This window comes from Semicossyphus pulcher, unplaced genomic scaffold, assembly GCF_022749685.1.
Source record: "Semicossyphus pulcher isolate SPU_LCO1_2020_fin unplaced genomic scaffold, fSemPul1.0.p SCAF_6, whole genome shotgun sequence".
NCBI classification, from domain to species: domain Eukaryota; kingdom Metazoa; phylum Chordata; class Actinopteri; order Labriformes; family Labridae; genus Semicossyphus; species Semicossyphus pulcher.
This window is the reverse complement of record NW_027211737.1, coordinates 8,601,229-8,745,407: the sequence shown is the minus strand read 5'-3', so window position 1 is coordinate 8,745,407 and position 144,179 is coordinate 8,601,229. Positions and strand designations below refer to the sequence as shown.

At 41.4% G+C, this 144,179-nt stretch overlaps 5 protein-coding genes across 5 annotated transcripts; 2 read left to right on the top strand and 3 right to left on the bottom strand.

The window, feature by feature from the left end:
* The first annotated feature begins 25,944 nt into the window (after positions 1–25,944).
* col27a1b (collagen, type XXVII, alpha 1b) lies at positions 25,945–113,234 on the top strand. Its single transcript, XM_069683171.1, has 61 exons — positions 25,945–26,096; positions 28,087–28,151; positions 32,974–34,292; positions 40,305–40,358; positions 47,293–47,346; positions 51,601–51,654; positions 51,744–51,797; positions 61,090–61,134; positions 65,056–65,109; positions 66,362–66,406; positions 68,466–68,519; positions 70,458–70,502; positions 72,391–72,444; positions 74,483–74,527; positions 75,206–75,259; positions 76,053–76,097; positions 76,305–76,358; positions 76,618–76,671; positions 78,735–78,788; positions 79,783–79,836; positions 79,920–79,973; positions 80,058–80,102; positions 81,094–81,147; positions 81,376–81,420; positions 81,591–81,644; positions 82,015–82,068; positions 82,268–82,321; positions 83,241–83,294; positions 85,868–85,921; positions 86,344–86,388; positions 87,845–87,889; positions 88,112–88,165; positions 88,839–88,892; positions 88,980–89,033; positions 91,015–91,068; positions 91,289–91,342; positions 93,644–93,751; positions 93,849–93,902; positions 94,169–94,276; positions 94,353–94,406; positions 97,328–97,381; positions 98,422–98,478; positions 98,566–98,619; positions 98,731–98,784; positions 98,898–98,951; positions 99,079–99,132; positions 99,662–99,769; positions 99,858–99,965; positions 100,807–100,914; positions 101,005–101,058; positions 104,311–104,373; positions 104,541–104,594; positions 104,696–104,731; positions 105,254–105,271; positions 105,428–105,463; positions 107,009–107,032; positions 107,159–107,224; positions 108,750–108,921; positions 109,005–109,114; positions 109,761–109,979; positions 111,668–113,234. The coding sequence occupies exons 1-61, from the start codon at positions 26,044–26,046 to the stop codon at positions 111,812–111,814; spliced, it is 5,112 nt and encodes a 1,703-aa protein (XP_069539272.1). The 5' UTR covers positions 25,945–26,043; the 3' UTR covers positions 111,815–113,234.
* On the bottom strand, positions 112,771–117,280 carry LOC138610416 (3-oxoacyl-[acyl-carrier-protein] reductase FabG). Its single transcript, XM_069683170.1, has 8 exons — positions 117,191–117,280; positions 116,900–117,070; positions 116,208–116,386; positions 114,970–115,063; positions 114,806–114,875; positions 114,684–114,720; positions 114,045–114,108; positions 112,771–113,738 (listed from the first exon to the last, which is right to left on the bottom strand). Exons 1-8 carry the CDS (start codon positions 117,212–117,214, stop codon positions 113,580–113,582), a joined length of 798 nt encoding a protein of 265 aa, XP_069539271.1. The 5' UTR covers positions 117,215–117,280; the 3' UTR covers positions 112,771–113,579.
* A 525-nt stretch (positions 117,281–117,805) lies between these two features.
* On the bottom strand, positions 117,806–119,841 carry ppil3 (peptidylprolyl isomerase (cyclophilin)-like 3). Its single transcript, XM_069683484.1, has 6 exons — positions 119,816–119,841; positions 119,474–119,548; positions 119,079–119,172; positions 118,908–118,975; positions 118,674–118,792; positions 117,806–118,488 (listed from the first exon to the last, which is right to left on the bottom strand). Exons 1-6 carry the CDS (start codon positions 119,816–119,818, stop codon positions 118,362–118,364), a joined length of 486 nt encoding a protein of 161 aa, XP_069539585.1. The 5' UTR covers positions 119,819–119,841; the 3' UTR covers positions 117,806–118,361.
* A 1,082-nt stretch (positions 119,842–120,923) lies between these two features.
* lrrc8ab (leucine rich repeat containing 8 VRAC subunit Ab) lies at positions 120,924–130,438 on the bottom strand. The gene is made up of 4 exons (XM_069682475.1): positions 130,367–130,438; positions 129,600–129,725; positions 125,087–127,205; positions 120,924–124,921 (listed from the first exon to the last, which is right to left on the bottom strand). The coding sequence occupies exons 3-4, from the start codon at positions 127,196–127,198 to the stop codon at positions 124,646–124,648; spliced, it is 2,388 nt and encodes a 795-aa protein (XP_069538576.1). The 5' UTR covers positions 127,199–127,205; positions 129,600–129,725; positions 130,367–130,438; the 3' UTR covers positions 120,924–124,645.
* An 837-nt stretch (positions 130,439–131,275) lies between these two features.
* hscb (HscB mitochondrial iron-sulfur cluster cochaperone) lies at positions 131,276–137,408 on the top strand. The gene is made up of 6 exons (XM_069682477.1): positions 131,276–131,730; positions 131,823–131,919; positions 135,141–135,230; positions 135,408–135,552; positions 137,048–137,095; positions 137,248–137,408. Exons 1-6 carry the CDS (start codon positions 131,360–131,362, stop codon positions 137,340–137,342), a joined length of 846 nt encoding a protein of 281 aa, XP_069538578.1. The 5' UTR covers positions 131,276–131,359; the 3' UTR covers positions 137,343–137,408.
* The last annotated feature ends 6,771 nt before the right edge of the window (positions 137,409–144,179 follow it).

The window sequence follows — 144,179 nt, the reverse complement described above, 5'->3', positions numbered from 1 at the left end:
TACATTACAGCTCAATAATAAGGATATAATAGGGTACTATAACCCTGGTTTCAGAACTCTGAAAAGCAGTCCACACCGCTGATTTTTTCCCAATTAGGCCGGGGTATGTTGGCCAACAAGGCGCTGGCGCTGCAACAGCCCAAACGGTTTCCATTAGGAGAAACAGGCTGCAAATTCAGAAACACATGCAAAAGTCCAAAACAAATGCAAAGACGGAAATGGAAACCGTTCGGGCTGTTGCTGCATGATTGCCCTGAGCCTGATTTTCAATTTGTCTGGCTGTTGCTGCAAAATTATTATCATGCTATTACAGTTTTTCTTCTCCATATATCAAGACTTGATTTTCAGCGTAATTATCGTCACATTGGCTTCATTATTGCCTTATTGAAATAATGCAGCAAAGAGCCAATTTAACCCCTTTACATTGTTATTATTTGGATGCAGGTTAAAGAAACAGATGCTCCGACATGCAAGTCAGTTCAAGAAAATATGTGACAAACATGCTGTTTTCTTGTCAAGAGTTAAGTGAAAAGATTTACACCATGTCTGTGCATTAAGAGTACAACTAGAGGCAAGAGATAATTAGCCTAGCTTAGCATAAAGACTGCAGCAGCTCTCCGGGCTTGATAGGTTACAGCACCTTTATAACGCGGTTGGCTTTACACTTCAGTACGTTATAAACATACGGGATATAACGTGATGCTGACAGAGCTTTAGAAATATTGGTAGGTGTGTTTATGAACTTGGGTCTTTATGCTAAGCTAGGCCAACCCTGGCTCAAGCTCAATATCTTTCTTTCCATTCACAGCAGCGACCTTCCTTACATATATGATGCACAGTGATCATACAGTATGTTGAAGCTGACTATGCCTGGCTGTCACCTTTCACATAACTTAGTGAAAGGACTTTATGTTAAAATCTAAATGTTGCTGTTTCTGCTCGTGCTGAAGGACAGAATGAATCCCGTCTCAATGAGAAGAATCAGGAGGAACAGCCAGAGCCTCCTTCAGGATCTCCTTTACAGAGGAGTCCATGGAGGAGACAGAGATACACCTGTAAGTGACCAAGCAGCATGTCTCCCTTTTACTGTGTATTATTGTTTTTGCGACTGAATATAATTGTTCATGGATTGATGACAGATCCCAGCTCAGCCGGGTAGAGATGCTAAAATGATCCACTCCATCGCCAGTCTGATCAGAGCGAAGAGCAAACTCCTCCTGCTGGAGAACCCGGACACCGTGGAGATCTACAAGGTCAGCATTTACCTGTTTAAACAATGTATTATTATCATTACAGCGAGGGATGATTTAACTTTGTCACAGGTTGAGAGCTCTGACTGAATTTTAGAAAGTTAAGGTTGATTTTTGCGTTGTAATAGCCCTTTAATTGTCCCATTGTTTCTATTACAGCTGGATGACTCGACAGTGCGTTCTAGCAGGATGGGTAAAGACGACGTTTACCTCCCAGCGATCACAACAAAGGCTTCAAGTCTGAACTCCATCAGAGGAGCTCTGAGTCAGTCCTGCCCGTATCTGTACGACAAAAGGAGAGGATCCTTCTCCTCGGTCGCCTCTCAGAGAACAGGAGGTCAAACTAAGAAACAGGTATGTGTCATATCTTCAACTTCTTTGAAAATGTCATGAAACTTCTCTTCAAAGTCATCTTCTCTTTTCATATCAGAGTAATATAAAGACGCAAAAAGAGGCAAAGAAATCCAACGTTGCTGTGACAATGACCTACCTTGGACAAGGTCATCAGGGGTCACGCTCGGGGCCGACTCGGGATGAGCTGAAGGTTCTCCAGCAGGTCAACGGAGGGGAGAATATCTGTGTCTTCAAAGGGCTGGTGACTGCAGGAGGTAGGAGCTTTGAAATTAAAACATGTTTAACTAAAATGACCTCCAAGGTGTATAAAAACATTTATCTTTTAAAAAGCAATATTACACGATTAAACTTTCAGACAAATAGAGGTGCTCTCCGTCATTTTAAGTGCCCAGAATAATTTAATCGCTCATCTGCCCTGCAAAAACACTCTGTAAGAAAGGACGATGAGGACGTCGGCCTCAGGCGCTGTTTGAGCAGGAAGCTGTGTGACCTGACTGACTACCACCACATGAAAAAGTCAGTAGACAAGACAAAGCGTTTCATCTTCTCAGCCGATACATGTTGATACAAACTGTCCAGCTGTCACTGCAGGGAGAGAATCACAGTCAGGTGGATGTAAGAACAAGGTTATGGATTTCTGCTTGAACTGTTTGTGTGATCTGTAAACAACATCTGCTGTAGCTGACACAAAGAGGCACATTTGAAACAGTTTATACACCTTTTATATCGGCATGTAACTGTATGTAACAGACAGGAACGCTGCTTTTAGAGAGAGTCTTTTTGTTTATGCTGTTCGCACCACAAATTTCTTTTTTGACATGAAAACAGAGAACTTAATCAAAAAACAAAGCTTCCATTATGCAGTGATAGATACAGTACCATGAATGGTGCAGGGTGGAGGAGCTCTTTACACCCAAGATACATTTAAGGTGCTTTTCGACAGCAGGAACTTTCCCCAGGAACTAGGAACCTTTTGAGGAACTGTGCATTTCGATAGCAGGAACCAGGGTCTAAATTTAGTTCCAGAGTAATTGATTTACCCCCTGAAAAGTCCCTGCTCGGGGGGTAGTACTTTCCAAAGGTCAAGGAACCTTCAGGGTGGGGCCTGCGGTGCTGATCGTTTCTGATTGGTCGAGTACTTGCAGCGTTTTATTTCACCTTACATGTTGTAGTGCAGTTACTTTCATTGCTTCTCCATATGTCATTGACCTGATTTGAATAATCTTCCCAGGACTTCAGGCCGCTGTGGAAACGCAGACAACAATGGGCCACAGGAACCATTTAGTTCCTTGAAGAGATGTTCCTGGAATTAAAAGTTCCCGGTACTTTTGGTGGAAAAGCACCTTTAGTCTGTTTTCTCATTTGACACAGCTTCCCTGGACAACGAGACAGTACAAAAGTCATGTTTAAACATCTGTAAACCATTTCAGTCGAACTTGATTGATCTTAAAGTATATTGGACTTAAGAAGGCCTGATTCTGGCCCTGGTTTGGTTTGTATTTTGTTTAATAATGTAACATTTTCATTTGTTCCCAACGGGGCAGCTGAAGACAGAAAAAGTCCAAGAACAAAAAACCACACCCACTAAATTATAGAAAATTACGTCACACTAAATTGTGTTTTTTTTCCCCCTGGCGTCTCAAACTATTGAAAGTGAGCAAAGATTGGACCATCCCTCTTTGGTTTTACTGCATGTTGCTCATAGGCATAAATATTTGTTCATTCTTGTATTGAACAACTGTATTATATTAACACCAAGGGCCAGTTTCACAAAGATGCTTTCGACTGGTCTGTAGTGTTAGTGTTAGTGTTAGGGCCAGTCTTAATTTTGCTCAAAGATTAGTCGAATGCAATTTAGACCGTTTCACAAAATTAGACAACTTACCCCCCAGCTAACTCAGCTCATGTTACCATGGCAACAATCAGTGACACCTGCTGACCAGTAGCACCAAACTGAACGTCTTTGATGGTCCTTTCAATGGTCGTATCAACACTGTTTGTTGCTGCAATTTTTTTCCATTTCGGGTTGTTTTTTTTGTTGTTGTTAGATGTTGGCTGAATTTTCAGGATAAAATGCCTTTATAACCTCCAACAGACAAACATGTTCTGCTGGGGTAAACAGACTTGAGCTGTTAGATGTGGTTACTCGGTCGGACTTTTTTTTTGTTTTGAAAAAAAGTCTTAATTTACCCAGAATTCAATGCATCAAAGTCCTGCTTAAGATAGTCAAGAACTAAACTGCTTTGTGAAACGGCTGAATTTAGACGTCTATCTGAAGACTGTTTGTAATATCTAAGTCAAAGTCTATCTTTGTGAAACCGGCCCCAAATCTTCAAGCTGAACTCAAGATTCTGAGTCATCAGTCTGCTGGCTGAAATGAAATGTTTAAGCCTTGTTAAACACTTCCACACAACCAATCTGCAAGTTGAAACTGGGCGGTTGCCGAGCTATTTACTCTGTAACCAGTGCTTTTGTAGACCTGTGCATACTTCCAGAGTCGTGTGCAAATGCATTACGGCTGGTTATGAAGTGAATTAAACATTTAAAGTCAGCAAAGTGATTTCAGGAGTAAACACTGCTCGGCTAAAAAGGGTCACAAGCCAAAAACATTAGCATCCACTTCTGTCTGCTATTACCAGGATGCTGCCGTGCCAAGTTCCTCAAAGCACCAAGAGAGGAAACAAAAAGAAAATTAATCCATGAACCTGTTGACCCTCGCAGCATCGCACGCCAAACTTTCTATTTTCTACCCTGATACATTATATAATCATTTTTCTCCTTGTACCTCTCAGAGCAGTTCCAGTTTGTTTCTCAGCGGCACCGAGGTTTCCCCTTCAGCGCGACCCTGTACGTAAACGGCATCATGGTGGCCAGAATCAGCTCCTGCTGCGAGTACCGCTACGCTCCGGGCTTCCAGCAGGGCAGGAGGAGCTGCTTCAGACTGACCTGGCTCGCTGGGGGGATTCCCTGCTACAGGTCAGATTTCATCCTCCGGGACACCTACAACACAGCGAGAGCAGAAAATTACAATTAGTAGCAGTCACAACACATCGAGTAAAGCCATTTTACAGCAGATTTAATGTATTGTGGACTGACAGGAGGAGGAAAAAGCATGCATATTGCATGACATGGGGGAATGATGTTGGTGGTGGTGGTACAGGGGAGGAAATAGGAGTCAGGATGAAAGCGTATTTTTCATCTTTTTCAGATGTACAAGCCTTCGAAACAAATACAGCTCCTGCCAGCAGCTGAACAACGGCACAAAGCAGAACTTAATTCTCCCTCCAGAGCAGAGCCCTGGCAACGGTACAAAGCTGGCAATGACTGGCTCACTTTTCCATTACTTCCGAAAGCTTATTCATCAACATTTCTTTGACATTAGGCCCAGTCCTTGATTCCAACGCACTATTTTAAAGAGAAAATGTCCCACAAAGCACTTCTTTTCCCTTTGATTTGTCTCCAATGTAGGCACCGCTGAGTCATGTCCGTCATCCCCTTTGTTCATCCCGGCCAAACCAGAGAAGAAATCAGCAAGGAGGACAAGAAAACACGACAAGGAAGGCGGCGGAGGATCGACAGACAGCGAAGGCCCCGCCGTAGCAGGGATTAAAGAGACGTCCAAGAGGAAACGACGCAAGGGTCAAAGTAATCAGAAAGAGGGCAAAGGCAAGACAGGCGGAACTAAGAGCGAAGAGGGACGAGACAGCAAGGACTCAGAGGTTTCACAGAGGCCAACAGTGACTGAAAAATGTGAAGACCAAGCATCATCTGAACGTCCGCCGAAAACAAGCAGCAATGTTGCAGCGTTGAAAGAGCAGCCGCGATCAAGCAAGACGAGCAAAACTCTCGGTAAGCACCGTTTGACTCATCTGAGCTGCTTTCATTCCTGTAAGAGACGGCGGAAAAATAGATGAGCAGAAACTCATTTTAGTGGAGATACAGGCGACCTTCAGTCCATGTACATGTGGTTTTTCCGTTAAATATTCTTTGTGGTGGAAAATAAATGAGTTAGAACAAGAGTGTTTCTTTGTAAAGATGCATTGCAGGATGAGGAAGCGATGACTAAGCAGAACGCAGAGAAACACAAGGAGCTGGGATCAAATGGGAAAAACAGAGACGGGGAAAGACTGAAGGACTTCTATGAAGAATGTGTGGAAATGAGCGCCGCCTTGGAGCACGGCCCGAACAAACACAACTGGTTCAAGGCAAACAGTGAGTGAAGAAACCGCAGCACAGAAGGAACGAGCTGGAATCCCCCCAGAGAGCTGTAACTGATTTACATAACACACTTAATAAGAAATGTTGAATTTGCAGGAAAGTGATGCATGGAGCGATGTCTGCTTAAAAGAGGATGGATGACATGGGGGAGAGGTTATCCAGACAATACTCACACAGACACACGCCCGCCTGCGTGCATAACTCTCCCTGCTGCAAATCTGCTTTCTCTTTTGAACAACTGATGTTTAGATTTCATTACTCGCATTCTCACATCAACACTGGTTATCAATATCACTGTGTGCTCTTGGCTTTAGCAGCGACAGTTTTATTGTTGCCTGACTTGTTTTCTGTCTCTTTGCATGCCAAGTCCTGGAGAGGTGCCGGCTGCAGAAGAGGCTGTCATCGGGCCCCAAAGCTCCGGGCTCAGATGTGGAACTCAGCGCCGAAAGTGACGCCGTCCTGCAGCCTGATGGAGAGCCAGAGGAAGAGGAGGACACGACCAGCCAGAGCGCTGGCAAAGAGGAGCCTGTCAGAGAACAAGACCTGCAGGCGCAGGTGTGTGTACGACACAAACTACTGAGGTGAAGCCGTGTTTTTGCCAGAAGCACTCCTGGCATTAAACCACAGGCAGAAGCCCCAGAAATAATGACATACCTGTGTATTGCTGCAGTGTGCATGAAGTGAGTTGGAACAGGTAAATAACACAAGAAATGGGCTACATTATTCATGTTAAAGGGGGGGGTATTATGCTAATGTCAAGCTTCATATTTCACTCTGTGATACCTGTGGAGTAGCTTAGCATAATTTACTGTTTATTCATGTTTCTCACACTGGTTCTCTGTGCAGGCCATCATACAGCGTCTGCCTGAAACGGCTCAGTCAGCTCTGTTCCTTTAAGAAACCCCGCCCCTACAAGCCGACTTTCTTCTGATTGGCCAGCTCTCAGAAGCCTGCTGAGGTTTTGTGAGGTCACAAAGGGCAGCGTGTAGAAAAACTGTGTGAAACCTGGCGTTCACAGCAGCCTGCAGCAGTGTTGCCAAATAGCTACTTTCTCCCTTGATTTAGCGATTTCTCAGACGCTCTCTGCGACTTCCTTTCTAAAAAGCAAACTTCTCAGACCAGTGAAATATATTATATTGGAAATCATTCCCATGTTTGCTGCTCAGAGTGATCGCAGTTCACGGCTCCTCTGCCAACAGCTCCGAGTAGCTCTCTCTCCTCTCGCCCTGTGTGCAGCAGCACTGCGCAGGCAGTCAGGGATGGGCGGGGCTGGCCTCACAATCACTAAGCGTTATGCAAGTTAATACATGATGACGTCACCAATATGCAAATTATCGTATGACGTCATTTGGAGACTTCTAGCGACTTTTAGAGCTAGTGCACTAGCTACTAGTAGCACTAGCTAGCGCTACTAGCTACTTTTATTAGAAAACAGTTGGCAACACTGGCCTGCAGAGTGCAGCCTGAACACTCCAACATACTTTTACCTACAGATTTGAAACTTCACCCACGTTTAGTGTGGACATCTAACATTGTAAAATTATATATATATATATGTCTCAAAATGTGAAACGGCATAATACCCCCTCTTTATATAGTTATTTAGTGTTCAGGCTTATAACAATATAATATATAGATTATAATAGGAATATTCCACAAGAAAAACGTCTAAAAAGGTGAAAATTCAACATGCAATTGTTATCACAGTCATACATTTGGATTTAAATAAGATGACGCCGTTTAAAAGGACATTTATAAGGTGATAAAAAGCTGATTCATCCTAAAAAAAATCCTAATTTAAATGATCTATTTCATTATGTAGAGGTTAATACCCAAACGGTCGTAACAAATGGTCACTGAGCTTTATCTAGGACAGGCAGGCGTTTGGCCCGGTCGTCCCCGTCATGATGAAAGAGCTTCACACACTGCCTGAAAAATTCCTCAAGGTCTCGCAAAGTGACACAGCGGTTGTGGCCGACAGCCAGACCATATGTCTTTCTGGACTCTCACCTCGTCTCTGAGTTTAGAAAACCTCCTGCACCTGAGCTGCTCACGTCTCTTTTCCCCGGCAGTAACACAGTTTGGAGCTACGCTGCTCTCGCACACAAACGGTGAATAGAAAACGTTTGCATTATTCTGGTCCCAGGGCAGTGATGCAATCTGTATGTTAGGAGAAAGCTGCTGTCTGTTGATTGAGGTTAACCTGAGGTCAGATGAGATATTTATATTTGTATTGTTTCTTTATACGGTCATGCAGACAATTTCCTGCACGGATTTTATGATTAGAAATGAAGGAAATAAATATTTTTTGGTGCTTGTACAACATTTTTAAAGTTCCCCAACCCCTGGCCTAATGGCATCTAGAGTCTTTTTCCTGTTTTATAACAAGCCTTTGGAAAAACTTACACTATATTTGCACGAAGCCAAACCAAATCCATCCTTTCTGCTGTTTTGTATCTGTAGCTCGACGCCATGATGACCGTGTTGAACACATCCGATGAGGTGGAGCAGCTGGTTCTGAGGAACACAGACCTGACTGACGACCATCTGCTGAGCCTGGCGGGCGCCCTGAAGAGCAGCCCGTCCGAGGTCACGCTGCTCAACCTCAACCTCAACCTCATCGGCCCGTATGGTGCTCACATTCTGCTGGACGTTCTGCGAGTGAAGCCTCAGGTCAGAGGCTTACAGTAAGTCTTTGGCTCCGTCGAAATCTGAGAGAGAAAACACACAGAATAAGAAGCAGAACATCGAGCTTTTAAATGTGTTCAAATATGACTTTAGAAAAGAACATAATAAAACTGAGCGGACATTAAAAAGGTGCAGTTAATCCAAGGACAGCCTCGTCATTGTGGTATAAAATTTTAGCCTTGCACTGTTGAATTACACAATCCATCTCTTTTATGTGACCAAGAAATGCCTCCAGTGCCTAACCCGTCTGATTTACGTTCCTTTATTCCCTCTAAAATTACAGTAAATGTGCAAGAGCTTGTCTTTTTTAGAGACACACTGACAGATGCTGACTTTTGAGAAAGTGCAACACACAGCTGCTTTTCACATACACAACAAATTAATAGTGTGAGCTTTAAAGGAGCAGTTCACTCCTGTAAAAAGCCACTGTCAGTCAAAGCTGGTGGTCTCTGTAATCGATAGAAGCAATAATATTTGAAATTGGCGCCATAGCTGTGGAGAAAGTTGTACAAACAGCTTGTGGTTTCACCCATTCTACATTCCTACAACACCCAGCGTGGCGTTGCGCCCCTCCCTCTGAATGGAACGGTCCAGCGAGAGACGCTGGAGTGAAACACTACCGTTTTCCAGTCAAGCACATTGATCGCTGCGGGCAATGGCTCAGAGTCTGCAGTCTACATTTCAAACCTGACGATTTTGAACGAGACGTGACATCGGAGATGGGCGTCTTAGATTGAGGAAGTGTAGTTTAGACTGCGTAAAACGCATCATCTGGCGGAGGTTTTGGAGAAGCGGATAGCGTCCGTTCAAAGGCACAGAGCAAAATGGCATTTTTTCCCCATCATAACGGCATTAGCTCCCCATAATAGCATGATAGGACTGAGGCTGAAAATCGGAGAACTGGCCCTTTAATGAAATAATCCGAAATATTGAAAGAAACACTTCCTTCCTTTCTGAGGGAGCATACATCAGGAAATTAATTGCACATTAAATACAAAGTTACAGCCAAAATCTCCTTTGGTTGCCGGACAACTGTTTAACGGAGACTCCAAGAAGATCCTGGCCTCAGCCAAGAAATAGTAAAGCCGTACAAAACGTTTTTTGTGTGGATTAAACAAAAGATTCCTTTAATGTGTGCTACAGAAACTCAAACGTTTCCCTGTAAGAGCTGAAAGTGTTTACTAAATGATGATGGAAATGCATATAACTTTTAGCAATACCCCTGGACGCATTATTTCAAACACTTGTCCAATTATTCAAATCCTTAATCCTTCATTTAAATAAATGTACCAGATATGCCTGATTCAAAAAAGGGGAAATATGTATTTAAATGCTCCATACGGCATCCATAATCTTCAGATTACATGCTGTGGATGCAAACCATTTATGTCTCATATAGTGTAATGTCAAATTTAATGTCAGTGTGCAAATGTGTGCCCATTGAAGAGAGAATTTTCATGCAGGATTTAATAAATCTTCACTCTTTTTTTCTGTCTCTGCAGCCTGTTTGGAAACAAGCTGCGTGACCATGGAGTGCTGACCCTGCTGAGTGGAATAGCTGAGCTGCAGGAGCAAACAGCCGGAGCTGCTGCTGCCATCCAACAGGCCATGCTTTTCCCATCGGAGCAGAATATGCTGCAGCTCCCCACCGGGTGGCGCTCTTTCAGGGTTTTTGCACTCCTAGAGCTGGATATTGGGGGAAACGGCTTGAGCAGCGATGGGGTAAAGGTGTTGGCATCATATTTGAGGCATCACTCGTATCTTCAGTACTTAGGGTTGGCCCAGACCAGCGGCGCCGATTTGGCGGCGTGGAAGGAGCTTTTCGACAGCCTCAAAGGAAACGCCTCACTGACTCAGATCATCCTCGACGAGAACAACTTGGGGGACCCGGGGGTGAGGCTGCTGGCCGACATGCTGAAAGAGAACACGAGCCTGCGGCAGGTGGATCTGGACAGGAATGGGATCAGCGACGTGGGAGGAAATGACATCATGGGGGCGCTGCTTTGCAGGACGCAGTTCCCGCTGAGACATCTGAGCCTTCAGCAGAACAGCATCAGTGCAGGACTGATGAGTCGGATTCAGGAAGAGGTAAAATGAATCCTGTAGGAGTGGAGGAATATGCTCCCAAACCATGAGAACATATGTAACATAATAAACAAAGCACCGACTCGAGACCTCAAAAATTCTCTGTTTACATTTTGAGGTCAGAGCAGAAAAAAAACCTGACTCATTTGACTTGTGTGACCTTCAAACGCACACACAAAGATCTTCCTTCCTGCAACTGGGTGGCCCTGCTCACAAACGCTGCATCTTAGTTTAGCCCAGGTAGGCAGTGTAGGAGGCGTGTTTGCTTTAGGGCCGCTCTGTGGTCTGGATGCGTTTTCAAAGAGCTCTCAGTAAACTGAACCTTTCTTCTCTGTGGTGAGGTTACATCTTCACCTTGAGTTTTTTTTTCCTTCCTCTTCCCACCAGCGTTACCCCTCGTGAACCCACACCTCCTACTTTGCTAAAACTGACTCTTGCACAAGGCTCAGTGAACCCGCTGTCGTTTTATTGAATAATTTGCTGCCTCCTGACAAAAAGAAGCCGCAGTGATTCATTCCACCCACAGTATTCACAGGTCACGGATGACTTACCCATGACTTTTATCCATCTAGAACATTTCAGTAGCCATCATCAGATCCCTTCTCTCCTCCTCTACAGATCCAAAAGAGCTATGGAGAACCACGACGCGCCGACTACCCTCATTTTGTCATTTTTGTCTGTACACACAGCTTCTATTCACAATCCAAGCACGATGGGCGGGGGAGAAAAACTAGGGCAAACTCGTCTGAATTCTGAGGCCGTCATCTCATTGTTCTATCAACACAGACATTCTGAGAATAACTGTACCTGTGATCAAAGCTTGTCAAAGTGGTAATTATCTCCTCCTCTCAGGGCTGCCAGCAGTGATTCTGCTGAAACCAATCCCTCCATATTTCATCTGCAGTCTTTGCGAATTCCTTTCTGTGGAACCCCGATAAAGACGCTCTGCGAAAGCCCCGGGAGGATGACAGATAAATGAGTCTGGCGCACCTGAAGATTACATCTGCAGAAGACATCCCGCTCTGCCGTATCAGACTGAATAAGCGTCTATTTGTGGTGTTGTGGTGGCGTGGATCTGAAGTAAAAAGATGTCTCGTCTAGGTTGTCTTATTTTGTAAGGTCACTGCTTTGTATCGAAAGTGTTGCAGATGAGACAGGTTAGATTTTGCACTAAAAAGAAGTTTCTTTTATTTCTGACTGCTGATCTTCTAAGATCTCAACAACCACACTTGCACTAGATCGAACATCAAACCAAGTGGTACACCATCATGCCCGGCTGAGCATAAGCTGGCGAACAATCGCCGCACTGTAACTCACCGACACGTTCGATAAGGCCTTCGTGCTTCTCCGTTACAAGTGAAACTCAGATCAGTGACCCCATTGTCCGTCTGCTAATGTTATCAGTGTTTGACCTGAAACAAATCCTGCAGTGTTACAAGCTTCTTTCAACCGCTCGTCTAAAAAACGAGGCCTTCAATCTTATAAGCTCAATCTGTGAGGAATTTACAGGTTTGCTCGGGGAACAGTTTCCCCTTTCAGGCCTTTGTAGGTCACTGGATCGGATCTCTCGCTGCTTTAGCTGTACAGTCACAGGTGGACTAGCGAGCGCTGCAGTATCTGCAAGTGTAAGAGCCAGAAATAATCAGGTTAAAGACATCATTCATCAGCGTTTTACTGACAGGAACAGATCTGCTCTACTGCCTTTTTTACAGCAAACAAACTGGTAGCACAGACACATCTGATACACAGGAACACAGGGGTTAGGTTTCAGACAACTGATGCTGAGCTGCAGGGAAAACACAGAGAGGAAAGTCTTGGGAATTGAGTTTTTGATTGTGACTGAGGGCAACAACAGAACAAATGAAGTGAACAGTGGTTACTTACCCTCATGGGAAGTTCGCTGAGTCAGACTCCCTTTAAGGTTCCTCGGCAGGGCGATGCGATTTATTTCCACTTACAGCGAATGATGGGTCAGTGTCTCTTTGGAGGGCCGTTAACTTCTGATATCAAGCACCTCTGGATACTCACAGGTTAGTAGGACCTTTACAACTTTTTATAGTTACGATGCTGTGGGGATAGTGATGTTACTTTCTGTCTCTTTCAACATTTTGCTCCAGAATACATCTCAGCAACTATTTCATGGATTGCCATGAATATGTGCACACACATTTTTGATCCCCAGAGGTTTAAGACACTTTGATGATCCCCTGACTTTTCTTAAAAACATAGACTGTATAAAAAGATGGAAAAGGGAAGCCAAAGCATTTTGAGCGCCCCCTGCTGACTGGCTGCAGTATAGGTCATAAAGCCCGCCTTCTCCATGTTAACAGATGGGACATGAGTCAAACTATAAAATCAAAATACACGCCAAATAAATGTTTCTCAAACATGGTTTCTGTCATTATAGTTCTTACCATGCTGATTTACGTCCATTTTTCTGACAAGTTTCTTTTTAATTAGTTATTTGATGCTGTAAAAAGGATGATTGACAGCTCTGTTGACAAATCCGGCTCCTGCAGCCGATCTGTTCTGGGTTAGCAGAGTGGAGGAGAGTAGTTTCCATATCTGTGAACGTCTGCTTCAGACCAACACAAGAAGCTGTTCTGCTGTTGAATTCGCCAACCTGAGGGATCTCTGCCGTTTTCTTTGGTAAGTTAAATGTGGGTTTTGATTAGCGAAGAGGCGGTACGTCAATGTTGTGGCTTCACCAGCCGATCTCTACTGCGCAGACTCTGGCTCCAAATGTGCTTGATGGCAGCGCCTGCTTCGGGGGGTTATTTGGCTTCACTTTTGTACAACAAGAGTAGATGGAGACACGTCCTCCATCTTTTTATACAGTCATTGCTTGAAAACTGCTGGTTTCTCATGAGATTTTGTACAATCACTCATGTTCCCCTCAGGATACATTAAAATTTTACCCAGCACCATCATCAGTTTTTCATTCATCCAACACTTTTTTATGACCAAATAACTGCAAAATCAATTACATATAATTTTAAACAAAAAACAGTGTTTAATGCTTAAAAGTAAATGTTAGCATGCTATTATGCTAAAGATAGTGATGAAAGTGAAGATCGTACCTGCTAAATAGTTCGTTAGCATTGTTGTTGCGAGCATGCTAGCATGTTTGCATTTGGCTCAAAGCACTGCTACGTCTAAGTCGCTAAGGGTTAATAGAAGGGGTAAGCTATATTTGAAAACAAGTAAATGAAATTATACTTTGTACAACCACTTTGTAAAAATAAAACATATTAAGTTGTTGAAAACTGTTGACTCTCATGGGGTACATTTAATATTGTCTGAATATGGAGATAACAGTGTACATTTTCAGGCAGCCTGTTCTGAAAGGCATTGATTAGGCTGCACTCATTCATCAGATCATCAGACAATAAAATGTTGGATTGGAGAAAGTTACACAATTGGTCTGACACAAGCTCCTCTAAAAGACTATACAGGCTGCTTCTTTGATACACTTAAATATGTGCATTAAAACATGTAATAATAATTAACTCTTAACTGTACACCAGATCAAACAGGTCCTATTGAGACAGTGTAAACAAGGTTGTATTTTAGTGCTTTAGTACGCTGAGGCTTCCAAACTGCGTCATTTCCACCAGTACCAGAATTAACTCCAAAGCATGCTGGGCCTCAGCGCCATGAGAGTAGTATGAGTCAGTGTATGGAATGAGGGAATGGATGGGCAGAGGTGTATATTTGTGTACAGCGTTCCTGTTTTCTGCCTACATATGAAAGCCCAGGTGGTGTGTTTGTGTTTACGGAAGCCTGGAGGCGGTGGACCGCTGTCGGAACAGCAAACCCTCTGTTGGGCCCATTTAAGTCCGCTTTGTGCTGACCGCAGGCACACACGCTAATTTGTTTTGTCTAGTCCGTCCAAATCAGACGTTGTTTGTTCAACTTGACCAATGTGTTGTTGAGTCAACAATGTTTTTCACATGGAGATTTGCCACAAGCCCTGAAACATAGCCTGGCCTTGTGGCTCGCTAAAAAGAATCACAATGATGTTGATGGAAAGCTAATCAGGTAAGTTACTGCTCCCACAGACGCCTTTGATGTGCTCTTTATTAACATAAGTACAAAGATCTCAGTTTTATCCTCTCTTCTGTGGCAGTAAACAGTGAGTGCAGCAGGAAGTTGATGTTGGCTCCTGCTTTGTGCACACAGTGTAGCAGAGGATGAATGTGAGAGGCCTGGCTGAGGATGAGAGCGAAGGCTTTTATATTTGTAAAATGTGGCGCTGCAGTGAGATCTCTTAGTGGGGCCTCTCGAAAAACGATCCCTTTTATCGTCCAGAACAGGAGAGAAATTTATAGACTGGATACTGCTGGGAGGAGTATAGAAACTAGTATTTTATTCTCATGTTGGTGGGAATGCCATTGGGTCCAAACCTCAGGGTCAGGACCCACAAAGAAAGCTGCAAAACACATCAGAAGGCTCATGAGATAATAAATGGGATATAAAGTAATGAAAAACCTTCTGTTCTGTTCCACATCATGTCACTTTGCTACCCTTTCAATAAAGTTATTGTTCCACAAAAACTAAATAGTTTTATTCCAAAATTAAACAAAAGGGAAAAGAAGTCGTAATGCTACGTTTCAACCAATGAGAGGGTCACAAGTTGCCAGAGGTCGGGGACTCTTGTGACCTTTTGTTCAATTAAATATTTGCATTTTTTACGTTACATTCTGAAACATGACTGGGTGATTTTTAGTGCAGTGCGTGCAAACCTGGAGGGCACTACGCCAAAATTCATTAAATTTGGATTTAAGGAGTTTGTAATGGATAACTGTAAAAAATAAAGAACAGCGGTTTGTGAGGTATGTGCTTCGAAAATAAGTGACACAACGACCACCACATCAAACTTCATCCGTCACTTCAAAACCCACAAAGAAAGGAACGTTATTGTGTCTGTTTAGCTTATTTATCAGCTGGTCTAGCGTAAACTAGAAAGCTAACATTAAGTTTAAGTTGTGTTAGACTAGCATCGAATCAATTGTGTATTTTGTGGAGAAGACGTTTTTGAAAAAGACAGTCGGGGGACTGATAAGGGGTCATATAACCAGGTAAACTAACATTATACGGGCATGTTGCTATGGCTACAGAGCTGCATGCTCATGACTAAATGGTTATAGGTGTAATGTTAACTTGAGTCCTGTTGTGACATGCCACTGACCCCTTTCTCTGTCGTTTTAAGCGGCTCTTTAGTACACAATTAACGTTAATTTTGTCCCCGCTCTGTTACAACCACCTTGCTGTGAGTGTTGTTAATGTTAATGTTACTCAAGAGCTAAGTTCATATGACTTGACTTGTGGCTTACTTGAGCTGAGTAATGACTTGACTTTCTTGACTTATAGCAATGACTCGACTTGCTTGATTCACACGGCAGTGACTTAGGACTTGCTTATGACTTGAAGTGTAAGACTTGAGACTTGCACATGTGTGACTTACTCCCACCTCTGCAAGTTGCTTCATTTAAAGTGCAAACAGAAAAAAGAGTTGTGTAAGTAGATCATGGTGTACTTCAGTGGTACACAAACGTTTTTGACCTTATAGCTGGCTCAAGACTTTGTACCAAAACCATATAGAAACAACACGCCCATTCAAACATTCTCTTCTATTTACCGAGCAGCACAGCTGTTTCGTTAGCTAGCAGCTAACTACCGCTTGTACGCAGCACAGTAAATAAACACCAACAGCCGAGATGGCTCACAGCTGTCCTTTTAAAAACAACAAGTTGAGCGAGAACTGAAGGCAAACAAACATCCTCATAAATACTTGATAAAAAATCTTAATGAACTCCATCCTGTAGATGTCCACACATCCTCTCCATTAAACTCAGCTCATTCACATGGGTCACATTTCTAGGTCTGAATGTCTGGAATTGTAGATTCATCCATAAAAGTCACTTCCCTGATAATAGGACGCTTCAAACATGTTCACTGAGGGAGGATAAAGGGCATACTAGGTGACAAAAGTACGTTTTACTGACATTTGACTAAGGGACCAGCAGTGTGTGACTCGCATGAAACAGTCCTTTAACTCTTCAGTTAAAACAACTGTGCTCCCTGGATTACCACAGTCACTACAGTGTGCGACACACTGTGATGATGGAGAATGAAAACATTTGGAGTCCGCTCCTTGAACAATGGCTCCTGCCGCTGTTTGACATTTGGCAGAAAGAGCAGCTTTTCAATATGGATTATTCATCAGCGGCTTGATCCTCTGCTCAAATGTCACCACAACAATGCCTGTGACTTGGCAGCAGCGTCTGTCTTTCTGCAGCTCTGCGGGTGAAGGAATTGGCAATAATTACCACATCTAATGTGGCCTTCACAAAGAGTCAGACTTTGGGTTCAGCTCTTTTAGTTTTCCTGTTATGATTATTGCCATTTTATTGAGAGGCAACGGAAGAAAAACTAATCTTAACTCACCACATCACTGAAACATTGTGCTCCATGCTCTGACTGACCATGTCTTCATCTAAATAAGTTGTAAAGATGCCAAATGCAGTAAACGTTTGAACTGCTGCAGCCTAACATGGCGCCTCAGATAACTGCCGACTGTATCAGACCTGTGGCCACAAAGTAAATATTAAATTAATTTACTTAACGTCCATCTTGACCCACAAATATGCTGGTAATCAGCTACCTGCCACTCATAAAAAACCTAAATGCTCCTCAAATTTTTTCATCACACGTTGAATTATGATGTTTCAGGGTGCTTAGTCCAATGTGGTAACTTCCTTTTTTTTGTCTATAATTTGTATTGACATAGAGGTAGGACAGAGGATAGAGTCGGAAACATGGGAAGAGAGAGTGGGGATGACACGCAGCAAAGGGCCGAGGGTGGGAGTTGATGACTGTAGCCTCCGTACATGTGACGCACGTTTTAAACGCTGAGCTAAACCGTCGTCCCCAACCAGTTTCTGAAGCACCGTGGAGTTGGTATCTTCCAGTATTTGAGTTGTTTCAAAATGTATATACAAAATGTAAATATTAAATATTAGCAGCAATTAAATCCAGGGTAATGAGGTGTGTCTCATTTTTCTATTGAAGAAAAACCCATTCATTTCTATCTACAAATATTAATCTAAAATAGAAAAAGCAACTTAATCCAATGTAATATGTTTTATTTGTCCGAGTGAGTATTAACATCTGACATCGATTTGAGGACACTAGTGAAAGAAAACTATAAATGTGTCTATTATCTAAATGATGAAAAAAATGTATTAAAAGTGCGTCTTATACACTGAATTTTACGGTATTTGTTTTGTGTTAATGCAACTTAAGAGGTTGAAGGTAATCGGTTTCCTCAATTGAAATGAGTCGACACAGGAGAGTTTTATGTTGAGATAAACTACTGAACTAAGTTCATCTTACTTAAATGATTAGTTCGAAATACTCACTCATTTCAAGTTCAATACACTGAATGGAACGCGTACTGTTTACTTAATTTATCTAAGTTACCTGAACAGTAAATAAAAGAGTTTCCTTAAATGGTTTGAATTGAACTAACTCATCAGGTTTTACAGTGTACTTACATTGAAGATACAATCTCGAATATTTCAGTTTGGTGCTCTTGAGCGACACCCACTGGCGATAATTGGTAATTTAACCAGACATCCACGGCTTTCCTTTTTAGACTGTTTGCTTCATCTGAGCGTCCAATTTGTTTCTTTTTCTTTGGATTTTCACTTATTTTTGAAGTTGTATCTGTAGTCATCGATCTTTTCTTTGTTTGTTCAGCCATAGTAGATTACTGTTTAGTCGCAACACTTGCAGAGACCAGAAAAGCAGCCGCTTAGCTCCGCCTACCCTCTCTGGCAGCCTAACCACTGCTGGCTGATGGAAAACGCGTCACTAACTGGGCGCCGCTTGTGATTTTTTAGGCGAAAGTCGCACCAGTCCATAATACTGCAAATGCAAAGGCTTTCATCAGTGGGCCACAGGCTCAAACACCATTGTGTTAAGTCATTCAGCGATAGATAGTGACTTAACAGAAATTTATTTAAATGAAAAAGTTTGAGATTATACCTTTAAGTGCTCACATCTTTAAAAAAGTACAGCTTACTCATGTTTATTCTAAACACATAATCATTTCACGACTCGACACAGTTAAGTTCTTTTACTTACTTTCCCCAAGCTAACCGGTTTCCTCATTTTTATTTAGTAAACTTAACTTATTATAATTTACAGTCTGTGTCATTTCAAGCAAACACTTCCTGCAATACACTTTTTATCCATCTTGTTATCTGTTAGATTGTCAGTCACTGTTATGCAACCGTTAAACCAATTCTAAACATCCCCCTAATAAGATCCCCAGGCAGCAACATATTAGAAACAGAGAGATACTATTATGTCACTCTGAATTTGGTCTTATGTAAGAAGAATGAATAGAACTTTTCTCTAAATTTCCTGTAGTGATGTATGGAATGGGTAAACACGGCACCGGGGCATGCTCTTATTGGATCCAGCTGTGCCTGGACAGAGGTTCCTGCACTCAGCTGGTCCCAATTCCCAGAGACACCGGAGTGAAACAAAAGACACTGTGTTTGTCAGACAAAAGTTTCATCACTCAATCATGACATGAAAGGATACATGTGCTATTTTCAGTGTTTATATTTTTATGCCTGTTATAAAAATAGAAAAGACAGAGGGATAACCTAAAAAGATTAAAATCTCCTCGAGTCTTGAAAGGTTTAAGCTAATCTCAGAAGAAGCCGCACTCAGGGGGATAAATCACAGCAAAACTTGGCTTGTGCTCAACCCAATGTTGCTCATAAATGATGCGGCTGCTCTGTTATCTAAAGATGATTCATATGGATATGGTGTTAGGACGTTAGTTACATTCACACTGTCTGTCTGGAGGAAAACCCTCTAATTTCCTGCAGACGCCGAACTCCTAATATGCATCGTATGCGCGCCAGCTGACTTCTATTACCCACCACTGGTCTGGAGTAAAAACAGTCGCAGCGTCTATCCACACCTGTCAATGGTTATAGACGGGGTCCACAATGACTGTCACATGTGACGAGTGGAGGAAAATCAGCTCATAAAACACTAATAGAAAAATTTGCTTCGCGATCCCTTAAAAAAACGGCCTAATTTTTGTTTCCACCAGAGCTCATTCATGGTTTCCATTAAGCTGACCTCAGTGAGAGTGGACTGAAGTTTTCTCTTGTGGAGCTGCTGTCAGGTAGAAAATTAGTGATAAAATATGGTGCTGCTGGAGTCAGGCGTCCCATATGTCAAAAGGACTCTCAAGCTTGTTTTGAGTGAAGGACCACCAGCACATCAGACCACAAACCAACGAGTGTCCCAAGGAACTGTCTGTTGGAAGACTTTACATCACAATTACATAAGTTTCTAACGCTTAGGAAACAGGATGGAATGGACGCTGACAGCTTTAACTTCTTTCTTCAATCGTTGCAAGAAAGCAAGAGTGATATTCTAGATTTTTCTTACTCTTAACAAATCCTATAAAAAACGTCTGTGTAGCTAAACCTGATAAAGCCTGGTATTATCCCACTCAGCCGCAGATCACCACTGCTGTCCAGAAGGTATCAAATCAATCAATAAGTAATGCTCTCACACTGACTTATTCCTGGCCCACACTAAAATGTTTTTCAAATCTTAACAGATGTTGAAAATGTGAGAGAGCCCACACATGACGATATATAATCACAGATTTAACAGTTTTGCTCCTACAGTGTGTGAAGAGCAACGATTACGCCAAGACAGCACAGCACACACCAACAGATTCATTCATGAACAACCAGAGTCCGACTCTCAACAATGGAAAGCTCACTACATCTCTCCCCATCAAATGAGACTTTAGGGTAAACATGGCGGACAGCTTTTTATTGAAAATTCAGGAAGAAAAAAGAACAAACTGTGGATGAAGCGGTGGAGACGGCGTGAACATGGGCTGTACATGTTACTTTATGCTCCCCGTTTGCTTTTGTCGCCATGGCTGCGGTTGTTGTGCTTCCTTCTTCAGTCAGCTTGCTTCCCCATTGGCTATCGTTTCGTTCCACACGACAATCCACAGACTGCGTGCTCGGCTGTCATCGGGGTTCCCTCCACACAACAGGATAATGGATCTTAAATATTGAACATGTTTAATATTTATGATATGAAATCGGTGCGGCCACGACGGTCCTCCGAGCAGATCGGGGAAAGTAAAATCACTCTTAACATCCCTCACACCACAGGAACATCTGGCAAGATGATCTTTTGAACCATCAAAAAATCAGGACTTTGCTTATGATTGTCGGAATCAGGACTCAATGTTGCCCCCTATCTCCTCCTACCACTGTACCAGAGTCCATCATTCGGCCCATACTGCTGTACTGTTCCACCGTTTTTTTCACACTCTGTCACTAACCGGGCCAAACTCATACGCATAACAAACACCACTGCCAAGATAATCGCTCTCCCCACACCCAATCTCACAGAACTCAACAGCAGGTCCATCGCACGCATCACGACCTCAACAGAACAGGACATCACACACCCACTCAATCACCACCTCAGCCCATTAACCTCAGGACGCAGGGACAGGACATAGCTGCCCTAAATAAAAGAAGGCCCCTCTGAGCGGGCACTGTTTGTTGGGTACTGTATACCACGGTTATGTGATGCTAGGTTGTATGTGCTACTTTTGATGTTGCTGTCTGATGCTGATGATGTTACAGGTGGTGTTTGTCTAAGAGTTTTGGCCGTGAAAAAGAATTTCCCCACTGGACACAATAAAGTCTATTTGTTCTGTGTTTGTATTGTTTTGTTTGTCACACATTTAAAATGGGAGATTTCAGACAAACACAAATAGTTTATGTTTATGAATACTTGAACTAATGATGTGGAAATGTGTTTCATGCTGAATGTCAATAAAATATATAAGAATAAAAAAAAGTCATTGAGGTTTCCTCATTTGCAGACATCACAGAAAATGAAAATACTCAGTAACAACAATTACAAGCTGAGATGACGTGGTTTGAGACCATTGCCTTCATGTGTCCCAGACAAATTAGAGTGTCGATCCTGAGAGTGTGTTGTGAGTAATTCCACGAACAGTATTTGGAGCACAAAAATTAAAGGCTGATTTTCCAAGTTCAGAGTGAACGCGGGGGACTTGAAGCACAAGACAGTCAGAGCGAGTTTTGTACTTTCCAGTGGTGCAGTTCAGCATGGATGTTATTGTAGTATTTAGGCTACAACAGGAAAATAAAATAATATTTATAATTTAACTTTTCCTCCTGAGAGTTAAATAAAATACCGCTCTCATGTATGGCAATATACAGCTACAACCAGCAGCTGGTTAGCTTAGCTTCGGATAAAGACTGGAAAAAGAGGGAACCACGAGCTTGGCTCTGGCGTAGGTTACGAAAATCAGCCTACCAGCACCTCTTTAGCTCATAAAAATATATCCCCTTTGTTTGATCAGTGCTAATATTGAAGTGTTAAAAGGAGAAGTTGTGGTTTAACACAGACTGTTTTTTCTTGGTCAGATGCGGTCCTGTGCTAACCCTCCCTTAAAGCTAAGTCATTTTAACAGCTTAGCCTTGTCATGGATTTAACAAATGTGCCCCTCCAGTAAAGATTAACTATTTAACCTAGTTAACATGTCCACGGGGCTGTTTCTTGTGTGTGCGACAAGATATATCAGGAGAATTGCTAAGTCAACAGCCCCGGCTAAGCATTACTGCTTTGAAACTGCAGTGAACCAATGACCGTCTCAGAAACATAGAGAGGTTTAGCTACATGTCTTTGTTTTTCCTACTTAAATTTTAATTTGACTTTAACGTGCTAGAGCTGGCAATCTGGACCAAGGATAGCATTAACAACACAATATTGTTTGATAACGTAGTCCTGCTGATAGCTCGTGTTATCTTTAATGTTTTGAATCTAACCCAGTAAAGCACGATACATAATAAACATTTAACACAATTCTGATGTTGATTTTAGTCGTGTTGCAGGCGAGCAGCAGGGATTTAGCGGCAGGGAATAGTCGAAAATGTATAAAGAATGCTACATTAATGCAAGTTTTGGGGTTGCTAAGAGTCATTTAAATGCACAAATGTGCTTTTTTCAGAATACTTCTGAATATGCAATTTCATGAAGAGACATATGTTTTTAGAATTTAATCAATTCAAGGAGAGGAGCTTAAGAGGTGCTGGTAGGCAGATTTTGTTTCCTTTGGACGGAGGCAGACCAGCTGTTTCCTCCTGTTTTCAGCGTTTAGCTAAGTTGAGCTAACCAGCTGCTGGCTGTAGCTTCACATCTACATAAAAGTGTAACCAATCTTCTTATATAACTCCAGCCAAGAGAGCGAAAAGGCATGCCGATGGAACACTTGGAAGTCCTTGGGCCACAGCCTGAGAACCGCTTCCATAGGCTGCTGCAATTATCATTACAGACCCCATGAAACTTTACACCCCAGATTGGAGATCTGCCTCTGCGCTCCCCCACAGGCCGTGAGGACATTGCCCTTCTTGTCTGTGAACTAGAACTGGCGGTAACAAAAGCTCACATCCGACGTAGCTCAGGCAGGTACATGGGAAGTGCTCTTTCAAGGTGCAGAGCTCCCTTCCTTCCTGGCCGTGAGAGGACGAGCTGTGAGGGGGCTCTGTGTGAGGAGGAGGGATCCAGTTGCACGCAGCTGAATCGGTGCTCTGTTGGGTCTCCCCTGGACACTGTCATAGCGTGTTTGCAGAGGGCGGGTCAATGAGGACTTTCTTTGGCAGAGGAATTTCACAGCACACGACAGCACACACACAATCACTGGATCAGCCCTGCAACCCAGATCTCTGCTGCTCTGGTGAGAACGGAAGTGGATGCTGGTGAAGCAGGAGGTGAAGGAAGGCTGTCCAAAAGGCTGCTGTATTAGTTTCACTTGATGAAATGAATTGGTTATTTGTTACAGCCTAAGTGTGTCCATCATATTATACAGTAGTTCAGTGGAACTTGACACAAGCCTCTTTTACACTGCCAGTTCAGGGCAGGATTATTGCTTGTTATACCTCGTCTTTAATGTAAAACGCACAGAGGCTGAATGGTGGGGCGAGGTCGTCCTGCCTCTGAGCCGACATTGAAGGTAGTAACAGAGGCCAAATTGGCGTCAGGGTAGACGGTGGAGCCAGAAGGGCGAAACAGCGCTGCGTTTACATGGTGCGCGCCTTTTGCTTCTGCAACGCATTGTAACTGCAGAGGTTGGTTGCGGCGCTGTGGCGGAACCACAATGTAAAAAGTAGTATTCTTGTGAGGTGATAACATAAAGACTGTTCCTTCTTTAGGCTTTTGTGTCATGAAATGCTTCTTTTTTATTTGAACTAATAAATCAGGCGGCTGGCGCACAGGCAGATAAGTAACAAGAACTTACTGTCTAAAAATGTCAAAGTCACGTCGGTAACTTAGAAACAGTGACGTCATTACATCATATGTCCACAAAGGACGACTGGAGGTCGTGGAACTTGCTTGTTGTGGAGCTTTATTTGTCTTTATTTGCAGCTAGAGTTTGCTCAGTTTCTGTGAGCTATTTAAAAAAAATCCTTTCCATTTTGAGTTTAACAATTTATTTGTGGCCTGTGTGTTTCCAAGGACATCAATGAACAGCAAAGTTGCAATAACTATTTCATTTTCCAACTGCAGTCTGAGTGTATTGTGTTACGGGTTTATTTAATATTGATAGAGCACATGAATAAACTCTTGTGTGAGAGTTAGATATTTTTCATTTTTAGTCCCGGAGCAGATTATACACAAAGTTGTGTATGTATCTAGGTTTAAATTCTTAAGTAGCTAAAATTTAACATTTTTAAAGTTGACAAACACATCAGATATTCAACTCTCAAATATCTATTTTAACCCTGGAAGCTAATCAGCAAAATTGCTTTCTAACGATAGTCTTTTACAGTTAAGTTTTTAACTGCTGTAGTCTAGCTACTAACTTACTAACTGAGTTAGCGGCATACTGCTGCTGGGCTGCACACTGCTGCTGGGCTGCACACATAAAATGTTCTCGAAACATCACAGGCCGGTCCTGTCTCTTTTTAACGGACATCAACTCAGCCTGTGCTGCCTGCTTAAAGTTGGAAGAACATTGCCCCTTCCATGCCGTCCTGTAAGGGCAATTCAATACTATATTGACACATTGCTATTTTGAATGCCATGATGAATTAACAAAGTTTGGCTTTTTCACAGCAGACATTTTGCTCTGTCAGTTATAGAAGCACAGGTCTAACTAATAATAACACTTACAATGGCTCTGTTCTATTCCCCAGGTTAGTAATGACAGTGAGCCAGCATGCACAATACTAAAGTACTGTTGACTAGCAAGAGGACAGCAGAATTTGAAAATATCAGTATGAAAAAATCCCAAAGTTACTACCCCCAAACACATAAACCTGCGTTACGACTGGTGCACGACAGGCGCCATGACAGTGTTAAGAAGAAAAGTGCAGCACACTGTTGTCATGTCACATGTGTTTGAATGGGGAATTTTACCATATATTATAGGTTTATAGATCGCCTTAAAATAAATTACCTACTCTGCATTTAAGTAAAGGTGAAAAAATAGTAAAGTTAACAGATTTTTTTGGTGCCTGCTTAAAGTTTCCTGCAGGTGGGTGTGAGGGGATTCAGGGTCTTGGACTCATGACCTCTGTACTTCAAAAAATCTTGCTGCAGCCCTGAAAAGACTCCAAATGCAGCAAGCAGCTTAGGGGCTCACATGTGTTTCACGTGTGCTTTCAGTCACTTATTTATTACCACACATGATAACATTCAGCATTTCTGCCTTTAAGTGACAAGCAACACACAGCACATTCATGCTAAATTTACTTACACGTGCAACCAGAGAGGGTCCTGTTTCTTATGAGACACACCTTCAGCTGAAGGAGCGCTGCAACGTCTTTGCTCCACATGTGTTTCCCTCGATGTCAGCTGAGGGCGACAGAGGGAGGTGTTCCCCCTTTTCCCGGTTCTCAAGATTTTCCTCAGTCCACAATAAAACTTTCATTTTGGGAAGTCGGCACACACACACATGAACACACACATAACAGCGGTCGTCATCTTGTCCTGTAACGGTTCCCCGGGAAAGCTGGACCAGACGTAACTTGACGTTCATTGTACTTTAGAAAACGCGCGAGAGGAAGGAGGAAAAAGCATAGGAAGCGCACAGGTGGAGCTCACCGGAGCGTCTTTTTTTTCAATAATTTGTGTCATCTTCTGGAAGCAGACTACAGGGACGAGAGAAGAGACAAGACAATGACAGAAAGCAGCCTTTTCACTGCTTGTTAAGTTGTTTTGTTTTTACTTCCTGGCACGTTCAACTCCTCGCGCGACCCCTTAAAGGAACACCTGGAATGGAAAAACTTTATCTGCCTCGTCTGGACTGTAGTAAAAACTCCCAAAGAAGAATGAAGTAACCGCTATGGAGCCGGAAAATGCCCCGTACTCCAAACTGAAAACCACTGGAGTCGGGGGGTAAGTCGATAAACTTATACATAAAAGAGAAAATTTCTTTTCTGCCTTGTTTTTTTTATCAGGTTCAACAACAATTTTTCATGTGTTCTTGAACGTCACCTGCATCTAAATTAGTGCGTCATGTCAGTTTGTCAGGGATATTCGCGTTATATTGCTTCTAGCATTGATATACTGTCAATTAAAATGTTTGCAGAAGTAGTACGTTGCAGAATTTCACAATATTCAGAGAAGTAATTCATATTTAAACTAAAATTAGGCGGTTACACACGTGAACAGGTGTTGTACTTTAATAGCCTGCAGGTTAGCTTATGGAAACACTTTTCTCTGCTCTTCAGACAGTTCAGTGGAAGCTGCAGTCTAACTTCATTGTGCCTTTGTATCAGAATGAGCTGCCAAATGATCTGGTACTGATTTGAGGGAGATGTATGAGAGGAGGAGACAGTCCTTCTCCTCCTCCCCCTTTTCTCTCCTCCCCTGCTGTGCATCTCACTCAGCTGGTTGGCCGGCTGTCCCAAAGGGAGGGGATATAAAAGTCAAAATGTTGCATCATGTAACCCTGCTGGACATATGAGTGAAACTGCACACCCCCCTTTTTGGGTTTCTGCTAATGTCAGAGTGAAAGAGCAGTGAATGGGGCATAAAGAGGAGGAAGGAAAACTTTTAAAGAGCTCTAACCAGCAGTCAGTGTGTCAGTGGTTGACCAGTGGCTTTCTGTGGCTCTCTGGAAAACCACAAATGTAAAAGATTTCCTGTAAGTGCTTTCATTATGGCACTTGTCACTGAGCCTGGTGCACTTAAAACATCACTGGCTCAACAGTTCAGCACAGTTTCAGCTACTGCAGACTGACACAGCACAGCATTAGCTCCAAGACAGTAAAACTTCACAGTCATCAGAGAATTATCAACACCTACTTGAAAGCAATCAACACTGCTGTTATCACTGCTTACATAAGATGATAAATGTCCCTCTTGTCTAAGGCTGCAACTATGTCAAAATAGTTTGAAAAATGCTTGTGACAATTCCCCAGAGCGCCAAGTGATATCTTCAAATAGCCTATTTAGACAAACTGACATTTTAAAATCTATATTTTTCATGTGCGAAATAACAGAAAGCTGCAGATCCTTAAACTCGTGAAGCTAGAACCAGCAAATGTTTGTCATTTTTGCTTAAAAAATCACCAAAATGTTGAAATATATGGCAATTAATTTTCTTTTGATTGACTTTCACATCAATAGTTTCACTTATACTTTGACGTGTAAAACAGCTGTCAAAAAGTATATAGCTCAACTTGAAGTTGTTAATAAAAAGTCCACCTCACAGATAAAATGCAGCACTGATCTGTGAAACATGTCACCATCAATCTCTCACTGGGAGTTGTAGGTTTTAAGTTGATGCAGTGTCTTTGTAGGTCAGTCAGAGGTGGTCGACTCAGCTGCAGCTACATGTAGCTTATCTGGTCAGGCAGCGAGATAAGACAAAGCTTGTTGTCTTGAAACAGATGTTCGACTCTTTGAACAAAGCAGAGCTGCTGATGCAGCTCTTCTGGTGGATCCACGGTTCATGGCAAATAAGTGTTGAAACAATACACAAGATAAGAGCATCCTGCTTCCTCATCTTGTCTGTGTTGTATGTCGTTATGATGACTGGAATGACTGAAAGGATTTTGGCTCCTGATGAGACTTGGAAGGAAAATGAAGGATACAGTTATAGTGCTCTGAATACTTTTGCAAATTTAGCCTTAATTTTTATTTTTAGAGACAAGAATTTGAAACACAAATTTAGAGCTGAAGCAATTAGTCCATAAAAGAAAATTAGATGGTGAAAAGTTTCACAATTTTATGACATTTTATAAACTAACTGATTAACCAAGAAGACGATCAGCACATTTCTCAATAAGGATTTTTATTTGCAGCCCCTGATTTCTCCTAGATTACCTGCAATGTAGCGATCTGCCATCCTGTCTTTTAACCTTTTTGTCTTTCTCTTTAGGAGAGTTCTGATTCTTTGGACTTTACTCTGTTGCACCTGCTCTCTGAGGCTAGCGCAAGCACAAGGTAAGAAACTTGAGAACGAGGATGGATGCATTTGTATTCCTTTTCATGCAAACACTTATACAAATGTACCTCAAACAGTTTGGCAAAGAGGAAACTGAAATTGCTTATGGGAGGTAACAGTGACACTTTCAGGTATGTCCTCTATACTGCACCTGAGTGAGAACTAGGTCTTGATACATATCATGTTGTTGAATAGCTGTAGAACACGACACGGAAACAGAAAGTGAATCTAACCGCTGGAAGTAAGTACAAAACCCCAACATGGGCCCCTTGTTGTGCAAGTTTTCCAGTTATTGAAGTGATCTACATTTTCCACTGACAGCCTGGTCGGTTGTACCTCTGTCATCATCCCTGTTTCATCTTAAGAGCCCAAAAACTCTGATTAATTATGTTTACTTTTCCCTGGAAAGGATATAAATTATTTTTGTAAAAGATCGGCTGCTCTTTTTAACTTCTTTCGGGGAAGTGGATATAGTGTACCGAATGCTTGAACTTGATTATTGGGGTCTGCAAATGCAAGGTAAGGCTTATACTATTCATTGAATTCTGTGCCAGTGAGCGTGATGCACATCACAGCTTAATCTAACCACGTCCCATTCTCTAGTAAACATGGGAAATAACCAGTATCTAGAAATAGATGTATTTTTTATAGTTATATGTGATATCTGAAGGGACGTTTGTCTTGTTGATTTTCATTGACAAAGGCCAAATGAGCCAACTAACCTTTTACCATTCTGCAGCAGTTCAGTTCACATGTCTCTAAGCTCAAACCAGCCTTACAGCCCTCTCTGATGTCTTGGTAAATGTTTCCAAGGTGTTACATGACCTGTCAACTCCTGATTCCCAGCCTCTTCCCTGCAAAGTTGAAGTGAACTCTATCTCACTTTGTGTCGCACACTGCTCTGCCTTGATGTCTGATGCAGTCAGCTTTCAGTTATAAAGACCCCTGTGTGCATGTTGTCTGATACTGCTGTCAATCAAAATCAGCTGAATCTGATTCAATCAGAGCTTTTCCCAGTTTCTAGATGCCTTTTGATAATATGAGCCTCTGCACTCAGTGACAGCAGTTTCTGCCAATTATTGTGTAACTCTGCCTTCATCAGTTGGTATTTTCCTCCAATAATAACTGCAGGGTGTCTAGAGACAAAGATTTTTATATGTAAGGACGTGTTTTTGCAAAACTCTCAGACTCTAATGAGGCTTTAAGTTCTCCCTTGATAAAGCAGAGTGCTCTATGAAAACAGTTCTGCTGCTATAAGACGTTGGTGTCTGTTCTTGCATCATTTGTAAGATAAGCACTCTTGTTTCTTTAGCCGAAGACTTGCAGGGATTGATATGCATCCGGAAAGGGACTGTGCAATCACAAACCTTTGTGTTCTTTTCATCCGAGTGGTTCTCCCTATCCACCAGTGCGTCTAGGATTGTATGCTGCAGCTTCCCTACTCTTTGATATCAGACACAAGAATGAAACTTAACTGTGTGTGCACAGGCCTTTAAATGTAGGTGCTGTAGCTACACGTACATTCATTCATTCATTAGAAGAGTCCAGGCCTGTTCAAGGTCAGCCAGAGTGCAGCATGTTTAGAGCAGATTTTGGGGCCTATATGTCACTGTAGATGCAACGTCGGAACCCATTGGCTGTAGTCTGATGACGATATAGCCTCTGGGGACAACGGTGAACATGTTGGGGCGTGTCTGGATAAGCCAGTGGTTAGCGATAAACGACTCCCAGTCAAGACCTTCTTTTCCGCTTGCTGCATTGTTTACAGTCCAGTTAGCAACTTGAGAAGCGAGCGTGTGTTCAGATCAAAAGTGAAGCGAATTTCGCCCCTCTAGATGTCTGCAACAATAAATGCCTTCATTTCTTGGTTCATTAAACCCCCTGTAGGAGCGCCCGTTCATCTGTTTATTGAGTCTCAGTTTCACTGTAAATAGTAAGTTGCACAGAGGCTTCATTCTAGCTAACTTCAGCGGTATGAACCCGAAAAAGAAACAGTTTTTCTTGTGATTTACTTTAACTAACGGGTCTTGCCTTTGTCGAAATTTCAACATCATGATGCTGTTTTTTTGTTAAAGTAAAAATGAAGCTTTGTCAGGTCTGTCCTCAAGAGGAGAGGAAAACTACTAATGCTTGGCTGTTGAACTGAGCTCGGATCAATCATTTCTGCTGCATTCGAGGAAGTCGGGAAATCTAAAAGCTGAATGGCTTTCGTGACACAGCGTCAAGGGAATTTATCTCATGATGAATTTTAGATCTAGAACAGATTGTTAGCTGAACTGACATGCAGATGTCTTTTTATAGAGATAATAAGAATCTAAATTGTCGTCAGATAGCAGCCGATGGGAGACCCCCTACCCCTAACTACTACCTCAACTTTGAAGCCATATAGCTGCATCTTGTAGACAAAAGGCTATGGTTTGAATAATGTTGACAGTAAATAATTCATATGTTATAAGATGGATAAGATTAAAAGACTCTGTAAATGCACTCATTGGTAAATAAGATGGGACGACCCAGCTACTTCAGAACCTTTTTGAAAACACTGTTCCATTTTTATGTGGCATGGGAAAGTTTGAGACAACTTTGGCCAAGTTTCAGACCTTCTCTTTGCCAGTGGACGCATTAATGTGCTGAGTCAGAGGCCAGCAATTCACTCCCCGTTCTGTGAGAAACTCAGCGTGACCTCTACCCTTAAAAGACCTCCTTCATCTTCCATCAAACACAGGTCGGGATTTATGTAGTTGAATTTAATGTTAAGAAGTCGGTGTGTTACTTAGCGCCGGTGTTAAAGTCTTTTATCTCTTCTATTTTTGTCTCCTTTTTTTACTGTGAAGCAGCTGCGGGAGATGTTCAGGCTGCACACGTGCCTGGTTTCTGAAAACAATTGTTTTCTTCAGCAGTGCTTTGTCTCCAGGATGTGTTATACTCGTTTTTTTCTCAGCTCATCAGGAGGTCACAAAAAGCCTTCGGCAGTCTGTCTACCCACAGAGATTTAGACATGAGAGGAACAGCCCTGAAAGTAGATCACAAATCATAAAATGAAAGAACAATTTTGCTTTCTTCAAACCATATTAACAATTCAAATGAGTGCTATATTGGAAATTCAGCTGCAGACGGTCTTTGTTCTTGTTTCAGTCTCTGTTTGATGTTTCTTTTCCATGTGTGGGTTTTTCAGTCGAGCTGACCTCCCACTGCCTGCAAACACTGAGGAGGGTTTCCCTCCTAACTTGTCTAGTGTCTATACTTGTTCTCCTCGGCTGAGCTGTAATTCCTCATTCAGCAGTTTATTTTAGTCTTTCCCACATTTGTTTGGTATTAGACGGAGGATGGATATTTGAGATCTATATGTAAGCTTTGAGTTTAGACGTGGCACGAACAGAGAGGATTAACGCGCCGTTTTCAGGATGCTGATTGGCCAGGGATGATCACTTCTTCTACATTTTCCATGCTCGCTAAACTAAACAAAAAGCTTTTGTTTGACATGACTGAAGACTTGCACTGGTGCATAACAACAGACAACAGTATGATAAAGGCAACATTTACAGATGATGTTCCAACCAAGAACAGATTTCACTTTCTAAGAGCGCTGCATGTTAAGCTAAAATATGTTATCCTAAATTAGCTTAACCTTGGTTCTGCTGTTTCATAGTTGCTCAGTGTGCGGTTTGGGACCAGCAGTTCAGCTTTAGAGGCTGCAACGACTTTATCTTTCTTAAATTGAGATGATTTAGATGTTAGAAATATGATTTCTTTTTATCCAACTTAGCCTGAAATCTTGTGAAATACTAAAAAGTGTCAATTTATGATCAGAGACATATAATTTTGTGAAATATGTTGTCATCAAAGCCAATAAGATGATTTAATCATCACAAGTTGAAAAGGCTGAGAAACACTGTTGTTCCAAAAGGTTCATCTATTGTAACAAATGCTCTTGAGATAAAGGCCGTCTCTTCATACAGTGATAAGTCGATTTAATTAAAGTCTTCCCCAAAAGTGTGGATCCAATTAGGAGCAATATATACAACACACACAACACTGTAATGTCTGAAAATTCTCTATATTTTCCTCCCATGAGATGCAAGTAGCAATTAAAACCTGCAGAAAGCGCTGCAGTATGTTTTCATGAGCTCGGGCTCCTGTCAGAGCGATCATCTTTAATCGACAGACATTACCAGACACAGTGAGATGGCTTCTCTGTCTCGGCAGAAATACGGTTCTTAAAACCCCCGCTGCCGTCCTCCCCAGGGACTCATTCGGCCTGAGATTGCTCTAATTAAGGCTGATGTAACGATTGCATAATTTGCGGCAATCCTTAAAACTGGATTTTGATGTGTGGCCCAATCGGAAATGATAAGCGTCCTTTCTCAGTGGCTTTTGCTGAAGGATTTCCAATAGTGAAACTTTCAACTTGTGAACTCCCTCGCTCGGCATCACAACGTAATTATCGCTTAATTTACGGCACTCTTGTTCTTTCAGTTTATACTTTGATGCAGATCAGTGCACCACAGCGGGAGGTTGGTGATATGTGTCTTACACAAATTATCATCTTTTTAAATAGCTTTTTAAGTGCACCTATAAAGTGAAATGTGTTTTCAATTGGCTATTTCGTCTTCTTTTTACATTTTGACATGAATATATTGATAGTATCAGGTCTTCTTTTCTGCCTCTCTGTTTGTGTTTGTAGTTTGTGCCTTTAAACAAGCTTGTATAAAGGTTATGTAGGGAAAAACAAATGGTGCATATGAAGACTTACAAATCATGATACTGTGATACTGTCAATGTCAAGAGGTACTGACGTCCCTCTCTTCTGTTTCTCTGAAGATGTGGATGTTCTGCAGCAGCTTGGGCTTTCCGAGCGAAGGGCAGGCGGGTCATTATCGTCAGGGGCTCGATCCATCCCTAATGGCGTCATCCCCTTCAAGTCTGGAGTCATCCTCACCCCGAGGGCACGAATCCAGGTGCCTCTGCGCACCGTTATCCCTGCTAACTACAGCTCCACCAATCTCTCCCTGATCCTCAGCCTCTCTGTTCATCGCATCAACAGTGCTTTCCTTTTCTCAGTTCTGTCGAAGAAAAGGAAAGTTCAGCTGGGAGTGCAGTTCGTACCGGGGAAAGTCCTGGTACACATGGGGCAGAGGAGCTCTGTGAGTTTCGACTATGATGTCCACGATGGCCGGTGGCATAGTCTGGCTTTGGATATCCAAGGTCACGAGGTGTTCTTACACACTTCATGTGGAAAGAGAAGTGTACATGCAGATTTGCCTTTTAAAAAAGTGGAGGCTCTGGACGCAGAGGGCTCTTTCCTGCTGGGCAAAATGAACCACAACTCGGTGCCGTTTGAAGGTGCCATCTGTCAGTTTGACATTTATCCCTCTGCTAAGGCAGCTCATAACTATTGTGATTACATTAAGAAACATTGCAGAGAAGCTGATACCTATCGGCCTGTGCTTCTACCCCTGCTACCTCTAATTGCAACAGACCCAAACATTACTGTCACTCATAAAACTCTGGTGTCATTGAAAGAGATATCCCAAAACACCCAGAGGCCGACTTTGGCCTTGACCGAGGAAAACACAAGGACTACGTCTATTGTTCCAACTGAGCGCTCGCTGATACCAAACGAAACATCTGTGTATCAGACTCAGAGCTCTCCAGAACCTGGTGCTGCGTCTGTTTCTCCAGCGGTTCATCCAGGCTTGGAAAGTCCGTTTAAATTTCCAACTCAAACGGCCACCGCATCTCTGAGGATCAGCGGGACACCACCGAACCCCAAACCAACTTCATATGGCAGTGCCGGAAAGAACACAGAGCAGGGAGATACTACTCCTCAGAAACCTTTTGACCAAAGTATGGATTTACCTGCTTCCACCAGACCATCCCACATGAAGCCAAACCTCCAGACCACAGCTGCTTTCACACAGGGGTCTCCTCCAAACGCCTACCTTCCCCATAACAACCAGTCGAGCACAGTAGCTTCTAAGAAACCTGAGCCAAATGTGACCAGTATGGAGGATGTCAACCCCACCTCGCTTATTTCTGTCACTCCAGCTGCAACGGATGGCTTCCAAACTTTTGACGTGGAACCGACCCAGTTCTCGCTGCTGGCTGGACCTGGGCTAAAGGGAGAACCAGGACTGCCGGTGAGTGTGTGAGCGGTAAACATGAACACAACACCTGCCTCTGTAACCCATGCATCAGTACATCACATTTGGTCCACAGGAAGTACTATGTTTTGCATTCACTGTAGTCTAGTCTATGAATGAAGCCTATTTATCAGTGCATTTAAACTGTAATTGATGCTTTAACCTTTGGCTGCCAGATTCCTGTGCTTCAGGCCAGCCTCCTTACAGTTCATCTTTGGATCACAGAGATTCAGACGTCTGCCAGCTTGTTGTTTAAACTTTGGTTTTCCGTCCTTTGATGTCCAGAGCTGCCTCTGACGTTGTTGCTGACGAATCTCCTGGTTGTGGGGTTTTGTTAATCTGGCACAAAGCATAGCAGCTCTGAAATGTTTGCTTATTTTACAGTTGTGTGTTGCTTTGTAAATGAGTCATAATAGCTCCATTCCCTGCTCTCAGGGTTTTCTGCTGACTTGTAGTGCCCTGTCAAATTGTTTGTGATTAATGTGCGATTTCCTTTTTAGCAGCAGTGGTAGAAATAGTCAGGTTCATAGCCGGGCCTTTGCCAGTTAGTGTTTGTCTGGGTGGAGAGGCTGGCAGTGCGGTGTTAGATTCCTCTGAGGGAGAGTGACCGCTCACAGAATGGATACTTTTAAAGCAGGGTCAAAGGTGAACAAGGATAAAGAACAATTAACCATTGAGAGCTAAAATATAAAGACCTATAAAAGATGAAGCAGTAGTTTGTTCCCCATTAAGAGCTGTAGAGCGTGCTCTGCTGTTAAATATGCCGGCGTGCAGATTTTTGCTGGGGTTTTTTGTGGTATTTTAAGTGTGTTTTGGTTAGCGGAAGTGGCTACTAGGGCTGGGTATCGATATGGATTTCTCAATGTGATTCGATTCTGCTTCACAGGGTCCCGATTTTATTCGATAGGACAGTTGAAGAGAGACAGGAAATGTGGGGAGTAGAGAAAGGGGGCTGACATGCACCAAATGGATTGGCAGACCGGGAGTCGAGCTAGCGATCAGTGCGACGAGGACTGTAGCCTCTGTACATGGGGCGCCCGATCTACTGACTGAGCTAAACCAGCCGCCCCAGTTCCGATTTTTAGTCTGTACAGCTGGCTCATGGTTTTGATTAAACAAACTGGGCTTCAACTTGTGTGAGATTTGGCCACAAGATCTCATAGCGCGAAGAACAAAGCCACACGAGGGAAAGGCATACTGTATAACAACACACCGAAAATACACTTGCGGCCAAAGCCGACGCTTACAGAGAGTAACATAACCATCAGTGCAAAACTAACTTACATATTCATGGACGCACACACGATAAAAAGAGTCTGTCGGCAATCACTGACATCTCTGTAGTAGCTGCAGTAAACAAGTCCAGGCATGTCTCCCTCACTGCCATGTTTTGAGGGGATGTGCTGAGTCGTGCTGCGTTCAGGAGCGCTCAGAAATGTGGGTGATCAGACACGTTTTTAGATATTTTTAAAGAAACGATGTCGGGATTGATGAATCGATATTCGGTCATTCAAATGAGAATCGATTCTAATTGGAAAAATATTTTTTTTAAACCCAGCCCTAGTGGCTACAGCCACTGCACCCGCCGATCTCAACTGTTTACAATACTACATAGCACTGTCTGCAGCATGTAGCAGAACATCACAGCTCAGCAAATGTTGGTCCGAACTAGAAAGGGTCGACAGTGTATTAAAATGTTTCATATTCTTTGATAAGCAATTTTTTTAAGAAATAAACCTTCTGAGTACATTTGTGTAGTTGAGTGTAAAAGGTATTTTCTTAATTGCAGCTCTAAAATGTCACGATATCAGCCACCGTATCAGTCTCAGAACTCTCATAGTGGTTGGGCTCTCCTTGTTATTCATCAGCCTGTGTGGACTGTAGACTTTGTGCCTCATATTGACCATATGGTCCTGTCAGACACTGTTCCTCTGTTTTAACCGAAAATGGTTACCCACATTTTCCATTGTTAAAAGGACTTCTCTGTCTTGTATTAGGTCATGTTCAACCAACAAAAATGCTTTAAGTAAAGCTTTCCTGCTCTGGCAAAGAGAGAAACCACACCGCTGCATGCCACTAAGGCCTCTCAGACCGTTTTTATGAGAGAAAACTAACCGATGCTGAGGACTTTCGCCATTGTATTTCTTGTTAATGTTTCAGTAGAGTCCATAAAATTTCAACAGATTGCTGAGTCAGTTATAAAAATCTATTTTCAGGCAATTTTATTTTATTGTCTTCTGGATCATTTTAGTGACGACTAGAAGCACATTGTTGAGTTTTTGATCCCCCTCCATTGGGATTAGGGTTGACGTTAGTGGGCAATGGTCTGTTTAAGATGGAGTTTGAACTGCTTACAAAAGCAGGAATGTCTTTGAAAGTAAATACGATTGAGTCTACTGCAACCTTTTCTTTAAAGATAGCATGTCAGCTCTAATGGATAACATAAGGGCTGATGAATTCTTGAACCGGTTTTTAGCACTGAAGAAGGGAGGATCAGAATTGATGACTAGATAAGCGAGTGAGGTCTTCAGTGGACGACTACAGATTATTTACAGGACAGAGCTTTAGGCATATTAAGATGCTAATCATGTATCCAAAAGTATGAGAATTTCTCGATAAACCATGACTACTGAGCTCATAATGGAGGTTTCTTAAAAAAAACATTTAGGATTCCTAAAGGATGTCAACACATAATAAGCAGAATTGCATTGGGAAGGGATGCACTGATCTGATACAGAATGCTAGAATGCTGACCTAATCAATCAGTGCTTGTGTTGACCAGATGTATCCAATCCACAGTGTCTGTGTCCATGCTGATTACAAATCTCTGTGTTTTAGTTACAAATATTTAGTCGTAGCTCGTGGCTGGCTCTGATTTTTTGTGCCAGAGCAATCTCAACCTTAGGTTACCTTTACATTAATCCCTATTTACAGATTCTTCATAGAAATGCAGTGAGGGACATGGATTTTAGGGATGGCAAGTGTGTTCTGGTTTCCATTTGTTCTACACTTGTAGTCTGAGTAATATTGACCAATCACGTATCAGCAGGCTGTGGCGTATGCAGGAAGAACAGACAACGATTTAGCTTCTTACTACTCTTAACAGACATCTGCAGAAAGTTCAGCTAACAATCCGTTAGTCAATCACAAGATTTTTTTGTAAACACTGCAGCACGCGGAAAACTTGACTGGATGTTGTTGATCGCTAACCGCTGCCTAAACCAGTCACGTCCGGCATGTTCACCGCTGTCTCCAGAGGCTGTATAGTCTCAGACAATAGCTGATGGGATCCGAGATTGCCTTTACATAAAAGATGATTCCAGTATCTCAAACAGTGAGCTATACCAGTTTTTAAGAGAGCACCTGTATCGATTCAGTACTCTCAGCACATAACCTGAGATGAGATATTGCGAAGTAGTATCGGTGCATCCTTTAGCTTCCTTTTGAATTAATGTTCTCATTTTGTAGAGAGAATTGTACAGAACCTCGCTAAAGTGCTACCTGGGGGATTTTAAACTTGTTGCTTGATTCAGAGTTGAATTAAATTGGTCGTCATGCTCTTTTGTTGCTGACCAAGAAAAACACACAAAAAAACTAAGTGTTTCCAAAGATTTAAGTCAAATATGAAGGATATTTACTTTTCTTCAACTAGGATGAATACTCACAAGTGCCAAAACAGTCTTAGGTTAAATAATGACATGAACCTTGGAGTTCCATGAATTATTACTGTTTATAAGCTGTATGAATTTGATAAAGATGTCAGCTCTTGCCTTGCCTTTCTGTCCAGCCAGCAGCGACCGCAGCTCCAATTGCTTATCATGTGTGGCCAGCCTGATGGTTAAGGAATCTAAAGGTTGCTGAAAGCCCTTTGGCTTTCCAGAGTGAAAGCCGACCGAAAGAGTATAATTAAAACTATTGGTTCTGTCCGAGTCAGACAAAAGAGCTCTATACGTCTGACATTTTTACAGTAGCCCAATTTCAGCTGGACTGCCTCGAGCTGTTTTAAAGTCCTGTTTCCTTTTCCTCTTTAAACTTCTGAAGCCATGGGAAAATAAGTAACCATCCCAACATCTCAAGCTTACTCAGGTTCTTCAGCTTGACCCCTCATTAGATTTGACCTTTCGGAGCTTTGCTAATCCATGTATGAAATTGTTTTAAAGCTAGCTGATGCCCATAATTAATGTGATTGGCTGTGGCTGGAACCAGTGCCGACCTCCCTGCCAGTATAATGAGTCAGACTTAGAGTCTGTGCAGTGTAGCGGTTTTGGGCTGACATCATATTGGCGGCAGAAAGAGAAGACTGCTCGAGCTTCTAACAAGACAATCTCATCCCTGCCAGCAACTCTGTGACTAAATGCTTTGCAACTTTCCACCAACTTCACTAATGTATCATTAGAAAAAAAGCTTCAGATGTGTTTATGGATTCAATATCAAGCTTGAGTGACTTTTATACAACGTTTACTCGGAGCACTTGAAACTAGAGCACAGCTGATATTGATACTGATATTTTTTTAGACAGATACCGATAAGGATTTTGCACCAAATCAAAGATAATCAGAAATCTGCTTTTATAAACAAATAACTAAGGGATAGTAAGGGCTCACTATACATTATCCCTTACTATTACACCTACTTACAAAATCAATAATTTGACACAAAATATCGATTTCTTAAATTATTTTATTGATTTAAAAGTGATTATATTTCCGTTTTCAGTTGCACTCACAGTGAGAGCTGCTTCCATAGCAACAGTTCACTCTGTATCACATTAAAATGAGCTAACAGAGCTGGTATTACTCACATCAAAATGAGCTAACCTAGCTGTTATTACTTACATTAACATTAGCTAACCTAGCTGTTGTTACTAACGTCAAAATGAGGTAACATAGCTGTTATTACTCACACTAAATTGAGCTAAGCTAGCCTTTTTTTACTCACATTAAAATGAGCTAACCTAGCTGTTATTACTCACATTAAAATGAGCTAACCTAGCTGTTGTTACTAACGTCAAAATGAGGTAACATAGCTGTTATTACTCACATTAACATGAGCTAACTGAGCTGTTATCGCTCACATTAAAATGGGCTAATTGAGCTGTTATTACTAACATCAAAATGAGCTAAGCTAGCTGTTATTACTCACATCAAAATGAGCTAAGCTAGCTGTTATTACTCACATCAAAATGAGCTAAGCTAGCTGTTATTACTCACATCAAAATGAGCTAAGCTAGCTGTTTTTACTCACATTAAAATGAGCTAAGCTAGCTGTTATTACTCACAAACATTTCCTCTGATGGTGAGGTAAGACACGGTGAACAGGACCGCAGGAATCAGCGCAGCACCTGATTGAGGTTTTCTGTCTCGTCACTGTCAGAGTCTGTTGACATTTTCTTTTCCATTCACCATCTTTAAACAACGCCATATCCCGTACTGTGTTCAATTTAATGTTTTTTTCCCGTGCCGTATTCAGTTTTGTAGATGTTTCTGTTGTACCCTTCAGTTCTTGCATCTAACTCTCCTTTATTGCTTTCTCTTCGTTGTTTTCATCTCTCTCCTTTTTTCCAGACTGACGTCAAACTTACCCGACTTCTTTCTGCGGATTGATATGATTACAGTTAGTTCTCCTGATTGTGTGATTAGAGCCGAATCCCTAGCAACGGTCTATTCTTCATAGCAACGGTCTGTTATTGATACTTCATGTGCTGCAGACAGTGCTGAAAGTATTATAAGGGCCCTCTGATGGACAAACTAGCGGATGAAACCATTTATAAATTAGTCAAAGTATTGTTTACTGCATTATATGTCCTGCTAAACATGTTTTTGTATTAGTGCAAGTTGCAAACCATTCGTTCTTTTACTGATATATCTGCTATAGGCCCATATCGGCCGACAAATATCAGGTTCTACTTGAAACCTTTTTACTTTTTAAGACTGTTCAAGACTCCCTTGAACCAGGGCAGCATTTCTTCCTCCTTTATATTTATAGATATCCTTGTTTTTTTCTTTTTAGGGCCTAGAAGGACTTCCAGGGTTGCCGGGAAAGCCTGGGAAGAGGGGCCCAAGGGTGAGTATCCCAGAATCAGTGACAAGTTCCCCATTTACATTCCTACAATTCCTCTGTTTTCCATTACCTTGTTACCTTCTAAAATCTTCTTTATGTATTACACTTAATCGCAATCATGCCTTAATCATGTCTGAGCTGCATTATATCGAGATTACACCATTAGCAGTCCATTGATATGAACGACCTTTGAGCGTTTTGATCAAGCACTCGGTGACCTCTTTGGATTACCGAGCATTACTCAGCCAGACGTTAGTTTGCTTTGGCTCTGGGTTTGATCAAGCAGTGCTGCTCTGCTGCCAAGATCCATTTATAAAGCTGCAGAGCAAACAACTGTAAGCTTCAAATCTGTGGGATGCCAATGTAAAATTAATTGAACACACACAGTAGGTATTAGATGCACATGAGAAAATTAGGCAACTTGTGCTAGTGTATATACACATTTATATTTCCAGAACACAGAGCACTTTCTATCCCGTGCATAAACAGTACTACTACTTTAATTAGGCTAGGTTCGATGTTAACATTGGTGAATGCTTCTAGTGTAACAGACTGAGTCCTCAAGTGCCATGTCTCTCAGTCTGGGGCTCAGTGTCAGTCAGTACTGTGAGCTCCTGATGGAACCACATAGACTGAGTCCAGATGTTGTGTTAAGCCTGTGTTATTAGAAGAAATATAAGAAGAGAGAAAACTCTTGAGGATGATTTGTCTCATGGGATGGTTTGTTTTTTAATCTTTTCAGAGAGCTCTAACTGATGAGCGTAGTTGCTGCCCTTGAAACGGCCTCTTCACCTCCCTTATTTGAGAATGAACCGAGCAGAAGTTACATTTGGCCCTACAGTGAGTCCTGTGCTGAAATAGATATGACTAAAAGTAACCAAAGCCATTCCCATTTCGATTGCTTTTTCTCAGCGCTCCTGCAGAAGTTCTCCTGCAGAGAGTTCTGCTACAGTATGTGTTTTAGCTACCTGCCGCAGCCTGTGAGACTGTGCCCCGCGGTCAGGCCTCAGAGGGGTGGGCTGTGGGAACCCAATCTCTTTAAACAAGGAAGAAAGAGGGCTTTGTCCCCATCTTATTAAAGGCATTTAAGACCCTGTCTGGAGCTCAGCAGCTCTATGCAGAAGTACACCAACCTCTATAGAGTTCATTCATCATCAAGCTCCTGAGACCCAACAGTAGGCCACACCGACTCAGAGCACAGGGACCTGAGGGGGCAGTTCAGGTTTTTACTAATTCTTTTTTTAAACCATCAGAATTTTCCTGGATAGTTCACACGATTAAAAGTAAATACCTCACAGCTACACTAATGATCTTTGGAAAGCTCTAAAGTGGTCTGTGCAGAGCTTAACATGAGGGAGAAAAGTAACATTCACTGAGGTAGATGGAGGGTTTTTGTTTAAAACATACTTCTATTTCTTCTATATGCAGAAAGTTCATAAACAGTAACTCTTATATTTAAACTGCTTGAGAAGTCGCCTCAGTTTGCTTCCCGTCCCCCCATATTTTTCTCTGAAAGGGTTTCCTTATAACCTTAACTCTTATTGTGATTAAACTTAGACACTATTTTACAGTTTGTGTCAATTTTTCAAGGACATGTGTTGAAACTTTTTAAGGATAAAGCAAGTTTTGTTTGGGATAGATTTACTGGAAATAAAGGCATAATGTCTTCGTCAAACCCTGATACAGCTAATGGTTTTTCGCAAATATCCATCCATCCATTATCTATACCGCTTATCCTGTTCAGTGCTGTGGGGGGACTGGAGCCTATCCCAGCTGTCATTGGGTGAGATCGCCAGTCAATCACAGGGCTGACACATACTGTACAAGCTGTGTTCCAATCCAGGGGCTGCAGCCTTGGAAGGAGGTGGTCTACAGAGGATGCTCTATTCATAGCCTGCGTAGGCCGAACTGAAATGAGACGGTTTGGTCCACGGAGGATTTCTTGCCCGTCACCTAGCAACACATAGCTAGCAGGCTAACTAGTTAGCATTACTAACGTCACGTAACTTAACCTCTTATTTTAAAGATATTTTGTTTCATGGGCCCTTTAGTTTTTTTTTTAAACATGTGTAATCCCAGCTATTTGATTGAGTGGAAACCAAAAACTTTTATATAGTTTATTCCTCGGCGTGCAATGAATCTCGGGGCCGCGAAGAATACACCTGATGGATCATTCGTGGTCCGGATAAAGGAGGGCACATTTGTTGGCCACATCTGAAGGAGCCTTTAGATTTGGGACAGCCTTCGACACGCTATTGTGACGCAATCGGCCTTCATATCCAGCCTTCGAAGGCTGCAGCCCCTGGATTGGGGCACAGACAACCTTTTCACGGCCACATTCACACCAATAGGCAATTAACCTAACGAGCATGTTCAGACTGTGCTGAAGATAACTAGCTGTACCAGTAGAGAACCCACGCATGCACGGGGAGACTCCACACAGAAAAGCCCCCTACATCTGAACCAGGAACCTTCTAGCTGTGATCCGACAGTGCTAACCACTGCACCGCTGAGCAGCCCTTTGCATAAATCAAATCAAATAGTCCTTTTTGTCATGCAGTTACATAAGCTAAATTCCTTTTTGCCACAATTTGGTTAAACTTCTTGAGAGATTTTGTTGAATGTTGTTTAGATAGAGGTGAATCAAGATTTACTGCAAAGACTACTAAGGACAGTTCAAAAAGATTTGTTTGCTTTTGTTTTGTAAAGATAAAAAGCCTAAAGACATTGAGGGTATGTGCGATACATTCATTCTCCTCAGGGTTATCTGACTTGTACTGAGCATCTTTTATCCTTTGAATGATCTCATTTCATTTCGGCTTTCACCTCAGATATGGAGACAGTCGCACCAAGATATGATATCACGTAGACAAACAAAATGTATAAGCAGTGTGCGGGCATTTTTACTCATCACAGAAGTCTCACAGCAGCTGGGATGACACAACACAGCAGTAGGGCTTTACCTCTCTGACAGTGAGGTGTTATGTCTGACTGAGCAGACAGTCTCACTGCTGCTGCCGCTGAGCAGCATCTCTTACACGTGAGAGCGTCCACGTTCCCCGACACAGCCACGAGCCCGGCTGAGCGCTGGAGTTCACCCGGCCCTGAAGGGGAGGCTTGAGAGTGGATCAAAGGGGGCTTTGTGCAGAGAAACCGACCTGCCAGCGTGGAGTCAGAATGTGACGCTGGGGTTGCTGTGAAATTGAAACCATTTGCATAATTGCTTAAAGAATGGTTGACACTATTATGACATGAAATGAGGAACCCATGGAGACTGGAGCAAGGGAAGCTCTGTTTCTGCCAGTGGTTGATTGATGCAGAAAACTTTTTTGATTTATGTATGTTGAAGACTTCAGATTATTCAGAAATGAGTTTCATATGTAGGCATAAAGAGCCGTCTCTCTGATTAGGTTCTCTCTGTCATTATTGGTTACACAGACGCTTTCCAGTGCATCGCTTGTGATTCAGCTTATAGCGAGCACATTTAAGAGAGGATGCCAGCAGGCAGTTTGCTCATCATCGGAAAACTGTGACCTTTACCTTTTTAATCAAAACAATTTCCATGTATTAATTAAACGTTAATGTACTGTAGCATGCCAGTCATTTAAGCAATACCCAGTTGATGTTTAGATTCTGTGCTCCCCAGGCTCATCTACCACACAGCGCCTCTGTTGCAGATGAGGTGATGCATTTTATATTTCCAGCAGCAGCAACAACAACAGTCTTTTGTTTGAAGTAAATGCACTGTGAAAGTGTATGTAAAAGAAAAGACGATAACCTCCTAATATTTAGGTACACATGTTCGCCATTCACTACTTGCTCACTAGCATGCGTATGTAGGATATTGGCTTTTTATAAGTCATTATCAAGCACTTATTATTGACTTGTTAATGATATGATATTTTCTGCCATTACCACGATTTTTCCCTCAGTAGCCTTGTTGATTATTGATGGTGATCTTAATTAGATTTTCTTCGTTATGGACCTCATAAGGTAGAAGAACCACAATACTGAGCTTATTGAGATTTTAATTCATAGTCTAGTGGTTGTAGAATATTGTCATACATAATGAGACAGTAAGGGCCTGTGTCCACAAACTTACTGTTGCTAGGTTATGAAAGTGGTGGTGGCACTTCCGCTTCCTTTGGTAGTGACCGTTAAGGGCCCAATCAGACAGAGCGCGTTTTGCGAGGCGCACAAAGCGGAAAAATGCGAGACACTCTGCTGCGCAAAAGCAGCGGCCAAAAAGCGTCCCTCTCATTGAAAACAAGGACAAAAAAGCCGCCCCCAGCGGCTAAAACGCATTCTGTCTGATCGGGCCCTAAGTCTGTGTTAACTTGTGTGCTTATTTGGGTTAGCTTATTTGCTTTAATTCAAGGACATTTTACAAAGAAAACATAAAAACGATGGAAAGGAATCGTGTCCTGGTGTTAGCAGCAGCTCTACACCTGGATATTACCCTCGAAAAAACGAAACAATTAGCTTCTCCGCCATTGGTTGTGACAAAGATATCTGAAGTACCTCCCCTTCTTGATTTTGATTTGGGTGGCTGTGGCTCAGTGGTAGAGTCGGTCGTCTTTCAATCAGAAGGTGGGGGGTTCGATCCCCAGCTCCCTCTACATGTTGAAGTGTCCTTGGGCAAGACACTGAACCCCGCATCGCTCCCGGTGGCATAGCCAACAGGTATGAATGTGATAACTTAGGCCCTTTGGGTAACTACCTCTGCAGTTACCTAAAGGGTGAATGTGACCTGTAGTGTAAAAGCAGCTTTGAGTGGTTGCAAAGACTAGAAAAGCGCTATATAGGTACAGTCCATTTACCATTTATCATTTACTGTTGGTCGGCAAGGGAGAAGTGACATTGGCAATGCGGCCATTGTTCCACAAGTTGAACTGTATTACTATACAACTGAGAGCGCTGTAAGCACAGCAACAAAAAACAGCTGACGCCGAGGGGATTTTTGCGCTGAGGACGCTGAACTTCATTGGTTTGTACAGAAAAGAGGCGCTGCCAGCGCAAAAAGCACCGTTAGTGGACACAGGCCCTATAGGTGCTTTTTTATAACTTATAATCAGGTAATAGGCCTCTAATAAACATGCAGATAAGGAACTAGTACATTTTAATAAATTTGTATGAGCTTGCTGTTGCTGGTTTAGGGCGTATTACTTATTTATTGTAAAGGTAACAGTGGCTTGTTTCAACAACTGGCCACGCAGTGTCTCTGCCAAATCCATGTTTTTAGGGAGGCAGCACTAATTAGCACTATAGCACTAATTAAGCACTAAAGTTTCTGATATATAAACAGAATAAGAGTTCTGACTCTTCACGTTGAAGTGTTGCAGCGTAATGTTTCCTTCCACATGTTGTCCAGTGAAGGTGTTAGCGGGTCTGTTCAGGGTTAAAGACCTATAAAAACAGTAGCACTCCACGTGTCACCCCTGTAAAAGTCTTTGGCCCACATTGTAAACCTGGTTGCGCTCAGCTCTGGCATGCAGGTGCCCTTCATCTGCAGGCCTCAGGTGTGAGTGTGTGTGTGTGTTTGTGGGTGTGCTTCTGACCTGGGTTTACATTAACGCTTATGTGTATGTTTGTTTACTTGCTGGTGGTCTCTAAATGGTTTCTTGTCAGGAGCTCTTTTCAGTAATCAAGCAAAGAGGCACTTCATTCCTCTTCTCACCCACACGTTGATAGATAGACAAAGTGACTCATTCTCCACATTATGCTCGGCTCCATCGGGATAAAACCCGCCCACCTTGTGCCTCTTCACCTTGTGTACTGCGAGAATACAAATTGTAATATTCTGTCCCGTCCTCCCTTTTTTCTCTACGTCTCCTCTCTTTGCTTCCTATCTGGAGATAATGACTTCCATACGTTTTAATATTGAGCGAGTGGAGAGGGGAATGCTCTGAATAGAGGAGGAGGAGGAGGAAATCTGTAGATGAGCTTCTGTTAAGTGGCTCCATATGCCCAGCAGCGAGCGCCTGCGAGGGGGGAGAAGTCTGGACAGTTTGAGGGGAGCTGCTCGCCTCCTCTCCACAGTCTGATAATTGAGCACAGATAAATAACAGAGACTGGCTGGATCACCCATCCGTACTCTTACACCTCTTGGCCTCATGCGTCTGTTTGACTCGGAGTAATCCAATCCCTCACTTTCACCTCCAGCTCGGGGGGAAAAGGTTTCTCCTCACAACCCATGGAAAGTTTGAACAACTCAAAAGAACGGGCTGATGATACAGTAGCTTCCTGTTCAGGCTCTCTGAACATGTTTCAGTTTTTCTGGGGAAGATTTTCCATGCTCAGCGTTTCGCCTGTGTGCAGTTGAACTGTAGACTCCTCGGTTGGATGCCTCAGGAAGTTGTGGCTTTATTTTTCCAAACAATTCCTCCTTGCAGCTTGCTTGAATTTATAGTCCCTTCAGAAAGAGAGAAGAGATTTTGTCTGCTCACTCTCTGCTCCTGTACGTCTGCCCACCTGGCCTGACTTGCAGGAGATTGTCCTTTTTGATAAAACATTTGGCACAGATAGCTCACTATATTACATCTAAGTAGGTTATATATCACAGACACCTATGGCACAGAGCGAGTGGGGAATAAGATGTGATGGATGAGTGGCCTTCACTTTGTGGGACCCTAGAAACCAGTGGAAAAGTGAGGGGATGAGGAAAATCACATCCATATGTCATAACTTGGACAGGGGGCAGACAGGCGAGCAGGCAGGACGTCTCACAGAGCACCTATACACAAACACAGAGGGACCTCAGGGCACTGCTGACCTGTCCTATAACACAAACAGAGAGTGGAAAGGGAACAATATGTGCCTACATCTGTGAATACCTCACCTATAGTGCTAACTCAACCCCCCCTTTGCTGCTGAGGTGGAGGCCTGTTCAATGACCCCGATGATCACCTTCCTTAATCATGTGTGTCTCTGTTTTTAGGGTCCTCCTGGCCCACATGGAAACCCTGGTCGCCCTGGACCTCCAGGAGTGAAGGTACAGCATCAACAAACTGATAGCTTTATGTCAAATGCTAACAATCTGTATCTAGGAAGGGAAAACAATCCTCGGACACGACTCTTTATATGTACTGGGATGATTAAGGAACCTTCATCCCGCTACTCAATTCATGACAGCACTGAAACATGCTATCACTTCCAAATTGATAGGTATTTTATTACATAGACAAACGCTAACTACATGTGTATTTATTTCTTTTCAGCATTAATCTTCAGTTGAAAAAAGTCTCCAACTCTGCAACTGATGGATATTTTTATTGTCCATTAATATGTTGAATTACTTCTGGATTAGTTGATTATTATTTGGTCAGTATGGTTTTCCCCAAAGCCCAATGAAGTCCTCAAATGTCTTGTTTTGTCCCCAAAGACAGAAGTTGACGGTCATAGAGGTGTAAAGAAACCAGAATTTAGGCCCATTTAAGGAACTGGAAATAACAAGACAGTCTGGCTGCAGACCTGCGCTCTCAGGCCGGTTCCGTTGCAGGGTCCACTGTCAGGACCGGAAATGCACGTAAAAAATGAAATAAATATGGATGAAACAAAATTGTGTAGGTACGTCTGATTGAACAGGACAGGAAATGCACACAAAAAATTACAAAATAATATCGGGTAGGTGCTTCCGGTTTTAGCATTTTAGTCATTTATATCTTTCGATTGCTCTACTTTTAGCCTGAGTAATCTTATTTACACTCACTATTGATTTATTCTGTTGAATTGGGAGGTAAACAGGGAGTGACTTAAATTTATACCAAAAATGAAGCCCATTTAGTCTGCAGTTGGAGCTTAAGACTCTCTTCTCTTTATCAAAACACACTTCTCATTCAGAATTTACCTTTGAAAAATGATATAGGTCAACATTTTACTGCAATCAGTTTAATTTAATATAAAAACAGATCACAGTTGGTAGTAGAGATGAAGAAGATAATAATAACTCTACTGTTTGAAACATTATCAAAATTGTTGGTTATTTATTTCATATTTGGCAACTAACTGATTTATTGTTGCAGCTCTAGTTCCTCAAAAATACACAATATTGAGCTGTTTGGAAGTAATTGCACCCCAAGAGATTAAACTATGTTTTCTAATAAACACAGTGTCCAGCTGTTTCAGGAAATAATTCAAACAACCATATGTTTTGACTTCTTTTTAACAATTTATGTCTTCAGTGGGAACTAATGGGCTGGGAGGCTGAGAGCCAAAGACAGAGTAGGAAAGTCTGAAAGAAACGGACCCACGCAGTGTTTGTTTGGGTGTATGTTTACGTAGAAAAACACATTAGAGCAGCGTCCTTTTCTGATTCCAGTAGTGGTTTGTTTAAGAAACAAACACAGCAGGGAGTCAGGTCTGTATTTCCATCCATCCTTTTCCTATACTGCTTATCCTGTTCAGGGTCCCGGGGGGCTGGAGCCTATCCCAGCTGTGATTGGGCGAGAGGCGGGGTACACCCTGGACTGGTTGCCAGTCAGTCGGGCTGACACACAGAGACAGACAACCTTTCACACTCACACCTACAGGCCATTTTTTTAGAGTCACCAATGAACCTAACGAGCATGTCTTTGGAGTGTGGGAACCCACGCATGCACAGGGAGCACATGCACACTCCACACAGAAAGGCCCACTATGTCTGAACAGGGATTCATATTGGAACCTTCTAGCTGTGAGGCGACAGCGCTAACCACTTGTTCATTTTTATAATAAACTCTACATGTAGAAACACTCACATCTTCCTTTATGGTCACAAATTTGGCAGGGTGGGCCTTTAAGTTAGTTGCTACCTGGTCAGTGTTGGATGTGTCTCTCAGCTTATACTGCCTGGATTTGTGGACTTGTAGGTAAAGGACAACCTCTTGGGGATGCGTGTAGTTCAAACTGATTAAAAAACAAATATATTGCACACTCTATATGGTCCACATCTTGCTAATGTTACAAGGCCAGTTAAACAACAATGTAAACTTAAGCCAGTACTTCTTGCGGTTCATCCAGTGTTTGTGTGTGATTTCACTGAGCTTGCATGTCTGAGGTCAGATCCTCTTGGCATTACAGCACAACTCTTCAGCCTCTCAAAAAGCCATTTGTTTCCCTTCAGGAGAGAACAGCAGTTTTTAGTCGATCTGGCTCACTAATTTGCAAGATCCTGACATCAGTCTGTGTTCCAGCTGATTTGAATTGTCAACAGAGAGGGTTGTTATGCTGCATAATATGCCCATCTGATATCACAAAGGAGTCTGTATGTTAGCTGGAATAAAACGCAAAGTTGCTCATATGTCAAGTCCGTAACGAATTCATTTGAATGCATTGAATTTCTGCATTTTCCACACTGTCTTTAAACATTAAAAGAACATAATTGATGCCATGCTTTGGCTCGCTCTAACCGGGGAAAAACCATAACTCTTATATTGTACATATGTGTCACTGGAGCCTGGCCAAACCTGGCCCAGCTCAGTTTGACCCATTTGCACACAAACCTCAAACAGGCAGACAGCCTGGTTTGGCACGGCTCTCTGCCTGAAGAGAAATGAACACGCAGGGTGAAAACATGCTGAGTTTCAGCTGAGTTTTGTTATGAATATGTCGCGTTATCAGAATGTAATGATGATTAATGGAGACACGATGATGATCAATGTACCTACTGCTGAAAGTAGCTTCCCATTAGGCTTCAAACGAAATGAATAAAGGCATGAAATATGCATATAATCAGTGGAAAGGTATAAGTGCTTATTAGGGTGTTGAGTTTTTAGCCTCTTTTTGAGTGGAAGCTCTTCAGATGATGTAGTCGAGATAAAAACCTTCAGACAGAGAAAAGACAGTGTTCATGCATGTGTGTTGCTCTTGGCTGGAGTCAAACTCTTGGCTCTTTTTAAGAAATCTGTCTGGAGAAAATTCCCACAAAAACTCTCCCATGGCAAGTCTCAGAAACAACATGTAGGTTTATTGGGCCGATATACTGTAAAACAGCAGTTCCCAAACGTTTTATGCAACGCACCCCCTTCTACATCCCGACCAGGTTGATGTACCTCCAACCCCATAGCAACATAGCCTATTTATAAGTGCATTAAAGGCATCAAATAATCAGGATATTCAAAATATTCAACAGATCACAACAATGCGCTCTTACATTTGAACCTGAAACGACACTGCAACAAACCTATGCACAAGTCCTCACTTTTAAAGAGCAAAGAAGACGAGTGATGGCGAGGAGAAACGCACAGGCATACAGGCCCATAGTGAGAGAAGACGCCGTCATGTTTTCAGCCACATTAAAGAAAAATTGAATCAAGTTTAAATTACCAAACATAACGTAGCAGTGACAGAAATTTTAACATCAGCCTAATTTGAATCAAACTGCAATAAAGTTGATAAATAAATAAAGATTGACACATGCACAGGCTCAGAAACAGATCACATGGACAGAAAGCGGATCCATTTGAGGATTTTTAAGTGAAAAATCCTCAAGCGCACCCCCTAGAGGTAGCTCGCGCACGGGAATCCCTGCTGTCCTTTGGAGAAGAGCATGCCTTTCTGCATATGACTGCACCGAGGCCTTTTGGGGCCTAAGTCCTCCGGAAAAAAATCTTTAAAAATGAAGCGTGTTCTTCAGGATTTTAACAAAGTAAGTCACAACACAGGATTTCTCTCTGTGCTCAAACTTTAATTTCTTACATAAAATGTATCAGAGCACTTCTAATCAGCTGATAACAGCTGCTATTATCGACCACAGTCCAACAAACTCTGTGCTATCACCCTTTTATTCCACGCGTACTTCTTAATATATTAAGCACTGACACAGGACATAATTTATTTCTCCGTGGGCCTATTATATTATAATTGCGTAGATAACAGTAACCGCTCTTTCACCAGTGTGACTGGAAGTTGATTGCTGACCCAGAAAGCACTGACAGGATTCCCACTGCCCGAAAAGGGAGAAGAATGTACGCGGTCACTCCCCATCACTTCTCGCTGGCTCGGTGTAAACCGAGTCACAGGAGGGCATAAACGGACTGCACTTAAGTGTAAATAAGACTGTTAGACGCACCAATAAGAAGGATGAACTCATTACTCTGATAGTGTGAATGCTCACGGCAAACTCCTCTGCGCCTTGTGAAGTGGAATGCTCTGGCTGTGCAGCAAATATGCAGTGAACGGTGCAGACGAGGATAAAACTCGTGCCCACTGGGGGAAAAGTGTCTCTGAAAGTATGAAAAAGACAATTTTCTGTGTTTTTATCTTCCAGGGACAAAAAGGAGATTACGGACTCTCCCCTGGTCATGCCCCTAAAGGACTAAAAGTATGCATCTAACAGAACTACTTCAATATTTGACATAGTTATGCAAGTTATGTTGATGTATTAAAAGTGACCTAATTTGTGCTTTTCAGGGAGAGCCTGGTGTATTTGGCCCCGCTGGACATCCTGGCCAACATGGACGAAAGGTAGAAAATGTCATTTATTCCCACTAAGACAAGCTGCATGTTTGTTTGTGCCTGTGTGTAAACAGGGAAGTAACTAATGTCTGTCGGATATCACTGGCTGTGTCCCAGATGTGTGAGAGTTCATATTGTACATGTGTGCGTCGGCTTTTTTTGCTGCTCTCAAAATGTTTTCAGACGTAAATCAGACTTCCCTGAATGAATGAGTTTCTGAATGAGCCGAGTTATGTATATGCAGGACCACTAAATCAAACGTACACTCTCGACCCCCCCCCCCCGCCCACTCTCAGCTGCCTTTGAGGTGGAAAATCTGTGATACAGCAGCGTTTAGAAGCTCCAGCCAAACATGGATGTTTGAGCTCTTGTTTGGAAAGCAGCCGCACATAATGCAGGCGTCAGGGAGCACACCTGCGTTCTGGCTCCCTTGTGGGTTGAGACACTAAAGGTTTGAGTGTCTCGGCTGTTACATCATCTGCATCACAGGCCTTCAAAAATGATGAAGGAAGTTGAGGTGAGCTGAAGTTTACCGAGGGAAAACTTTTTGCTTTCTTCAAATGCACGTTATGTCACCGAGTCTCTGGAGACAAATCCTGTAAAAAGTAGGACAAGTTCTGAATGTAGTTCAGTTCTGTGATCTGGATTGTTTGTCTACATTATTTGACTTCTTAACATGCCGCTGAGCTGGGTTATCCTGACAGAGAGTGATGGTAAGCAGCATGTTTTTCCATGGCCTTGTGCATTTTATCCTTGGCCCTTTCCCAAAGCCTGTTATCCCCCTCACAGTAATTACACATCTCAAGTTGGCCAGAGCCGGCTGGATTTCCTACTATGCACAGTGCGCAAATAACACAGCACTCTGTAACCAACTTTGTTTTTCCACAAGACAATGTTTTTGCATCCATTCTTTATTTTTACACATATATATTTCACTGTGCTGATGTTTTAAGCTATATTTATCCATATAATAGAGATCCCTAAATGTAATAGCTGGCAATATTCTTTATTTTTGTTGCTCTCAACAAATCCCCTGATAGGACCGTAAGAAGCTGCAGTAGTCAACCTCCAGTACTTCCAACTGACCCTACCCTGTCCGTGGCGCTCAGCCCCGAGCACATTGGCTCCCACTGAAGACGGAAATCATTAAATCAGCTAAGATATATCTTTATTTTCAGAGGCTCAGAGATGTCCTCAAACAGGAAGTTACTGTAGCTTCCAGCAGAAATGTCTGTTTAGGAATATATTCAGCCGCGTTTCGAGCCATTTGATGCTTAAGTGCTTATTAAAGGCGACAGAATGGTGGTGCAATTACTCGAAATGAACAACAGTGCCCATGTGCATCCTAACGTGGTCTAACGGAGTTACATACGGATCAATTGTATCAAACGTGTCCCTTGTTTGATGATACCTTACGTAAACTATGACCACAGCGTTATTTCTTCAACTAAACTGTTGACTGTAAGAGTTAGTGTTCGAGGTTTTTTTGTTAATTTCTTTAGCCTTTGCCTTTAAAGTACTAATCTCAAAGATTTTGTTCTCTTTGGCGGCACCTATGGCGATAATTTACCTGGTTGACGGTCGCTTTCCTCTTCAGACTGTTTGCCTTCATCTGAGCGTCCAATTTGTTTCTTTTTCTTTGGATTTTCACTTATTGTTGAAGTTGTATCTGTAGTCATCGAACTTTTCTTTGTTTGTTCAGCCATAGTAGATTACTGTTTACTCGCAACACTTGCAGAGAGCGGAAAAGCAGCCGCTTAGCTCCGCCTACCCTCTCTGGCAGACCAACCACTGCTGGCTGATGGAAAACGCGTCACTAACTGGGCGCCGCTTGTGATTTTTTGTCGCACCAGACACCCAGTCTTTAATACTACAAATGCAAAGGCTTTCATCAGTGGGCCATAGGCTCAGTCACCATTGTGTTACCTCATTCGGTGATAGATAGTGACTAAACAGACAGTTATTTACAGGAAAATCTTCGAGATTATTACTTTAAAGATAGGACAGCTGAAGACAGGAAACAAGGGGGGAAGAGAGAATGGGGGTGCACCAAAGGGTCATACTACAAGGTCTTATGCCTCTGTACATGGGGCGTCTGCTCTACCAACTGAGCTAAACCAGCGCCTTTGCAAGAGCTTATAGGACAATAATAATGTGAGAACAAAACTTGCAACACCTTAAATAGGATAGTTCGATCATTCACCTGCCTTCTATTTCGAAGGGATGGGATAAAGGCCTGAAGAAACAGCATCAGTGAGGGAACAGATACAACCAATGTGCGCCAAAATTCTCATGGTGAGGAATAGGGTAGTTTTTTTAACAACCAATAAAATGTCTTCAAAAGACTTCTCTGGAATGAGATATATCATGGTGTCTCAGCTTTCCTTCAGTGTTGGTTTTGGTCTTTCTATCTCCAAATATTTCCTTAAACCATCAGCTTTCCTTAAATGGATCTTAACTGTGCTACTGAGAAACGTTGATTATCTTGTCAGGTTGATTCAGAGTAGCAATAAATTCTATTCAAAACACATCCAGTGGACCGGGGGAGATACTTTATCTTTCTTACTATGTTTGTAGATGATTCAGTTAAGTGTTAGCTGTCTGGAGCTCTGTCTGATTCCAGTAAACCGCAGCCTCACTAACTCCTTCACAACAGCTCTGCCATCTTTGCTTTTAGTAACCTCCTGACACACTGGAGAGGGCGACCATGTGCAGGTGGTTTCCATTCCAATAAAATTCCCAAATTCAGCATTTCCCCCAGATTTATCTTGTTAACAGCAGGAGAAAACTGGAAACAGCACTCAGACGATTGTTGGGCACAAAAATCCTCCGCTGAAACCAAAATGTTAGAAATTCTTTCAGCAGCTTTTCAAGCAGAGGGACACACCCTCTTACTGAGTGGGGGGAATCTTCCTCTCATTTTATTAGGACCTGAATAAATACTGTGTAAAAATAAATATAAGTGTTTCAGGTTACAGACTGTTTTCTGTATACATTAAAGGAGAAGTTCGGTATTTTTAAACCTGGGCCCTGTTTTTGGGGTTGGGTGTTGAAATGACTCACAGGAAGAAAAACTTTTGGAATCAGTCCAGTAGATGGCCTCCGCTGTAGCTGCGATATGGCCGCAATGGCTGCAACATAATCCACTGGGGCAATTGCGCCTGATCAAAGTACGTTTTTGCCACTGACAGGCTCAGATTGTTACTCCAGGTGTCCGACAACATTACGGAAATGATCCCTACAAAGATTGTTTGATCCTTTTTGTGTAACCAGAAACAGAAGTCTCGCTCAAGGAGATGTTGCTCTGAAATCTCGCTCTGAAATCTCGCGGGTGGTGAGGTTTTACAGGACGGTGTAAACGTGAGTTAGAGTTGGAGAAACGATTTGGTAGAGATTGTTGTGTTGGTGTACAGAAAGCATAGGTTAGTGTGTTTGTTTTATCCTCCTCTGCCTGTTGCCCCTCTCTCCTCATTCTCTCTCTTCGTCCGTATACTCAAATGAATATGGGACGGCATTCGAATTCAAATGCCTCATCTTCATCGTCGAAATCAGGTAAATATTCAGCCATGGCTTTTGAAATATATTCTTGCTGACAGCCCTAAAACTAATCCTCTCTCCAACTCTTAGTAAAAAATAGCGCCCAGCTTTAAAAATACCGAACTTCTCCTTTAAATGCTCTATCTATGGAGAAAGAAGGGGATCTTTTTTACAGGAAATCACTGCTGAGTTTACCTGACACTCTGCGTGTTTCTGCAACATCTGTTTGGATAAACAAAGCCATAAAATCTTGTGGAAAACATGCTCTTCTTTTAAATTACACTCTGCAGCAGTTTCATCACACAGAGCTCAGTTTGTGGTCAGTTATCAGAATTAAAGAAACAAAAACTATCCATGAGTACAGTAAAAGGTCAACGTGAGGTCAGCTTTCAAATGCCAGAAGAATGCTAATTAAAAAAATGCTGTCACACAATATGAGCAAACCTTTCTGTTTTAAACACACCCACCCACACACACACACACACACACACACACACGCATCCTCGTTTGGGACACAATAGCATGAGTGCAATAATGCCTTGGCTGGAGCTCCAACAGTCTGTTATGCAATCGGGCAGCGCTGACTGTGAAAAACCATCTGGTCTGTTCAAGGTTCCTTTTTGGAGCTGCAGTCCTCCCCTGTACAATGAATGGAGGAAGACCTCTACTCGTCTTGTGAGTCACGGAACATGGAGTCATGGGAAAAAGCTGATATTCTCCCTCTTGATTTATGGTAATGGAGGGTCTTTGCTGGGTGTGGACCTGCATCCTGGCAGAGATTCAGTCGGTGTAAAAGATCCCCTTCTGATGATTAGTTCAGGTGGGATTCTGCTCCGTCTGATCTGGTCTCAGTTGACCTCAATGACACACATTCCCTCAAGTAACTGCTGACAGACATACAAAGTATTAAACCGCATTTTGCATCCAGCAAATAAAGGCAAGCCAATCAGCCTGGCTCTGCTGAAAGCCACCAGACACCTCATTGCTTGCAGCTGTTCTTAACTCACTTAGAGTTTCTTGATCGTGAAAGCCAAACCTCCTCACAGGGCACTTTTGTATTCAAATTACACTGAAATTCCATCATCTGCCACAGACGAAGCTCGACATTTGTCTGCTCTTGTCCAGCCGGCTGCCAAAGCTATGACCTGCTGCTGCTTTGTGGACCCTTTTCGCTGAGTTTGGTGCTCAGTCTCTTGGCCCGCTGCCAGAGAAAGCCTTCCTCACTGTGGGAAATGTGTAAAGATGTAATGGGGAGGTTGCCTGGGAGTCACGCAGCGGCCTGCACTGTAAAGTTAGAAGAGACTCGTGTTTGTGTGTGTGTGTGTGTGTGTGAGGTTCAAACAGAAACACTTTGGAGTATATTACCAGCCCTGGACCAGTGTGTCGTTTGCACCGCCAGCTCTGATCATGTCACGCTGGAACAGCACTTAACTTTTTATATGGTGTGCAGCCGTCAAGACTTTCCTTCCTGCTCCACAGCGTTGTAACATTCTTTACCTTATTTGCTAATTTGTGCAAGAAAGAAGTGTAAGGCTTTCCAGGTGTGAGTACAGTTCTGTGTGGAATAAAAATAAAAATCTGTGGAAAGCACAACATCTTCTGCTGCTAAGGAAAGTCTGTTACTTATTCTGCAAGTAGGGGAAACACTGCTGCTTTCCTGCTGCTGCTGCACTTCGCCTGCTGGCTGCAGGGTTGATCTGGTGTGAGTTACACTAATTAAAGCTGTTTGCTCGTCTTAGAGAGGGAGAACTAATGGAGAATATGATCTTTTGCCATCTCTGTGTCAAACAAAGGCTTAACAGAACTGTGAAAGCCGTCCAGTTTTGTTGAGTCCGCTTACAATACACATGCACACACCTACACACTTCAGGGACAGACTTCCTCTCTCTTCTTTTACTGTACTCAGCTGTACTGGCCTCGCTGGAAGGCCCAGACGCATTCTTTTGTCCTTTCGTGGCTGCAGCACTCTGGCTCCAGCAGGAGACTCATCTGCTCCAAAAATCTTGTTAGAGACGTCCAACTCAAAGCACATCAGGAGTCAGAAGAAAAACTGACAAATAATCATCAATAAGGAAGTTTACAGAGCAGCGGTTTAACAGCGTCTGATTAAATTACTGTGGACAGTGGACCAGCATCTGGCTTCACTCTGAGTCCAAAAGCTGCGAGATAGAGATATAATAAAAAAACAATCCTAAAAAGAATTCTGTTTTTCTGTCTTTGTAAGGATTTTATTTGACTGAGGAGCAACCTCTGACCATATAAATGTTTGTTACATGCTTCAGTGAGTAGACGTTTAGTTTCCTGCTGTTTGAGTATCAGTAAGTCTCATATGACGATAACATCAACGCCTTTAGTCTAAGATGATTGGTTTGTGGCTGGAGGATAGTTGTGTCTGAAAATGGGATAAATGTGCTTTTCTGAGATGCTACCCTGGACTTATATTGACCCGTTTGATCAACGTGGGTTACAGGCTGCCAGCATCATTCTTCTGAACGGCTTCAGTCTAGTTCTTCAGCCTTTTGACCCTGCCTGACCCACCAACAGGTCCATTCGTTTTAAGTTTTTATTTTATTGTTTGTACTTTATTAACCGAATAAAGGGTGAATATAAGATAAGAAATATATATAAATTATATAATATATAATATATATATATATAAATTTATAGTTTTACATGTTTGTAATTCAGGGTGGGAATCGCCGGGTAACTCATGATACGATACGCAATATGTGGCCCATGATAACGATAATATCACAATACAGCAATTCTGCAATAATTTATATATTGCAAGACGATCATATAATGATACTAGGGCTGAGTATCGATATTGTTTTCTCAATTCGATCCGATTTGTGTTACGAGTGTTTCAGTTACAATATCAGTGCACCTCTAACCTGGTGCATTATCAAAATGTTTAATGTTTACAATCAGAATTAACCCCAAAGAAGTCACATCATGTACTTTCTATTTAACATGACCAGCACACAGCAGTCAACACATTAACAATGTTATGAATCAGACGGCTTATGAACGTTTTTTCCAGTTCAGACTTTTAGTCTGAACATCTGGCTCATGGTTTTGATTAAACGAACTGAGCTTCAACTTGCGCGAGATTTGGCCACGAGATCTCACAGCGCGACTAACAAAGCCACGCGAGAGTTACAGGGAAAGGCATACTGTAAAACAACACGCCGAAAATACACTCACGGCCAAAGCCAACGCTAACAGAGAGTAACATAAACATCAGTGCAAAACTAGCTTACATATTCATGGACGCACACACGATAAAAAGAGTCCGTCGGCGATAACTGATGTCCCCTTAGTAGCTGCAGTAAACAAGTCCGGGCATGTCTGCCTCACTGCCGTGTTTCGAGGGGATGCGCTGAGTCGTGCTGCGTTCAGGAGTTTTTACATATTTTTAAAGATTGATCGATTAATGAATTGATATTGGGTCATTCAAATGACAATCAATTCTAATGGGAAAAATAGATTTTTTAAACCCAGCCCTAAGCTGTTTCCACCACGTCTCCAGTCTTTGTGCTCAGCTAACGGTGTCCTGACAGTAGCTCTGTACAAGGGACAGACAGGAGTATCTATTTCCTCATCAAAAAAGCAGATAAAAGTAATTTTAAAAATTACTATTCTATTCTTTTTGCAAAGTTAAAAGTGGGAAATCCAGATTTTAGGAGGCTGTGGCCCACAGTTTTATTAGCATGTTGCTAAAATCACAGTGTGCTATGGATTAAATTTCAGAGATGTTAGCATTCTGCAAAGTGAAGATTACTCCTTGTTATTTATTCACATGGAAACGATCCGAATGTCAGAGCCAAACATAGAACAATCCTTAAATTTAGCTACACTCCCCTTCCTCATCACAGTCACAGGGCCTGCAGAACCTCAGTGCTGCCTTTGAATGGAGCTCTGCTTTACATCAATGCTACCGAATATCTCAGGACATTTGCAAAAGGGCATTTGAATCCTCGTGTATACACAGTGCCTGCAGTCTGTTACTGCTTGCTATGGGTCTCTAAAGGTGACATGATTGTTTACACTGGTCTAAATTTTTGTACATCAGCATCTGGACGCCCGTGGTTTACTTGCTCTGCTGCAGACAGGACAGGGCAGCTGGTTGCTAATGACTTCACACTTGAGGGGATAAACGTGTTCTTCCCTCAGAGATGACTTCACATGACTCTATCTGGCCTTGATTGTGAAAAGATTAATAAGATTTGTTAGCAGCTGGCATGCTCATTTGAGACCACAGGGCGTGAAGGTGGCCATTAATTACTCTTTTTGGTTCATTTGTTCCTGTGTAATTGGCTCAAGTTTAATTAATTCAAGATTGCTGTGAATTGTTTTGTCAGAGTGCATTCATGGCATCGATTAGACAATCTCATGGCCAAGCAGCTGGGCTGCAACAATAAATGGAAACGCCATTGTTCCTGTCTAGAATAGTAAAGTGTTTTATTCAGGGTTAACCAGGCCATGCTGCTGATAAGTGCTCTATTTGTTTCACAGCTATTACATTTGTCCTTGCTGTCGACCCTTTTAAGCAAAACCTGCCGGGTCTTTATTAAGTTATTTTACTGCACATTTTATAGGGAAACAAAGTCAAGTCCCTCGAAGGCAATTGGAAAATCATTCAGCAGAATTTCAGCCCCTGCAGTGTTGACTAAAATGGTCCTGAACGCAACGTGATGAACTTCCTATCAACTAAAGTTAGATTAAATTTGACAATTGACCTATTAATTTTTCCCAAGACAGAAAATCAAATAGTCTTTTCAAAATTGCATCATTTATTCCCCCCGTGGCTTTGGGATCAGAATGTAAACAATAAGATGCCATTGTGTATTTTCACCTATTGTTTGATGTGGGGGGTGCTCAGTGTTGCAGTGGTTGGCGCTGTCACCTCACAGCTAGAAGGTTTCTAGTTTGAACACCAGTTTGGATGAAGTGGGCCTTCCTGTGTGGAGTTTGCATGTTCTCCCCGTGCATGCTTGGGTTTCCTCCAGGTACTCTGTCTTTCTCCAACAGTCCAAAGACATGCTTAATAGGTTCATTTGTGATTCTAAAATTGCCCGTAGGTGTACTGAGCGTGAAAGGTTGTCTGTCTCCATAGCCGTTTTCCCACTGGTCAAAAAACCAACTAACACTCTGCTTTTTGCTTAGTGGGAAAGGTTACAATCAGCATTCGTAACCGGGTCAAATCACTCCGCAGTAACCCGGGTAATTATCGCCTCGGCTCTGATCTGCATTGATGGAAACACAAAACCTTTGTTGACACGCTAATCTTAGCCCCCGTCTTAGCAATGCTATGCTCCGTCGGTAACTTCTGCAACTCCTCGTCATCTCGGCTACGAATTCCGCCCTTCTCTGTCCTAGCAGCGCTCAAACATCGTTCCAAATTGGATGGCGCCAAGTTTAATACACAGACTGAATGAGTAATAGATACAATAAAGACCTAACCACCGTACCATCTTCACTGTTCACTAACCCCGTTTCGGGTGCGTTTGTGACGTCAGACGGTGATGCAGCAGAAAGGAGACCAAAAGGAGTATACTCCACTGGCAATGGGAAAAGAGACAATCAGCATCTATAAGCGGGTCTTCCTGGGTCTGAAAAACCTGCATCAACACGCTAATTTAGCTGGGAAAGGGGTATATATCCCGCCTCTCTCCCAGTGACAGCTGGGATAAGCTCCAGCCCCTCCGAGACCTGGATGTTTGATGTGGAAAGCTCTAACTTTTTGTTTCTTTATCAACAGGGACAAAAAGGTCATCCCGGTCGTTCTGGTCTCCCGGGTGAACCTGTGAGTACTCTCTCTCTCTTACTGTCATGGCTATAGTTTGATGTAAAAGAAAACACATCAGTAATTTAAACGTATGTATGAAATGTTTGCAACTATAGCCCCCCTTTTAGTTCAGTAAGTATAACGTGAAATTGCCAGAGTATGTGATATTGAAAATGCCTACAGGTAACAACAACAGTGTTTGGGGGAGGGGTGAAAAACAATCATGAGGCAACCAAAGAGGATTTTCTGAACAGAAAAAAGCAACTAGAATGGGATTTCTCTGGTGGCTCTTGACACAATCCTCCTCTTTTTGAGGTGTTGGGATACTCACACAATCCAATGCATGCTGACTTTTCGTCTACTCGCTCTAGGTTAGCTGTCAGTGTGTGTTTGCTCATCAAAAAGATGAGCTGAAAAATTAGTTCTGATTTTTTTTTTTACAGTTGCAATGTGCTACTGAGAAATTAAGTTATCAAAAAAGGATAAAGGGGAATGACTGGAACATTTTAACAGAGATACACCAGGGCATTAAAAAGAGGTGTGAAAGAAGAGAGAGAGAGAAAGGAGGGAAGAGACATTAGACGTTAGTTGTGCTGGAATCTTGGCGGGAAGAGAGCAGAAGGGTTTTTTGGCAGACGAACAAGTGGGCTAAATAGTTTGGACACCCCTAGGTCATTCCTCCTCCTCCTCCTCGTCCTCTCCCTCCTTCCTGAGCTCAAATCCGGTGTGCTATCTTTGAGAAAAATGTGCTGTGTCACACCGAAAGGAAAGAGGCTCTCTAGAGATGGTGCAGTCTTTTCTGTGGATAATCACTCAGATAGTGAACGGTTGCCGTGCAGAGTAGGTGGTTATGATTGGCTGTTTGGGGGCGCTCTGAGGCTTGTTGTTTTTGTTAATGAACTTGATTTGATTGTTTTCTTATTCAATGACGATAACTGGCGACACCTTGTGCCAGAAAGAGATTACTTCTTGGTTACTGAAGAATTTCCTGATGGTGTTTTTAATCAGCGTTTCTTAGGAAAATCAATTTTTAGCAACAAAGGTTTATAGTTTTAAATGTGTCCCTCGTAAATCACTTTAAAACAAACTTTTTGATTTTTCTAAAACGGGCATTACATTTACTTTATTTTTCCCTTTTTGATTTAAGCTGAGAGTCTGGACTCTAAAGTTTCCGTCACACGTAATCTGCTTTCTGCTAACAATCCCACGATGCAATGCTTTGATAGGAGTGATTTTGACCACAGCCATTGGCCCAATCCCACTCTCCACCCTAGGCCTAAGCACTGAACCCTCACGAACTTTAATGACGTCAGGTGTGCAGCGCGTGAGTCCGTGAGGGTTTGAGAACTGCATAAAAATCAGGAATGGGACACACCATCATGACATCACACGTTACCTGGAAACAAGATGCGCCATTAAAGTAATAATCTCGAAGATTTTCATTTAAATAAATGTCTGTTAAGTCACTATCTATCACCGAACGAGGTAACACAATGGTGACTGAGCCTACGGCCCACTGATGAAAGCCTTTGCATCTGCAGTATTACAGACTGTGGCGAATTTCGCGGAAAAAATCACAAGCGGCGCCCAGTTAGTGACACGTTTTCCATCAGCCAGCAGTGGTTGGTCTGCCAGAGAGGGTAGGCGGAGCTAAGCGGCTGTTTTTCCGGCCTCTGCAAGTGTTGCGAGTAAACAGTAATCTACTATGGCTGAACAAACAAAGAAAAGATGGATGACTACAGATACAACTTCAACAATAAGTGAAAATCCAAAGAAGAAGAAACAAACTCGACGCTCAGATGAAAGCAAACAGGCTGAAAAGGAAAGAGACCGTCAGCGAGGAAAATCAAGAGTTACAACCGGAGCCAACCGTGGACGTCACACATGCAACACTGTCTGGATATCTGGGAAGTGTGCTCCTGCAATTACCGTTTATCACCATAGGTGCCGCCAAAGAGAACAAAACTGAGATCTTCGAGATTACCACTTTAAAGAATTAGAAAAAAATCCGACCTCCAGCATGTAATTGCGTATCTTACATTACAGTGTTTACATATTTTAGCAAACTAAAATAGGTGTTATTTTTAATCTTCTGTGAATATTTATTTGATAACATGACGTGCTCTAAATAACCACATAGCAACTAAATGTTGTCACTAACAGATAAACCTATTTGTGGTTCCCGTCACCTGCATGCTTTGTATACATTTACGGCGGGCAAATCACGTTTGTATAGGTCACCGAGTTGGCTATGGCCGCTGGGTAACCACCAAAGGAAAGTCTGCAGACATGCGGACTCACGGAAAGTCCCTAATTTGGCGTTGAAAAGTCCGTATCAGAGCCCGCACGCACTTTGTGATTTGACAGTTGGACAGCACTAAGCACTTATCGGGAACGTGATTCAAAGTCCCTGAGTGTGGAGATTGGGGCTGTGTTCAAAATGGTGTACTATATACTATATAGCGAATACTGCATACTGCGTTCGGCTGTAGTCTGTAGTACGGAGCTGTTCAGTTTATATTGCAGTATGCTAAGTCAGATGCCAGTTTCCGGTTTTGGAAAGCAGAAGTAAACAATAGCCTGCCAAGAGCAGATCGCCGCTTCTTTAGCTATAGTGCCCCCTTTGCTCTTCGGGAATGCTGCAGCCATCTGCCATTCCAACTGCTGCTGTGCTGTTCCAGCGCATTGCATTATGGGATACAGTAGGCGAGGTAGACTGGTCCGATGCATACTGGAGATTTTTTCCGAATCAGTACGACATGCGGGTATTTTTGGCATACGGCACATTTTGCTTTTGTTTGTATACTGCCTGGTACATTTTGGCCAAATCAGTACGTAATGCTAGCATAGTATGGCATTTCAAACACAGCATTTGTCTTCTTCCATGCTTTTAACCTTTTCTTTATTTCTTGGCTTGCTACTGCCACCAACTGTCGGTCAGTGGAATAGCGTGGTTTGCATGGATAACACATTTGCATTATCACCCTCTGCAGCCAGCAGGAGTGTTAATAGCATCACCTCTGTGCTTATGCCTGTGTGTTCTTTCACTAACACAAAATATATATGAACAAAAATGTTCCCGGTTGTTTTTTTCCTCTCTGGGCTTGTTTTGCAATAATAACCTTCCTGCTGTACAAAATATCTTTATTGCAACACTGCTCCCATTACTACCACAACTTTTACTACTGCTGCTCTCTCCCATTACTACTGTTAATCTCTCCCATTTACAGGATTACCCACATCATATTTTAATAATACATTAGCATTTAGATTTCACATAAAACGTTAATTATCCAAGGAAACTGAAATTACATAAGCTCTCCCTATAGCGTTTAATGAGAGTGGTTAGCGTTCACTATACTGAACAAACAGCCTGTAATTTCTTGCATGCCTTCGCTAACTAATCCTGTTTTACTCTTCCCATACATGCAGAGTTAAACATTCCTCTTGGTTTGCTCTCACCACAAGGAAGGAGTGACTCATGTACGATATTGTGCGTTGATGAGGGTAAACATATTATGGCAGAACTGTGCTGGCAGAAGTCTTAGCAGCACGTGGCTCGACCGCATTATAATAACTGTCGGATTAACAGAGTGGTTGGAGGGGCAGCGTCTGCAGTGGCGCCTCTTTCCTTAAGCAACACTGACGGGACAAAACAAAAGGTCTTTATTGACGAGCTGAGAGATTTAAATTCCTCCATAGGAGTTACTGACTGTTGTTTATTACTTTATAAATGAAGTGCTTGTTTGCAGTTTTTACGACTGTCTTTCAGGTTCTTATTGCAATCAGCGAGTCTCCAACAGAAACCATATGTGCATTAAATACACTTTTTTTCCTCCTTTCTCCATCCTTCAGTCTTTTTCCTTCCTTTCCCCCCACTTTTTTTTCCTCTCCTGCCCTCCGCTCGAGCTGATTTCTCTTCTGTGTCTCTCTCCACAGGGTGAACGGGGAGATGATGGAAGCACTGGGGCCAAAGGCTATCCTGGCAGGCAGGTGCAGTAAATCTAGTGTTGCGGTGCTGGTTGAGCAGGGCCACACACACACACACGCACACACACCAGCATGGAAACACACATATTCTGAATGCAGGTTTTTTTGAGGGGATTTTGGCCTTTTAATAAATCAAAGTTCAGCAAGTAATTTTTGCTTACTGTCAGAGAGATGAATAAAACAGGAGTTTAGACACAAAACTTTTAATCCTTGTTTGTTTTCTGCAGCTAAAAACAATAAATTTAAAGATATTGGATGCTGGAAAAAGAATCTCAGCCATCGGCATCTCAAAACCTAATTTGCCAAATCCAAATAAAACGTTTATAGCAGCTGAGCGAAAGCAAAAAGGCCTCAAAAAGGGCAACAAACAGCTCTAAGCTGTTGAGATGCACTTTTGGTAGATCAGCGACGGATGCCCCCGGTCCAGAGAGGAAATAAAATGTCACAAGGTTCCCGTCGTAAGCACTACTCCGAAGAAAGAAAAGGTAATAAAAGTGTGACTAATGCCACAGCTCCGCGGGTACAAATAAGCTTTCTCTGTCCCTCCAAACTGTGATTGTCAGCCCTTGCCTCACTTCTAGGAATAATGTTTAACTTGAGAAGTGAAAGCTGCGGAGCATTAACGTTTCTCTATATTTAAAATGTGTCCCCTTTCAGCTTTACGCAAATTTAAACTCCACAAACAGCTGGACGACTATTTGCTCGCTTACGCTTCCTGACTGTTTATGATAACGCAGAGTTCAGGCACGGGTCTCGCTGTTTGCATCTGTGCTTAAGCGCACTTACTGTGTCTGAACTCTGATCCCTTTAGACACTTAGTGGTGTGTGATGGATTAGGTTTTAGCTCCCCCTACCATCTGTGGGCTGTGAATCACTACGGGCTGTAGGTTTATGTCAAGACGTTGCACTTTGCTGAAGGGAGTTCTCCCGAGCTGAGAGTTGATCTTTGTAGTTGCAACGGGAGATTTTATGCACCGTTGGATTTGCCGTCAGTGTCTCTGAGAAATTGATGTGAATGCTGCTGAAGTATTAACACTGCAAAAGGCAGCAGAGAGGCTTATTTAAATGTTCAAAAAGATGCAAAACTCTGTTTAAAGTGGATGCATATCATTAAGTAGTGACAAGTTTCCACCTGGTTAGATGTATGGTGACATTTTTTCTTTGGTTTTCCAATCAAGTACTTTTAGAGACACAAATAAAAGTTCTGCCACTGTTTGCAACCACAGAAATATGTTTTTTTATCTGTTACATTTAGGGTTTACCCGGGCCTGTAGGGAAAATGGGGCCAAAAGGAATCAGGGTGAGTAAATGTTGGAAGAATGGCCGCATTGGCATGGTGTTTTTTAATTAAATGTAAACTCTTTAAAGACCCCCTCCAGTGAAAACCCAGTGTTTAACCTTGTAAACATCTCCATGTGGTGTTCTTCATGTGCTACAAGACATATCAGGGACAACATCAGCAGTCATCTCCATGGCTGGGCCTGTCTGCTTTTAAACTGCAGTGTACCAAGGACAGGCTGAACAACACCTTTTCAGATTGGCAGGTTTGAGACGTCACAAACCTAAGGAGCCAATCCCGTTAATGGACGGAGTGACGCTATGCATATCATTGTGTGCAACCTATGGCAACCACTTGGGTGATGCGTGCGCCAGCTGTAACCAGCGTCGTTAGTTATATACACTACTGACTACTAACGTTAAAGGTATAATAAGTATGATTTTTTCTTGCATTTTGTCAACAACACATTCAAACTGGGCCGCTCCTCCTGGCCTCTGCGTCACCAGAAGCTCACTCTCATTCTCTCGTGCGAGAACACACCCACCCTGACGAGCTAACACCGACAGCGCTACCATGCTAACCGCCGGACAGAAAGAAGGCCATCTCTGCATCGCACTTTTACCATGTTTGCCGGTCTGAATGGGGCCCAGTTGCTTATTTGAACCACTCCCATACTCAGCTATAAGTTCTGATTGGCTCAGGGAACCACGACAGCGCCCCTCCCGAAAACATCCTGTCCAAAGCAAACCAACAGAATAGATGCAGAGGGAAGGGTCTCACAAGGGTCTGCTCACACACACACTCACCAGCACACGTGTATAGAGGGCCATAAGTGATGTTTTTTGTTATTATATTTGTAAAAGTCTATATTTAATTTCTCTAGGAAAATCCTACTTATTATACCTTTAACGTTAATACTACTTATTTCTACATTTCAAGCTAGCTAAGTTTCAAGAAGTTGCCTCTAAACGATGGCAGAGACAGGTTTTGTTTTTGCGACGAAGAGGGCGGTGGAAATGTGAGCTGTGGGCGGGGCCTATGCAGATTCAGGAGTTTTTAATGAGGGAGAAGGAGGAGATGCCTCAGGAGGATTTTTACAAGGTAATTAAACGTATTTTGCAGAAAAATCATATCAGACACAATTTATTATTTCAAGCAGAGCATTATATATGTCTTAAACATGACTGGAGCTGGTCTTTAAAGGAGTATTTTATGTGAATATGTATAGTATTATCTTGCACTCTACGGCCTAAAGAAGTAAGAATAATCAGAATCAGACATTTTATGCGTACTTGTTTTCATGCTACCTCACTCCACGCTTCAACTTGGAGCCATAAGGGAGAGAAGCACGACCCTTTTCTGACTTTTCTCAGATTTTTTAAACTTTAACTTTCTGAAATGAACTGTTAAATCCATGCTAAGTGAATTACCTAACCAGTGTGGGTGCATATAAAATCCCAGTGTCATAAACGCCACTCTTTTACCGTTGTTAACTCCATGATGATAATGACAGATGGTTCTGTTCGTATACTTAAAGTACTGTAGCGGTAATTAACTCTGGCTCTCTTTACAACTTTTTTATGCTTGCTATTCTTGCTCATGTAAGCCAAATATCATAAAACTATATGGCTCTGCTTGGAGCATGATAATGCATTCAGATGTTAGCTTCTCATTAAATGTCAGTGTAACTTATGTCTCTGCTGCTTGGCCATATTTCTCTCCTCTTGCACTGAGCAGGTTTGGCAGAGACATCTTCAGAGATCCCTGATGTGAGGGTATGTGCCCTTGGACTACATCGTGGAAGCCAGCACCATGCAGTCCATGGGCATATACACTTGCCTCAAGGCTTAGCTCTTCAAGACCACTCCACTGTGGAGAAAAGCCTGTGGTGCTGTAACAGATCAAAGCATCACAGCTGAAGTCTTTGTAGAGATTCTTAGACATGTGTTACTCTTATTGTTATCTAACAGTTCATCAACGTCCATCATCTCTGCTCACTCTCATTGTCCACCTTCTTTTGCTTTTCCATCTATCTGTGCCTTACCTGTTCCCCCACTCCATCTTTTATTCATCTCTCCAGGGTCACATTGGCATCCCTGGGCTTTTTGGCCGTCCCGGTCCTGATGGCGAGAGAGTGAGTATTGGTGGCTGGGTCGCATTATACGTCTGTCTGAGGGTCATGAAATAGAAATAGATTTCATTCTGGAAGCACTGCAGGCACACTTCAGCAAATCACTATTATGAGCTCAAAGTAGCGCGAGCTCCCCTCGTCTGTATTGGATCAAGCCACAGGGAAAAGAAAACCTACAGCCCAACTTCTCTACTGTGTTGGATGAGGTTAAAATGTTGATGGCTGATTTGAATTTAATTAAAAAACAGGACTCAAACTCCAGTGAAACTCCAAAGCAAAATAGAGGCACAAAATATGAAAGCGATTTCATACTGGGTGTTCTGTTTTATATTTTTAGTCACATGGGCCAAGTGTCACTCTGGCACTGCTGGTCTTCAATTGCGTCAGTCAGTCGAGTCATTTTTATTCTTTGAGTAAAAGACTGGTTATTTTTTAATGACATTTACAAAAAGGTCCCTTTTTATCTAGTGCCAACAACGGCTAACAAAGTTTCACTATGCCAGGATATACAAAAAACGCATAATGCTCGCATTCTACCAGGCTAACATGGAAAGGTTTTATATTGAATTTGAGCAAATAAGGGTGCTAATTTAGCCTTATGCTCAAGGCATACCTTAAGTTTACCTTAAACTGATAATCTTGAAGATTTCAGTTTTGTTTCCTTGGATGCCACCTACTGGCAAAATACAGTAATTATGGGAACACTTCCTAATTTAACCAGACGTCTACAGTTGGCTCCCTTTGTCACGATTCTTTAATGTTATAATCTCGAAGATCTCTGTTTCGTACTCTTTGGCGGCACCTATGGCGATTAACGGTAATTGCGGGAGCACACTTCCCAGATATCTAAACAGTGTTGCATGTGTGACGTCCACGGTTGGCTCCGGTTGTAACTCTTGATTTTCCTCGCTGACGCTTTCCTATTTAGACCATAGTTTGCCTTCATCTGAGCGTCGAGTTTGTTTCTTTTTCTTTGGATTTTCACTTATTTTTGAAGTTGTATCTGTAGTCATCCATCTTTTCTTCGTTTGTTCAGCCATAGTAGATTACTGTTTACTCGCAACACCTGCAGAGACCGGAAAAGCAGCCGCTTAGCTCCGCCTACCCTCTCTGGCAGACCAACCACTGCTGGGTGATGGAAAACGCGTCACTAACTGGGCGCTGCTTGTGTTTTTTTCCGTGAAAGTCGCCACAGACACCCAGTCCGTAATAATACTATATACTGCAAATGTAAAGGCTTTCATCAGTTGGCCATCGGCTCAATCACCATTGTGTTACCTCATTCGTCGATAGAGAGTGACTTAACAGACATTTATTTAAATGAAAATCTTCAAGATTATTTCTTTAAGTTTACCATAAATACAGCTGTGGCTGATAAACTACACTTTAGAAAGTAGAGCCACGATATAGGATTTGATCCCGACCAGCTGATTCTTAAATGAATTAAAATAGTCGTCCTACAGAAGATAAACTTGTTTGATTTGGTCAATAAAACAACATCAACTCAGGGTCCATTTAGTAGCTGTTCGGATCTTTAAATCACATCTGCTGGTTTTCATCAGCAGATTTTCAAATTAAGTTTTTTTCCCTGTGCAATTTAAAAATTGTGCATCTTTATTATGTTCCACTAAAGTTCATGATGTGAGATTAAAGGAAGTTCTGCCAAAGCTCCTAAATGGACCATAGCTTGTTTTGTAAATTGCTGTTGACAAGCTCAAGAATAAAACTTTTCTCCATCCAACACATTTGTTTTCTGTTGTATAACTGGCATCAAAGCCTCACAGGGCTGCCAGTGTGGCTTTTAGTCATATAATAATTTAGTCATATTAAAACTAATAAAATAAAATCTAATAATTTCTGTTTCTTTAAATGTGTACTCTGTATCTCTTCTTTTTTTCCTCTCTCTCTCTCTTGCATCTCTCTTGTCTTTCCTGTTTCCAGGGAATTCCTGGCGTTCATGGGAAGAAGGGCAAGATGGGTAGGCCGGTAAAGTTTTCTCTCAACATACTTCTCAGAGAACATTTTTAATGCTGCCTCTTGAAAGGTGTTTTTTTTCTTGATTTATGGGCTCTTACTGTAGTGCAGAGCTACTTTAAAGGGGTATTATAAGACCATTACTCTGACAGCGACTCCTGGTCTTAGACATAAGTCTGTGAAATAAAGTTGTGATAACGCCGACTCTGGCACTGTAATGCTAGGAGTTACTATAGGGAACGCTATAAGGGGAACAATGTGCACCCTAAAGATAATTACTGGCCTCATATTAAAGTCGGTGACTCCGAATCTATAAATCTTGTGTGATTAATTTTCTCTCTCTCAAGCCGATTAGGAAACATTGTATGTTAAACATTATGCTCGTTACAAAGCTTGTTCTGCATTAGGCTGATATGATAATGTGATGTGTCAGTTGTGGCTTTGGCTCTCCGCAGACTTTACCCACAGATCAGCAAAGTCTACCGTCATTGGCGCCTGAGACTAAATTTCCCATCCCTCCAGGCTTACATGGAAAATAATGAAACGGCACGTAACCACTTGAGTAAATCTGATATTTTCCCAGGCCTGCTGTGGTTCTACATGCTTTTTTTAATACTAGTATACTATAACGGTCACTGACATCGACTCAGGCCAAGAAATCTGCCTATAAAAGCCAAGTCATGATGATGACAAGCCATTTCTTTTCCTCTGTGGTGGAAAGTGAGGTCAGTCACTTTATGCAACAAGTTTTATTTCTGTCCTGAGTCAGCAGAAGAGAAGTTGAACTAAATGGGGAACGACACACGAGAGGAGGACTTGGCATGCTCGATTAATTTGACTTAGAAGTGATTCAAAAGGTCCCTAAGCCTGCAACGTAAATGCTAATTGCATTTTATGTTTTTAAAGAGCTCCCCTTCTTCTCTGTTTTTCTCTTGCACAGATCAAACTGTGTAAAGAGCATCTTCAACCACGCTAAAAGTTTTTGTCAATATGAGAATGATGACTTACATGTGTTTCTAATCGTACCAAGTCAGTAACTGACATTTTTGGAAAAGGGCACATTTTTCCACATTTCCTGTGAGCTTCATGTTGCTCCGATTACTGCGCATTACTTTATCCACAAATGCCCGATGTTCTAATTCAGCGCTCTGCCAGACAAACGATCCTATCTGTGCCATCTCTTGAGGTCTTAGTAATTTTCCTCCTGACAGAGATTAAGAGGTCTCTCCTGTATTCTGCCCTTTATCATTTATCTAAGCGTAGCGTTGGCCTGCTGTAGGCGAGTGCTGAGCTTTTGCACGCTGGGTTGAATGTTGACCTTGGCACATTGACAAGCACACGTGGAGCGTGTGGCCTCTAGGCTGCATCACGCCTCTTGTTCTGCCTCTATAATGGAATTACGAGCACCAAGCAAAAAAAAAGGACTGAGTCAGCAGTTCCTGAGCCAAGCAGCTTTATTCGCCCATTTAGGCAAGTCCTGGGGGTTTGGTTCGCGGGCTGCCATGCGCTCCCTGCCAGCGCGTGCACGCATAGACGCTCGGTCGCTCGGAAACGCTCAGCCGGGGAATTTCCTGCCGGTCTCCCAGGAATGGAGCGCTGGGAGCAAATTTGATGGGATTTGCTTGGCTTTATTCAGCTAACTTCTGTTTTGGGAAACACTGTGGGGGTCTTGGGAAAGGGGGTGTTGTTCAGACTTGAGAAAAAATGTGATATTGAGCTATAAAATAAAATTGATTTGACTTTATTGATCCCCTGCGCTGGGTGTGATGACTTTACTATATTAACTGTGTGATACATCAATAAATTCAACATTAAAATGGGCATTTTACAGTGTGAATATAATAAAATGAGTCACTTCCCCCTGTGGTTAAATAACTATCCTGTTTCTGTGTCTGCTCAGGGGTTTCCTGGTGACTTTGGAGAGAGGGGACCTCCTGGCCCTGATGGGAACCCAGTAAGTGAAAATTCAAAGCACATCCCCATACATGTGAAGAGTCATAATCTCTTGCAGAACAAGGTATGTAGTCTTTTAAAATGTCCCTGGGCGAGCATATGCAGGCAGAACTAGACGGGGACTTGACATCAGGATTTCTAAGCATAAAAGGTATTTTAGGTGTTAGTGAGATCCGGGTAAAATGTACATTTGATACAGTTGACTGGGCGCGTGGGGATGGGTGTGTATATGTGGGTGTGGTCTGCAACAAACACTGAAACACTGTCTGTGTATTCATCTATCCACTACTATTTAAGCGACACCAGAGTGTACACATACAGTTGAGTCTTAAAGGAGCAGTTCGCCCCTGGAAAAAGCCACTGTCAGTCAAAGCTGGTGTTCTCTGTAATCGATAGAAGCAATAATATTTGAAATTGGTGCCATAGCTGTGGAGAAAGTTGTACAAACAGCTCGTGGTTTCGCCCATTCTACATTCCTACAACACCCAGCATGCATTGCGCCCCTCCCTCTCCCTCCCCTCCCTGAAAGGAACGGCCCAGCGAGAGAGTTTTCCAGTCAAGGACATTGATCGTTGCAGGCAATGGCTCCGAGCGGTACAGAATCTGATATACGATGAGAATATACTGGTGGATCGTCTATAAAAACTTCTGCAGTCTACATTTCAAACCTGACGATTTTGAACGAGACATGAAATCGGAGGCGGGCCTCCTGGACTGAGGTAGTTTAGCGAGCTCCCTGGCCTTCGCCAGATGACACGTTTTACGTAGTCTGGTGGAGGTTTTCCAGGGCCCATTGGAGTAGCAGATAGCGTCCTCCAAAGGCACAGAGCCAAATTGCATTTTTTTTGCTACCATAATGGCATTAGCTCCCCAAAACAGCATGATAGGACTGAGGTTGAAAATTGGCTTACTGGCCCTTTAAAGTACTACACTGTTAGCAATAAGTTACAACAAGCATATAACTCAAATTGTAAAGCTAAACAAGCATCCATGTCAACCCTATCAATACAACAAAGATAAATGAGGGTGCATACATTGCTGTTGAAACAAATGTAGCTACATTTCACCTGCTAGCACGCTAACTGCTGCCACGCTAATCGCTGATGTGCTAACGCTAGCGTGCTAATCGCACTTTACAACTTCTTAACACAATACAACAACTAAATGAAAGTATTTCGTGTTATTTTGTGCAACACCATACGGGTGATTCGGGCAACTTACTAACTTACTAGCTAACAACTAACTGAACACAACTTGTCAGAGAGCTAGTTGAGGTGAGTAGACCTGCACTCAGAAACGAGGGAGGAACTGTGATGTCACCTGACAGGGAGCCTTTCATAAGAATAAGGAATAAAGATGCAAACAGTAAACAAGACAAACTTTTTCAACTTTTTAGTAATTTAGTTTGACAAGTTCAATATTTCTGTAAAATTCCCTGTCAGAGCATGTTGTTTAACAGCAACAACATTTGATCCCTGCCCAGGACTGACTGTGAGGCAAATCTGTGCAATTATTCCGTAACTTCCAAACCCACCATAATCTACACTGATGAGAGGACATTGTCAGCACTTTCTTTTCTTTACATTGACCCTCACTGCTCCCGATTGAGTGAGATTGTGATTGGATGACCCCTGAGAGCCTCCTCCAGGCCTCCGCATACAGAGGGAAAGAGGGAAGATGTTCCATTTGGCTGAATTCATTCAAAAGGAGAACGAGGAGGCGACAGGAAGGCCACACTGCGATATGTGTGTCATCCATCCCTCCATTGGACGCGTAGCTTGGAGAGGATGTAGGCATGGCATGTGGCTGGGGGGTACATCATTCAGAAAACAAGCCTCTCTCTGTGTCGAGTGCCAAGTGCTCACTCACTGTGCTCAAATGAGTGGGAATGCACATTACTCAGGCAATTAGTGGAGGAAAACACTAGTAAACAAACAGAATAAACAAACATACTGTATGCTTTCATGTGTATCCTCTCCATGCAGCTGACTGTGCTCCTGTTGCACCTTTTGTTTATTTCTCTTTGTCTGTCCTCTCAGGGTGAACTGGGAGCTCCTGGCCCGTGCGGAGTCCCTGGTCTTTCTGTGAGTTTTGTATCTTTCTCACTTTCTTTTTGTTTTTATACATTGCCTCCTTTAAATCCCTGTCTGTGTTTTCTTTTCTCTGGAAATCAGCTTGAGAATAATGTTTTGAAAAGGGTTATACAAAAGCTGGTTTGATTCCTTATTGGCTATTCTTATTCATCTCTTCCAGACATTTCTGTTCAGACTTTGAGCTCAGAAAGTTTTTTTGTGTTATGAGTTTCAGTCCTGGATTTAAAACTTCAATTCTTTTTCCACGCAGACCAAAATGTGTCTGAGGCACTTTAATCAAAAACTGACAAGTGCCAAAGCTGGCAGTGAATGTCAGGTCATCTCAGCATTCTAGTTTTTTCTGATCAGATAGTTGCTGATTATTATGAGTTTTTTTCCATTTAGTTCTATGATTAAAATTCAAGAAGTTTGGCATCTTATTCCAAATAAAAAGCATGTTTATATTCATTAACATAAGATATTAAGAACTGAGACTAAGCACAAGTATAGAAGAATATTCAGATCATGTTCTGACCTTACCGTACCGGAAGGAGCAACAGCAGTTGTGAAATAAAAAACATTCACAGACAAACTGGAGTCAATGGTAATATTTAAATATAAATCAAGCTTTTGTGTATTTGTCTGGACATTTAGCATTCGTTCTAGTTTTGTGTGTGTTGTTATTTGCAGGGAGACATGGGCCCTGTTGGCATTATGGGCTTACCAGGACCTCCAGGCATTAAGGTAAATCATGCAGTTTTCTAGTTATGTCTTTAACTCATTTTGACAAAGGATACAACATAAGCAGGGTGAATTGTGACGATGATTTGATCTTAAAGAGAATGCTATCAAGTAGACATGTGGTTGCTGTTGGGATAAGGTTAAATATTGTATTTTATACAACAGTTTGTTCCATCCTAGTAATCTGATTGGACAAGAGGCATTTCGTGAGTGGTGATAGAGAGAACAACATCACTGGAACTTTTCACTCTGTGTATCACTCCGCCTCCGCCAGGTGTTCTGAATACTGTTAACATTACAGCAGACCGCGTATGTTTACATTAATCAAGCTGGTACCTCTGAATCACACAGCAGACTCTTATTTCACTGGTTGATGATAAATCAGAACAAAATGTACATGACAAAAACAGCTGATCTGTGGTAACCTCTAGACACAGTACAGGAGAATGTTCGGGTTGCTTAGCAACAAAAGTCCAGTTTCAGTTAAGTTGTGAAACTAGTTGAGTTGGTGGAGCAAAAATAATCTATTGTTGATTAATACTGTTTACTACTATTAGCCGCTTGTATAACGTTTGTATAGTTAAGCAGTATCACATGTGGTCGAGGTCGAGATGTTCTGAATATTATCACTGCTGTGATTGTGCCTATGACTGAATTGCAGCAGTAATGATATTCAGTAAAACATCACTCCCTCTCATGCGATAATGTTTAAACATATATTAGCCCCAGTGAAGAGGGAACAACCAGGACAACATGTTTAACCTTTATTTCTAATTTTTTCCTTTTTGCTTCAAAGGGAGTACCTGGAAACTCAGGGGAGCCCGGACTGAAAGGTGATAAGGTGATCTGCATATGTCTTTCTCAGACTACTTACATTACCCGACCCACGTACAACGATTGTAGGGCTGACAAATCACAAAAATGTAACTCTTGTGAAATCTAACACCCTGCATATCACATGTCACCCAACACTGCTGTAACTCATTCAACTAAATAATTTATTCAAACATTTCGATTTTGTTTTCATGATTTTTCTGTGTTTTCTCAGGGGGATGTTGGCTTACCAGGAGAGCCAGGGCCGTGTGGGTTCCAAGGGGACAAGGTTGGTATTTGTTTGTAATTATAAGATGCCAGCTTCTCCTTCCTGTATGTCAAATCTGTCATTGATCAAGACACTGAACTCCATATTATGTCACCGCCTGTGTTTGTGTGAACTGGATTTATTGGAACATCTTGTTCTGCTGTCTAAAAGTGCAGCCTATTCACCATTTGTTTTATCCTTGTGTTTCAGCATGTTCATGTGTGAGATTTGTTCTTTCTTTGACGTGTCTGTTTACACTGAGCTGGGGTCTATGTTACAGGGTATCCGTGGCTCTCCTGGGTTGCCTGGTCCCTGTGGGAAACCTGGACCACAGGTATTTTCTATCCCCAATTCAAACATCAACAACAAGCAGGGAAAATTATGAAACACAAGTATAAAGCTAAATTTCCATTGTTGATAACACATGTTAAAAATTCTGCCATTGAAACTCTAATGTACTCCATTCTAGGCCGGATCAAGGCATAGGCGATATAGGCGGTTGCCTAGGGCGCCGCGTTCTGGGGGGCGCTGGCTTGAGCCTCAAACATTTTAATGAAGCCCCAATGTTGAATTCAAGCCTACTGCAAGATTGACAGCTTCACTCCTAACCTTTATCTCTGCTCCGCTCGCATTAACCGTCACTCTGCCGCACTCTCTCTCTTACCACTTCTTCTTTTGTCGTACATATAATGTACGTTCTGTTGTTTAATTGGCTCGCCCTACTCGACTAATCCCACATGTGATACAGACAGACAGACAACATATAATAAAAAGGGGGGGGAAGAGAGAGAGCAGCATGTGATGGAAAGAGAGAGAGAGAGGAAAGAGACAAAGAAACTCTATCTTAAAAAGTTTATTGTGAGTGTCTATGAATGAAGAAAAACCCTTTTATTACAGTAAACTAATGCTAACTTGTGAATTTCACATTTTTTATAAGTCTGTTCAATAAATGTTAAATGATAGCAGTTCAGGTACACATTTTTACATTTTCAATGGTTACTTTGAATGTAAATAAAGAGTGCATACAATTGCATCAAAATAGAGCTTTTTATGTATAAAAAATATATAAATATCAATATAAAATCTATTAATCTGCTGGATAACTGTGTTGCACACTGGCATGCAAAATAAAAAATGATATTGTGTGGCAGAAATTTTCAGTGGGGGCGCAAAAATTCTAAACCTCAAACATTTAGGGCGCCAAAATGTCCAGAGCCGGCCCTGACTCCATTAACGCAACATAATTGACTCTACATGTTAGTTTCTTTTTGATTAGATTGCACAGTTAATCCGTGATCTTAATCTGTACACTGCAGAGTGTTACTTCATACAGAGATTATCCTTTTAGCTTTTGTTTAGTCATTTAATTCCCGGCTACACGGCTGTGGTTGCTTGCATATCCTCTGTCTGTGAAACGCAGTGGAGATGTTTTTTCAGTGATCCCTAATTGATAAATAAAGTACCATCTCTCCAGTGGGTCTAAGAGTAAGCTGAAAGTGGACACAGCGTCTGTCAAACGTTGTGGACTTTTTTCGCTCAGCTCCATCAGATAAGAATAGTGTTCTGAAACGTCGTGTACGTCCCAGGGTGCACAAAAACATACTGGTGCTCTTGAGGAAAAAAAATGGTGGAAATCTTCAAATGTATACAAAAGCAAAACTTCAGGCACTCAAGCATGTAGGAAAATGTTGGTCCAACAAATGTGTGCTAATCAAGCTCAGGCATAAACAACCCCCTTTAAAGAGCAGGGCACCGGCGAATTCCCAGTTCAGATGCTGCCTTAGCTCTGAGACTAATCCACCAAAGTTGGCACTCCTGTCTGAAGTGTCCTTAATATTTTCAGTGCCCTCTGATCTAATTTGAGATTGTGGCCTGGAGAGCTCACTCCCCTGCTTGCTTGACCTGCTACAGGATGTAACAGCTGTTCTGAATGATATTAAAAAATGGGGTGCATTACCTTAGAATGCACAAAGATGATGTACTTTGTGGCAGAGGCAATGAGGCAGATTTCTTGTCTTTTTCAAGGTTATATTAGATTTTTTTGTAACATACTACATGATGTACAAACCTTTTAGTGAACTTTGGGCTATGCTATTGTCAATTTGGTTAGATAACACAAATAAATCAGTTGAAAATTCCAATCTCTTTTTGAACAATGAAAATGCCTTTGTTGTTACGGCATGATTCACTACAGCACTCTGGTTTAAGCTGTCCTGAAAGGCTTCGCAATTTGTTTTAAGGCTAACAGGACCATGCTGATAAAAAAGGCATTTTAATTGCTAGGAAAGAGAATAGCTTGGAGTTTTCTTGTGACTTTTCTTTCTATCCGTAACCCTATCCAGAGAGCAGTGTTGTAATCTGTGAACTAACAGTGAGATTGTTTGTGACATTTCACAGGGAAAACCTGGTGAAAAAGGCCCTGATGGTTTACCTGGCCCTCCTGGCTTAGAGGTAAGAAGAATTCTGTTACTAAGGGGGGAATTCACTAAAGCATTGTGCGGCTAAACCTGTGCAAATGACACAAAAGACGCCTCATTCTCCAAGCACACGCAGAGGGTTGAATGCACCCCAAAGTGCGCCGCAGAGCAAACACTGCCTCTGTGCTCTGGTGCTGTTTGCGTGTATTTAAATGAGCCTCGTGGCAAAAAGCACCTAATTCACTAACGTCAGCGCTAACAGCACCGCGCAGTAAGAGAGAAAATATTACCGTCTGCAGAGAGCTGTTGGTAACTATGGCGTAGAAATGTCATGCTCCGTTTCCAGTGATCAAGACGACAGTTCCATCTTTTGTGTGATAAAAAATGTATTTGTCTGTAAGAACAATCTTGATAATACTTGTGTCATTATGTCATTATTATTATAATCAGGAGATCAATCACGTGTGAGGCTCAACCCCGGCTCACGGGCACACTTTGTCCACATGTTTGGAGACGGTCTGGAGCCGTTACGCAGGTCGGAGATTATTATATGGACCAGCAGCTGTTGCACACTCGTTTAAAAAATGAAGCTGCGTTACAGACAGTTAAACTGGTAAACACCTGTCGAGTCTGGACTTTACAATAAACTGTTAAAAGAGCTGCCCCCTCCTCTCCCTGCTCATCATCGATCTGTGCATGGAGTTGAGAGCCATCAGTGAGGGCGCAGCAGAGAGTGGAGGTGCAGACAGCTTCTCTCCACAATCAGACACAAAACAAGAGCAAACTGCACGGCTTCAGTTGAATATCATCAGTGCAATTTGTTTTGTGAAGTGGACCTCGAGACGGAGCAGGCAGCGGGTGCAACTGATGTGCAATTTATGGAGCTATCAGCGGCCGCAAGTTCATTCTTAGTGAATTCCCCCCTCAGTGTTGTATTTTAACCAGATGCATCATATTTACGTCACATTATCATTGGATGTACAGAGCATGCTACCGTGGTGATGAAGCTGTGGTTCATTTTGTCACAGGGCTTCCCAGGAGACATCGGGCCACCAGGACAAAACGGCCCTGAAGGACCCAAGGTCAGTAGAGTCACATTAAAGCGTTATACATTTTCAGTGAATAGAAATGAAGTCAAAGTTTACATTCAGTGTTTCATCCTCAGGGAAAGCAAGGGACAAGAGGTTTGCCAGGTCCGAGAGGAACACTTGGACTTCAGGTGGGACTGCATGGAGTTTGAAAATGAATAAAATACAGAAGCAGTTTGTCTCCTCCTGACCTTTTGTGACTGTTTCTTCGTCAGGGCGATGAGGGACCAGTTGGGCCAGTCGGACCTGCTGGACTCGAGGTGAGTGCTGATTGGAGAAGCCCTGCAGCTCAAGAGCAGTTAGAAAATACTATAACTTTGTTATCTTTTTGGATCCACACACAACACCGCAATACTTATTACGCACCATCGCACCCCATGTGTCTCTGCCTAAATTACGCCTTGGAGGACTAACTGTGGCCTCTCCTTTGGCTGACTAATGTCTCTTTGTTCTAAAACCTCCTACTGGACACTGTGTACTCATATTACCAGATTGGTCAGCAAATCACTATGCTCTTCTATCATTTAAAAAATCACAAACAAAAGCAACTGTCTTTTCACGGCAAACCAAAATGTACAGTAGTAAGAGTTGATTGATACGTTGTAAGATGAATGCAGAGGAAAAGGTGCATTTTAACCTAAAGCCTGACAACATTTCACCGCGCTGGTATCTCTTCTGAAGGTCAAATGTGTGATTAGAGTTAAATCGAGGGTTGCTATAAATAACTTATAGTCCCCTTCAGTGTTTGTTTTTCAAATATCTCGACCATACAGGCTTTGCACGACAAACTAAGGACTTAACAAGAGACAAAGAGGATGTCTTTGAACTGTTCTGCAGGGTAAATTAAAGTCAACAGTCCCTGTCCAAAAAACAGTGTTTGTTTGGAGTCATCCCAGGCTAAACAAAACAGAAGACTTTCAGTGAAACTCTCTATATTTACCACAGTTAACTCTATTCTGCCATCTCCCAAAAGTGCAACCCACAAGTGATAGCTGAAAACAAACATAAATGACCCAATGACTTGTGTGAGTAATAAGGAGCCTTTGATGCTGCAAACAGCTCTTTGTTTTATGGATCATTAAGTTTCTTAAAGGGGTGTTTTTGTTTTGGCATCAGTTGTTGGTTTGTTTTGTGCGGCGGCGGCGTCTCGTGGGACGGCAGACTCACAGACTGTACCTTTTCACAGGAGTTTACTGTTTGTTGTGCGGCGCTGCAGTGCACTTCTCTGTGTCATTCTTGCTTTCTGTTCAGGGCAGGCCTGGGAGGGAGGGATTCCCTGGACTGACAGGCCCAGATGGACTCAAGGTCAGACCTAATAGTCACATATTCACCGCCGAAACACTGTCATCCTTAACTGAACATTCTCTCCCCGGCTTTCTTTTATGATAATGTATCATCTGAATAAGTGTAAATTAGATGTTAATTCTCCGCTACCACAGGGGAACCCGCCTCCGAGCACATTTCAGCTGATTTGAACTAAAAATGAAAGGCTTGAATAAGTTTGTGATATGCTAATTGTCTGCGTTGCTGTAGGGCGAGACCGGGATAACTGGCGAGGTCGGAAAGCTTGGCGAGAGGGTAAAGACTTCTCTCTCCTCTCTCTGCTGTTTGATGCTCGCTGCGTGTCTCCTTATGTGTCTGTTTTGTTGGAGTCCCAAAAGCTGCGCTGCCTCGTCTGAGAAACCTAACTTCAATTGAGTTAAGAGAAATAAGAGACAGTTAAGACAGCTTGTTTTTCTCTCCTTCAGGGGCTGCCTGGGTTTGTCGGGCCTGTCGGAGAGGCGGGCATCGCCGGAGAAAAGGTTAGCAAGGTCTCAATTTGTCAGGCTTTGGAGGTATCACAGCTTGTTGTTGTCCAGTGTCCAATTTTGGGCTGTGAAATAGCTCTCTGTATTTGTAGTGAGGGATACGAGCTGAAACCATTTGTCAACTGCAGCTAATGTGTTGATAAAGTAATAATTGGTAATTAACAAGTCATTTATCAAACACAGCTGTCAAACATTTGCTTGTACTAGTTTTAAGATGGTTAGATTTGCTGCTTTTCTCTGTGTTTTGAATTTAAAAGTACATTTCTTTGACCTTTGAACTCTTAATTAATCAAGGTAATATATGTATTAATCAGTTGAAGCCCTACTTGTGGTATTTGTCTAATAATAGCTTGTGTTTCCTCAGGGGGATCGAGGGAAAACTGGTGCCCCCGGGCCGCCAGGCGAACAGGGGCCGATGGTAAGGAGTAAGTCTGGACCCCGTCTCTCATACCAGGGGGCATTCAGTTCTACATACGTAAGGGATGGGGGTGTGACATGTTCGGAGAGACTGATTTGAGAGTATAAGGCCATCCATTTTTGTCGAAATCTAATCTGTAATTTATGATTTCTTTTGATAAATCATGTAGATATTGTTTGAGTAATGTTCTATCCATCAGGGTCACACAGGCATACCTGGAGAGTCAGGCCCACCTGGACCGCAGGGGATCCCAGTAAGTGAACTGTTATGTACACAAAGTGGAAACCAGATATGTCTACAGAACTGGACCTTGTCCGATACTTAATACCAGACTGCAGAGCTGCTCTCTCTGGTTAGAATACAAATGATTATTGCATTTCTGACCACATCCAGTGTCACTGACAGGTGTGGTTGGGTGTGAGTTGCACTTGTAACCACATTCAAAGCTTAATCCAAAAGGCAACTGGACTTCACGTCTCATACGAAAGGCTGATAAAGCCTTTTCCTGCCTTTCTTCAAGAACTTCAACCGAGTTCAGTTACCTTTTGGATTAAGCTTTGAATTACCAAGACCTGGATGACTGAGAACCCTCACTACACGACACTAGTAACCACGCGTAGCAGTTCAGTCACAGTGTACTGAAACACTCTTTAGTACACATCTACATCATCCCAGCTAGAAATGGTTTGTTCTAAGAACGTTCTGAGAATGTTACATGCAATGTTCTAGTAATGTTTTTATTTGGTTCCCAGAATGTTCCTTTTAATAGAAGGAGAAAGTTCACTGAAAACATTTTCAGAAAGTTGCAGAGAGAAGTTCAAATCACATTTCAGGAACATTGTATTAATCACGTTCTGACGTCCTAGGCCTCAATATCATCCTGAAAATATCTTCAGAATGTTGCAGTTGAAACGTTTTGTCTTATTTTAAGATTTAACGTTACAAGAACTTTTGAAATGATAAACATCCGTATAACGTTTTTTGAATATTAGATTAAAATGTTTCAAACTTAATTAGTACTTGTAGGTAATGTTCCCTGCTAGCTGGGATTGCAGAAAAATTAGAAGTTAAACAACAGAAACAGCAAAAGATAAGAATGAGACTTAGTCAACTGTCCCTCATTTCCATTGTTTCAGTGAGACTCAAAACAATATTTTTTCACACACATTCAGGGGCCTCCTGGTTCTCGGGGATCCATTGGCATCAGAGGACCAAAAGGCATAAGGGTAAGCAGCTGAAGTCTTTGTCAACCGTCAGGTGACATAAAACTACTGTCTGTAAGCAAATGATATTAACAATTCAGTCTACACCAAATTTAGGGTTTGTCCAATATTTTGCCAAGTACCTGCAAAACCAAAGATATTTAGGCCGGGAGCAGGTCCAGCCCTCAGGATGTTTCTGCTACCTTTTTTTCACTGTTATTTTCTGTCAGCCTGTACCTTGGGTCATCACAAGATGATAACAACCACTACACACTCGTTTGGTCTGTTTGGTCTCGGAGGCCCAAAAAACCCTTTTTTAGAAGATGCTTTTGGCTATATGATGTCAATGCACATATGAAGGCACAATAATTGCATAGTCTTATGGGTAGAATTCGGTAGGGAGTATCCTGAAACTTATTAGAAAGTAACTAATAAGATTCAGGGGCTGGCTGCCATTGTATTTTGAAATATTACCCACATCTTTAAAAAGACCAAAAATGAATGAAAAAAAAACTGCCCGAGTTCATAGGCTTCAATTTGAGCCCAAGAGAAGGTTGGAGTGGTCGTTATCATCTTGTGATGGCCCCAGGTAAAGGCTAACAGACAGTAATAGTTAGGAAGCAAAAACATCCTCCCGGCCTTATTCCCATCAGCCTCAGCTATACTTTGTGCTAACATGTAATATGCTAACATGCTAAGATGGACAATCCTGTAAACATTGTACCTGCTAAGCATCAGCATGGCTGCATTTTCATAGTCAGCTTGTTGCAATGCTAACTTTAGCATTAGCCTAAAGCCTCACAGGGCTGCTAGCATGGCTGTGGACTGTACTGTTAAATATGAGTGGCTAACATAAGCAGTGGCTGTCACCTTTACTGAACCATGAAAGAACGCACAGATACTTCACTTATCACTTCCGACCAACCACAGAGAAATAATTCCCTTTGAAGTGCAACCTTCTCCAAAAACAATGAACTTTTGAGTAAACAGGAGGAACAGGTTGGGTACAGGTTGAATCTGAATCTGTATTAGAAGCACACATGAATTCTAACATTCTAAGCAGATATTCCCAACATCTTGCTTCATGCAGTAAAACACCCTGGAGTTTCTGTACATGTGCGCGTTGCTTTGTATGAAATGAACTCTAGGTAATTCCAGTCTTCCCTGGATTTTTCAATAATTGGGTTTTCTACTTTGGGGAAATAGCCTTTGGTTGCAGAGCGGGATTGTTGGACTGCATGAATAATTGATCTTACACGAAAAAGTGGTATAATTTGGGCTTTAATTCTGTGGATTGGTTTTACATGGCTCCCTTGGTATTACAATCAGTCACAAATGTAATATTTAATGACTTTAATAGCTGACAATTACATCAAGGCTTTGGAAAATAGAATTAAAACCAGTGAGATGAAACACCAGTCAAAGTATTCCCAGTCAACAATAATTTAAAAAGCCAATAACAACCTTTTCCCGCGCCCCATTTTCACCTCCAAAAAGAAGATAAAAGCTTGTTATTAAGGACACTGTTTATCAAAATGTGGTTGGTGAGTGACAGCAATGTGTGCAGCTTAATCTTATTGTTTTCTCTGATATCTTGTTAACTTTTTAAACTTTACTTCTCGAGGGTTAAGTCATATTTCAGTCATTCTTCAGCATTGCGCCACACTGTCATTAAATTTAGTTTAAAAGCTTCAGTGCCCCCATCCAAACTGACTCCACTTAATTTAAGCAACGTTTTAATCTTAACATGATTCATTTCTTCAATGTGTGAGCAAGTCATTTCCATAATTTTATATGAGGGGTTTTCTCTTTGCTCTGAAGTTAAAAGCCCTAAAATTGGTGCACTTTAAATAAAAGCCATAGAAAGTGTGTGTGTGTGGGGGTGTGTGTGTGTGTGTCGGGGGGGGGGCTTCCAGCTAATTTGCTTGCTTGGTTTGAATGGATTTAAAAAACTGATCATAAAGGATGCCAATGGAGTAAGATCATGTCACAATTCTCCATGCAGTTTCATCTGCAGTCATCCACTTTTTCAAAACATATATCACATGACAATGATAAATCACAGTGCTGCAGTGCCTTGTGTAGGTGGGGGCTGTCCTCTGCTCTGGGTGTGTCAGCATCACTTTCATAGAAGACGCTTACAAGAACAATCAGTCCTTTTAATATTTAATGACAGAGAACAGTTTGGTTCCATTTTAATGGCAAGGATGAATCAGCTACATGTCTGTGACCTTTTCTGACAGCTTCTTTACAATAACCCCAGTGTGCAGGCGGCACCACTGAGTGTGTTCGTGGAAACATGGGGACAAAGTCTACACAGTGTGGATTGGGCATCTTTCTGAGCTAATTCATTCATGCCGAGTATTTGCAAAATCGCCACAATCTTTGATGGTGTCCCTCCAATGTGGGCCAAGCCACAGTTCACAATTAAAACAGTAGAGCCGTCTCCCAGGCTCAGCGTAATAAGGATGACAAAAATGGAGATGAAATGCCCTAATTCATTGACTTACTATGTCAAACAACATCCGCCTCAGGTCTGTTTAAGGCCAAGCTTTCCAAAGCTATTCATCAGTGACAACTTTGATTTCTTCATACAGGGTCCTTGGGGTCCTGATGGCCCAGTTGGGGAGAAAGGATCCACTGGTATAAAGGTGAGCAAGGACAAGTTAATAAAACTTTTCAGAGTCTCTGATTTCAAGTTTGTAGCTCGTTATCGATAATATCACTTTAAATGCCTTACAGCAATGTCTGGCCTTCAACTTCCTAATTGCACATCTGTCTCAAGAAAAGGAGGGAAACACAAAATGAACCGAGTTTCTGCATCAGAGGAAAAAAGAAAATCAAGAGATGTTTTATTAGCAGCTTTGTTCGGCAGACTTTAATTATCAGATATTTTTAACATCTAAAGGCTCTTTAGAGGACACTCTTTGTTAACTACAAATCTAACAACAGAACCTTAAATCAAAGAGTCCTTAAATATTGATGATGCTGGTCGGGCTTGGCAGCGGAGAACATTTTAACTCTGGGGGATTTCAGAAGGCTCCATTAACTGAGTTAGATGTTTTCTTTGCAGGGCCCTGATGGTCCACCAGGAAAATGGGGCCTCCCCGGGGAGATGGTAAGGAAAATTTGGCTTCTTTTATTTCCCCCTGCGACGGAATTAGCATTTAAATAATTTACCAGAATTCGAGTCAAGTACAAGTTAAAGTCCTGCTTCAAAAAATCTTACTGACTTAAAAGCACAGAAGTATTATCAGCAGAAAGGACAATTAAAAGTCCTTTTTAACTGGGAAAATGGCTGTTATGATGTTTATTATTAAGATCATATTAATGGATTATATCAGTGATTCATCGATATGTAAGTATTGTATTTCTGTTGCTCATTGGGCCAGAGCTGATTTAACCTACTTTATAAACTGTTGGGCTTCAAGGCATTATATATTCAATATCATTATATGCTTTATATTTGATATATATATATATATATATATATATATATATATATTTGATACATTATAAAGTTCCACAACGTGAAAATTCTCAAGTAAAGTATAAGTATTTTAAAACTGTACTTCAAAATCCTTCGCTGCTCTCGATCATTCTGCAGGGTTGAGCTTGCTAACTCGTTAGCTTGTGCTGAAAAGTTAGCTTGCCAACAAGCTACAAGGTTGTTCTGGAATATTGTTATAGGTTAAATATAAATGACTTAAATATATGCAGCTAATGTTTTTGTTGTAAATGGTAAATGGACTGCACTTACATATATAGTGCTTTTCTAGTCTTCTGACCACTCAAAGCTCTTTTACACTTCATGCCACATTCATACGCTGATGGCAAAGGCTGCTATGCAAAGTGCCAATCTCCAACCAGGAGCTACATTCATTCATATATTTATATACCAGTTTGGGGGTTCAGTGTCTTGCCTGAGGACACATCCACATGTAGCAGTCAGAGATCGAACGGCCAACCTTTCAATTGGGAGGCGACCAACTCTACCACTGAGCCACAGCCGCCCCAGTGAGATCTCTGATCTTTATGGGACACACCTGGTTATATAAAGGTTAAATAAATAAAGTTATTTAGAGCAGGAGCAAAACAATGATGATGTCAGAGCGCTGTGATTGGTTGCAATGTGGGTTGTTGATCCAGGAGCCGGTCCGACTTGGCAAAATGATGATGTGCTGTACTTCAGGATATGTTTTCAGTTACTTTTTGCCAATGAATGTTTGAGGTCATTTATCAAAGAAGAGGGCCAAATGTTCACTTTCTCAAGTCTCTCAGTTCCAGTCTCTTTGCTGCTTTCTTTTTATACATCTCTGACAATTTAATTAATTAATCGTAAATTAAATTAATAATTACTCGCAGCATTAATCGCCAATCTTAAGTGTTCTTTTACATGGGAAACATGACTTGGTCATTAGACCTTAATCAGAGCCTACAAGTACGTCCTGCAAGTATGACTAATTACCCCTCCATAAGTTTGACATATTATTACAACAAACACCATTAAAAGCACATTGTTCACCTCTTAGTGTAGAAGAACTCATTTTTCCATTTGTGTGATCCTGCTGCAGGGAAAGCTTGGCGAGCCGGGTGAAGCTGGGCCTCAGGGATTTCCAGTAAGTGATTGGGGCTAACAGAGGCCTCTTTTAGGTCAGTCTTGATTTTTGGGGTGGACTCTTTTGGGGAACAGTGGTGGATAAGAGAGGCTTATTGTGGCACACTGTTACTCTAGTGGGTGTTGTTGCATTTCGACATGGGTATGAATACCAGTAGTGTGTGTGTGTGTGTGTGTGTGTGTGTGTGTGTGTGTGTGTTTTAAACTGCTGTGTTATTTTCAGGGTATTCAAGGACCCTCGGGACCTCCAGGAGCCAAAGGACTTGCAGGAGAGCCTGTGAGTTTATGATTTGTTTACGTGAATGTACCATATTTTGGACCCATAGTGAGAACTAACACCGTTATGAAAGACATACTGTATGGTAATGTAATTTTTCTGTTTTTTTACTCCATCTGGTTCAAATATGTAAAATGTTGGAAGTTGGAACATATCTTTAAAGGCATATAGTCAGAAGCCTCGAGTGTCTCATTATCTTTAATAACCTGTGGCTCTCCAGCACCTTCTTCTTGCCCTTGCATATAAACTCTAAGCTTCCACTTTGACACCTTTTAGTCAGTGCCTCCTGGAAACCCATATCCTGGTCAAAAAGCCCTGAACAACCTAATCCTCTTTCTCTCATTCTGCCCAAGTCTCACAGACACAAGCAGAGAAGAAGTGAGCCTGAGACAATTTGATTTACACCACCTCCTTCCTGGAGAGGCAGCTTTATTGTAGCCTGAATGTGTCTCTATAACAGCAGGCCTGTTTCCATCACTTGCAGAAGCTTTGGCTCAGTGTTTTGAAGGCTCTTAGCCCCGCAGATTAACTTATCAGCACAAATCCACACTTTCTGCCTGGTTCTTATTTCTTTTCACATTTTTCCTCCTTTACTGTCACTTTCAGAAGTGTTTGTCCAAGATTAGAGTGTGCTCTCAACCCAGTTTATTGATGCCTCTGCTTCTCCCCGCAGGGACCAGCAGGGCCACCAGGAACGATTGGGCCACTGGGGGAGATGGGGCCAATGGTGGGTTTGATCGCACAGCTGGTGTGAAGAGCTCCCACTGACTTAAGTGTTAGCACTGAATGCTAAAGGCTTTTATTGCTTTTACAGGGGCCGATGGGGAAGGCTGGGGAGAGAGGGCTGCCTGGAGAACGTGGAGAGAAGGTGAAGATGTAACATGTATATTCTTTCTTATTTGGTTTCTAAACATGATCTCCTCGAGATACGTTTTGTTCTGCTCTGTGTATCTTTGCATCAGAGGAGTCTAGCTTTGGGTTCAGTATCAGATTCAAATCTCACAATGTTACACCTCCCTTACTTTTTGTTGTTATTAACTCTATCAGTCGACCCATAAGCTCATAAGGGTAGTAAGCAATTAGGAAAGAAATGTCTACGCTCTCTATTTTTCCAACTACCAACACACACAGTATCTACCCTGTTTGTCTGCCGTTCTTTTTTAAAGCCATTGATTAATTTTACTTTACTTTACTCATGTTTGGATCATGAACTACATGTAGATTTGTGTGGGATGATGTCATAGCATTGACTTACCCCGACCAATGCCATAACCTTGCATGCAGTAGAAATTGTTGTAAATCCTTTTCTGCAGAGAAATTGTTGTAATTTAAAAAATAATTCAATTTGAGCAAAACAAAAAATTATATTCTGCTTTAAAAAATGTGTTTGTGGGTTTATATTTTGTTTATATGTGTTCACATAAGCGCACAATTATGACCTCTTTGTTCCCTCTAATTTTGGACATTTAATCACAGTGTCCCTCACTTGCTTTCTGCTCTGTACACTTGGAGGTTTTCCCGCATCGTAGCTGAGCTTGACAGAGTGTTGCAAGTGAGCCACAATTTAAGACAACTGTAAAACTTGAGTAATTTGTAATTGGGTATTTTGTAGGGGAATAAATCATCGTCTTGACTTGTGATATACAATTATCGATAAGCTGGCTCCAAATACTGGTATTTTAGTAGAAGAACTAAATCAGATATCATGATGTATCAATATATCAATTATTGCAGAATTGCTGTATCGTGATATTATCGTTATCGTGGGCCACGTATTATGAGTTACCTTGCATTTTCCACCCCTAGTATTTTGTCACTGTTCGTACTGCAAGTATGATCATTGGTACTGAAACACTGGGTGATAAGTGACTACTGTTAGTTAAGCTTGTTGGCTCAGAAGTTACCAACAAGGATAGCTGGGAAGTGAATAACTATGAAGTCAAATGACGGTTTATGAAAGAAGCTACATGAACAAAACTTAGTTGCCTGTTGACACTCTTTTATTGCTTCTACTGTCCTTGGGATTGATTATCCTACTAGCAGATGTGTTGGAAACAAGACACTGATTCAGAAATCACTCCTGTTTTGCGATCGTCTGAAATTGTGAGAACATAAAACCAAGAAGAGAACTTTACACCAGGGGCCTCCAACAGGTAGCTCGTGAGCTACCTGGATTTTAGTAGCTCACCAAGAGGTTCACAGACTCTGTACGAAATATCAGACGTCCAATACAACATAATAGGATAGGCCTGTCAGCTGGTGGTGCTCCTGGCAACTGTTCACAGCAATGTTGCAGCAACCTCCTTCGACAAGTCATGTCAGTTGCTGTACGTTAGTTGAGCTAAAGTGAGGATTTCGGTGCTATTAGCCTGTTTAGCCAGATTTATGATGGACAATTAAGGTGGCCATGCCAAGGAAAAGCAGAAGACATACTATCTCCATGGGGAGTGGGAAAGCAAGTTCTTATTCCAGAATGTGAAGGATGAGTGTGTGTGCCTCATCTGTGGTACCAACATTTCAGTCGACAAAAGATCAACCAGCAATCACAGCGATGTGATGCAAGTAGCTCTTGGCCATTTTCATATTTTCAAAGTAGATCTCAGATGAAAAAAGGTTGGAGGTGCTTTACACCAATAAAGATTATTAAATGAAATTATTGTTTTTATCACAAAATGTTAATCTTAAAATACCCGTTCGCACTCTCAGTATTTGGTGCAGAAATATAATGCCATACTACTCTCCATTATTAAATACGCAGCAATGGAAAAACAACCATGGTGTAAGCAAAGGTTGTACATCAAGAAAAAAAACACATCACCAGTGACTCATCATGTTCCTCCTCCTTACAGGGTCCCATTGGTCTTCCTGGCAACATCGGAGAGCAGGGTTTGATGGGGCAGAGAGTGAGTACCTCATGTTTTCTCTCTGTCATGTTTGAATGAGTTAAAGTGTGCTGGATTAAGGGGACACGTCTCTAGCAACATGTAGTAAGCCTGGTGGTAAATTTGTCTCAAACTGCATCAAAGTCTGACTGGCTTCACATCTGTTTTTGCTTCTTGTGTTTCCGTCCTTGTAACACTTAACTATATTGCAACAATAATCTCTGTGTGATTTGTCTGTCAGGGTGAGCCAGGCATTGATGGGGAGGCTGGAACAAGTGGCCCCGATGGAGCCAAGGCAAGTTCAAAAATAAAGCATGTATTGTGACTTCAAACTTACTTTATTCATCACTCGAAAAAAAAACAGTGGTTGCTTCAGGACGTTGGACAGCAAACCGATTTTTTTCAATAACTTAAACACGACTGAAATCTATCCTAAAGCTTTGTGTCTGTGTACTCTGTGAACTCTCTGTTTACTGTAGCATCTTAGTGTAATTACAGCAAGTGGAGTATTGTTTGTGAGATATTGGCTTTTGTGCATTTGAAGCTGCATTGTTTTGACATTTAGTGTAAACAGATAGCAGGGCTATTTTAAGAGCTCGTAAGTCTGGCAAGTAGTGTGACAGCACAGAAAGCCTGCCTATTCAGCAGAGCTGAACTGCTGCAAGTATGGCTGACAGACCCACAAACAGCTTCTGGCTCAGTGAAGGTGGTAAAATGTGAGCACAGAGAACACCGAGGATTAGAACAGAGTCAACCTAAGAGTGTGCTGAGCTCTGTGCTGTGCAGGACGTTTTCAGTTTGTCAGGAGAGTAAACTACTGTGAGCGCTTCTTGGCCCCTGAGCAGCTCCTGGATGGAAAACAGCAGCTCAATAGGGATTTTTAGCTCGTGCTGTTAGCTGTTAGGGGGATTAGAATCAGTGCGTTGTTATGGTTCATTGTCAAATTACTTGGTTGAATTTAAAATTGAAATTCAGCAAATAATTAGAGGGTACTTAAATTATTTTGGCTGCCTCCTACCAGCAGTCTGCGACAAATTACATCCCGATATCTGGTTTCCAGGCATTGTAGGAGTATCAAGTGAGGCTTATCAAATAACACGAGACTGTTGTACTGTATCTGCGAAATTAGTTTCTTCAGTGCAGAGCCATAATGGTGTTGTAATAAACCTCCATTGGCTTGTATCAGGGATGCTAGTATGAGCAGGGAGGAAAGGAAACAGGAAGAAAAAGACAGAAAGACATGGTGGAAATAAGAAGGACTTGGAATACAGTGTGACTGCTGACACGCTGGGTGAACAGTATAATTATAACAAGAATAACAACGCTATATTATCTTCCTTTTAATGTTGATGAAATTAAGAGCTAAACAAAACCATCTGAGATCCTTCAGCATCCATTGATCCATCCATTTTCTTGTACTTATCCGGGCCGTGCCGTCGTGGCAGCAGGCTAAGCAAGGTGACCCAGACGTCTCTCTCCTCAGCAACGTTTTCCGGCTCCTCCCAGGGAAAGCCGAGGTGTTCCCAGGCCAGACGGGATATATAATCCCTCCAGCGAGCCTGGGGCCTGCCCTGGGGTCTCCTCCCAGCTGATCGTGCCCGGAGAACCTCTAAAGGGAGGCACCCAGGAGGCATCCTAATCAGATGCCTGAACCACCTCAATTGGCTCCTTTCGATGCGAAGGAGTAGCACCTCTACTCCAAGCTCCCAGCGGATATCTGAGCTCCTTACCCTCTCTCTAAGGCTGAGCCCAGACACCCTTTGAAGGAAACTTCTTTCAGCAGCTTGTATCGGCAGCCTTATTCTATTGGTCACTACCCAAAGCCCATGACCATAGGTGAGGATTGGAGAGCTTTGCCTTCAGGCTCAGCTCCCTCTTCACCGCGACGGTCCAGTACAACGCCTGCATTACTGCTGATGCTGCACCAACCATTCTGTTAGCATGCAGTTCAAGTTTAAGTACACTGATGCTGGTCAGCTCTTAGATATTTTACTACTGGATCTTCTGTTCACTGGAATATTCAGTAGTGGGACAAAATGTCTCACCCCGTCTCTCTGACAGATGTTTCTCTAAGGAGTTGTTTTCTCCTGCTTCGTTTATCCCTGGTGTGTCTCAGGGCTCAACTCTGGGTCCAGCATTCCTTTTTGGTTTTGAATGTTACCCTTGTCACGTTTACAAGCAGTGCTGTTCCCTTTAATTACTCTAGGTCAGCTATGAAATGTTAGCTGTCCACCGAAGTGTTTGCCTGATGTCAAGAGCTGGTTAAACAACAACTTTTAACAACAATTGTGTTCAGTAAAATTGCTACAAAACTGAAGCTCTTATAATCAGTTCTGATGATGTGGCATGAGATGTACAGCTGAGCCTCAGCCCACTTTCTGGTAAACAATTGATGCTTCGAGAGTACACTACTTGAACATGGTCAGGTCACTATGACATCTTTTTTTCCATGTTACAGCCTGTTATGTCTCCCTGCTTTTCTGTCATTAGGACTTAAAACTACTGCAACTCTCTGTGTCTCCTTTTCTAGCCTGACGCCTCTGCGGTGTGTAATGATGGATATTTAAGGTTATTTGACTTGCTCTATTCTTCTCAGGGGGAGAAGGGGGATGCTGGTCCAGAGGGCGCCAAAGGGGACAGGGGGGAAATTGGTCTTAAAGGAAAGGAAGGACCACTTGGTCCTCCCGGGCTGGTGGGTGTAAGGGTGAGTGTCTCAGCAGCTAACTCCAAATTTGATTCAGTTCCCAAGAAAGCACAGCTCTTTTTGTTCACTTGCAACCCTGTTCGATTTTCTTTCACAGGGTCAGGAGGGGAAACCTGGCAAAATTGGCGAGAGAGGAAAACCCGGAGAAAAGGTTTGTCAGTTCACTAACCTGGGGCAAAAATACACATTTCAAGCTTTGATGGGTGTCAGTTTGCTCTCTTGGACAAGGAGGTGAATAGATCTCTGTTGTGTTGGTAAACAAGCTGTAAGGCCAGCAACCTCCTTAAGCATGACAGTGGAAGAGCCCGTCAAATAGACTTTCAGTATCAAATGTTTGATTTGTCAAAATAGACACACAAATGTTTGGAGAGGTTTGTACACTCACTGCATACCCGCTCATTTACTGCATCTCTCCAGGGGAGCAAAGGTCACCAAGGTCACCTGGGTGAGTCCGGGCCAGTCGGCGAGCAGGGGGAGATGGGGTTTGTCGGGCAGAAGGGGGCGAGAGGAACCATCGGGCCAGTGGTGAGACATTCACAGACGGTTTGATGGACTTTATTTATTGTTGGTGCGTGTGGGCTAAATATATTTATTTCTCCAGGGTGCTCCGGGTAGAATGGGCCAACAAGGAGATCCAGGAATATCAGGTTATGAGGTAAGCACTTTTTAATAAACGATGATGACTCATATATTTTATAGCAGGATGTCATCAAAGTGAGAAACTTTTAAAACAATAGCCAAACTGCTGTCAGTTCATAAATAATAATACCCAAAGTTTTAAACCTTTGAAATAAAGGCTTGTGAAGCTGTTTTAAGGAGCCTTCTTTCTTTGTTATATATTGTAGGAACAAAAGCTTTTTATTTTCAAGTGTATGCCACATAGAAGAGTATGACCTGTTTAAAACGTCATAGCTCTATTCAATGAGTCCGTTTAGGGTCTATCTAGTGAGTGAAGGATCTTTTTTCTTGATATTATTTCTATTCCTTCCCCAAAAAATGCTCATCACTTCTTACCCACATACTGACCTGTGAATAAAAAAGAAAGTTGGTTTTTGGACGGTCATTGATCAGGGTTTGTGTTTCAAATGGAAAATTATTCAGTGGCATCAGGGGTTGACAATGAGCACAATTTTCCATGGGCACTCCAGGCCAGTAACTTTCCAAATTCACTGGCCCTTCCATTAAAACCACTGGCCCTGAAATAATTTGTTATTTTGGAATTTTTCAACGTAAAATTGTAAATATGTAAGGATTCTCCTACTAAATATGTGTTCAGTCAATTGTGGTTCTATTATAAACTCATAAAAAATAGACCAAAATAAGCATATGGGTATAAAGAGGCTTCCTTTACCACTCTTGGTTCAGCAACTCTGACACCCGCATGAATAAGTAGTAATAGCTGCAGTTGCATTACTTATAAGGTGTACCTATCATTACTGACGCTGTTCAAATGTATGTTTAATCAGCGTGATCAGCCCGTGAGAGTAACTTTTTGAAACTAAATTTTACCGTCTCCTACTTCCTGTAGCCCTTAAACAGTCCGCACCACGTCCGCTCCGTGAACGGTCTGTTTATGTAGCCACAGCGCTGACGTTCACCGGGACGAGCTGCAGCTGATAACGGGAATACACACACTTGCCACCTTACGTAACGGACCGTCTGAAAAAAGAAAACGTGTGTATTTATACTAGTCCGCGGTAGCTTACTTATGTCAATTAGCGTGTTCTAGAATGACAGCTGCTCTGTCGCGGGTGCAGCGAGTAGCGTGTAACGTGTTGTTGACAGCAGTAGCCATCCTGTGTAGAAAGTAATCAGTCCCGTCCATCAGGACTTTGAATCTCAGGAGGGCTAGTATATTGTTTACACTGTGGGCTTGTGGATCTTACTGGCACACCGGGCCAGTTACATGCTTAACCTACTGGCCCGGTTGGTGAAAAACATACCGTCAGGCCACCACCGGGCCAGTGCTTATGTCGAGCCCTGGGCATTATTGAAGTTGAGATTAATGCTTGTACCGTTCTATGAATTACAGGCTGAATCTTTTTGCTAGTATTTTGTACTTCCACCTACCTCAACATTGGGGGTCATCCCGATGTGTCAATCAACATGTAGGTCAAAACCTACATGTTGGTATCATGATCAGCCAATGACTTTCTCGGCCATTAAATGGTGTAAACCAGTGTGACGCATGACATTAACTGCCTTTTTTGCCTGTTTTTCTAAATTAACCATATACCTCAAAATCTTGCGATTAGCTCTCATTACACGGAAGAGTTTAATCCTGTTTTATTTTGGTTTGGGGTTGATACACTGGGAGATACTCGTGTCTTTAAAGTAATAACCTGTTAAGTAATGTCTGTTAAGTCACTATCTATCGCCGAATGAGGTAACACAATGGTGATTGAGCCGATGGCCACTGATGAAAGCCTTTGCATTTGCAGTATATAGTATTATTACAGACTGGGTGTCTGGTGTGACTTTCGTGTTAAAAAACTTGAGCAGCGCCCAATAGTAATCTGTTATGGCTGAACCAACAAAGAAAAGGTCGATGACTACAGATACAACTTAAAAAATAAGTGAAAATCCAAAGAAAAAGAAACAAACTCGACGCTCAGATGAAGCAAACGGTCTAAAAAGGAAAGCGACCGTCAGCGAGGAAAATCAAGAGTTACAACCGGAGCCAACCGTGGACGTCACACATGCAACACTGTCTGGATATCTGGGAAGTGTGCTCCCGCAATTACTGTTTATCACCATAGGTGCCGCCGAAGAGAACGAAACTGAGATCTTCGAGATTACAACTTTAATCAATATACGTAGATGTTATTGTTGTTAGTTTGTCGACTCTACGCAGGCATCTCAGGACTTTACTGTTGTTCAGTTAGAAAGCCCATTCTGATCTGCTATCTCATTAATTCAGAAAAACAGGGACGTTTTTTTCTCTCTAGTGAATGCAATATGCTTCCGTAGAATAAAGCTTCAACCATACACACATTTATGTCATGTTTATGTGAAGTAACTGACCACCAGAGGGCATCAAAAAGTAGACACCAAAGTAGCTTTGCTATGTGAGGAAGATGATACAAAGCAAAGTGTGGTTTCCTACAGAGCCATGTCGACTCGCAGCTAGCTACCAAACCATACTAGTGATGAAGACACTTAATGTTTGCCAGTTAAATAATTTTGTTTGTGGAGAAGCTTTTTATTGCAGACATTGACAAATTAACTTTCTCTTATTTCTTCTATAAAAGAAATGAAAATAGGATGTTATTAGTGGTCCGTTTATGTGTATGCACACCACAGATTCAGGATTAGTCAGGAGGTGAGAAATCGATCATAAGACGACAGGACAATCAAATTGCTGTCGACTAGACTTGAATGATGAGTCACAAAATTGCATGGCAAAAAAAGGCCAAGACGTGATTGATGACACGCTTGTATTTTCAGTTCACAGAAGTTTTATCCTCCTCTGTCTCCATGTGTTTCTTTACATTACCACATTATACATCGCACAGTTAATGAGAGTGGAGGCAGGGTGGTTGCAGTCCTGTAATGAAACTCTTCTTCTTGTCGAAGGGTCACACGGGACCGCAGGGACCACTTGGACCTCCCGGGCCAAAAGGTGAAAAGGTACAATTTAACACTTAAATCATGTCCCTTATCGTCGTCTGCACTGTGATTGTGTCTAATGAGCTCTGGTGGCGTGTAATGGCTGTATAACGTAGCAATGTAAACCAGTCCCGCAGCTCATTGTCTTCAGTCCTCATTGTTTTTTGATGCATTGGAATTTAAGTTGTGTCTCTAATTAGTGCTTTCTCAGTCTGCTTCATTGTCCTCAAGATATTCTTAAAGTCATCCCTAAATTCATCATTGATTAGAAGTCAGACATGTCCAATTAACTCAGTGCTGTCAAATGTATATAATTAGCCAAACACCTGGACTCGTCTGCTCCTGATTTTGGGGATATTGGCACCATAATTTGTGTTTATTTGACAGGAGCAGCACACAATGGAACACACGGCATCGTGGGTTTAGGGAGTCGCTAATTTGCATTTTTTTAGTCCCTGGGCAGAAGCCATCTGGATGTGGATATTTGCTATTTCCTCTTTGCCAATAAACTCAAAATAAACGCTGCGCTTGCTCTCTAATTAAATCAGAATCATGCCATCACGAGGGTCGTTGCGAAATGTATTATTGTCAATTGAGAGAGTCAGGTAACTGTGGCACTAGACAACGCTGCAGATAAACACAGGTCTGCATCAGCGTTAGATCACAAGCACTAATGCTACAATTTCCATGTAAGTGCAGTTTGGCCCCTGACCATCACTAATCATTCTCTTGCTTTGAAATGCCTGTCGGGCACTTCATTTATTTATTCCCTTTGACACATGCTCAGCACATGACAGTTAAAATCATACACACATCCGTGGTTGTTGTTTAATGAATCCCATAAAGAGCCTGGAACAGACATTGGCTCCACTTATGTGAAATGGGATCATTGCGGCTAATAGTGCATGTAATCTGCCATTTATATAAAGAGGGTGGGCAATGTGTTTCCATTGTTATACGCTTTTCAACAAAGCATTCATTGATTTTTTTTACAGACAGACCAACAATGGTAATCGATGGAATTTCCCTTAAACCGAACTGTTTCTATATTCTTTGTTCAGGGTGAACACGGAGACGACAGCAAGACAGAAGGTCCTTCAGGTCCCCAAGGTGACAGAGTGAGTTTCTTACACGGACACGTTTTTCCTCTCGTTTATTAGCAGCTGTCTCGATGGTTTAATTAATGTGTTTTCCACGAACCTCAGGGTCCTCCTGGAGACAGAGGAGAGCGAGGCGGGCCTGGTGACCCTGGACACATTGTAAGTGTAATAAAAAAACAGGCATGTTGTTTGCGTGTGTCTTCAGCTTTAGTGTAATTTCATTTTAAGTGATTTTCTGCACATTGAAATGCAGAAAATTATGTTTTCCAGGGTCAAATTGGCGTTGACGGAAAGAGAGGTGAATCTGGTTCCCCAGGGCTTCCTGTAAGTATCTCTTTTATGTCTCCTTAAATGTCAAACTAAGATATATAAACACTGTATCAGATGGTCAGAACACAGTCAGTGTAATTCAAATCAAACAGTGGTGATCATTATAGGGACACCCAGGACCAAAAGGACAACACGGGCTGAAAGGATCCAAAGGTGATCAAGTAAGGACGTAAATAATGGAGACATGATTTTTTTGTATGAGTAATCTCAAAATGCAGTTTTATTGGACTGTTTTTTCTGCTGTGTTACCATAACAGAAATGTTAAACAGAAACTCTTTATGCTCCAGGGTCATAAAGGAAAATACGGGACGAGAGGCGCATCTGGGACCAAAGGACCACCAGTGAGTTGGATGCATTTAACCAGCTCCAGTCAAGTTTTAAAACATATAAAATGCTCTGCTTGAAATAATAAATTGTGTCTGGTATGTTTTTTTTTCTGCAAAATACGTTTAATTACCTTGTAACAATCCTCCCAGGGCATCTCGTCCCTCTCACTCTTTACAAATTCAAGAATCTGCATAGTCCCCGCCCACTATGCACATTTCCAACCGCCTCCTTCCAGCGCAAAAACAAAACACGTCTCTGCCATCGTTTAGTGGCAACTTGTTGAAACTTAGCTCGCTTGAAATGTAGTAATTAGTAGTAGTAACATAAAAGTTAGTAGTCAGTAGTGAGTTTGACGATGTGCGAGCCAGCTGTAACCGTCATCGTAATTTTTGCAAAGTGGTTGCCATAGGTTGCACATAATGATATGCCTGTTTACAAGGTTTAAAACTTGATTTTCACTGGAAGGTGTCTTTTAAACAGTAAATACATTAGTTTAGAACCAACACACGCTCTGAAACAAACATTTGTGATTGTCTTTCTTAGGGTCCAGAGGGTCCTCCTGGTCCACGGGGAGTTGTGGGCAGGGAGGGACTGGAGGGCCCGCCTGGCATGGATGGACTGCCTGGTAAAGATGGAGGCAAAGGAGTAAAGGTGAGGACACTGTCTTTGGTTTATCTCTCAAATTAGAATAAAAAAAACACAGCTACGTTTACTGTTAGGAACTACTTTCTGTGTTTAGGGGGAGCAAGGAGAAGATGGTGAAGTGGGCTCTCCTGGCAAACCTGGGCTGCAGGGTACAACTGGTGTGACAGGACTTCCAGGAAGTCAAGGCTCCTTTGGGCCAAAGGTGAGAATGATTGGTGGACAATTTGTCCAGTTTCTTCACTTTAGTTGCGTGAGCTAAGAGTGGAAGTCTTGACCTTTATTCATAATGCAGTCAATGTTAAGTACTGGCAAGTTTTTTCATAGATTACAATGCAGCTGAATTTATTGCCGATATCAAGTGGGAATTGCCAATTCAGCTTTAATCTGCCTCCCTGGGCTCAATAATGCTGCCTTTATTTTTGGCATGATTTCTAATCTCAAAGGCCAAACTCTTAAAGTCTTTACACCATTTCTCAAAAGACTCCATATTCACTGCAATCGTTTTGGGAAGTTCGTCTTGCAAATATTAATGAGTTGGCACAGCCTTAATTTGCACGGCGCTGCCAGTAATACATTAAATTTACATCAAATGACTGTGAGAAACACAGAAACACATTTGTTGGACCCGTGGTATTCAGCAATTTCCCCCCTCATTGCCCACGGTGAGGGGATACAGTTTTAATTGCGATTTGGCAATATAATGCTGATTTACGTTGCAAACATTTCGTTTATTTGTCGTTTAATATTCTCTCTATGACATGACATAGTAGAGCCAAAACTGATTTTAAGGGGCACCACAGTGATACAGGGAAAATGGCATCAGCCCAGAACTGAGATCCAGGTTCGGCTTTGGCAGTGGTGCTTCAGCTCCACTAAATCCAAGTAGCTGTGTGCATTGGTGGGAAGCCAGTGAGGGATCACAAGCTTCTTTCTGCCTGCACTGGTTTCTTCTGTTGGTTTGTCTGGGTGTCTGCTCAGAGGTTATTTAGTGGGATGTGAGGAGGATATGCATGTATTTACGTGTGTTTGTGTGTATTCCCCAGGGTGAGAGGGGTCTTCCAGGCCAAACTGGAACATCAGGAAAAAGAGGATTTATTGGCGGGATGGGATTGCCAGGAAAACAAGGAGACCTTGGACGCAAAGGGCAACCAGTGAGGACTGATTTGTAATTCAAAATGTTAATTCCTTAATGTGACAACTTATAATGAAGATGACCTTTCGTTTCACTCTCTCCTTGTTAGGGGGATTCAGGTGAACAAGGATTTCCAGGGGTGTGGGGCATGTTTGGCCCAAAGGTATGAACTCACATCAAGCTCCAGTCACAAAAATAGACGATGGCCTCAGGTCAATCAGATATACAAAGTTTCCAGTCTGAATGGAGTTTGAACAGTGTGTAGGATTTAATGGCACCTAGCTGTGCGGTTGAAGATTTCAAAGGAGAAATTCTCCCCTGGAAAAAAACTCTGTCAGTCAAAGCTGGTGTTGTACAAACAGCTCGTGTTTTCGCCCATTCTACAGTCCTACAACACCCAGCGTGCATTGTGCCTCTTCCTTTTGAAAGGAACGGCCCAGCAAGAGTGAAATACTTTTCGCTGCAGGCGATGGCTCAGAGCGGTACAGAATCCAAAATACGCCGAGAATATACCAGGGGTTCGTGTAAAAAATCTTCAGGTCTGCAGTCTACATCTCAAACCTGACGATTTTGAATGAGACATGACATCGGAGGCGGGCATCCTAGATTGAGGAAGTGTAGTTTAGCGAGCTCCCTGGCCTCCGCCAATTGACGTGTTCCGCCAGTGACGCGTATAGCGTCCTCCAACGGCACAGAGCCAAATTGTATTTTTTTCCGACCGTAATGGCATTAGCTCCCCATAATAGTATGATAGGACTGAGGTTGAAAGTTTGCTAACTAGCCCTTTAACTTACTGATAACCTCTAACCTAACTCTCCCCCCATACCAAGCACCTTTTTTTTCATTGCAAACAACTGATAAGGCCCTCTCTAGAACCACTGTTTAGTTTGTCCGTTCTGGGCTACTGTAGAAACAAGTAGAGCAACATGGCGGACTTTGCAAGAGGGCATGCTCCCTCTGTACTTATAAAGTATTTAATTATAAGTATTTTTCAGTTGATTACACACTTGTGAAAGTATATTTCTGAATATAATAGTTATTTTCTGACAACATATCTCCCTAAATGTAGCACACTGGTCCTTTAAGCTGGACTAATGATGAGGCTCTGAGACAGTAAAATGACCCAAAAAGTCATTACTGGGTTTAACTCACTTTTTCTTGAAGCACTTGAGCGACATCTTGAATTGTCTGGAGAAACATAACTTTCTCTTTTGTTCAGTAAAATTGAAGCTTCAAGTTATTACTGTAACATGCCTCAGGATGACATCTGCTGCTACAGAAGTCTGCTTTACTTTCAGCCTGCTGCACTATAGATTACTGCCAGCTGAAGAAACAGAACAGGCTTTACCGGAGTCTCACTCTCTAATTTCAAACCCAGAGACTGATGTCTGATATTTTACTACTGTGGGAGTTGAACAAGAGGGCGAAGCACATGATCTTTGTGATTGTGTTTAGTATGGTTTATTATTGTTCTAAACAGTTAGTGACGTTTATTTGAGTTCAGCCAGACAACTCACGTTTGTAATAGTTTGAAATGTTTATTGCAGCAGAAGTGTGAGGAAGTGTTTGTCAGGTGGAGAATGACGCATGTCAAGTGTGAAATCAGCGCAGCACGAGGTGGCTGCCTGAACTAGCTCGCAGGTGTTGCCCCATTAAAGTCAACAGATTAAAAGGCAGAATTAAGTGTTACAAGTACTTAAGTGATGGAATGGTTGTTATTCTGTAGAGTCAGGTCAATAATGATGCCATTACATAAGAGGACAGAGTAAGGTGTTCACACTAGTTACACAAGTCTTATTTAACTTCCCCACTTCTTCAGAACTATTGCCTTAGTCATCTTAATGTGTTTTTTATGGTACTATCATAAGGGATTCAGCAAAAAGTCTTTGCTGCAAACAATTTAATGAAGAATATAATTTGTTCAAATTGCCACAGAAACTTTGAAAAAGAAGAACTTTTATAGATTATTAAAAATGATACAGGTTTGTTGCACTTTGTTGTTGTTCTAGTCTTGTGGGAGTGAAATTGTTTCACACAAGAAGCTGATTCCTTGAAATTGTCATTTGAATCGTGTTAAGCTTTGTACCAATTCCACAGAGCATACTTCAAAGCAACTTTTGAGTATGCACTGTGTTCAAGATTGTTTAGTCTGTATGTCTATCGAATCCATTTTTGAGTGTGCCTTTAATCAGAACAATTGTCCTACAATACAATGCAAGGAAATGAAGTGCCTCCTCACAGCTGCAATTAGCAAACATTGAAAATGATTGATACTTGAATAACTCCTCAATGCCCCCAAAACACAGACAGATTATATATTTAAACTCCTTTCCATTTTTTGTCTTTCTAAACTTTTGCAACAGCGACAGCAGTGGCTGGAGGCATTTACTTGTTGGTTGGTCTGCGCGGACGTACCTACTACAGTAGATCGGGAAGTTGTTTTCACCATGTTGAGTTTGCAGACCTGCTAGCTACCGGTGCTCTAGCTAGCGGTAGCTAGCAGCCTACGGTAACATTGATTGTTGTAAAGCCGCCGCAGTGTGTGTCTTTAAATCACGTTCCGCGTTGCGAAAGCAAAGCGTGCACGAGGTGTAGACAAACGGGTGCTTCAAATACACACACAAGGGGCTGTTCCGCCCGGCCGGCTCCGCTGTTTACACAGACGCCATTTCGCCTCTGTTACTACCTCCAATGCCGGAACGACTTCGCCCCGCCATTCAGCCTCTGTGCGTTTTACAAAGAAGACGGAACCTAACAGAGGCGTAATAATCCTGCCTTGAACTGGCAGTGTAAAAAGGGCTATTGTAAATAGGAGACGTTGTAGTGCCTTGGACCCGGAACAGTTTAATGCGGAGGTGTGACGTCATCACTTGACAACCGACAACTTTAGCTAGATTACAGCGCCATTGTCTGGGTAAAATACCATAACACTACAACATACCTCTCTGCATTTTAGACTGGTATATTGGGCACGACGGTATGTAGGATGCAGCCAACTTTTTAGATGAAACATTTTTTTATTTAAAGTGCTTCTTGTACAATGAATTTTACGGTAGTATTTGTGAACATGATATCTCAGGAATGCCAGGAGGGATTATCTTCAAATTTAGCACAAATTATTTTGATGGTCAAATATCAAGGTCACAATGACCTTGAGTCCAACAAAATGTATCAGCATATCATTGTTGGAAAAGGGAACAATAGTTTTCTTTGAACCTAGTGGCTATTGGAGGAGCTGCAGCTGAAGATAATTCAGCTGTTTTGGTAGCTTACTACACAGTCCAGAGTTATTTGTCAATGTAACAACTCCTACTTGTTGCCAATACAGGTCAACAAAGGTCATTGATTGTTTTATACTGGTTTAACCTTTAAACACCCCCTACTTTATTAAATAAATATGTTTGTGTATTTCAAGGGACCCCTGGGAGACATCGGCCCAGCAGGGATACAGGGACCCAGAGGACCACGTGGTCTGATGGTAAGATGAAGATTGATGGTAGTTTGGCAACTCTAAGTGCAATTCCTCAGCTAATAGCAGTGCACTGAACTCTCTCAAAGTGCACACTTCACATGAAAAATAAGCACTTCTCCATCAGATGCTCCATCATATGTGTCCTCAGTCACTAACATGCCTCCTCCTCCCAGGGTATGGAGGGAGCTCTGGGCCCCGTCGGCATCATCGGCCCCAGCGGTCATCCTGTATGTACCTCATATCTCATCCTATGTGCCGAGCTTTATGTGACTTCTCTGTGCTTTCTGGCAGTGATGGAGTGATCCTCTGTCTCCTTTCTCTCCATCAGGGACCCCAGGGTGACAAAGGAAGTCGAGGGGAGACGGTGCGTGGCGCTGTTTTTGATGAATCCTTTTCTGTCTGTACTGTGAGCACAGAATAGGATACTTAGTATGGAGACAGCACAGCACTCAGCCTCCTTTGCCCTCAGCGCTTTTCATTTCCTATTGTGCTCCGCTGTTTGTTGTTACACTCACAGTGACACTTAGCTGCTGTGGAATTCCTGTCAGGGTGATAAATGTTGGCTGCATGCTCATCTCAAGCTTTTTAGGAGGTTTGTTGAGCCCTCGTACACAGGCATAATTCACTGTTCACTCCTAAAATGCCAACATTCATGTATAGCTTTGCTGCATGGAAATAGGATTTGCTGTGTAAAAATAAGAATTCCGAGTGTACGCTTGCAGGGAGCAGGAGGGCAATTCACCGTGCACTACAATACAGTAGAGAGAGAATGTCTATTGAATTGTTACACAGGGCGGCGTTACCGGTCTGCTCTCACACTCACATTCTCTCATTGTTGAATTGTCCACTTATGAATATTGATTTATTTTTCTTTCATCTCCAACAGGGGTTCCAAGGACCAAGGGTGAGTAATTACTCACTTCTGTAGCTTAATCATTATTCTTTGTGCAGGCCTGTGGTCTGCTCACTACTAGAAGGGATGAATTAACTTCTTTATCGTCTTCTATAAAGGCCAACTTCTAAATAATGTGATGGCTAATGTGAGGATGCAATTTTTCAGGGTGCTACAGGCCCTCGTGGACCACCTGGACCACCAGTAAGTACTTCATTCTTTATATCTTACCTATGAAGAAAAATGTTACCCAATACCCAAATGATAACTGTGCTCTGTTAAAAGTGGTTGTTCATGCATTTTACAGAAATGTGAAGCTGAATTTTGGATTATAAACATTAACAGATTAGTGTTATGGCTCTTGTTTTCTTCAAAAGAGTCAAAATTTAAAGACCCCCTCAAATGACAATCAGGTTTTTAACCTTGTAAACATCTCCATGTGGTGTTCTTCATGTGCCACAAGACATATCAGGGACAACATCAGCAGTCATCTCCATGGCTGGGCCTGTCTGCTTTTAAACTGCAGTGTACCAAGGACAAGCTGAACAATACGTTTTCAGATTGTCAGGTTTGTGACATCACAAACCTAAGGAGCCAATCCCGTTAATGGACGGGGTTGACACTACACATATCTTTATGTGTAACCTATGGCAACCATGTTGGGGATGCCGTCATTGTGATTTTTGCAAACTCACTACTGACGACTAACGTAAACGTTACTACTCCTAATTACTACATTTCAAGCTAGTTAAGTTTCAACAAGTTGCCACTAAACGGTGGCAGAGACGTGTTTTGTTTTTGCGACGGAGGGGGCAGTTGGAAATCTGCATAATGGGCGGGGCCTATGCAGAGTCTGGAATCTTTAATGAGAGAGAAGGAGGAGATGCCTCGGGAGAATTTTTACAAGGTAATTAAACGTATTTATCAGAGCATTTTATATGTCTTAAAGATGGTCTTTAACATCGGGGCTACATTCACACTTGAGGCTCAAGCCAGCGCCCCCCCCCCCCCCCCCCCAGGACATGGCGCCCTAGGAGACCACCTATGTCGCCCATGTCTTGGTTATTGCTCTTGTGTGTCTTCATAAGTGTCAAAATTTAACTGATTCAAAAGCATTACACAGAACAGGTCTGTGTGCATTTTCAGAAGCTAGGAAAAGTATTTAAATTTAAGTGCTACTTGAATGAGAAACTTGTCAAACATAATAAGAATGAGCTGATCAGCATTAAACAAATTAAGATTACGTTAATACCCTTAACAGTTTTTCTCCAGTAAACTGGTCTCTTGGTTGTTATTTTCATATTTCAGATCCTAAAGATACACAGAAGAATTAGTCTCTGCTGTGGGCAGAGGCCAGAAAATCATTTCAAGAACTAATTTGTGAATCTCCTCCCTCGCTAAACTGTCAGCATATGACATGTATTATTATGAGAATAATCAAACTAGTTAGAGACGTGCTTGTTTTCCACTGTGATCTGATTCAAAGGGGCTGTTAGCCAGCGGCTCTTCTTTTCTACATTTGACACGCCTCATTTCCTGTGCGTTCATGCCTCATTTCCTGTGCATTCATTATTGTTTCTGAGCATATCTGCGTATTGAGTGACAATGGCAGAAACCACCACCAACAGTGTTGATTAGGATTTACAGAACTCTTCCTGAACACAAATGCTGTGAAAGTGCAGAGAAGAAAAAAACAACTGTGTCGGTTAAACACTGCAAATATTACAGGTTGCTCTCTTTGCTTTTCAGGGTCTCCCCAGTGCCCTCTCTCTTGTAAGTGTGTTTATCTTTATTGTTAACTACAGGTTTTTGATACAAAATGACATGTGTGGAACAAACTGAAAAGTAAAAACAAACATAGTTGTGGTTAACTTTTTGTTTTTCTTTCTTCTTCGGTAGCAAAATGAGGCTCTCGGCGTTGCCTTTAAAGTCATCATTGATTCCCATGCTGCTCTGAGGCCAGAGGTTAGTTTGGACCTGAAACAATGTTTTTAGTTTGGATGTTGATAGTAATTATTCATCTTAGAGAGTCTGAATAAACTGGAACAAGTTACAGAACCAACTGTCAAAAAAAGGTTTTATTTGAGCTAAGAAATGATCCACAGTGTATAGAACCAACAAACACAGTCTTCATCAAACTCAATACACTGAAATTTAAGGACCTGGTTGACTTCAAAACTATTCAAATCATGTACAGGGAAAAAATCACCAGTTACCAAACAACAGAGGTTTTTTCAACAGAGGGAAACTAAACACAATCTCAGGAACATATATTTTCAAAAAACAAGTGGTTAGAACAAATGCAAAACTTAATTGTGTCACGTCAAAGGGGGTTAATCTGTGGAACAAAACATTAAACTGACAAATCTTGAAGATTTCGATTTCGTCCTCTTGGGCGCCCCCTGTCGGCAATATACAGTAATTACGTCGACAGCTGGCTCCTTTAGGGCGTTTTCACATTTGGTATAATTGACCCCCCTCTCCTCTCCCCCGCCAGTCAGCTATCACATTAACAATTTCATTCCGTACCCGAGTACACTTGCGGTAGGATCTGAAGCAGAAGGTGGCGGTAATGCACCTCAAAAACAAGGAGAAGAACGTACTGTACCTGAGTACACATGAACCGTACTCAAGACCACCTTTTCAAGTGGACCCCGGTACAGATCAATGAACCGTGCCCGAGTACGGTACACAGTGTTCATACTAATCGAACCAGACTTCGGGGTCAAGTGTACTCGGATCCGGGCCCGGGTCCCTAATGTGAAAGCCCCCTAAGTCACGGTTGTAACTCTTGATTTTCCTCGCTGACGGTCGCTTTCCTTTTCAGACTGTTTGCTTCATCTGAGCGTCAAGTTTGTTTCTTTCTCTTTGGATTTTCACTTATTGTTGAAGTCGTATCTGTAGTCATCCATCTTTTCTTTGTTTGTTCAGCCATAGTAGATTACTGTTTACTCGCAACACTTGCAGAGAGCAGAAAAGCAGCCGCTTAGCTCCGCCTACCCTCTCTGGCAGACCAACCACTGCTGGCTGATGGAAAACACGTCACTAACTGGGCGCCGCTCGTGATTTTTTTTTCCACGAAAGTCGCCACAGACACCCAGTCAGACACTAACATATTGAACAGATACAGAACAGAAGAACAATACGCTAAACTAAACTAACATCACCACTGTGGTTGTTGCATTTTTGTAGATTAGCTGGTTATCTGTATTCTTTGGTGTTATTTTGAATGCTTCAGCCTCGACCAAATTGAAGTAGTTAAAAAGAAAAAAGGGGTAGGACTAGATAAGTTATTCTCACTTCATCCCTTTTCAAACAGACTTTAGTTATAAAATAACATTCAGGCAAACAAAGCTAATCACAATAACGGCATACTTTCTAAAGAGTCTCAGTTTATAACACGTTCAAAATAAATAAATAAATACAAAATCTAGATATTACATTTTATATTGTAATATTTAATTTTATAATGCAATGTTTCTGTCCAAAGCACAATCTTCCGAACATGGACCTGCCCATGTTAGACCAGGGCACCGAGATCTTCAAGACCCTGCAGCATCTCAGCACTCTGATCCAGAGTCTGAAGAACCCGCTGGGAACCCGAGACAACCCCGCAAGGATCTGCCGAGACCTCTACAACTGTGAGCAGAGGATGTACGACGGTGAGGAAACCTTTAAACTTATAATTATTATAATATAAATATTATTATTATAATTACTAATAAAGACTTTTCCTCATTAACAGGCACGTACTGGATCGACCCGAACCTCGGCTGTGCTGCCGACACCATCGAGGTGACGTGCAGCTTCACTGGTGGAGGACAGACTTGCCTGAAACCGATCACAGTATCCAAGGTTGGGATCACTTCTGTATTTAGCTCCAGCTAGACAGAACACCCGGTGGAATGTAATCTCATATCAATTATATGCAGACGAGATCATTTGAGGAGCTTATAATGCAGACAGTGGATGAAAATCAAATCCATGATTGCCTATGTTTGTGTGTGAGTGAGGATAATTTCTCCTCATGTTGTGTTAGGAAGAATTTCTCAGAAAATAGAGAAGCTTAGAGGTTAAAGTTGTTTATTTGATGACTGGAGGTGCAAAGCTGGTTATTTTTCAGTTCTTTTTTGATGTATAATTCCTACAATTCATCTTGAGTCGTCCCATTTATTCCTGTTTGGTAACTCACAATCAAAGGCTCTTTAAAGCTCCAGTTGGAAAGCTCTCTAAAGCTCCAGAAACTTAAACTCTCTCTTTAATCTGTAAATGGAATGAGGGGATAATTATTGTTAAAGGCACATAATGTGATGCAGATGTCACTCTAATTTATTACAGAGCTAGAATGTGTTATCCACTCCCATATTGATTGTTTACTTCAAGATTTTATTGTTGCCAACATCTGAGATCATTTGTTAATGTTTACGTCCAGAAAGTCTGTAAACACCCCGAGTCATAAAAACAGGACTATTTATCGAATTGTTATAATCTCTCTTTATAGCTGGAGATAGGAGTGGGTCGCATCCAGATGAACTTCATCCACCTTTTGAGCACCGAGGCCGTGCAGCACATCACCATTCACTGCCTCAACACCCCTGTGTGGGCAGCAGGACCGTCCCTGCAGCCGTCATCCAGAGCTGTGAGCTTCAAGGCCTGGACCGGGGAGAGGATCCAGGCGGGCGACCTCCTGGAGCCGCTCATACCCAGGGACGACTGCTGGGTATGCAGTTACTTATCTTTCATGGATCACAGTAGAAGGCTTTTATGTGAACTATTTGGCTCCTTATGTATTAATCCTGAATGGGATAGTTTAAAATTTGGGGAAATAACGGAAATCTATTCTTTAGTCCATGTCCACTAACAGCGTTTTTTGCGCTGGCAGCGTCTATTTTCTATCTTAAACCAATGCAGTTCAGCGTTTTCAGCCCTCAGCGTCCTCGTGCAAAAGCACCCTCGATTTTTGGAACACCACCGCGCTCGTCAATGTCACTTCTCCCTCACCGACCAGTCAAGAAAAGAAGGGGCGGGAATTCTGATTTGTCAACAAAAATGGCGTAAGAGAAGCTAATCGTTTCGTTTTTCGGGGGGTCCAATTTCCAGGTCTATAGCTGCTGCTAACGCCAGTTTTAATGTTTTCTTTGTAAAATTTCATTGAATTAAAGATAAGATAAAATAAGATAATTCTTCATCCAAGACAGTGCAACATTACTCATTTTTATATGCCCTTTATTGCAAACACATGTATCCTAATAAATATGTCCAGAGCTAATAAGATAAGACTTAATGATCACTTCCAAGTTAAGTGGAAGTGCCGCTAGACAACTTCCGTAACCTAGCAACAGTAAGCTCCGATGAAAAGCGTTCTGAGATTGAGGTCATGGGCGCTGCCAGTGCAAAAAAAACCGCCGTTAATGGACACAGGCCTTTATATTGTTTTGCTGAGAGTAAGATTGGAGGATAAACATCACTCTTACGTCTCTGTGAAATAACTCGACAGGGCAAACTGTACCGTCTGAAGCTTTTATTTCACATGAAGAATTCATAAGTTTACATTCAGTTCACTCGCCTAAAAGCTACACAGGACACCTTTAAGTATGGAGATGAAGTCATGGGAAAGTGGATCAAGACCAACAGCTAGGTTGGCTCAGTCTAGAGTCAAACAATCGGCCTACCAGCGTCTCCAAAACTCACTAATTAATAACTTGTATCTCGTTTGTTTAATTTGTACTTAACATAATAGTGAAATATTAAAACAAGTTGTGGTGATGCAAGATGTTTCGTGCTCTGAATCTTTCAGCCAGGCGTAGAGGCTTTATAGAATCTTGCACAAAAATCTCAGCAAAAATCCTCTAAATCTTTTATATTTCCGTTTGTGGACTGATTAAAAATTTGGGTACAACATGGTAGTAAACCTCAGACTTAAGCTGTTCTCTGTGCTCTGCGTGTCCTTCATAAGCTGCAAACTTACCCCACAATACTTACATTTGTTCTTACTTACCTCTTGTGGTATCTCGCCGGGCAGATAGTTTTGGTTGTATTTGACCAGGTTTTTACCACATCTGTTTCTTGTATAAATCTGCCCACAACCCAATACACTGTCGGTTAATAGAATCTTTTTTGACATGCACATGGCAGTGTCCCTGTTGGTTTGACGAATCCAGACCTCAGTGTACATTTTTTGGAAGAAACTAGTTCCAAAAAACAAGTCTGTGGATTATTTAGAGTAACTTGGACATTGTTTGAGAAAAGGAAAGTTGCCATTGAATTTTTAAATCGCTTTTTTCCAGCAGAAGAATAAAATTCCATATTCGTTCATCTCGATTGATCCTGCGCCACAAATCAAAACAATCTGCATTCCTACTTACTTCAAAATCACATCATATGACATCATACAACCTTTGTTTTCAGATCAAAGATGGCCGCTGGCATCAGACCCACTTCATCTTCCAGACCCAGGACCCAAACTTACTCCCTATAGTGGACGTCTACAACCTCCTGACCGCAGAGCCTGGCGCACGCTTTCACCTGGAGGTCGGACCTGTGTGCTTCTTATAGGGCCCTGAGGAAGGGCTGGGAAGTACTCCTCAAAGGAGTGACTGCATGGAGGAGGGTGGCAAGGGGGGGAAAGACGAATGCTTCTGTGGTTTCCAGAACAACAGACCCCCCATTTTCTCTCCACAAAATATGCTTGGACTGCAGAAACCGGAGGGGGCATCAGAGAGAGAAGGCCCCGTGAAAAATGCAGAGATAAGACTTGTAGCACTAATCAGCCTATGGAAAACAATAATAAGCTTCTTTGTCAGAGACTTGTTCGTGTGATACAAGACCTGAACGCCCCTTTTGGAAGGAAGTAATTTAAACGTCTCATTCTGTCGTCTCTTGGACCATGTTGTACCATATTCTCTTCACGGTCTGATACCCGATTATGCAGAAACCTTTGTTCGAAGAGATCTGTACAGAAATACGGAACAGTTCCATCTGCAAATGCAATAACTCCTGTTTTAATGTTTAAGTCTTATTTATACATGTATATGTGCTGTATATTGTAATATAAAGTGCAATAGTTATTGTTCCACAGCCTGTAGGCTTATACAGTATCACTTCTCATCACTCATTCAGGTATACAGTGTGCCTACGACACACAGGTGCACTGTCTCAGTCCAGGTAAGTCTCTGAGCCTCTAATAGCTTTCCCGTGCTTAGAGACCCTGCGTTGATACACATTATGTCTTCACACAAACATCTGCTGTGTGGTGCTTTAAATGCTAAAGTGGATCGAAGCTTTTCCAAAGTGTGAACCCGCGAAAAGTGTGTCCGGATGCTACCTCGTACTGCGCCTCTCATCTCACAGCGAACAAGACGTTACCTGATATAATGCGGGATGACACAGAGGTGACACCTGGTGCTGCAACAGCTGACACTGTTGTGATAGACTCTCGTCAGCTCTCAGCAGAAGCTACATCTTTACAAAGAAGGGAAGATTGTAAAATATAAAATATACACACAGGCCAAATCAATTAAATTATATTTGTAAGGTAGAATTGTAACGTTTTCAATATTCTTTGTACCATCTGACAGATTGACACTATAAGTTAAGTTTTTTATGTCTTTAAATATGCATCCTTTATTATCTACAGTAGATTCTATTTAAATTTTATTTAAATTCTGATTAGCTTTCCTGTTGAAAACCAGGTATCAACAACAGTTTTATCACATTGTTTGAGCTTTAAGGATTCTACAGTCTGTATGTATTTTTTTTTAGACAAAAATCAACTGTATTTAAGACATTACCATCCTTATTTTGTAAACTGTTCATACATTTGTTATTCAAAGGTGCAGCAATGATGGTTGGTTCTGCCAATCAATAAACTCAGAGGATTTCTTACAATACACAACAATAAACTACCATGGTACATGAGCTCACAGTGTTTGGTCTGTACAGACGTTTTCTGCTGCGTGAATGAAGTTTAATGACTCTTCAGGTTATTCAATAAAAGTCTGAAACCTTTTGTTGATAAGCAGCTTTCATTTTTCTCCTCAAAGAAAAGTTTAAAGCAAATTTAGTGCATTTAAATTGCCTGCTTGTGGCGGTGCGTTTTAGCTTCTATTAATTTATATCTGACAGCTACGACTACTTTAAACATGGCGTAAAATTGTGTCTTTATACAATGTCTTGTTCTTTTTTACGTTTCCACTCCGATCCGTTTAAGGGACATTAGGAAACACTTTGAACTGCAGCCATATTAAACAGAAAAACACAGCCACACTTAGAGTTTGCAAGCACTATATTAGCAGACTGCTGTATCATACTGTACATGATATTATCTTGGGCACATGGCATGGCGGCCCCCATCAATCGGTAGGTTGACTCCTGTAATGAAGCTGGCTGCATCGGAGGCTAGGAAGGCGATGCTGTGGGCCACTTCCTCCACCTCCCCGGGTCGACCGAGAGCGTGGGTCTGCTTACACTTAGCAAGAAACTGGTGGTGAAAAAGAGGGAGAGAAAAGATGATGGGCAAGTTTGGTATGGCTTCTAGCACGCATGCTGGGCCAGAATTGCACTCAAAAGATCTCATTCACATGGTTGAGATGCCCCCAATTACTTACTAGTCACTGCTACTTGGAGTTTTTATTTGATGCATTGCTGACTGTCATATCCTGGCACTTGATTGCCCAAAGTAGTCTTAATGCCAGATGTAAACATAGAGTCCAACCCTAACATACCAAACCTCTGCATGACCAGATAAGTTAAAGTGTCAACATACAGTATTGGCATGATTTGCTACCTGGGCATACTGGTCGTCATCTAGTCCTGCTCTCTTGTGGACGTCTGTGACGATCACACCAGGGCTGTAGAGATGCAGCGGGAGCAGGGATACAAAATATGGTTCATGACAAATCATCATTTCCAAAAGAAACATTCTTCTATACATTCTATACATTTGATACGCTGTTGTTAAAGGGGGAGTATTATGCTAATTTCAAGCTTCATATTTCACTCTGTAAATTATGCTAAGCTACTCCACAGGTTTTCTCACACTGGTGCTCTGTGCAGGCCCTCATACGGCCTCTGCCTGAAACGACTCAGTCAGCTCTGTCCCTTTAAGAAACACCGGCCCTTTCTTCTGATTGGCCAGCTCTTCGAAGCCTTCTGAGGTTGTGACATCACAAAGTGCAGCGTGTAGTAAAAACTGTGTCAAACCTGGCGTTCACAGCAGCCTGAAGACTGAGCTGAGAAGCCTGGGGATTACTCAAACATACTTTCACCTACAGATTTGAAACTTCACCCACGTTTAGTCTGAACATCCAACATTGTAACATTATTTATCTGTCTTAAAATGTGAAACAGCAAAATACCCCCCCTTTAAATAATAAATTCTGAGAGTCACGGTAAAAACACATACAGAGGACATTGAAACACTTACCAGACAGAGTTCACTCGCACTTGCTTACATGCCAGCTCTGTACAAAAAAAGTTCCCATTATTTATAGTGTGAAAGTTTACAATGCTAAACAAACAATGTGTGATGAAAAAAATCTCACTCACCAAGTGCTATACAACGTGTGAACTGATCAATGGCCGACTTGGACATGCAATATGCCAGCACACCAGGGAACTGCAGAGAGAAAACAACAGTGGAAACAGAGCAGCACACACAAAGCAACATAGACATGTAGTAGTAAATATATGGCATGCTGTTTAACACTCACTGCTCTCTGTCCGTTGACACTGGATACATTAACGATGGAGCCTTTGGTCTTGATCAGGTGGGGAACACAAAGTTGAGTCAGGTGGTAAACAGATCTGGAATATGCAAAAGTAGTTAGAGGTCATGGTAACTAAGATCACAAAAAAATACATAAATAACAAGCTGGGGAAGGAAATACTGCCAGACATCTGTCTTCTCAAGTCAGTAAAGATAAATTACATCCTATTATACAACAGCTAGTTCCGAGCAAGTAATCTGATTGGACATTTCATGAGTGGTGATAGAGAGAACATCACTGGGACATTTCACTCTGTGTATCAGTCCGCCTCAGCCAGGTGTTCAGAGTACTGTTATATTAACATTACAGCAGAGCGTGCATGTCTACATTGATCAAACTGGTACCTCTGAATCACACAGCAGAAATCTTATTTCACTGGTTGATTTATCAATTAAAACAAACAGATACAGGTACATGATAAAAAACAGCTGATCTGTGGTAACCTGTAGACACAGAGTGCAGGAGAATGTTTGAGTTGCTTGGCAACAAAAGTCCAGTTTCAGTTCTGTTGTGGAACTAGTTGAGTTGGTGGAGCAAAAAGTAATCTGTTGTTGATTGTTACTTTTTACTATTTGCTGCTTGTACAACATGTATAAAGACAATATCACAAGTGTTCAAAGTTGTGATGTACCGAATATCATCACTGCCATGATGATATTCAGTGATTGGATTAACCAGCACAAAACAGCAGTATCACACCAACATCAACACATTAACATTGGTTTGATGGTGAATAGTGACATTAATTTAGTGTGGCCTAATGTCACCTTTAGTGAAACATTCGGGTTAGCAGAAGATACTTTAATTTTTAACTGGAATCCTGTACTTATGTTGAGAATTGTTTCTTAATAACTTCATATCTAGATTTAGTGGATTTACTATGTATACAATGAGGTTTATACAAAACAAAATCATTACTCCTTTTTTTGAATGCTCTTTTTTGCAGTCATATATGTTTTTTTCAGGTACAATAACAGACATTATTTTGAGTTTCATTTATGTGCTGCAAAAATGAAAGAACTGAATATAGCAATAATCACTAAGTCCTTGTTGGTACATCCTTCATCCATACACGACTTAAGCTAACTTAACACTATATTTAAGAGCCATCTTAAACCCAAGCTACTGTGTACTACTGTAAACTCAACACGAATAAATCTCTAAGGTGTTTGAAATCCTACCTGACGTTGATGTTCATGACCTTGTCATACTGAGCCAGGTCTGTGTTCTCAATGCTTCCCATGGCCAGGATACCAGCGCTGTTAACCAGGACGTCCAGCCGGCCAAAGTGAGCGACAGTTTGCTCCACTGTTTTCTTCACACTGTCCTCATCAGTAAGGTCTCCAGGAACAAGCAGAGGCTAAGCACAAATTGCAGACTCATACTCAGTGTTTCATTATGTGTAACTTCATGTGCTGATTTGGTATTAATATTTGAATAATGAAGTGAAGTGAGATTGTTTGCATATCTGTAAATGTATAAGACTTGGATGTCAGTGTCAGAAATGGCACTTTCTATTGTCTACATACATTTGTTTTTATCCGCACTAAGGTAAGGTGCTCATAAAGGTGCTAGGTGCTCATCCTACAATGCATTGGGGCTCGATATTATATGTTAATTGAAGGCCTATTAAAGCTTCGTTTTCACGAAGGACCATCGACGGATTAAATTGATAGCGGTATAATTTTACATATTAAACCGGATGTCACAGCAAACTCCAATCAAAAAACCGACGTAAAGTGTAGAAATTCACATTTTGACTTCTCCTGTTCCACACAGAACTACATGTGAAGAAACTTTGGCCAAGTGTCAACATGTACTCTAGTTGAACGTTATCTCAGTCACATTGTGTCCGGGACAGTCTGAGAGTTACCTCGGCAGCTCCACAGTCGGTGCACTGTTTGGCTACTTTGTTGAGGTTTTCCACGTCGCGGCCATTCAGAGCCAGCAGAGCTCCCAGTTTGGCGAACAGGACGCTCGTACCCGCTCCGATACCCGAGCTGGCTCCTGTTATCAGGGTCACTTTCCCTTTTAGGGAACACACCTGAAATACACATATACACAAAGTTACCTAAATCAATGAACAGTGTGAATACTGTTCTTAATGGAAAAAGTCATAAAGCAAAAAAGCATCGGTCAACGACATACAAGAAAGTCAGCTTACTTTAAATGCATCATCTGAAGCCATGATCAAAGAGGGTTTAACATGTAGTTTACTTGTGCTTGCTTGTACTGCTTGTTAGCGCCACTGAGACATGCCTCGTCCACTAGTGATGGCGTAGTTTGACGCGTCAGGAACCAAATTATTGTAGTTCATGATGACTACAACATAGAACAGTACATTTCTGTGATTTCTACCTCGCAAAACAAAAAAGCTATCCAAACAATGGTTGTGTGCAATGTCTTCAAAGTTTTTGCGTGAACCTACTGCCATACTCAATCATTTTTACTTTTATTTATTTATCCTGTTATTTTCTTATTCGTTATAGATAACATTTATTTTATTTCTGTCTTTTGACACTTGATACTACATTTTGATTTGTTTTGTCAATGTCTCATTTGGATGTATATGATCTGCATTGTTCTGTTACTATGTATGTTGACAATTTGAAATAAAGAATAAATAAATGAATAAATGACTACAACATTGCCCCCAGACCTCCAGACACTCCTTCAGCGTTTCGTCATTTGATATGGAGAAATTTGAAATATGTATTTTAGCAAACAGATTATGACAAAAAAATGTTTATTACTTATAAAAGTTTTATTCAGTACAAAACATTGACAGTTTATTTACAGAGCAAATTAAAAAACGATCAGAATTTGTAAAGCAGTGTTTCACAAACTAAGTCAGGTGTGTTTGGTTGTTTTTGTTGAATGAATTTTGAACGCATGAAGATGACTAAGGAAAAAATAACCTTTTCATCATTAAGGCTTTGTCATATTAAGATGAGTTTAAAGTAGATACAAATTACTTATTATAACTAATAATCTTACATAGCTGGAAACTGGAGGAAGCGCACTCCTGAATTTTGCTTCAAGATTCATTAACTGGCACTACTCCATTGACGATGACTAAGGTAACAGATGATATTAATATTCGGGGTCAAACCTGTCAGAAAATGCTGGTAGAAAAATATACTTTTCTAAGACAACTCAGCACTTTACGGTTTCAGAGTCAGCATCCTGTTCCGTAATGGTCCTGAGGTTTTCGCCCCATTTTCAAACTTCTGACAAGTTATCCATTTTAATGTTGGCGAGGGAGTTACTTTAGCTATTGACTTTTTTGGAAATATCCACAACTGTGTTAAAAGCATTTTTGAAGACAAAGTCAACTATCCAGCAAAGGGGTTGGCATGAATGGTCACATCTTTTATCCGGGTTTCAGTGAGTGGTCTGAAGGTCTTTTCATTGACGGGCAGTTTCTCCAGTTCATCCAGTGTTTCCAGGCCGTCGATGATCCTACATGTTGAACAGAGCAAGTCAGCGGCAATTATTAATTATATTTTACATGATCAAAAGCTGTCAAGGACTCACTAAGTGACTGTGTTTAGAGCCATAACAACTTTCATTGCATCTCTCTCTTATATCCATGCCAATATTTCCATCTCACATTACACTTATTTATCGATACAAAGGTTACATACTTTCCAAACACTGTGTACTTCATGTCCAGATGGGGCTGTTTGGCATACGTGAAGAAAAACTGGGAGCCATTTGTGTTGGGGCCATTGTTTGCCATTGAGACCACTCCTCTGACATTATGCTGCAATAAAAGAAAGCAGAAGAAGACAAAAGTAACCATGTTAAAGGCTGACCATAATGAAATATGGAGAAATGTTTCTTCCTGGTTTAATGGCAGAGATTTAATTGCAACTCACCTTTAGGTGTTCACTGTACTCGTCTTCAAATTTGCGACCCCATATACTCGTTCCTCCTTTACCAGTTCCTGAATGGTTTAAAAAAAATACAGAGAACCGCAAAAAGGAAGTGAGGATGCAACTCTGATGTTTAGGTATTGAAATGCATGAGATGCTACAGCAATCCTGTACCTGTAGGATCTCCTGTTTGAACCATGAAACCTTTGATATTTCTGTGGAAGACGCAGCCGCCGTAAAACCCACTGGCACACAAAGCAAGAAAGTTCTGTAAATAGAAAAAGAGTGAGCATATTTCATGACTCTGCTGGGAAAAATATGTGTGAATCTGTGTTTAGGCATTGAACATTCTTGCATGAGTATCACAAAGGGTGTCTGTAATACAGCAAACATAAGCAATCAGCATGACTACGTATTCTACCGTATCAAGTTAGAGCAACCAACTTTAAAGAGACTAATAATTTAAGATTAAAAACGCAAATGAATTACCATATGTATGCACATTTCAATTGCTGGAAGACGATTGTTATACCTGCATTTAATGTTAAGTGTAACTGAAGCAAACTCACCTCGCATGTTCTCGGTGTGCGCTCACAAAACAATTCAATTTTAATCTCTCCAAGGTCTGTGTGAAGGGTAACCGCCTGTTACGAAAGAAAAAAACAACATGAAATTATTATCAATTCAATTATTGTCATTTTTAAGAGGCAAAGGAACGGCCATTCATTACTGCTTGCTACTTAGCTTTAGCCTGTTACCCTGACTAAGAAAGTTATTATTACTAACGTTTCCGAACTTCCTCCTAATTTTTCCCCACGATATTTCACCTTATTGGTTAAAATGTCCCTAAACTACATTGTTACTTAAATGTTGACAACTACCCACTATAAATGCTAAACAACAAAATGTACCATTTCAAACGTTGCGTCTGCGAACAAGTGCGTTAGTGAAATATGTCCGTCTAGGTGCAGTAACCCAACACAAAATGGTTCCACAAGAAAGTCACGGTCTTATACAGTATAAAGGACATAATAGTCCATTTACATTAGTTTTCATTTTTATTTACTTTTTCATTTTGGTTTTTGAGTTCAGTTTAGTTTAAGTTAGTTAGTTCATAAGTAGTTTTATTTTTATTTTGAGGAATTGACTAGTTTTTATGTAGTTTTCGTGTTAGTTTTAGTTTTTCAGGTATTAAGAGGAAAGCCTTTAAAGAGGCTGAAAAGGGTATTATGAAACGATGCATGACATCAAATATGATTTTCACTAGGCCTTTTTATTAGGCCAGTGTCTTTCAAGAAGGGGTACAGCAAACACAGTGTGAATCGAGGGGGGAAAGGAAAACTAAGCTGATTTTACCAGCAATTCTTTTTAGCTTTAGTTCGTGTTGCGTTGTTTATTGTAGTTTTTGTTTTTTTATTGTAGTTTTTATTTTTATTCCAGTCAACAAAATTATTTTTTCACTGTTAGTTTTAGTCTCAAAATAAAACTGAATTAGGCCTTTACATTTGTGGTTATTACACTGTAATAATAATTAAGGTATGTATTATGATTTAGCTCAGCTTGGTTCAGTCAGTCTATGAAGAGAGGTGACACTTGCTGTTAATATAGGTGGATAAAGTTGCTCTGGGGGCCTTATTAACCTTCACAGTCTGTGTTACCTTGTCTAACCTATCCTTTGTTTTTAAATTTAGTATGTCTGTTTAGTATGCGTGTTTGTACATTGAGCACACACAACACGGAGTCAAATTCCTTGTATGTGCCACATACTTGGCCAATAAAGCTGATTCTGATTCTGACAACAAAGACTTGCACATGTGGTTTGGTGTTAACAGAGACGGTCCTATAACCAGACGAGCATTGGCTTGCCTGCTTGAGCAATTAAATGTTCATCAAATGATATATGCACCGTTCATATGGTACCTGATCAGTAAACATATTATTTACCCAACACAAAAATACAACAGAGAACTGATTAATTCACAACAATAACCCAACAGAAACCGAGACAAATTTGGTTGACCAAGTTTATTTAAATTTATCTCTAGTGGGTGGTGTGCAGGAGAGGATGGGACACATGTTCAAACATAATACTGTCACATGGTTCATTTTAATACAGATGAGTTCCTTATTAATGGAAAAGTTTTGGTAACTAAACACTTTATGAGGTCAAATTAGTACATGATTGGATTAGAGTTGAGAAACACTTAAAAAATAACATTTTGTACCCCTAAACAATGATTTAAATGGGGAAAACAACAAAGATGAACATTAGGGGCCAGTCTTACATGCCAACATACATACACATGGATAACACTCATCCACACACTTTCTGTGCTAATCACAATCAAGACATGAATTAGGACATAATACAGCTTAATTTACACATGGTCAGTGACAAAAAAAACGCTGAATCAAGGTTAAACCAAGTGGTTTCTTTAAAAACAAACACATTTTGTTTTTAACCAGCAGCCAATATTAAATACACCAAACTAGAAAAGAATGTATAGAAATGCATATAAAATTGTAACTGTATAAAACTGTTTAAATTAATAAAAAATACCAGATGTAATAAAAATAGGCAATGAACTCATAAAAAAAAGTGAGTACTAGCTGGTTTTCCTGAGAAATTTAGTTATAGTTTAATAATTCTAATAGCTGTCAAATGATGAAAAATTAGGGAAAACAAAAGGATTAAATATAACTGAAACAAAAAGCGTAACTTGTTACTCATACCACTTTGCTAGCAACCTACACAATGGTTTAATGTACTATCTAATCGCAGTGCTCACTGCAACACTTTACATTTGACACGAGGTTATTTCTCTTAATTAGAATAGTTGATTGTCTTAATCGGTGCTGTATTGCTGAGGTGTTCTTGGTGTCATTTAAAATGCTCAAGTTAGAACGTAAAGGTGAATTAGTTTTTCTGTGGGTAGTTCCAAAACACATTTAATCTCATAGCTGGCAGTCATTTAATTGAACCTTCCCATACTTGAAAACAAACAAAACATTTGTCGAACACATTGATCATTACTTTCATTTACCTACGTGCATCTTGTTGGAGAGGCGCTATAGTGCAAAAGCATTCTCTAGGACCAAAAACCTCCTTTCATCTACCTTACTGAAATGTCTCCCCATCATCTAAGTGAAATCAAAGTGAGGAAAAAAATGCCCATGCACATTAGGAAAAACGACAGCACTGTGAACCTTTACATAGTTTAAACAAAGGCAATATTGCACATTATAGCATAGTTAAACATGTTTCTGAAATCAATGTACTTAGCATAAACTATTCCTATTCTTTTTAACCCAGTTACTGGAGTGTATATTGCTACTGTCCAAGCTTTCTTTGCACTCATGTTTATTAAAACTAATATTCTCTTTCTGGGGAAAACACAAGGACCCCCATTGTGTGTTGTGCTGAATCAGAGCTGTGCATTGATCTTGAATATCACATTTTTTTAAGCACCGTGCTGCTTACTGTGGCAAAACACAAGTGCAGAAAAAGTCACTGCCAGGCAAAAAGTAGTAAACAAATGAACACAACCAGAGAAAAAAAAAATGGCCTGAACTGAAAAGTATGGAGGCCAATAAACAACCGGAAAAAATAAACTAGTTATGAAATAAATAAGGATAAAAATATCTCCCACAATTATGAGAAAATAGGGTCAAAATTGTAATAAAATATGACAGAAACTCAAATTTCTCACAAAATTATTGCAACTAAACATATTTTTTATAGGATTTCTTTTTTCTTTTTATATTTGCCTTGAATGAATGTGTTTTGATAATAGGTGAATTAATCTGCCCCCCAAAAAACGCACATGAACAAAAAACCCATCACAAAACAAACAAACAAAACCTCATTTTCATTCCCCAAACCAAAATCTCACTACTAAATTACACCTTTAAAAATAACACTTGACATTGACAGCACAGCCAATGTAACAGCGTGATGCTACAGCAGAAAAGAACTGAATGCATCTATCTCTCATTTGCCCAAATTAATTACTTGTGTCAAGTATGGTCACTTGTGAAACGTCCACAGGAAGTAATGTAATCAAACATACAATAGTAGTCTAGTGCACCTTTAAAGACAATTATCTGAATCAAAGCGTGATCATTTGTTTTGAACGTTGAAGATGCACCAATGAAATTACAGACACAACACAGCAGGAGTGAATCAAAGTTAAGGCAACTGACCTGAAAACGATGGCTCTTTGCAAAAATGCCCTTGTATCTTTTTTTTCCACTGACATCTGAATTTTAGGGAATTACTTCTTTTTTTCTGAAAGTGAAATGTAGCTTTTTTAAAGCTAAAATTTCTATTTTACTCCTATGAAGTTACAGATATGGCCATTTTGGACCTTATTGCATTGATTTTCACAAAAAAAGATTAAAATTTAATATTAACCTGAATGAAACTAATATTGCAATCTAATTAGTTTTAAGTTAAAGATGGCTGTGATCTCATAATATCCTATTGTCTAGGGTTGAAACATCACAATAAAAAAAAACCAGAAATTAATTTTAAATTAAGTTTGCTCATGAAACCTGACATAAAAGACATCTTGTTCTTTACTTGTTATTTTCAGACAATTAAACTCCAGTATCAGGGCATACACACGGACCAGCGCTTACTTCATATTCACCACAGGAAGGGTAACAACCTAACTTAGTGTCTTGGGTAAGGTCTATATTAGTTTCAGACATATTAACAATATTATGAGGCTCCATGTCAATGTTAATATAGTGTTATCCTGTGTGAAATTATTGTTAATTCATTTGCTGTGGACATGACTTCTCTCATTCAAAACATTTTCAGCATTTCCCCATATTTGTTCATTTTGTTTTGTGCAATTTAGTACAAACAAACAATGTGGATGCAGCATGGCCATAGAAAAGATTTTGTTTAATTCCCACTGACAAGTATACTGGCAGTAAAGGTTGGGTATCTGCGAGCAGATAAGATGCTCCACTAATGTATTTGTACTGGGGTGATGTTTTGTTATACTTTTCCACTGGGTAGCATTTTGTTGAGTAATTGCTTTTCCAGAAGTCAAACACTATAAAAAATCTTCCCCCAGATAGAGGCCATCAACCTCTTCACTTTGCCAAACTTGCTCCATGTAAGGGCCGCACTGTGTAGTCTAATTCCACATGTTGTAATCTCAGGCCAACCAAAGACAAATCCTCGGCCTCTACGGTACTTCTCCTACTAACAGCCTTCTTGGTGAGCCTCTCCCTTCCACCATATATACACAGAGAACAAACAATCTATGAATATATAGTTGAAATGTAATATGCAACAATCAGACGATAATATATTAAACATTATGACTGTCACTTTCTTTTTTTCTTAGGGAAAATTAAGCAGATAACCAGACTGTCCTGTCAGGACAATAATTATGATGGGATTGGAAATTTGCCACATCTTAAATAAGGCTGCAGTTTGACAATGCATACACAGAAAACAATGATTGCTGCTACATTATTGCAAAAGCATCATTACTGGGTTATAATTGGATGGCCTGAGAATTAAATACACCATTAAGAATTAAGGGAAAGACCTGAAGCTATCAGTGTTTTGCTTCTCAGTTCTTGATACCCAACCTTACTGGCAGTACACTGCAGCAGGACTCCTGTCTGCTTCAACAAGCCCTCTGGGACAGTTCAGGCGTTCCTCCAGTGTCAGGGCGCAGCTAGTCAGTATCTGTTTTCACTCACAGCCACAGACCCGCTCAAGCCTGCTCTTTGTCAACTTTCCACAACTGTTCCTTGACCTCTGTGGGCAGGGTGTTGAAAAGGTCCTCTTCAACTACAAGACCAGTTCTCTTCAGCTGTCGGCACTCGCCCAGCTCCACGGGCAGACACTCCAGACGGTTTCCTCTCAGTTCCAGCTGTGTCAGCGCGGTCAGTTCTCCAAACCGCGATGGCAGAGACTGCAGGCAATTGTTGCCCAAGTTCAAAGTGCGAAGCTTCTTACACTGGAACAGCTCATTGGGTAGACTCTCAATCTATATTTCCAGGTAGGGAGGGGGTTGTGATGGGAAACAAACAGACAGAGATAAATATTTTAGCAGCAGACAATCTGTTGCAGGCAAACAGTAAAGGATTAAAATTACAGTGTACCATCAACATCGATAAAAAGGGCTGGAAAACAGTGATTTTCTAGTTCTTACCCTGTTGGCTGTCACTGCCAGGTATTGAAGATTCTGGAGGACACCAATGTCTGATGGGATATAGGTAAGGTTGTTATGGCTCAGGTCCAGGAAGCGCAGCTTGCGGCAATAAAACAACTGACTGGGCATCTTCTCAATCTTGTTCCTGTTCAGGTACAGTTTCTCCAGGTTGGTCAGCGTGCCAATCTGGATGGGAATATAGGCAATCTGGTTGTACCAGAGCTTAAGGCAGACCAGTCGATGAAGGTGCTGGAAGCTGATGATCTCCTCGATGGTCTTCAGGTTGTTGTCCTTCAGATCAATCTCCTGCAAGTTGTGCAAGCTGAAGATGGAGTGCGGTATGCGCTCTAGATCACAGCGAATGAGCTCCAGTTCGGTCAGGTTCACCATCTTCTTCAGGCTGTTGAGCACCATCAGCTTGGTGCCTTCGTTGTTGATGGACAGCTTCTGGAGGTGCATGCCCACATCTGTCACCACCTGAGGTAGCTTTGTGAGGTTGCTCTTCAGGCGAAGAACTTTGAGCCTCTTGAGCTCCCGTAGCCCATCAATGACAATGTAACGGTTGTTCTCTGCACTGAGATTTCCTGTCAGATGGAGCTCACTAAGATTCTTCAAACTGTAGATCCACAAAGGAATCTCTTTGATGTCGGTAAACTTTATGTGCAGAGACTTCAAGTTCTCACGCAAGAAGGCCAATGCAGGAGCTTCGATTTTGGCTGGTGTGTGGTAGAGCCACATCTCTCTCAGGTTGACCAGCTGGGCAATGATCGGCGGGATGGTGACATCAGGAATAAGCTCCAGTTTGAGAACCTCCAGCTCCATCAAGTCAAACACTGTGTCTGGAATGCCACTTAGCATGAAAAGGTGCAACTCCAACTTCTCCTGAGAGTTCTTTGTAATCCTCTGCCTCAGCTTGTCCAGCGTCCACTCGTTGTTGAGGTTGAGCTGCCTCAACTTATTTTCGCTAACTTCAGATAAGAACACGGCGAAGCGTTTAGAATACAGAGGATCATACTGATCGATCATGTGCATCATGAACGCAAAGTCATTCTTTACATCTGGTATGTCGCTGTAGCTGCTCTCTTCCCGAATCGACTCAAAGGAGTACTTCTTTAGAGAGCGCCGCAGCATCCAGCACAGTGTGTACATGCATATCAGACCATACACTACAACTAAGCTAATGTAGAAACAGGCTAAGATTTTAAAAAGTGTAGCCAGTGGGTGGGCACAACGGTACACGCTGTAACCTGTGAGGCTCTCTATATTTACTGAACAGTCGACACTGAATTTAATATCATGCACATAATACCCTGTATAGCAGATTATCAAAATAAACTTGATGACTTTAATGATAGTCTGGCGGATGTAGAGTCTGTACACGATGTCTCCTTCTTCAACGTGTATACGGAACTTCTTTACTTTTTCAAACAGGGCTTTAGCTTGTTCACCCTCTTTCTTGTCCAAAACTCCTGTTTCTGTTCTATCTACAATGCCCTGCTCAAAGCGCGTCTTTGTCCTTTGGAGCATAGGAACACTTGCTTCAACGTCCTCACTGATCACAGACTCTTTGTGGTCCATTGAGCCGTTCATTTTCATTGGTTTCGGGTCACTCTCTTCGACCACAGTCTCTGACAGTGCCCTAGTTGTCCATGGGGAGTCAAAGCATTTCAGCAGGATGGATACAAAGTGCTCTAGTTTGGAACTAGTCCGTGGGAACTTAAACCAAAAGTTGCTACAAGCTAGGAAAATGAGGGTGTGAAGTAATACCAGGTAAGGAAAATACTTGGCAAACCAGTGCAATCTGTTTTCATAGCACACAGCATCCACATAGTTATACTGGTGGCGGTCCAGATCATACTGGATCCCTTTAGGCTCCAAGAATACAGATGTGGAGGGGGTAGAATTTAAGTTCTTCCTGCAGGTCTGATTGACCACCCATTTGCAGGGCAGGCAGATCATCTTGTCCTGGGTGACCTGCAGCGTCCCTCCAAAGACAGAAATCATAAGCATGACAATGGAGATGTAGTCGGTGAACACATCCCACCATGGTTTCAGGATGCGGTAGGCTGGTTGTGTGTCCACAAAGTACCGCAGCTCAGTGATTGGGATCATGATTTATCTGTGGAATTAAAAAGGATGACAATTTAAATTGTAAATAGTTTTATACAGAGTTATACACCTTTGTCGAACATCAAAACCGTACAGATATGACTGTGTACAAAATCAAAAGGTCTCCTCTTCAGTGCCTGGACAGCCTTTACCTGAACCACAACACAACCACAAATCAATACTACAATGCTAACTAACAAGGTCATCCATCAGAACATTGCAGACGGTTAATTTGAAGGCTGCCAGGAGTAATGAAATAGCAATTCCTGCTTGTTGAGACAAAGAATTGCCTGATTGACTTAACTGAGTGGGCTAGCTTGTTATTGATTTAACAATTGTTAAACTGACACAATTAATCTAGCTTTCAAAAAGGCTGTCATTCTGAAAATGGCGTTTCAAATGTTTTTGCAAAATGGCAAACCAACCATCAATAAAGCATTAATTACATATTTTGTCGGCATTTTAATTTGGTCCCAACAAAATTGTTGAGAAGGATTAATGGCTTGCCCCCATGAAGAAATAAAAAAAACACAAATATCTCACAGGCAATGAGACAGCTGCCTTGAAAGTGTATGCAGGCTATAAATATAATGAATGGGTACATTAATGGAACAATTATTCATGATTGGCTTAATCAAGAAAAATCTATGCGCCTGAATTTGTTTGGGGAAGGGGGGCACTGTAATTAGCAGGGATGCACTGATGAAACTTTCTCTCTTGTGATTCTGATGATCAAACATGCACTTAGCGTCAAACTGTATAAGAAAGTACTGTGATGCTGTAATAAATCAATAACATTAGATTACAAACCTGTAAAACAATATGTTACATATTAACGGTGATAAATACAAAGTAACAATAAACATAAATACTTGTTTAATATTCTGGACAGGACTGCACAGGATGCAGCGATTTAATTTATATCTGTCAACAGTTTCATGGCAAAAATGATTCACCTTCAGTGACATCAGTCAGACATCTCTCGATTTAACCTGACAGGCAGAATGGCAACCTTCAGGCAAAAGGATGATGTTGGAAAGTATTTCAACAACTTAAACTAAATTACTGTGTTATCATAAAACAACTAACTAATTACAGCAGAGACAGATACCAGGCATTCTCTCCGTGTATAATTTGTTAGCAGTGTTAGAATTGCTGCTGTAATGCCACCAGGGCAGAGAAGAATAGCAGCTGGAGGTGGCTCCTGTTCGGCTATGATGAAGGAGAAGGCTCCTGTGAGCTGACGGTGTTTGTTGAGCCAGAGAACACATCTGGAACAAAGAACTTTAAGTGCTCATCACTACTGGAAATACTGATACAGATCCAGGGTATTGCATATATGCGTCACTACTTAGGAGTTGAGGGATATAATTGTAAATACTTTGAGACATCATAAAACTGTCAACCATCAGAGATTTTGCAAAACAGTTACTACCACAGCATCAATCCCTTTGATATTGCTTGTTACATTAGGCTAAATGAGCACTGTTGCAAATTAATGAGCAAGACTATCAAATTAAGATTGTGAAATGAGATAGGACTGTATCTGTCTTGACCACCCCAATTGGGAATAAATCTTATGTATCTGACCAAACATCATATCTGCATTAGGCATGCAAGCAGCAAGACACAGTTACATTATTCATCCGAGTTGTTGGTAGAATATATAACTCAATGAGAAAAAAACAGCATAATTCATGTGTCAGTATTAAAATTCTCTGAATGTATTCTGAAAAATGTTCTTACTTACAAATCCAAGCACAATAGCACAATAACTCCATAAAATAAAACAGCAAAACGTGATCCACAACTATTCCTTTGCCTTGCTGTACACCAGAGCCAGAAAAAACCCTCCATATCAACCTCCTGCCTTTAGTGAGTGTGACACACCCAGCATGTAAGCTTGAGGAGTCACTCTTCTAAAGATGATGTTCCGTTTTGGCTTGTTTAACCCAAACAACACAAGCGCCAGAGGAGCCACCTTGCTCTCCTCCTCTCTATTCTTAGCCATTTCCGTTAATAATACCCAGAGTATTGTCTGTGGGGGCCTTGAGAAGCACCTCCCGCGACCTTCAGGAGGAGATCCTGTTTACCTTACAGAGGCTGCTGTCTCCAACCAGTGTCTCTCTGGAATACTCTACTGTCACCTTTTGCAACCCCACCGCTCCCAACAACACACACCTACACATACACAACAAGAGTCTGGAGTTGGCATTCATCACAGCTTGTACTTTGTTAGGAAACTATAAAGGCGAAGAGAGCAGACGCCTAGTCTGATCCTTAGCCAAATAGGCATATTTAGGCTGGCCCCAGTTCAGAGGAACTTTAGCAAACATAACATCTATTCCAGTGCTGTTGTCTGGTTTGGGTAGCAACCAGCATATACAGTAAATAAGATACTAACTAGTTTGGAGGTGTTATCTGTGCTCCAGTGCTTGATGATGTCCTTGGTGGACAAGCCACTCTGTGTGTATCCAAAACTCTTCATGGACCATTGCCTCCCTCATCGCCACGGGGTTTAATAGAAGACCTGAAAGATACATTGGAAGACGGAAATGTGGTTTATCTAGTTTCAAGCATAGTGGAGAATAACATATTTTAGTAAATAGCGTCAAGAAAGTTATCTGCAATCGTATTAATGACTAATTACTAAGTTATGTGTAAACTGCAGTACTTAATAAACGATTTGTGCCTTTAAGGGTCGTTTCTTGAATTGAAAAGTGTGTATCGTGATAGATAGGATATATGTGTTGTCAGAGACATACGGTAATTTATATGGATGTTCCGACTATCCATCAGTCACTGCTCGTATCGTTAGCATGGGATGTCTTTGTCATCTGAGCAAGCGCTTCTCAACAGAAAGTTAAAGCTGGGTGTTTATTTATTGTATACTACTAAATACAGCGACACCCTATCTTTGAGGTAGTGGACTGGTATATGGTAGAAATGTACTTAACGGCGCCGACTAAAAAAAACGACAACATTTTTCCTGTGAAAACACGTTACCGAACTAAGCTAGGCTACCATTAGCATGTGAGCTAACCTAGCTAGTCCCATATTGACTATCGGCTTTCTATGTCATTGGAAGTTTATATCCTAGCAAATACTAAAGTTAATATGACAGAGATACACTGATAAGATGTATTTTAACTGCTATTATGTTCAACTTACTACGTCTGTCGTGCTTCGATCAAATCCAACGCTACTTTTATATAAATAGTTGCTAACAAATTGAGTTCACTGTCGCTAGCAGCTCAGCTTGCTAGCTGTTGTTTTTCCCAGTACCATCGGGACAGTTCATTGTTTACACCGCCAGAGCGACGGGGGCAGCGTGGTGCTTTTAAAAGACGTAGAAGAAGAACGCTCTCCCTCTCCAGAAGGAAAGATTTATTTTATTTTTATTTTGAAGATTTATTTAGAAATTGTACAGCAATATATGGCAAGTGAAACAACATCAGTAGTAGACCAACGGAGCAAACAATGTAAACAAAATTGTAACCGAATAAAAAGACAAATAAAAAGATAAATAATAATAATAAGATAGCTATGGGGTCTCTTCTAATAACTTTAAGGCATCAATAATGTTTAGTAGTTTGTCTGCATTTTTCTTTTTCATATACTTCACTGATCTGCTGTACAGTGCTAGTTCTCTCATCAAAAACCACCAATAAGGGTTGAGTCTTCATACACTTACATTTATAGATTTAAAAAAATTACCTTTAAAAAAGGTAACAGAAATTCAGTTTTCTTATTCTCCAATATGATTCCAATTGTAATGAGTATGAGGCTGAGAAAAGGTTATTGGTAATGAGACTGAAGGAAAGTAAGACGAGATATGACAGTTTACAAAGGAAAGGATAAATGTTATATATTTTGTTACAGTATCTAAAAAGGATTACTCTGAAAGAGATATTATGATTATTATTGTTGTTTTTTATTTTATTTATATTTTTAAAATAGTTATTGGCCTGTAAAAACCCAATCCACACTCCATACCAGTTGGTGGCGGTAATGCACCATAAAGTTGTTTGTAAAGAGAAGAAGAAGAAGAACGCTCTTCCTCTCCCTTCCTGGAAGAGAGCTGTCCATGTTTTGACTGTTAGGAGAAGATTATGTTTTGACTGATTACACAACAGCATCAAATTGTGTTTTTTAATTTCGGAAATGTTGGCGTTGAACTCTTTGCGGATTGTGTGCTCATCCCGGGCTTTACTGCACCCTGACTGGCTAACGAGGAGAGGACAGGCTGTTTATAAAGCTGTTACATGTTCAGCTCATTGTATGACTAACAGCTTCGACTGGAAGGACACATTACAACACAGGAACACGAACTGCAGAGCACTGGAGAAAGAAAGAAAGCTCAAATGTTACATAAATCCAGTAAGCTCACACAGGAATTACTGTGCAAGTCAAGTTAAACTGAACTGCTGGAGATGCAAAGAGCCTCTTGAGAAGTCACCTGCATTCTTCTGCATGTCATGTAAAGTAGTCCAGCCCCCTGAAGAAGGGATATCCTACTTTAAAATCATGGATTGGTAAGCATCTTATCTCACTCATGAACATTTCCTTTGTTAAGTCACTAGTTTGTGACCATGCATTTCATACCAGCCTGTGTCGCCTTTTTCAGTGACTACACATTCACACTGGACACACAAAAGCTGCAGAAAAGATACCTGCAGCTCCAGCGGTCTCTCCATCCAGACAACTTCAGCCAGAAATCTGTGGTAGGCAAGGGATGTAAGGGGCTAAAAGATCAGTTAAGTAACAGGGTTTATAAGTCAGCTGAGGCTGTCCTATCTGTTAGTACACAGGAAATTAGGTTTGACCCTGTGTCCTTTTGACGCCACTTGACTGTGCTTTTTTGTTTTGTAAGTATGATTCATTGTGATTAGACTGAGGGAATAACTCTGGGCAAAGTTGAAAAGAAAGGAAGATTTCCCCACATGAAGCAGCCAAGGAAACGAGGTCAAGGCAAGCAAATCCGAGGAATCAAATGCTCATAACTCAGAAGATGGAAGTAGTTTTAAGAAAGAAGGGAAGGGTGACAAAAGGAAAGTTTCAACATGTGGAAATATAGCAGTAAATTGTATAATAATAATGATTATAATCTTTGGAATACTTTATACTATTGCTTTTACGCTTTCCAAATTGAAGAATTATTAATACTTTAACCCGTATCAGAAAAGACGTAGATATATTAATGACTGCTTATTAAGGTGGTAATTCAAGAAAGCCACCTTACACAATATTAACATATTATTAACATAGACTGTATAAAAAGATGACATGAAAAGACGACATGACAGCTTCCTAAAAGTGAAGCCAAAACATCTCTATCGCCCCCTGCCGACTGGCTGCAGTATAGGTCATAAAGCCCGCCTCCTCCATGTTAACAGATGGGACATGAGTCAAACTACAAAATCAAAATACAACATGGTTTCTGTTATTATAGCTAGTTAGCTAGCTAGTTCCCGTCATGCTGATTTAGGTCCAAGTGTTTTCTTTTTAATTAGTTATTTGATGCTGTAAAAAGGATGATTGACAGCTCTGTTGACAAATACAGCTCCTGCAGCTGATCTGTTCTGGATTAGCAGAGTGGAGGAGGAACAGTGAGAAGAGACGTAACTAAAACAATCACTACAGTCATTGAAGTTTACATATCTGTAAACGTTAACCTCAGACCAACACAAGAAGCTGTTCTGCTGTTGGGATCCTTTCTGTTTTTTTCTGTAAGTTAAGTGTGTGTTTTGGTTAGCAGAAGCGGCTATGACCACCCCCCGATCTCTACTGCACAACTCTGGTTCCAAATAACGTCACCATTGCAAGATGGCAGCACCTATCATGGGAGCTATTTTGGCATCCATTTTGTACAATGAGAGGAGATGGAGACGCGTCGTCCATCTCTATATACAGTCATTGATTGATTTATTACACCAGTGCTTTTCCAAAGTCCTACTATGACATCACAGGGAAATCATAAAGAAAGGCAAAGAAACCAGATATGCGCTCCATGTTAGTCAAAAGAATATTAGAATAATAGTATGTTTAAAGGGAGAAATAATAAAATACAGTTAAAGCTGAAATCCAAATTTTGACTTTAAAGCATATTGGGGCAAAGTAAGTTTTAGTAGCTCCATTGTCAGTTCATCTTCAGATTAGTTTCTTGGTTGGTCTTTTATCATATGGTTTGTAAAAGGGAAGCAAAAAATTAAAAATGCACAAATATGTCATTTAAACAGTCTGAATCCTAAAATATCTTATTTGCTATCATGTAAAATGGAAAAATATAAATTCCTCACATTTTAGGAGCTGGAGCCAACAGTGGTTGTCTGTTTGACTGTTATTGTGAAACTATTGTCAAAGTTGTTGCTGATTAACTTCCTGGTGGGTGACCAGTCACTTCAACGACAAATCATTTCAGCCTAAGACAAATATACTGTAGATTTGTGTGAACTGCAGCTATCTCAGAGTGTAAGCTGCACAAAGAAGCGTTCCATATTAGTGACATAAGCTGACACAAGAGAAGCGACTGAACTAAACTGTAATTTTAAAGAGTCACTCCACTGATTTTAAACATAAAGGTTGGAAGGAGTACTGTGGAAACTGTTTCATAATGTCTCCTGTTGCTCTGAGGGAGCAGATAAAGTATCCACCAAAATGGCATAGTGATGTATTATGTAGGGTTATTTGTGTTGGGCGATGAGTCTGCAATTATATAACAAAAAAGCCTGTTTTATAAACTGGATTTTCAAGACATGGGTGTATACCGTGCAGAGAGGGTTTGGAGACAAATGTAAGATGCAGTGTTTTATCTATTCTAGGCACTAAAAGTCAGGATGTTTATAAAGAACTCTGTAGAATGTAATCTATTAAATGCAGACATACAACTCTACATCTGAAGTACTTCAACCCCATCAGCCCAAAGCACAGTTAGGCTGATGAGAATGTAGAACTGGATTTTACATTAAAACTTTTAATAACTTTAATAATATCACATACAGAGTTAAGACATATCCCAGTGCATCTGAGCATTTAAGAGTGGAATGTGTTTTTAGGTTATTTTACAGACAGTTGACAGAAGTTTCACATTATCCCGGTTCCCCCCCGTGGATCATTAAAAAATAGCGCAGCAATTTAGAAGTATAAGCATTATGAGTACAAATAGGAGCGGAGGCGCGTTGTTACGGATTTAATTTACTCTGTACGCTCAGGTGGAAAAGCACATTGCAGAATGTTTTCATGATGTGACAACAAACTCATCGAGCAGAAAGTGAGAGACGAGCGGAGCACTAAATGATTCCTTCACATACAACCCATCCAATATTGTACAGGCTCTGTTTTATTTATCAGCACCTCTGGCCATTTGTTCTTAATTAGACATCCTGCAGCCTCAGGGGTCTTCATCATATATAGAAAACTCATTACTTATACAAGGCTACAATGCAGCCACCTACAGCTATGGTTGTTATTACAGAAACAGCTCCACACGCAGGGCCCATGGGCCAGGGCTCAAGCTATTGATTTTCACAAGAGCTGACAGACCTGATAGCTGCAAAATGTACTCGGATCTGCCAACCATTTCCAAGATTTTTTCCTCCCCGGCTTGTTTCCACACATCTGTCGTGTCAAACTTACACCTGCAGCCCTTGAAGGATCCCAAACTGCTCGACTACAAAAGAGATGCTGTATGTCATGCACCTAATTGTCAGTATCACAAAGGATTTGTTGTTAAAAAATGACAGATATCTCAATGAGGATATCTCAGATCTTACTCCCCTTCCTGACAGTTTAAGAGTGACTTTGTGTAATGTAAATATTCGTTTGCTTCAAATGCACAGCTTGTTAGCTAAAAATCTAACTAATGCATGTTCTCTCCTTTTGAATGAATGAATATGGACCGACGTTTCCATAAATAGAAGCAAACTTAACAAACTCTCTTTTGCAGAAAGAACAGGAGTTTTCAGAAATCCAGTCGGCTCTTGTGAACAAAGCGTACAAGACGCTGCTTAAGCCTTTGAGTCGTGGTCTTTATATGGTGAGTTTGAAATCCCTGACTTAACTTCCAATGAGCAGTTTATTTTTTTTTTATAACTGCAAGCTCAGTCTGTGTGATCGCCTGTTCTACAGAAACAACTTCTCCGTCTGACAGTCTAGAGTAGTGACATGCATTTAAAGGAGCAGTTGATCTGATGAGCCCCATCCTATGTTTCAGCTGGAGCTGCAGGGCATGCATATAGAAGAGGGCACAGACTCGGGGGCGGATTCTGAGTTCCTGATGGAGCTAATGGAAATCAATGAAGCACTCGATGAAGCACGGACTCCAGAAGAAGCAAACAAGATAGGCCAAGACACTAAAGGTAAACAGATCTGTTTATTGAGGGAGAGTTTTGTTGAGTGATTTGAGCTGATTGTTGACCATAAAATACCACAGGAGGATGAGTATATGAACCCCTTAATTAGTGGCGAGAAATCGCATATACAGCCTCTTAAAGGAGCAGTTCGCCCCTGGAAAAAGCCTCTGTCAGTCAAAGATGGTGTTCTCTGTAATCGATAGAAGCAGTAGTATTTGAAATTGGCGCCATAGCTGTGGAGAAAGTTGTACAAACTGCTCGTGGTTAGGCCCATTCTACATTCCTACAACACCCAGCGTGCATTGCGCCCCTCCCTCTGAAAGGAAATACTACCGTTTTCCCATCAAGGACATTGATCGCAGCAGGCGATGGCTTAGAGCAGCACAGAACCTGAAATAAGACAAGAATATTCCGGTGTATAAAAAACTTCGAGTCTGCTGTCTACATTTCAAACCTGACGATTTTGAACGAGACATGACATCGGAGGTGGGCGTCCTAGATTGAGGAAGTGTAGTTTAGCGAGCTCCCTGGCCTCCACCAGATTACACGTTTTATGTAGTCTGGCAAAGGTTTTCCAGGGAGAAGCGGATAGTGTCCTCCAAAGGCACAGAGCCGAATTGCATTTTTCTCTACCATAATGGCATTAGCTCCCAGTAATAGCATGACAGGACTGAGGTTGAAAATCGGGGAACTGGCCCTTTAAGATTTAGGACTAGTTTTCTAGATTTAATTGTCCAGTTCTCTAAAATATTTGAAAGACGCAGTATAAGAAACAAATGCTTGGCTTGGCTGAAATGCTCACTGGATGAGAACGCTATATTTTGTTGGTTAAAGTTGTAATCCTTAAGATTTCAGTCCTGGCTAATGTGGTGACACTCGTGGTTACCATGGTAACAGCAGGTCCAGTTTAATATTAGAACAGCTACTTTGTCAGATTTCCTTCAGAATAGTTTCTTTCAGTGGAACCAAAGAAAATCAAGCTGTCAATGGTGAATGGGGGCTGCAGGTATATTAAACCTTTCTTTTCTGACCACTTAGACGTGTCAACTTTCACCCTTTTTATACACTAGTGACGGACTCTACAGCGTATGATTAATACATTCTATAAGGAAAGGTTATTACTGAATGTAATGCATTGGACGGCTAATGCAGAGAGATGCAGACCATTTGTAGTATCACAGATTGGTGTGATTTAATGAATATCTTATTATAGCTAGTGATTTACAGAAGGAGCTTCATTCACCATTGATATGCAGTGCACAACAAGGTTTAAAACGATGAATGATGCATGACATATACACAAGATGTGTATTTGTCATTGTATTCATGTGGCAGATGGTGTTAAATGATGGTGTCTTCTAACCTGGGTGTATTACTTTAAATGAGGCAGTTGCTCTCAGAGGCGAGGGCGCAGTTGAGTTTGCAGGACATAAAAAGCACCATACTTCCCATGTCTTGTTAACATGTACAGAACTGGAACTTGTCTCCCCCTCACTTGCAGGAAAACTGGCAGAGTTGATAGGGCTGATAGACGCTGCCCTTCTTAAAGGTATTATATGCAGACGCTGCACTGAAACACTCTCTGTTCCTCCCACTTGTTCCTTTGTTTGTTTTGTGATGTATGCTGAAGCTTTAAGTCGCTGAGTGAGTCATTGATTGAATTTCTCTCTGCACCTTCTCTCTGTTTTGTTTTTTTATCAGGAGAGCTTCACGCTGCCAAAGCACTGCTTGCCCAAATGAAATATTATGCAAACATTGAAGAGAAAGTGAAGGAAAAACTTTCTGAATTCATGTAAATGTTTCCCCACAGAGTGTCACTTTATTTGATCCTTTTAAGTACTTTTACAAAGTTTTGCACTGAAGAACAAATTATTTCACTCTTGTTTTAGAATTATGTAAATGTATTGTTCAAGTGGAATAATAAAACTTTCTTCTAATGAATAAAACACAACCGAATTAATTGTGATTTGTACTTTATCTGGTATTTTCTGATTAAAAGATGTATATTAATGAGGGTGTAATCGGATGCATACACTATCCCTCTTGAATTTCACAGCCCTAATCATATCCACTTGTACCTAATGTATCATTAAATATGACAAAGACCTTTAATAGGCTCTGATTAAAATGCTGCTCAGAGTGTTTATGTGATTATCCTGCCTATCAGTTCAACATTTGTCATGAGGGACTCGTTCAGTTCCTCAGGTTACCTTTAGGTGGAGACATAACACCTTGACACTCGTCATGCAGAGGAGCAGTACATGTTGTACAAACTGGATATGAGACCAGTAGGAAGTCCATTATTGAGCGAGACAGCCTATTGAATTATTTATGCTGGCTTCATATGTAGCTTTAATGCAGATGATAATCAGAAGGCCCCACTGAATGATAATTACATGATGAGCCAAAGATGTGTGATCTGTGTAATTTCTAGCTCATAAATTGATGTACATTAACCCTGTGGATTTTTGCCTGCAGCACACTGATGGGGGCATCAGATTTTAAATTCATCAATTTCCGTCATTACATTTTTAAAGTTATAGATACAAAAATTCATAATCTATAATTACTTGATAAATTGGAGCTCCGCTCACATGAAGGCGTATGATCAGAGAAACTGATACAGGTTTTTATCAGACTGAAATATGGAGACTATCACTTAATCTGATTGCAGAAAGCGAACAATTAGATCACATGTCACATGAAAAATGTCCTGTGAGACACACAAGCATCACAACCTTATGCGTTTTGTGTGTATTAGGGGTTTTACACTGGCAGTGTTATTTTGCGCCACACTTGAACATCCAAGTGTAACACATCCTGACTGGTTGTTTATTAAGTCTCGAACAACAATGTCATGTGTCTAAGGCTGTTTGGGTTTTTCAACCGTGGAGAAGCAGCTTCCCTAATACACATGGATAGACAGTGAATTAAACAGGGCCTCTCCCCCCGCAAGGAGACTAACAGGCCTATTTATTATTCATGTCGTAATCGGAAGGCATCTACGGAGCCTTTAGATTAATGAGAAAATGTGATCGACCAACACTGAGGCCACTGCTGTCTCCCAGAACTCTTTGAAATTGAGTTTGAAAGAGACGAAAGAGGGGGGGGAAATCCACTACAGCCAGGCTGTGAAATTGACTTGGATGGGAAAGCTTGGCAAAATGAACTAGGTAGCCTATACGGGACCACCATGCAGCTTCTGGAATGAGTTAGGTCAGGACCAGGGACACTACACAATCTACAGCTGCTGTTGTCTGTTTATTTCCATTTACTGTTTGTGGTTTACTCGGTTAGTCAGTAAATACAATTCCTCTTAGTTGTGGCAGTTGGCCTAGTAGTTTGACATTTGGGAAAAATCTATTTATTTTAATGCGTGTGATGAGAAGAACAATACCACTCTCGTATTTGTCCACTAAATATGCAGCCAGCAGCAGTTTTGCTCTGCTTAGCATAACGACTGGAAACGGGGTCAACAAGCTAGCATGGCTCAGTCCTTAGTAAACCAAATTAGCTTACACAAATTTAGCGCACACTTTCAATTTATACTTCATTTTAACACAGGAAAATTCCAAAGTGTTGAAGCAACAATTTGCAGTTTTATGTTCTGGACTTTTTCCATCCTCGAAACAGAACCCAGCTAGCTGTGACGCCTTGTTGTCAGCCTTTACGCTAATGACAAAAGATATACCACACTGCTGTGAAGGTATCTTTAGAGACATCACCCTGTACTGTGAATGTGATTCCTAAAAAAACACCTACTAATTTTGATTTTTTACATCTTTTTGGGAGAATTATTTGAGAAGATTGTTGTACTTGTGGACGACAGGCAGTTTGAGAGGAAAGGGTGGAAAACCAGGAATCAGTTTTTTAGGCCAGCCACACAAAAGAAAAAGGATCATAACAGGAAAACTGTCTCTCCTCACAGCCTTAGTGACAAATACAGGCCAACCAGTCTGCTGTTTCCCCTCACCTTTTATACCCTGTTACCTGCTTCCTTGTACCAATCAGGTTGAAGCTCTGTAATCAGTGCCAAGTTGCTTCAGGTGGACTCAATCACCCCTCACCTGTTGTTCAACGAGCAAAAATACTAATCAAAACTTACCTTCAGAACAGGTCTATGCAAAACATACATATTATGAAAGTAAATATTGACTTTTCTTTTATTTAAACAGAAAAAAAGTTCATGAAAAAAATAATATTAACATTTACACATTTATCCACAAACATAAAATAAACCTTGATCAATGAGCGAGAGATATGTGCACCTTCCTCTCTGCCTTTATATCAACATTTTTTTCAAGTGGTTTCTTTACAGACTGGCAAAGGAGACTGAGGTCTCCATGACAAAGATTGATGCCACGCTTGTATTGTTGCACTAAATATGAAGCTAGAGCCAGCAGCTTGTTCATTTAGCTCAGCTTAAATGTTGAAAATGGGCAATTAGCTAGCCTGGCTCTGTCCCCTGGTAACAAATTTAGCTTAGCAACACCTCTTATTTATATCTAAATGGTTATACTTAAAAAAAAAAGAGGTGTAGAAGCAACTTTTCAGTTTCACACTGGGTTTTGTGCTGGACTTTTTCTTGTTACAGAGTGCAGTGACTGCTCTCGGTCAATCTTGTTACCTTTGAACAGAATCAAGCTAGCTTTGTCTCTTTGTTTTCAGCCTACATGCTGTCTCAGCTGCTGGCTGTAGCTTTATTTAGTGGACAGTTATGAGACTGGCATTGATTTTCTTGTCGTACTCTTGGCAAGATAGTAAATTAGTTTTTAACACTGGTATCCTTAACACTTTGGAAGGAATTCCAATTAGGTATATTAGTTTGTAAAGTAGTTTGGTATTTCTGGAAATAGGCTTATTCACGGTATTTTTGAAAGGCAGATAAGATTGATACCACTCTCCTGTTTGTCTGCTAAATATGCAGAAACAGCTAGTAACTGGTTAACCTAGCTTAGCATAATGACTGTAATGAGGTGAGCTCAAACATACCTCTTTCTTTTATTTGTTTTACCTGTACAAAAAATATAGTTTAAAGCAACAATATCCAGTTAAATTATGATTTATGTGCTGGACTTTATCTTGTCACCTTCTTATCCTCAAACAGAACCAAGCTAGCTGTGTGTCCCCTTTTTTTTTTTTTGCCTACATGCTATCTAAGCTAACAACCTGCTGGCTGTAGCTCAACTGGTATTGATCTTGTCAAGATAGTGAAAGTGAAGCGTTCAACAGTGTTAACATGAACACTTTGGAAGTAATAATGCAGTTGTCTACATGCAATTTAAATTAACTTAAACTTAAATTGTCCCCACACCTCTTCAGCACCCAGTAAATAGAATTCCAACTAGGTATATTAGTTTGTAGAGTAGTTTGATATTTTGGGATACACTTATTCATTGATCAAAAAGGCTGATAAGATTGATATCACTCTCATATCTGTCTGTTAAATATGCAGAAACAGCTAGTAACTGGTTCTCAGCTTAGAATAGTGACTGGAACAAGGTGAAAAAGCTAGCAGTGCTCTGTCCCAAGGTAACAAAATTAGCTCAAACGTACCTCTACTTTCTTTGTCATTTGTTTTATCTAGGTACAAAACATTTAGTGTGAAAGCAACAATATCCAATTAAACAATGAGTTATGAGCTGGACTTTTTCTTGCAACCTTCTTATCCTCAAACAGAATCAAGCTAGCTGTGTGTCCTTGTTTTTTAGCCTACATGCTATTTAAGCTAACATGGATAGATTTGAGTCTGGTATTGATATTCTTGTCAAGAAAGAAAGTGAAGCCTTTAACAGTGTTAACATGAACACTTTGGAAGTAGTAATGTGTCTGTCTACATGCTTTAATACCTAATTCATTTCATGTGAATTGTGCAACAGGTGCGGCTTATTTTGTATGGTAGTTTTCATACTGTCAATCCTCCCTTTGTGTTATAGATGTTATCTTGCAAACCTATTCAGATTTATTTAATGAAGACTGGATATCATCGTGTTGTGCCTGTGAAAAATCATGTTATTGTAGGCGTATTGGGCAAATGTTGTAGCTTCACCTTAGAAAATGTCTACCCAGATTAGGTGTCTAAATAAGCCTCCAACGACGTGACTAATAGCGCACGCTGTAATTTCAGTATTAATCATCTCCATATGGTCTCAACTTAAATATCATAATAAGATTAATGTGTTCTTGTGATCCATGTCTTAATCATAATATTCTTAATCACATTAAGTCTGAAATGTTGGTGGGCCACACAATCACAATTCTCTTGACAGAAACCTAATGGAAAGATTCTTTATTATAGCGCTCATTATACGATTTAAATATGTATGCAAACAGTAGCCAATGAAAGGTCTGATTGACAAAGGTCTGTAGCAGCGGAGGGTGACTCACTGAAGCTGAGCTCTTTCCTCCTCACAGCCGAGCAGCTGCCTCTATGATCCCTGCCCCTCCGATCGGCTTCTTTGTGACTCAGCTGTGAGTGTCAGTCCTATCATCCCACAGGCACCTCAAGCCTGCTGCGTGTTCTCGTGTCTCATCAGGTACTAATGCCATTATAATCTACCACTATTAGGCCCTCTTCCCGCCCTTAATCCGTGTTTTTATGTTGTTTGCCTCGTCTCTTTACCAAGCCGTTTTTTATGCCTCCCCATGCAGCGCCTGAACTATTCGAAAAACTGTTACTCAACTGTGCTCCCTGAATTTTTGACTCCTGCTTTTTTTTGTACATATTTTGACATGATTTTCTGTCTGAACCCAGTCATAAAACTTGTAGACACTGTGTCGGCACTGGAATTTGACAGTCTTCAAAGAGATCAAGAACAAATGTCTCTGCAAATGTGGTATTACACAATGAACATATTGGAAAACAGCTGCAGGCAGCATAAAACAAAGAAAAGCAGTACTTTCCCTTTTGCTTTTAGAAAAACGCGGCTAAGTATTCATCCATGTTCTCAAAGATTGTCTCCATTTCTGCTTATTGTTAACATCTTATCTTCACCTCTAACCGAGAGTCGGTTCATTGAAACCACATATCTCTAGCACTCCAGATTGCTTCTTTTCTTCCTCATGGAATTTAATTATCAGAACACGCTTCATCAATAACCGCCTTTCTTCTCAGCTACATGTTTATGGGGATAATTCCCAGAGGTGTGAATCTCTCTGCAGCAGGCGAGCCGCTCCTCTAAGCTTTTGATATTGGCCCTGCTGAGAGGTTTCTGGGGGAATCTCTTCTCTCCTCAGAAACACGAGGAATAGGCCTGCATTTATACACAGCATGTCTGTGTGTTTGAGCACACAAACATGCTGCAGTGCCTTCAAATCCCTATGGGCTTATCAGGATGGGTAATCGGCCCAAAAAGCAGTTGTCAAATAATCCCCATACCAATTGATTTCCGCTGAACTTCACATGCATTCCTCCAAATGTTGTTCGATTTGATCAGGTTTACCACAACAATCAAGTGCATTTGCTGTTGTGTGTCAATCATGTCACGTAGCTGTTCTTTTATAATTGTGCGCAAAGTTTTCACTGTTTACTTGCAAAACAAGCGACTTATCCAGCTAATGTTCAAATCTGTGCAAAAGCCTGTAGTGCTTGTAGATGAAGAGAACTTTCTTTTTAGGGATGGCGAGGTGTTCAAACCAAACAAACTTTTTATGCAGTGCTTATATAAAGAAAGTTATTTCAAAGAAAGTCTTCATATTCCATATTTTACAGCTTCACGTCTTTTCCTTGGAGGTGCAACTAGGAGAACTAGAAGACCAAGTAAAGGCAAATTGATGTTTGCGTCTATGAAGTCAAATTGTCCAATTAAAACAAATATTAAATGCATTTAATGTTTTTAACGCTCCACTTCTGAAGAGTGTAATCCCCAGGAAAAAGAGGGTCCACTTTTAATTAAACATCTGTGAAGCAGCAGACTGCGGGCGGATCTGCAAGTTTAGAGGGATTCTCTGGCGCTCGGCTGTCCCATTGAAACACCAGGAGATATGGCTTCAAAAGGCTCCTTTGTGGTTCTTGAGTTTGGAAAGTCTTTGAAGGCGAAGAACCGGGCTTTTAAACAAGGTGGATGCATGTGGAAACACGGATCAGCCATTCACTTTCAGCTGAGATGAGTGCAAACTGCTCGCCTCCGGTGAGATTGCTCTGCTCACCTTATCTCCTCTGCTATGCTGCAGATACTCCCCGCTGCCTATCTCACAGCAATCACACCGACAACCATTCAGATGTGCCCTGTTTGTTCCTCATCTTATCTGAATACCTTGCACAGCACAGAAACACTGGATTCTACTCTGATTCCAATCTGATGTTGTGGCTCTCACATGACTTCAGGCGGAAACCTCTACAAAACTAGCATAAGTACTCACTCTACTTCTGAGTGCATCTTCCTGTCTGTAGACTGAGTCGTATCTCAGCCATCAAACCAGGTGCAAACTTTTAGTCGGTCAGAGGAAACAGAGAGGACTTACCTTAAACTGACCCCTGTGTTGTGACATATTTACTCTTTTATGGTCATATCCTTGCCAGTCTATAGAACGGGTAATGTTGCTTACACTGTAAACTGAGCCCAGTTACCACGCCAACTCTGGTCGAGAGGTCATTAATGGACTGCACTTATAGAGCCTCTTTGTAGTCTTCA

Coding starts and splice junctions, on each gene's coding strand:
- col27a1b (XM_069683171.1), top strand. CDS start 26,044: ATGGAGCCGGAAAATGCCCCGTACTCCAAACTGAAAACCACTGGAGTC. Junction 76,359..76,617: donor GTGGGTTCCAAGGGGACAAG/GTTGGTATTTGT, acceptor TCTATGTTACAG/GGTATCCGTGGCTCTCCTGG. Junction 86,389..87,844: donor GGGGCCTCCCCGGGGAGATG/GTAAGGAAAATT, acceptor ATCCTGCTGCAG/GGAAAGCTTGGCGAGCCGGG.
- LOC138610416 (XM_069683170.1), bottom strand. CDS start 117,214: ATGGCTTCAGATGATGCATTTAAA. Junction 116,387..116,899: donor CCGACTGTGGAGCTGCCGAG/GTAACTCTCAGA, acceptor ATTTGTGCTTAG/CCTCTGCTTGTTCCTGGAGA. Junction 114,109..114,683: donor GTGCGAGTGAACTCTGTCTG/GTAAGTGTTTCA, acceptor GCATCTCTACAG/CCCTGGTGTGATCGTCACAG.
- ppil3 (XM_069683484.1), bottom strand. Junction 118,793..118,907: donor AGTACAGTGAACACCTAAAG/GTGAGTTGCAAT, acceptor CTTTTATTGCAG/CATAATGTCAGAGGAGTGGT. Junction 118,489..118,673: donor AAGTACACAGTGTTTGGAAA/GTATGTAACCTT, acceptor TTCAACATGTAG/GATCATCGACGGCCTGGAAA.
- lrrc8ab (XM_069682475.1), bottom strand. CDS start 127,198: ATGATCCCAATCACTGAGCTGCGGTACTTTGTGGACACACAACCAGCC. Junction 124,922..125,086: donor TGGCAGTGACAGCCAACAGG/GTAAGAACTAGA, acceptor CTGGAAATATAG/ATTGAGAGTCTACCCAATGA.
- hscb (XM_069682477.1), top strand. CDS start 131,360: ATGTTGGCGTTGAACTCTTTGCGGATTGTGTGCTCATCCCGGGCTTTA. Junction 131,731..131,822: donor TACTTTAAAATCATGGATTG/GTAAGCATCTTA, acceptor CGCCTTTTTCAG/TGACTACACATTCACACTGG. Junction 131,920..135,140: donor ACTTCAGCCAGAAATCTGTG/GTAGGCAAGGGA, acceptor TCTCTTTTGCAG/AAAGAACAGGAGTTTTCAGA.